Source organism: Hemiscyllium ocellatum, chromosome 22 (assembly GCF_020745735.1).
Source record: "Hemiscyllium ocellatum isolate sHemOce1 chromosome 22, sHemOce1.pat.X.cur, whole genome shotgun sequence".
NCBI lineage: Eukaryota > Metazoa > Chordata > Chondrichthyes > Orectolobiformes > Hemiscylliidae > Hemiscyllium > Hemiscyllium ocellatum.
The window spans coordinates 25,129,364-25,273,542 of record NC_083422.1 but is presented as its reverse complement, the minus strand read 5'-3'; the positions used below and the strand labels follow the sequence as shown (position 1 = coordinate 25,273,542).

General features: G+C 39.3%; 1 protein-coding gene across 3 annotated transcripts; it reads left to right on the top strand.

Annotated features, from left to right (window-relative positions):
• Window positions 1-60,258: 60,258 nt before the first annotated feature.
• On the top strand, window positions 60,259-125,014 carry ppp2r2d (protein phosphatase 2, regulatory subunit B, delta). 3 transcript variants are annotated; one of them, XM_060841951.1, is made up of 11 exons: window positions 60,590-60,675; window positions 77,928-78,112; window positions 92,213-92,310; window positions 100,667-100,758; window positions 108,151-108,316; window positions 110,128-110,240; window positions 111,069-111,246; window positions 112,464-112,628; window positions 116,586-116,755; window positions 120,487-120,578; window positions 122,164-125,014. In XM_060841951.1, exons 4-11 carry the CDS (start codon window positions 100,705-100,707, stop codon window positions 122,441-122,443), a joined length of 1,218 nt encoding a protein of 405 aa, XP_060697934.1. In that variant the 5' UTR covers window positions 60,590-60,675; window positions 77,928-78,112; window positions 92,213-92,310; window positions 100,667-100,704; the 3' UTR covers window positions 122,444-125,014. The 3 variants fall into 3 exon arrangements, with proteins under 3 accessions (XP_060697931.1, XP_060697934.1, XP_060697933.1); XM_060841948.1 differs by lacking the exons at window positions 77,928-78,112; window positions 100,667-100,758 and adding an exon at window positions 60,259-60,417 and having other exon boundaries at window positions 60,586-60,675; window positions 122,164-125,011; XM_060841950.1 differs by lacking the exons at window positions 60,590-60,675; window positions 77,928-78,112; window positions 100,667-100,758 and adding an exon at window positions 85,832-85,951 and having other exon boundaries at window positions 122,164-125,013.
• The last annotated feature ends 19,165 nt before the right edge of the window (window positions 125,015-144,179 follow it).

Below are 144,179 nucleotides of genomic sequence, written 5' to 3'. Positions count from 1 at the left end.
GTAAGTAATCTAATATCACTTGATTTTAAAGTCTTTACAACAATTGGTAGAAATTAATATACTTCCTAATATTATGTACTAAATTTGGTAGAGAATTTGCAAGAGTCTTCAGTGAGAAACAAGTATTTAGGTTGTTGGCAAATAATGTGGTACAACTGACAATGGCTGGGCAGGAGATTAACTGCATTGAAAGATCCCAAAGACAGATGATGGATGTATCTGGTAAACATCATGAGATTATGGGAGGACTTAGGACTGTCCATTGAATTGTCCATTATAGATTGTGAGTTTATGGGATTGGATGATTAGATTAGGGGATGTGGCTAACAATAAGACCATGGAGTCTTAGAGTCATAGAGATGTATAGCATGGAAACAGACTCTTCAGTCCAACTCATCCATGCCAACCAGAAATACTAAATTAATCTAGTCCCATTTGCCAGCATTTGGTCCATATCCCTCTAAACCCTTCCTATTCGTATTCCCATCCAGATACCTTTGAAATATTGTATTTGTACCAGCCTCCACAACCTCCTCTGGCAGCTCACTCCATACATGCACCACCCTCTGCATGAAAGGTTGTCCCTAAGTGTCATTGACCTCTCCTCTGATCTGAGGTGTTATTAAGAGGGAAACCGGGCCTCATACGAAAACCAGATTTGACATGCCTCTGGCGTCTCCCACACATGTAGTAAAAGAGCTTGGAATAAAGATCACTTGTAGGACTGAACACAGAGCTCAAGACTCCTCTTTGATATTTCACCCAACAACACTAAGCTCTTCAGAGATTTGGGCCAGATAAGTGTGACTTACCTTCTAGATTGCCCTGGAAATGTTACATCAGTCGATACCTTTTCTCACAGCGTTCAGCCAGTGTAACTGAACTGAAAATCACAACCAACCCTTCCCCATTCCTCTACCCAACTGGGCTAACCCCAGTCAACCTAACTTTCTCACTGGCGACAACTCCCAACCTGACCTAACCTAACTGCTCACTCATTTAGCTATTCATCCACCTACTCACTCATCTACTCACTCCCTCACACACTCATTCACTCGACTACTGACTTGCCGGCTCACTCATCCATCACCCACCCACTCACCCAAGATCTCACTTACACTCCCCATCATTCACTGAGAAGCTTGAAACTTTTAAAAGCTTGTCTGAATATGGGAGCTAATTTTATCTGAAAAGAAATATATCCAATAATCTCCTTTGTGAGGTTACTTGCGGAAGATCAATCATGCATAGTAGAATTCTTCATGTAAATAGGGAGAAAAGTAGTCAAATCTGAAACTAGGGTCCGGAATCTAAATAAATTGAATTGGCAAGGATGAATTGAGGAATCCTGGAGACTGACGAGGGATAGGCAATGGTTCATATTTAAAGGAAATGTACATGAATTACAACAATTATTCATTTCTGTCTGGCACAAACATGAAAGATTAAAGGTTACTCAATCATGATTTACAAAGAATATTTGAGGTAGAATTAGATCCGAACAGAAAACATATAAAATTGCTCAAAAAACAGCAAGCCTGAGAACTGAGAGCTTTTAGAATTCAGCAACTGCAAGGGAAAAATAGAGTCTTGAGAGTAGAATTGCAGAGAGCATAGAAACTGACTGTAAAAGTATCTATAAATATGTGAAAGGAAAAAAGATAGTACAAACAAATCGAGGTACCTTGTAATCAGAAACTTGGGAAATTATAATTACAAAATTAAACACATTGATAATGTTTAGATCAAAAGAATTGGCAGAAGAGTTAAACACATACTTAAATTCTGTTTTCACAAAAAGCACAAATAACCTCCCAGAAATGTTAGGGAGCCAAAGATCTTAGTGAGAAGGATGAATTGACAGAAATCTAAATTAGTAAGAAATGTGGTGGGGAAATGAATGTGGTTAAGAACTGACAATCACTAGGGCTGGAACTAAATCACAGAGGATTGAGGAACTGACGCTGGAAATATTGGATGCATTGATGGGTAACTTAAAAAAATTCTGTGGACCTGCTACAGTTCCAACAGATTGAAGGATGGCAAATGTAACCCTAGTATTTAAAAAGGGAGGGAGAGAAAATGCAGACAGTTACAGACATGTTATCTGAATATCAGTAGTCATGAAAATGCTAATCCATTATTTTAAAAAAGTAGAAAAATGTAAAATACAACAGGTTTGTTGTAGTGGGTGATTTTAACTCCCAATATTGGCTTGGCTTCCCTTAGGTGCTGGGGCTTAGATGGAACAGAATTTGTAGGTGCATCCAGGAGGGCATCTTGAAACAATATTGAGATTGTCTGACCTGGGAAGGAGCCATAATAGAGTTTGTATTGGGAAATGACTAGCGGTTGATCGAAGTTTCAGTGGTGAAGCTTTTTGGGAACACTGATCATAATTCCATAAGTTGTAAAATAGTTATGGATAATGATTAGACTGGTCCTCAAGTGAAACTGCTAAACTTGGGAAAAGCTGATTTTAACAGTATTAGGCAGGAACTGAAGAAATTAGATTGGGTGGGGTGGCTTAATGCGTACTTTGTATTAGTATTCACCAAGAAGAAGGACAAGGAAGATTAAGAAGGGTTATGCTGACATTATAGGTATGTCGCTATTAAGAAGCAGGGTGTCGTGAAAAACATTACTGTAGGTAGGTCCCCAGGGTCTGATGGGATCATTTCCCAGGATACTGAGGGAAGCAATGCAGGATATTGCTGGGGCCAGAAGGAGATCTTTGTATTTTTGTCTAGCCACAGATGAAATTGGAGAATATCCAATGTTGTTCCTTTGTTTAAGAAGAGCAACAGGGATATGCCAGGAAATTATAGACCAGTGAGCCAGTGGTAGAGAAACTATTGGAGAAGATTCTGAGGAACATGATTAATTTGCATTTGGAAAATAATGGACTTATTGGAGAAGCCAGGATGGCTTTGTGTGGGAGAGGTCTTATCTCACAAATTTGATTGAGCTTTTCAAGGAAGTGATGAATATGATGAGGGTAGGGCAGTGGATGAAATCTACTTGGACTTTATAATGCATTTGATTAGCTCTCTCATGGTAGACTGATCCAGAAGAATAGGTCACATGGGTTCCACTCTGAGTTGGTAAGTTGGACGCTAAATTGGTTTGATAATAAAAGACAGATGATAGTTGTGGAGGGGCATTCTTCTGACTGACAGTCTGTGGCCAGTTGTTTTCTGCAAGGATCAGTGCTGGGACCTCTATTGCATATAATATAAATATATATAAATGATTTGGACAAAAACATACATGGTCTGATTCGTAAGTTTGCAGATGACCAAAAAATTGGTAGAGTTGTGGATGGTGAGAAAGGTTGTCAAAGGCTGCTGGAGGATAAAGATCAATTGGAAAGTTTAGTGGAAAAATGGCAGATGGAATTTAATCTGGACAAATGTGAGCTAATGCATTTTGAGAGGTCAAATGCAAGGGGAATATATACAGTAAATGACAGGACAGTTCAGAGCAATGATATAGAGGGATCCTAGGATACAGCACCATCATTCCTGCAAGTGGATAAGTTGGTAAAGAAGGCATATAGTATACTTGCTTTTGGTTGGGACATTGAATATAAAAGTTAGCAAGTCAAGTTGCAGCTGTATAAAACTTTACTTTTGTCACCTTTGAAGTATTGTGTGCAGTTCTGGTCACCACACTGTAGGAAACATGTAGAGGCTTTCGATAGGGTGCAAAAGACATTTGCCTAGATTGGAGTGTATTAGCTGTAAGGGGAGGTTGGACAAACTTGGATTGTTTTTGCTGAGAGGATGACCTGATACAAGCATATAAAATTATGAGAGCATGGACAGAGTGGATAGTCAGACTCTTTTTACCAGGGTGGAAATGTCAAATGCATAGGTTTAATGTGAGAGGGGAACAGTTGAAAGGAGACATGCAAGCCAAGTGATGGATGAGTGGTGCCTGGAAATACCTGCCAGGGAAGGTGGTAGCAGTAGAAATGATAGCAATGTTTTAAGGCACATTTAGACCAAAAGATGAATAGCAGGGAATAGATAGATACTGACCGTGTGAAGTCAGATGGGATTAGGTTAGAATAGCATCATGGTCAGCACAGACATGGAGGACTGATGGGCCTGTTCCTTTGCTGTGCTGTTCTATGTTCTATGTAGAACATTTGTAAAGCAATAATGGAATGGGATAAGCCAGAATTAGATGATGAAAAACAATAGGGCGGCACGGTGGCACAGTGGTTAGCACTGCTGCCTCACAGCACCAGAGACCCGGGTTCAATTCCTGACTCAGGCGATTGACTGTGTGGAGTTTGCACATTCTCCCTGTGTCTGCATGGGTTTCTTCCGGGTGCTCCGGTTTCCTCCCACAGTCACAAAGATGTGCAGGTCAGGTGAATTGGCTATGCTAAATTGCCCATAGTGTTAGGTAAAGGGGTAAATGTAGGGGAATGGGTGGGTTGCGCTTCGGCGGGTCAGTGTGGACTTGTTGGGCCGAAGGGCCTGTTTCCACACTGTAGGGAATCTAAAAAAAAATTATACCTAACAATTTTTTTTAAGAATGTAACTAGTAGAATAGATAAGAGCAAACCAGTGGATGTGAAGTATTTGGATTTTCAGCAGGCTTTTGTTAAGGTCAGTAGGAAAAGTTAAAGCTCATGGAATAGGGAGTGATATATTGGCATGGATAATGAATTGATTGACAGATAGAAACAGAGACTGGGAAAAGAATTTTTTTTCTCTGAGTAACAGGCAGCGACAAAAAGGACACCACAAGGGGGATCTGTGCTTGGATCCCAGTTATTAATGATACATATAAATGAACTAATGAGGGAAGTAAATGCAACATTTCCAAGTTTGTTGATGACACAAAATTATAAGCTGCAAAGAGGAGGCAACAAAACCCCAAGGTGATTTAAACAAGTTGAGTGAGTGGGAAAACACATGGCAGATACAGTACAATGTGGCTAAAAGCCCTTCATCAGGAATGAGCTTTTGTCCAAAATGTCGATATTTTCTGATCCTTGGATGCTGCCTAACCTGCTGTGCTTTTCCAGCACCACATTAATCTTCACTCTAATCTCCAGCATCTGCAGTACCCACTTCTGCCTTCAGATGTCTGATTGCTTTGGTGAGACCATACTTGGAATATTATGTGCTGCTTTTGTTCTCCCTACCTAAGAAAGGATATACTTGCCATAGAGAGAGAGCTACAGAAGTTCGCTTGGCTGATACTGTGAATGGCAGTACTGTCCTGTGAAGAGAGATTGGTTTGACTGGACCCGAATTCACTAGAGCTTAGAAGAATAAAAAAGGATCTGATTGAAACATATAAATTCTAACAGGGTTGCACAGACTGGGTACAGAAAGGATATCATCTCTGGCTGTGGAGTGTTGAACCAGGAAACACAGTGTCAGGATACAGGGTAGATCATTCAGAACTGATGAGGAAGAATACCTTCACTCTGTGGAATTCTCTAAACAGAAAGCTGTGGAGTCCAACTCACTGAATATATTCAAGAAAAAGAGGGATAAAGTGATTCCTCCATATCAGTGAGAGTTCCATTCCTGAGAACTCCTGTGAATGATAAAACTTGCTAATGCAGCAATCATTAAAAATAAGCTAAAAATCATGGATATGCAAGTTTTGCCCGCAGAGGTTGAATTTTGTTTATACTTTTTTTTGCACAGGTAATCAAATTGTGATTCTTGATTTCAGAGATACTGAAGATTTACTGTAACTTGTGAGATTTTAAAGGCATCAAGGGGTATGGGGAGAAAGCAGAAATATGGTATTAATGCATAGCCATTAAGGTGAAGTCATGATCATATTGAATAGTAGAACAGGCTTGAAGGACTGAATGACCTTTTCCTTCTCCCAGATTCTATGTTTCTCTATTTTACCACAATTGTTCCCCTTATCAGGTGAAACTTTTCACTTATCATGGTCATTTGTTCTTTGAAATTTGACTGCCTTTGCAATATTGGTCTTCTTATGCGAGACTTCCCTCAAACCTGTTCGTTTGGCCTATAATTTTGCTTTCTCTCATTTTATAATTGCTTAGGAAATTTGCTGTTTTTATCCATTGCTCTCTCCCTGCCTAGGGTCTGGCGAGGGGGAGTTGTCAATAAAGCTATTTGTTGCACTCCTCAGAAAGCCCTTTGGAATTGCTGTTGGTTTCAAAATAACAGATCTATCACTAAACAGTCAGATTGTACGGTTAACAGGAAAGATTCAACAACCCTCATTGTTTATGGAATTTGGGGACAAATATTCAATATATTGGCCTTCCAAACTTTAATGTTTTTCTCTCATCCAGTTTAGCAAAATAGTTTCACTAGAAAGCAGTGTTTTTCTTCAGAAAACTTGATATTTCCAAGTCTTTAGCATGTAATTTGTCTTGTCGCATTATCTTCAAGCTGGCTGTATATATTGGATGTCTGAGAGAGCTTTGTCATACTGGTAAATGCCAAAGTTATTCTTCATCTTGTTGAAAAAGATACAAGTGGAATTCATTAATTAAGAGCTTAACATTTAAGAGACAAGACAGTTCACGCATCTACCAGTTGTGAGGCAAGAATCTGTGACCAGAACAAAGTCAAACAGATATTTTATCCACCATCTAATCTCTCAAGTAAAGCTTAAAGTTAAGTTATTCAAACCAGTGAAGATGATTCATGACAGCATTATCCATGAGCATCCATACACTCATTCAAGCACAAACATCATCATCTTAGGGGTCTCATAATCTATAGAATGTTCACTTATACTTCCTGCTTCCAAAGAATAAGGAATAATGAGAGAAAGTTAGGACAAGAAGTTAAATGTGAATCATCATGGTTATCAATTCCAGCCTAGAATATTGGTATTTTATTAAAATTATCTCTTCCAGTGATATTAAGGACAATTTTAGTTACCAAGACTGAAAAGTTTGGTCTATAAGTAGAGGTTGGATAGGTTAGGACTTCTTTCCCCTGGAGCATGGGAGGATGATGGGTGACCTTATGGCAGTTTATAAAATCATGAGGGACATTGATAAGGTAAATAGCCAAGGTATTTTCCCCAGGGTAGGGGAGTCCAAACAAGAGGAAATAGCTTTACTTTGAGAGGGCAAAGATTTAAAATGGACTAGAGGGAAACCTTTTCACACAGGAGGGGGGTGCATATATGGAATGAGCTGCCAGAGGACGTGATAGGGGCAGCTACAATTACAACATTTAAAAGATATTTGAATAGGTACATAGATAGGAGAGATTTAGAGGGATATGGGCCAAAATCAGACAACTGGGACTAGTACCATTTAGGAAACCTGATCTGCATGGACATGTTGGGCCAAAGGTCTGGGTTTCAGTGTTATATGGCCCTATGACTCTAGTTAATCCAATAAGCATGCACTTCTGATTGGTCATGTGCCTACCAATATTATAGACTGATAGTCCAATCTTTCTGTATCGCATGAGGTCAGCTAACTTGTGTTATTTAAATCATCTCTTTGCACAGTTCAGTGAGCAATGAAATAGGTGGAAGGGTGGGATGTCAGGAGTTCAGAAGCCCAGAAAAAAAATTCAGTAAAAGCCAATAAAATGATGATGCTGTCCATTCTGGAGTTCTATATTATAATGTAGAAGACAAGTTTGATCACTGCTGTCATTTCCAAGTTTTGCTGATTTTAATCATAATTTAAATATAAATAATTAGAGGAAGTTGGAAAGTCTATCGAGCTTTACAATGCTGTGGGAAAAGGAAAATTGCATCTGACATTTGTGAGTGGGTGTGTATTTTATTGAGGGGTAATTTCTTTGCCACAGAGTTCTTTCTAAGTCTGGGAGCCAGTGTCTGTGTAACCTAAAAATTCTTTAAACTCCAAGGCCTACTTTTGTGCAGGCTATTTTGCTCTAATGCGCATTTCATTAGCACAAATTGGCTATAATGCGATTGACAAATTGTGGATGCTGTTTGGATCAGGTGAACTTTTTACTGAATGGGTATAACGATTTTCTATTATCGATCTTCCACAGTGTGATTTTCTGTCACAATTTTCCAGAGCACAATTTTCGATAGCACGAGGTTGCAGAGGAACACAGTTGTCATGTTATAGCAAAACCACCTGCATGAGGTTTAAAATTGTTGTTTGTTTAATTCTGTACACAATTATATTTTACAATTAGTGTAACTGAAAAGAAGGATTATTTATCAGAAATTGAAAGAGATTGCAGAATTCTGTTTTTTTTTAAGTTGATTAATGAATTCTGAGGTTGTAACATTCCATCTCTTTAAGAACTTACCTATGGCTGTAAAATATATTGTTACTGGAAATTTATACTTTTGTTTCTTTTTTTCATAAAGAATCACTTTTCCTTCAGTTTAAATTTCAGCTGTTGAAAGATACCTTGAAGAAAGAAGAACTAAGATCATTGACATTATTTATTTCTTTGGTTCCCTTTTTGTGCAAATTTGAAATACATTAAGACACAAGATCCTGTTCTTTGTGGACAGAACAGATATACATATTACATCTGTCTGAACTTAACAAAGTAGGCAGCAGCCATTCTCTGGTTCATTCCAGAGTCAAGGTGCCTTAAATTTCAACAAACTGTGGCAGTTAACTGACAGTGATCATCCAAGTGATGCATTCTCCAAAGCATTACTTAACCAATCGCAATCCATCTGCCAACCAATCAGCCCTTTTCTAATAGTCTTGAATATTGTTCCCCTTTATATTGTTATTTTTGCAAATGCCCTGATGAGTGCAAGGTAAATGCTTCTAAAAATAAGTATTTTCTTATCAGTACTCATTATTGGTAAGAGGATGCAATATTGTTTATTCAACTGTCTATATCTAAAAAGAGGTTTCATTTTTTCACACATTGAAATGTTAGCTCAGTAGGCTTTGGGGATAGTGATGTCATTTGTTTAGAGTCATAGAGTCATAGAAATGTACAGCACAGAAACAGACCCTTCGGTCCAACCTGTCCATGCCGACCAGATATCCCAACGCAATCTAATCCCACCTGCCAGCACCCGGCCCATATCCCTCCAAACCCTTCCTATTCATATACCCATCCAAACGCCTCTTAAATGTTGCAATTGTACCAGCCTCCACTACATCCTCTGGCAGCTCATTCCATACATGTACCACCCTCTGCGTGAAAAAGTTGCCCCTTAGGTCCCTTTTAAATCTTTCCTCTCTCACCCTAAACCTATGCCCTCTAATTCTGGACTCACCCAACCCAGGGAAAGACTTTGTCTATTTATCCTATCCATGCCCCTTATAATTTTGTAAACCCCTATAAGGTCACCCCTCAGCCTCCGATGCTCCAGGGAAAACAGCCCATCCTGTTCAGACTCTCTTGTAGCTCAAATGCTCCAACCCTGGCAACATCCTTCTAAATCTTTTCTGAACCCTTTCAAGTTTCACAACATCTTTCAGATAGGAAGGAGATCAGAATTGCATGCAATATTCCAACAGTGGCCTAACCACTGTCCTGTGCAGCCGCAACATGACCAGACATGCCTCTAGTTATTGGAGGTGAAATAACTCCTGATGATTCAGTTTAAGCCAATGAAAAAAGTGAACCTGAACCATTTCTGATTGAAGAATGCACAGCCCTCAGAATTTGGAAACTCAAGTTCTTTCATGGCACAGTTTTGCTACCACGTCTGTTTATAATTCTTCTGGGAATTTCAAAACAATTTCACTTCGGAAGTAAGAATAATGTCATTTTCAGTGCAGGAATATCTAAAGGGATCCTGGACTTTGAAGGATAAGAAACTTCTGTGCTGCCTTTGCTACGTATTTTTTTAGAATTTATACAAATAATACCATATATAATATAACCCTACTATAATTCTTATAATTCATGAATACTGGCTATTCGTTCCTGTCAGTCCAGCACAGCTGCGGACCCTTTGTTATGAATTAAGAACAGGTCATTTTGAATTTTTCAGAAGGTGTCTTTTATACCTCAAAACCCCTCAATCTTATCACCTTAATGAGAAGTAGCAGCTTGTTGGAAGCCCAAGGCATTAGAATGTGGCTGGAGGAAGTTCCCAGACTGCCCCCTTCAGTAAATCTGAAATCTTTACTGGAAGTGGGTCTCCTCCAGAAAGTGACAATTTTGGGAAGGAGCAAAATATTCTTATCAGAACCACGTGAATCAAAAATTGTAGGAAGTGACCAATCCTATGAAAGCTGATTCCTTACTGTATCATTCATGGGTGTAAATATCTAAAGGGTTTGTCACACTGAAAACAAAAGTGTGAGAGTCTAACAGGTGTCTGTTAAATTTTTTACAAAATCTGTATTATATAGCAAACACTTTAGCCCATACTTCAGCCTACAAATAATAAGCAGCATCATTCCCATTTGAAACCTATGTGCCTGAAGCAGCAATACTAATTTGGTGAGTTTTAAAGAGATAGAATTTCTATAGTACATGCATCTTTGGCATTTTTTTTACCAACTCATTTCCACAAGTGAATTGCATGCTCCCTGATTATCCTATCACACTTGCTACAAAATGGTGCTCAATTATATGGAATGCTCAATTATATTCCCTCCTAATAAAAATTACAGAGGCAATTACAAAGCAGCCTCTGGCACACTTGCCAAAGATTATAGACATGGTGCACTCTTTCTTGACAAAACTTTGTTTGCCACAACTGGGACCTTGGGATGCAACTTACAGAATGTTCTCATCACTGCTTGACAACTAGAGGATCAGTTTGAGAAAACGCTGATGGCCCTCTTCATGCTGTTTAATATCAGCCCAGGATCTGTCCCCATACAAGTTTAAAAGGCAGATGGGATAAAGAAGGTGGGTGGACAAGGACATCATCTGTCAGCATAAGAAACAACATGACACTCTCATCTGGGCACTTGGAAGGACTGCAGAAGGGACAGAAAGGGAACAATATACTTGATGCATTGGTGTATCAATGCAGGTTTTCTCTGATAAATGCCACCAATGTTGGCTTTAATGAATTAGCAGCATGACAATTCACTTCAATATTGGCTTTAACTGCAATAGACAATGCTCCATATTTTATCTGCAGTAGATGGCACATCATTTATTTGGGTTTGCCCAGGGTCACATGAGACTCCAGACATTTGCTGTACTCGACCCAATCACCTTCAGCTGCTTCATCAATGACATTCCCTCCACCATAAGATCAAAAGTGGGTTTGTTTGTGGATGATTGCACAATACTCAGCACCATTAACACCCCTTTAGACACTAAAGCAACCTGTGTCTATATACAGCAAGACCTGAACTAAACTTTGGGCTGACCATTGACAAGCAACATTTGTATCATATAAATGCCAAGCAATGATCATTTCCAAAAAGAGAGGACCTAACCAATATTCCTCAACATTCAATGGCATTACCATTACTGAACTCATAACATCCTGAGCATTACGAATCATCAGAAACAGAACTGGACTAGCTACATAAATACAGGGACTATAAGAGCAGTTCAAAGACTAGACATTTTGCAGTATGTATCTCACCCCCGTCTCCTCAATGTCTGTCCAATATCTGCTGAATATTGTGCAATCATCAGTGAACAATCCCACTTCTAATGTGGAGGGAGGGAAGGTCACTATAATGGAGGGAAGGTTATTAATGAAGCAATTTAAGATGATTGGGTCTGGCATAGCACGTGTCTGGAGTCTCAATGCAAGAATTATGTCATGTGACCCAGGGTTAATCCAAGTACAAGATGTGTTATCTACTGGAGATAAAATGTGGAGCATTGTCTACTGCAATTAAAGTCAACATTGAAGTGAATTGTCATGCTACTCATTCATTTAAAGCCAACATTGGTTGAGCCTAGGTGTTATGGTACAGGAATGTAATGGAATTTTCCTCATCTTCCTGGATGGGTGCAGCTTCAACAACACTTCAGAAGTTCAACATCATCCAGAACAAAGCAAACCAATTGATCAGCACCCGATACATCACCTTCGACATTCAATCCATCTGCCACCCACACATACTGGCAGGCACTGTGTACTATCTGTGAGCACCACTGTAATAACTCACTGACACTGTTTAGACACCACCATCCAAATCTGCAACCTCTACCATTTAGAGACATGGGTAGCAGATGTAAGGAGAGTACCACCAGCTGCAATGTCCCCTCCAAGCCACATTCCATCCTGTTGTGGAATTAAATCATCATTCTTTCACTGTTGCTATTTTGAATTCCTGGCACTGTATTCCCACATCGCTACATTCCAACTACTGCAGCAGCTTGAGAAGGAAGCTTACTGCCACTTTCTCCAGGACAGTTACACATGGGCAATAATTGCTGGCTTATCCACTGATGCCCACATTCCATAAACATTTTTATTAAGAAACCTAACTCACCATTGGTAGTGGTACTTCTTCAGACACCAGTTTCAACACAGGGCCAGTGGACAGGGCTGTGGTCATAAATTCTTTGAGGCATACAAATAAGCAGGTTGCTAATAAAAATGCAATCTGGGGAGATGTGCACCAAAAGCTGTGTTGAGTTGAAGGTAAACAGCAGCAAACAGCAAGGGAAAATATGCACCAAGTACAACACATAATTTATCAACTTGAAATATACGTCGGAATGCAAGTCTTGGAAAATGGCAGCTTGCCATTATGTGGTGGATTCCTTCAACAAACAGCTTGCAGGCTTTCAGCACCCATTTAATAAAGGCAATGGGAGGCCTGCAAGCTGTTCACTGAATCAAGAGCAGGGCGGCAAAACACTCCGAGGAATGTTAGCATGAAAGAAATAAAATAATTTGCATTTATATAGTGCCTGTCATAACCTCAGCATGTCCCAAAGCACTTTACATCTAATGAAATATGTTTTGAAATGTAATCACTGTCTTAATGTAGGGAAACAGCAGCCAATCTGTTCACAGCAAGGATCCACAAACAGCAACGTGAAATAAAACACTGTGGATGTTAGAATCCGACATTAAAGCAGAAAATGCTGGAAATACTCAGCTGGATATTTACTTGGGTATCTAGGGAGAGGTAAAAAACAGAGTCAACCTTTCAGACCCACATCAGAGTGGTGGAAAAAGATGGAAATGTTAAATTTTGTACAAGTGAAGGGGGTGATATGAAGAAGAATAAAATGGAGCATCTGTGATCAGGTGAAGGGCAGGAAAGATTAAACAAGAAAAGATTTCATGGCACAAAACCAAAAAGAGCAGTAGTGAGTGAGCATGAGAGGAGATGCACAATACAGGACAGCACTATCCAAATGCAAAGTAAAGAAAATAAGAAAAATGAGAGAAACAAAACAAACCAATAATGAAACACAAAACAATAAAGGGAGAGAGATGATGATTTGCTATCATTGAACTAAATGTTGAGGTCAGAGGCTGTAAAATGCTCAATCATAAATGTCTTCAAAGAGACAATAGTTTGAGTTTAGTCAAAGTACAGACATATGAGGGGGAAAGGTAATTCAAACAAATCCAGAGCTTCCCAGATGATAATAGTGTCAGAGTAAGATGGAGCAGAAAGAAATAGCATTTGACCGTTTTTGGGTGGAAAATACAATTGTGTGTTTCGAATATTCAAAGGAGAAATGAGAAAAAAAGAAGTAACAGGAGTCTAGAGGAAATTTGAGGAGTATTTTGAGTACAGTGTAAAGTCTAACTGTACCTTTGAATTAAAACTAGCTGCTCTGCATGTGGGTAAGGAGAGATGTCATAGTGGTGTAGGATCATATGCAAGTGGAGACTATGTTTGTCAGGTTACAGAAGATGTTTTCTATCAATTTCCTTTACATATAATTATATTTATTAAAGCCTGTCAATGTTTACTCACCTGAATGTAGACCTATATTCCTGAAGAAGGGCTCATGCCCGAAATGTCGACTCTCCTGCTCCTTGGATGCTGCCTGACCGGCTGCACTTTTCCAGCAATACATTTTCAGCTCGATCTCCAGCATCTGCAGTCCTCACTTTCTCCCTGAATGTAGAGCTAATCTTACCAGATAGTGACAATTGGTGACTAGACCCTCAGAACTACAGATAAGCAGAAAGTTAGTGCAAAAGTCAATCCCAACAGCAGTACAAAACAGTAGGTGAAAGACAAGACCAACACTGCAATTTACACAGAGAAGGGAAGAACTTATACAGCAGTGGACAGTATCAGGGGAAGTATTTCAAGGCTAACCCAATTACCAGACCAACCTGTGGCTAACACATAGATCTCAACTTCTCACCAAACTGAAGGTGAATAATGACTTCTGGAAGTTTTCTCTGGATGAGGTGGTCAAGCTGCTAACCATACTCACAACATCGTCTGGATGTTATTGTCTTAACCACCTGTCCTTTAGCCTCATGCCCGCACCTGAGATCTTCCAATGAATGACGTCTAATATGCTCCAAGTTACGGAAGGCATCACATGCCACATGGGTGATATTTTCACCTATGAATCAACTTGAGCACAATATGATGACAGGGTGAGGTGGGGTTTGAGAAAGTTACAGAATGTTATGTTGACACACAATGACAATGGATAATGTTTTGGGTCATGTGGTTGAGGCAATAGGGATTATGGTAAAACTGCAAAAGATGGGAGCTATCTAGACATTTCCACCATTTGAACCAGGTAGGAAAGTACTCACTCCATTTAGACTGGCTGAATAAATCTCTTGGGTAATTTTTGCAACAAGATCAGGTGGTTTGGATGAAGTATAAATAGCAAACTTTTTTTTCAAATAAAGATACACTAATTTTAATGAAATTCCTTGCCTTCCAATTATATGGTGGTGAATGTATCACAGATCTAGGAGCAATCTGAGATCAGATTCGATTATGGGATCGGATGGTGGCCTACTATGTTTCCAGAATTCATACAGGAACAAAGTTGTGTAATCATTGAAAAAACATTTCCATCAATACCCTGGGCATGTAAAAAAAATTCTCTTATTACACCTTAGACCAACTGGTCTGTATTGAAACTGTTCACAAGCCATTGATCACTTTATTGAACACAAAGGAGTTTGCAAAGATGCCTTCCAGAATCCAGCGATTAAACTTTCTTTAATCTGGTATGAGATATGATCAAGAGTATTACCAGATTACTGCTGAAAATCAATTAAGAATATGTATCACTGGCACAAGGGAAGGGAGACAAAACATTGTTCAAGAATGCGAGGCTTCATTTTCTTAGCAACTCCACTTGGCTATCACTGGGAAAAAGAGATGTATTTTGTTGAAGGTTTTCGTCTTGTGCCATCAGGATATTTTGCGAGAGTACAAATTCACTGTGAAAACCAATATTTATGCTGCATGAGCAGTGACTGTTGTTTGGCAAGTAGACTCTGATTGATCGAGACATTGCTATGGAGAGTGCACCCAATAATGATGATTAATGGTTAACAGCAGGGCTTTGTTAAATTTTAAACAAGGCAGGTTGATTCAGATTAGTCAGGGCATTCTCTAAGAAATGAACCAGCAAATGGCTGTCACTTTATTTTGTTGAGTTGAAATAGGCTCAGTTCATGTACATATTCTCTCTATCTGTAAAGAGCAAGGCTCTGTGTATTGCTATATGTAGCCTCCAGTGCACGTAAATGCCCTCAAATTGATTGTCAGCATAATTCCTCACACATTGTCCCTTACTTGCGGTCATGGTGAATTAGTTGCAGGAATACTGTGAGGCCCATTTGCACAATAAGGAGTGTGCATAGATCTAGATGTCTTACCTGTTGGCCTACCTATGTTTGCAGCAACTCTGTTCTGCAGCGAGTTTGTTCAATGTGCACACATTAGTATTATTGGTGATGTTAACCTCTATGATGAGAAAGTGGAGATTCCACAAACTGTCCATCTGGACATATTGTACAATATTTTCAAGAGTATAAACAAAGACAGAAATGCTTGCATGGTATTTAGCATAATAATTAAAGGAAAGCTGACGTGATACGCAAATGGGACTGATTTTAAATCAATTTTTCCATGCAATTGGATAGTCACACAGTTAAAATAATTTCTGAATGACTTGAGCCCCATTCATACTCTCATTTCAATTGGACAATTTATTTTGCCAATCAAAGCTCCAGTTTCACTCAGGTAGGAGCCTCTAACACAACAGTTCTCAAACTATGGGTCACTGTCCAAAGTAGTGTAGCAGAATCAGCAAATGGAATCACAAGAAATAAACTCATGCAGTGTAGTACGTTAAAGGACATTAAATGTCACTGCAGATACTGGAATAGCATTTCTTCCATAGAAAACAACCCACATCAGTACATTGTGAAATCATAACTGTGAGCAGCAATTTTGTGCCATGATCTACAGTCTCTCCAGAGTTCTGAAAATTTCTGTAGTGACTCATTCATGACCTCATACTCAATCACAGCTTTATTTCCTGCACACAATGTTCACTGATCCTCCAAAGACAGCTTCACCTCCCCCCCTCCCCACCATGCTCAATGAATCACTACTACCTACTGCCTCATAAGTTCACTGTTCTTCCAGTCAGTTTCCCCTTTCCCATCCTCTATTGCCATTCTTTTCTTTTGTATTGGCTTTGCAGCTTAGCTCTTGGTTACCCTTCAACCACTTTCCCTCCTTCTGCAGTGCAGCCTTGCAATCTCCTGATCTGCAACTCCACAGCCTTTGAAATGAGAGAAATCTGAATCATAGAGTCATAGAATCATACAACATGGAAACAAACTCTTCGGTCCAACCAGTCCATGCCGAACATAATCACAAACCAAACTAGTCCCCTCCTGCCTGTTTCTGGCCTGTATCCCTCCAAGCCCTTCCTATCCATATACCTATCCAAGTGTCTTAAACGTTGTAATTGTACTCACATCCACCACTTCCTCAGGTGAACCACTCACTGTGTAAAGAAATTGGCCCCTAGGTCTTTTTTAAATCTCTCTCCTCTCATCTTAAAAATGTTTCCCCAGTTTTAAAATCCCCTATTCTAGGGAAAAGACAACTACCATTAACTCTATCTATATCCATCATGATTTTATAAACCTGTATAAGGTCACGTCTCAACCTCCTACACTTCAGTCTATCCAGCCTTTTTTTATAACTCAAATCTTTCATACCTGACAACATCCTGGTGAATATCTTCTGAACCCTCTCCAGCTTAGTTGTATCTTTCCTATAACTGGGGGCCCAGAACTGGACACAGTATTCCAGAAGAATTCTCATGCAAGAGGGTCTTCTCTTCACAGGCAAAGGTTGGGAAATGATGATGATAGTGAGCTGCCTCTCTAAGATCAAATCCAGGGAGGGCCCATACTGACCTGTCAAATCAGATTCAAAGGAACTGTGTCACATCATGCATATTTATGAATGTTATTAGACCTGGTAAGTACATAAAATACTAGCACTGGGACTCTTGCAGAACCCAGGAGGCCTGAGCACAATTCACACCTAATCCAGAAATGCAAAATTACACCTCTGAACAGGTTGATTAAAAAATATATTAAATCATAGCATTTTATAAAATATTTTTAAAAATGGATTTTCATGTACATATAACATTATCTGATACATAAATATGTATTTGATACATAATGCACCATATGTTGATCTTTAACATGCAAACTTTAATAACTATATAGTTGTTTTATTCTTTTTATTAGCATCTGGGGTTGTGTTAATTTCCAAGTACTAATATCGGGACATATTAAAAATATTTTGCAAAGTGTTTCTCTAATACTTGCATGCTCAGTAAAACATAACAGGGAAGAAGTGAAGGCCTTAAGGTAACAAGAATGAGAGTGGCAGTACCAGATTCACTAGAAATATGTCCGAATGTTGTAAACTATATAATCGGAATAAGAACATATTCATTCACAGGATGAAGCATCGCTGGCTAGGTTAGCATTTATTGCCTAGAGGGCAGATAGGAGTCAACCACATTGCAATGGGTCTGGAGTCACACATAGGCCAGATATGAATAGTAGTTTCCTTCCCTAAAGGGCAGTAGCAAACCAGATGGGTTTTCCTGACAATTATTGGACCTTTAGTTCCAGATATTTACAGAAGTCAAATTCCATCACTTGCCATGGTGAGATTCAAAGCCAGAACATTCCCGGGGTCTGTGGATCAACAGACCAGTGATAATACGACTAGGCCATCACACTCTCCTATAGCCGCCATAATAGCTGACTCTGTGAATTCTTCGTTTCCCACAGTTATCATCACTCCCTCACTGTATTTCCTCCAACAGATTTTCAATGTCATCCCAAGAAGTTGTATCCCTTCACCATTGTGCTTGAACCATCTTATTACACATTATCATATGACAGTCAGTGCACTCCACACCTTCACTGAAAGTGTGTACATGATCCAGTAAAACTTATCAGTCTCAGATTTTTTGCCTCCAGGCATACTTAAATCATGATAATCTACAATTAATCTTAAAAGCAAGCCAAAACCATAGTTAAAGTGGGACATTTTATAAATACTGTACCTCCTGCTTACCCCATTTCTCCAAACAACCCTTAGTTGCCATTCAACTCCTCTGAATGTCGATGACAATGGCTTCCATCAGTACCAGTGTTGCCGCCTATATACAGCTATCCTGTATATTTCTTTATAGCATCTGCACTGATGCCAATACAATATGTAGAAGATAAATGTGCTTACTGCAGCTCTTCTTGCTTCAGTGAAGTATCAGCAACCAAAATAATGTGCTCTCCATCAATGAAGAAACTGCATGGCACAACAGTTCATAGGGACCACTTTGAAATCAAGCCTAAGCTATGAATATAGTTGTTAATGCATAATGGGTACTTAAAGAAACAGGGTGATCAGAAATAAAACCTGCTCTTATAGTTCATCAGAATTCAAAGTTAAAACTACTAATGAACTATTTTCCTTCGTTAATACTTGCCTGTCCCTGAGAGCATAAGCAAGAGCAATCCAAGAACTTTTTTGCACCACTGCTAACACACATTAACTCAATCATTCAGTGTGGACAGGGAAAGTAATGTTCTTTTATATCAGTGGGTTGACTGCCATGTAACTGAGATACAGCATCAGACAGAGAGTTGGAGTACATTATCACAAATGTGAGATAGCTACTGTTGAATCAAACCTTTTATTTCATTGTTTTAAATCAACCCTGATGCTGCTGAACTGGCATCTCTTTATTATTCTTGCATTTGGCTGTTTCACGCAAAGCATTTAAGTTTCTCTGCTGCAAGATCTCAAAGGATATAAATAATTCAAGGAGTGCAAAGATCAATGATATTCAGCTAATTTTCCAGCTAATAACTTGAAGATTTAAAAGCATTAACCCGTGGATGCTGCTAAGAAGTTCAGTCAATTATGAATGGAAACAACACCAACCTAACTGGATTAGATTTTGAATATAAACAGTCTAATTCTCTTAATCTGTAGTATAGCCAAATTGCAAACCACTCTCACTTTTCAGGATCTGATATTCTTTACAGAGCAAACATTGAAAATAATTGACTTTTTAAACATGTTTTCTTTTAGCTTTTTACTTAGTTGCATCATAGTGTAAATTAATATGTCAACATTGTTCAATAAATGGTAACCTTGGGTGAAAAACAATTAGATTATGTCATAACTATAATAAATTGTTATTAATGAAAATACTGTAAGGTTCTGGACAAGAGGGAGTTTTTTTTTAAACACTGAAACTACTTTTATTCATCACTCCAAACTGACAAATAATTTTTTGTTCCAAACATTGTAACTTTATGGAAGTGTTAAGGACAAAGTGTTATGATGTGCCTAATAGCTAACATGCAATATACCTTTAAGAAAGATGGTAATGATATCATAGAAGAAAATGGGTTGCTGGAAAAGCGCAGCAGGTCAGGCAGCATCCAAGCAGCAGGAGAATCGACGTTTCTTCAGGAAGAAGGGCTCATGCCCGAAACATCGATTCTCCTGTTCCTTGGATGCTGCCTGACCTGCTGCGCTTTTCCAGCAACACATTTTCAGCTCTGATTTCCAGCATCTGCAGTCCTCACTTTCTCCTCGATGATATCGTAGCATGTGATCTCATAGTACAAAGATCTCAGTCTCCCTCTTGGCATGACACATTGAGGAAAACATGCTTCAGGTTACATTCAAGTTGTTTAGCTTGACCCAGATAAGCAAGTGTCTGTGACTTTACTTTATGTAGATACCAAGAATTGTAATAAAAATCTATTGAATCCTTCAGTACGATTTTATCTCATTTTAATGTTACAAAACTAATATACGTTTTAGCTTATCATATATGAACACCCTGTTAAAGATAATATGTCCATGACTGCGTCCATGGGACATTGCAAGGACAGAACATATCTGTGTTAACAGTGGTGACATTTATATGAATGACTCACAAAAACCATATCACAAACTTTAATTAAACACATTTATCAACCAATAATGCTTTACTGTTTCTGAATAACACTTTAATGTGTAAAAATAATTTTAAAAGTGCCCATCTTCTAAACTACAAAGGAATATTAGTAAACAGTAGATTTTATATTAAAAATAATGTCAAAATATACTAATATTCCTAGTGTGTATTAACTGTTATAATTAGAAGTATTGAATTGAGACAAAAATAAATGAATAATCTATAGCATTCCTTTAAATTATTTTAATTAATGAAAAGTCAACCTGTTATGGAAACTTTGCCAAAATTAATCCTGCAATAGATTGAGAGAATTATACGCAAGACAAGTTATTTGAGATTACCTAGTATTATAAGGCTGGATCAGGAGCAGGTCTTCCTAGGTCAAACTTATCATTAATGCCTATTTTTCATCTCAATCCTTCCTTTACCACTATTTGCACACCCTTTGTCTTTTGTTTTGGGCACCCTCAACATCTGTTTCATTTGCTCCTCCTCCCCCTTTTCCAATAGTATGACAACCATCATTTTTCAGTTCCCAAAGAAGAGTGATTGAGATCAAAATGTTAACACGGTTTCTCTCCCCACAAATGCTGCCTGACCTACTGAGTTTGTCTCGCATTTGCTGTTTTTGTTTCAGATTTCCACCATGTTTCACTTTTCACAAAAAAACGAGGAATAGAAGTAAGCAACTTAGTCTGTCAGCTCTATTCTGCCAATATGATATGACCATAGCTGATCTCACCTGAGCCTCACCTTCACTTTGCTGCCTGCTCTCCATAACCTTTCAATCCATTATTGATTAAAATCTGTCTACCTCCTCTATAAAAGTACTCAGTGTGCCAGCATCCACCGTACTCTAGGGTAGTGAATTCCACAGATTCATGACCTTTTGAGAGAAGTAATTTCTCCTCAACTCTGTTTTAAATCTGCTACCCTTATGCTTAAAATTCCATTTTACAATTCCTGAAGTTTGGACTGTCCAGCTGTCTTCGCTAGAAATGGTTTATTCCGCAAAACCCAATATGAAACAAGTGTATTGATGTGCTTGTCCTTTGCGTGTTTAATTTGGATTTTCTGATTAACACAACTTTCCAGCAGGCTGTAATGTTTAACACTAAAATAAAGCCAGACATAAAATCCAAAAAAATAATTCTTAAAGAAATGTTGAAGTGCCATAATTTTGTTTGCCGATTTTTTGTTTTTGCATCAATTTTGCTACATTTGTTTTTTCACAGCTTCACACATATCTGATGATTATTTTTGCCTGCTTTTTCCATTTGTAGTTTTCTGAAAGTTGCAGTATAAGGTGATCCAACAAGAAATCAGAATACAGACATCAATCGCTTGTCCTTACATTTTCTGTGTATTTTGGTAAACAGAGGTAATGATTCAAAGAGAAAAGCAAGATTAGTGCTTTCACACTAGAGGTGCAGTGTGCATCATCTCTGCCTTTATGTCTGCAGGTGCAGGCACAATTCCCAAGAAATCTGCTTCTGCAAGCTTTACTTCAATCGGAAGGAAATTACTGAGCTGTACCTATTAATACTGACTGGTATTCTGAATCCTTCCATTTCACTTGTGAGTATTTATGCACCACACTGTTCACTGGGTGCAAAGCAGTTAGGTCACTCAAACTGAGAAGCATTTGCAGAAACTGCAATATATATCTTTCACATAAATGCATCCTGAAATTAATCCAGTTTCCTAAAGATGGTATAAAATCCTGGATTGCATATTACAAGTATCCTTCTAATTACAACAAGCACTTTCTTGCCACTAAATTGTAAGGTAGGTTATTTTGGAGTGAAAATCTGGGCAATAAATTACCTGCTACAATTAAAGCACTGCCTCATTATCTTGCTTGTTGAATGTTGGCTCCAATCAAATTTATTCATTTAAAATGGTATTTGCACATTGTAAGATTATATCTTCCCTGTTACTTTTGTATGTTTTGTACCTCTTCCTTTCTATGAGTTTTATGACAATCAGATTCTAGAGGCCTAGGTGCAGGCTTCACCAGCCCTCAGGCATTATGCTTTGGAGCCACCTAGGACTGTGAGGGTGTAACTTTGAAGTACAATTCTGTCTGATCACACTAGCGAATGTGTAGCCTGTGCTCTGGAAATGTCTTGTTTGATTCAATTGAGATTGGGATGGAGTTGCTAAACTACAACACAAAATCTTATTTTATATCACCCACATTAAGACAAGTTTTTGAGTAAATGTTTTGCTTGTTATAAACATTATTTGATCTTGTTATAGGCACAGTGGTGCAAAGAGACATGGGCAGTTTAGTTCCCCACAGGTGTCAGTAATAAAAATGTTAATACGTTATAGATTTTATTCAATAAATCCATTACAAACACCAATGCTGCAGGGCAAAAACAAATGATTAATTCTATAAATGTCTGTTTCAAACCACAGTTATCTTCCCAGAAGATGACTGAAGTAGACATAAATATACCCTGGAAAAAATGTAAGCAGATAACCCATCGGCAACTGATGAGTAATTGGACTCAGAAATCACCAAACATGTGTAACTAAACTAATAGAGTGTATCAGGAGTTGTAATTAACCAGGATCTTTCTTGACAGGGAAAAAAAAGCAAAATTAAATACCAGTTAAATTATTCTCAGCATCAGTTTTCAAGCCCCTAACATGTTCATGCGACTTTTGTCTTCACTCTTATAATGGAGCTGTTAACTCATTTGAAAGAGATTAAAATTTCCATGAAAAAGGAGGTAAAGGAACTTTGATGTAAAACCTCTTAGCACGTACCTCTAACAAACTTTTAGGCTGACATTAATTGTGATGAAACAAGATGATCTGTAATGTAATCCAACATTAAATACATAATTTTGAAATGGATCTTATCTACACTTCAACGTTAGCAACCATACATTCTATCACCTAAAACACTGAGAACTACTAAGTGTTTTTGTATGTAGTATTCAGCATTAGTTTTCAAGCTAGAGAAAGGTTTTCAGTACAATGTGACAACAGAATTGTACAATTGTATAATTGTCAGATTGCAGGAAAAGAAAGCTTGATACGAGAATAATAGTTTCTTAGATGATGGCTAAAATACCTATTTAAATTCTAATTATATGTACAGTCAAATTTTTCAAAAGTACAGCATTTTAATTTATAAAAATTGTTCCATGATTTATGATGCCTGATTTATTTAGAACATGGAATTATATAATTTGCACTCAAGTGTAGTACTTCTCCCAATTATTGGCACCCTCTGGTGCATAAGACAGCAGCACATAAGAAATTTGGGGTTAATGTTACCTAATTGCCAATCATGGGGAGTTTCAAGGTGGGTTGCTGTCTGAGTTCCATCATGCTATCTCTCACAATTTTCCAATTCATCAAGGACACCCCACATCCCTATAGTACCGAAGGAAACCCACACAGACATGGGAAGAAAGTGCAAACTCCACACAGACAGTCACCCAAGGCTGGAATCAAACCTGGGACCTTGGTGCTGTGAGGTAGCAGTGCTAACCACTGAGCCACCATGCCACCCTACAAAGCTTATAATTAAACCTACAGTCTACTATCATTTTTTAACATTTAATCCTCCTAACATAACTATTCTTCATGTACAAAATCATGAGAATTTTTTTAAATTCACTCATAGGGAAAGGTAGTGGAGAAAAGGCAGGCGAATAGCATCAAGCTGTCATGCTCACTAGAGAGCTAGTACAGACACAATGGGCCGAATGGCCTCTTTCTGCACCATAGCAATCCTTTGATTCTTCTCTGCTTCAAGAAGGTCAGTTTTATTGCAGTCTCTCTGTGTGAGCTGAAGAACCCCAGCAAGGTGTATGGAGAGAAAGCAAAATGTGGCATTGACACAGAGGACTAACCATGATCAGAATGAGTGGTGGAGCAGACTTGAAGGATTGAATGGCCTACTCCTGCTCCTAGTTTCTCTTGCTATGTGGGCAGCACCAGCAATGCCATCGGTTATTGTCCATTCCTAGTTGCCCTTGAGAAGGTGATGGTTGCGCTGACATCTTGAAGCACTGAAGTCGGTTTGCTATTGGTAGACCCACAATGCTGTCTATAAGGGATATCCAGGATTTTACAGGAATAGATTTATAGAGATTTACAGCATAGAAAAAGACCCTTTGGCCCATCATGTTTGTGTTGGTCAGAAATAACAATCTAAATATTCCAATGCCACTTTCCACCAATTGTGCCAAGCCTTGTATGCCTTGTCATCCCAAGTGCATATCTAAATACTTCTTAAATATTATCAGTGTGTTTGCCTCTACCGTACAGTTGCAGATTCCCACCACACTCTGGGTGAAAAGGTTTATCTTTGCACCTCCTTTAAACCTTAAATCAATGCCACCAGATCATTGATTCCTCCATCGAGGGGAAAGGTTTCTTCCTGTCTATTCAATTCATTTCCCTCATAATTTTATCTGTCTCAATCAGATCGTTTCCCAATCTCCTCTGCTCTCAGGAAGACAATCCCAGGCTGTCCAGCTTCTCTTCATAATTGAAACTCTCCAGCCCAGCCAACATTCTGGAAAATCTTCTCCAGTACAATCACATCCCTCCTTTAATGTGCATTCCAGAGCTGCACACAATACCCGATCAATATTTTATACAGTTCCAGTATAACCTCTGCTCTTAACCTCTATGCCTCAATTAATAAAGACAAGTATACCATTTTCTATTTTAACCACTTTGCTCACCTGTCCTGATACCTTAAAGGACTGGTGTACAAGCACAATAATGTCCCTCTAAACCATTGTGTTTCCCAGGGTCCTACCGTTCATTGTGTATTCCCTTGTCTTGTTTCTTCTGCCTAACTTCACACTTATCTAGATTGAATTCCATTTGCCACTGATCATCCCATCTAACTGTACCCTCTTGTAGTCTGAGGCTAACCTCTCCATGATTTAAAACCCACCAAATGTTTATCAACATACTGATCAACCCTCCTAGATTCAGATCTAAATCATTTACATAAACCACAAGCAGTATGGGCTCCAAAGCTGACCCCTGTGAGACTCCACTGGACATAGACTTCCATTGGGAAAACACCCCTCAAAGATCACCCTCTGCTTCCTGCCACTCTCTTGTTATGGATCAAATTTACCTTGGATCCCATGGGCTCTTACATTTGCTATCAGTCTACCATGTGGGACCTTATCAAAAGCCTTACTGGCATCCAACTACATCAAAAGCATTATCCTAGTCAACTCTTTGAGAAATACAACCAAGTGACTTCCTTAAAACAAAACCATGCTGACTGTTCTTGATTAATCTCTGCTTCTCCAAATGCAAATTAAATCTGTCCCTCAAAATTGCTTCCCAAAGTTTTCCCACCACAGAGGTTGGATTTACTGGCCTGCAGTTTCCTGGTTTATCCCTTGCTCTCTTCTTGAATAATTGAGCTACATTACCTGTCTTCCAGGCACCCCTGCTCTTTCCTTCCTTCCCTCATTCAACAGCAACAATGAAGGAATGGCAATATATTTTCAAATCAGATGATGACTGGTTTAGATGGGAATGTGCCCATGTATATATTGCCCTAGTCCTTCGAATTGAAGGTGTTTATGGGCTTTGAAGGTGCTTCGAAGGAACTTTAGTGAATTTCTACAATGCATCTTGAAAATGATACACACTGCTGCTGCTGAGTGTCACTGGTGGGGGCAATGGATGCTTGTGCATATGGTGCCAATCAAATGGGCTACTTTGTCTGGGATGTTGTCTTGGATATTCCATCAATTCCTCAAGCCTTATGATTGGTGAGCAGGCATTGAGGAGTCTGGAGGTGAATTACTCATTGCAGGATTTCTAGCCTTTGATCTGCTCTTGTAACAGATACTTAAATGCTCAGTTCAGAGTCTGGTCAATGGTAACCCCCACATTGTTATAAGGTAAGGATTCTGTGATGTAATGGCATTGAATGTAAAGGGGTAGTGGTTAGATTTTCTCTTTTTCGAGATGCATTTTGCCTGGCATTTGTGTGGTGTGAATGTAACTTGCCACCTTTCTGTCCAAACACAGATATTGTCCTGATTGTGCTACATTTGAATTTGACTGTTTCAGTATCCAAGGAGTTGCAAATGGTGCAGAACATCATGCAATCATCAGCAAACATTCCCAACTCTGACTTTATGGTGGAGAGAGGTCATTGATGAAGTAGATAAAGGTGATTGGGCCTAGGACACTATACTGAGGAATTCCTGCACAGTCCTGGAGTTGAGATGACTGATCGCCAACATCTACAGCCATCTACCTATGTGCCAAGTGTCACTTCACATTGGAGAGCTTTCATCCAATTCCTGTTGTCTCCATTTTCACCAGGTCTCCTTGATGCCACAATTAGTCATATTCAACCTTGATGTCAAGGGCTGTCACTCTCACCTCACCTCTGGGTGAGGTTAAGAGCTGAGTGGCCTTGGCAGATTCCAAACTGGGCATTGCTAGTTATCGCTAAGCAAGTGCTGCTTGATAGTGCTGTTGATGACAACTTCCATCACTTTACTCAGTCTATACCAGTTCAATTATTCTCATGAAATATAATCTTGACTAATGTCCTTTACAATTCATTAGAGAAAAGGCTGACCAATTTTACAAGGGTAGCAATATTTACAAGTGTACAACCTAAGACATTAATATGAATGTTCAAAAAGGAATGAACAAAAATCTCTTTGGCTGAAAATTGGCTATAAGTCATTTCTGACAATGTGTTGCTGGAAAAGCGCAGCAGGTAAGGCAGCATCCAAGGAGCAGGAGAATCGACGTTTCGGGCATGAGCCCTTCTTCAGGAAGGGCTTCCTATAAGTCATTTCTAGCAAGTTTCATGGAAGACTTCACTCCATGAGCCTGAGCAAGTTTTCTTATGCAACTTCCTAAATTCACTTCATTTTATGGGCACCATGCCACTATGGTGGCCTGCTTGTTGTACTCTTCCACAGACAACAGGCGAAAGTACTGGCCACTACCAGGACCTCCTGGGATTCCTGGCATCTGCACCATCTTTAAAACCCTGCTGAGCACCCAGTCAAGTGGTTACACTTTGTAATTTTCCCTGCACGGTTCATTTTATTCGCTCTGAATATGTTGGACAGGTGGTAATTGGCAACACACTGTGCCAATGAGGAATTAAGTTTCTGCAGAAGGAGATACATGCTGTTGGTCTGTATAGATCATATCCTGAGGTCACTGTTGGAGATCTAGAAGAGTAAGCAGCAAGCTGCACCATCAGGTATTTGCTTTGACTTTCATGTTATAATCTAGTATTTGTGTGAGGGGCTGGGAGAATAAAAACCTATATATACCTGAGACAGATGTTGTAATGATAAGGATGTTATTGTACATAAATGCATACAAACAGGTCTCTTACTGCTCACCAGTGACAATCTCATTCCAACATTCAACACTTGGATTCTTGCTCTTGACATTAAAAATCTCCTCATTTTTCTATCTATTAAAAGTTCCCAACTTTCTTGCCAATGTTCACATCATTCAATACTAGCGAAGATTCTGCTTCTTCCAAAGTGAAGGAAATGGTCCTAACTTCCTGTGACTGTCAATGCGTGTCATCCATGAGGTGTGCCATTGCAATTAAGCTCGCCTAAGCTCGCCTCAACAAATAATGATGATGCATACATGAGTAAAGTGGAATTAATTTCATGCGCAGTATTTACACATGAAATTTAATTGTGAAAAATCCAATGCTCTCTGTGCATTAGTGGCAATGGGGTTGCATGTGAAAGTTGTGGCTGTGGTAGGAAGGCATTCTTATTTGATGGACAGGTTTTTTCAGACCAGTACGTGCTGCATTGAATTGAATTTAATTTATTATCACATGTACTCAAATGAGTACAGAGAAAAGTTTACAGTTGCCGCATTACAGCACCTTGTTAGGCACAAAGATACTGAGGTGTAGATACTTAAGATCAAATGTTTAAGAGTCAAAAAAAGTTAGAGAAGTAAAGAAATGAATAGTCAGGATTATTAGCAGCCAGCAGGTTTCATACAGAACGCAGTAGCAGCAGCATTAGGTCATTCAACCCTTCAAGCCTGCTCCACCATTCCAGATGATAACTGATCATTATCCTCAATGCCATTTTCTCATACTATCCCATATTACTTGATGTCATTAGTATCTAGAAACCCATTGAACATTTTCAATGATTGAATTCCCACAGCCCTCTCGAGGAAAGAATTCCAATAATTCTGCTCATTCACTTTGCACCCCTCATGACTCTCACATCTTCCTAAAATGTGGTGATGAAAATGGGACACACTGTTCTAATTATGGTCCAAACAGAACTTTTTAAAGATTCGGCATAATGTCACGGCTTTGTATTCAACACCTCAATTTATAAAACACAAGATCCCAAGTACTTCACTAACCACACTCTCAATATGTCCCTTCACGTTCAAAGGTCAATTCACCCCAGTTCACCAATTCCTGTACCAGTTCCTTTAGATCTATACCATTAAGTCTACTGCCTATTTCAATTTCTTCTTCCCACTTCTCCATATTTAGATTCCACTTGTCACTTGTAAGTAAAATCTATTGGCTTCTCTTTGACATTAACAAGCAATTTGTGCCATCTTCATTGTTTGCCACTCTTCCAAGGTAGTTATAATTAGATTAGATTCCCTACAGTATGGAAACAAACCATTTGGCCAAACAAGTCCACACCAACCCTCCGAAGAATAACCCACCCAGACCATTCCCCTACCCTATATTTACCCCTGACTAATGCACCTAACACTATGGGCAATTTAGCATGACAAATTCACCTGGCCTGTACATCTTTGGATTGTGGGAGGAAACCAGAGCACCCGGAGAAATCCACACAGACACAGGGAGAATGTGCAAACTCCACACAGACAATCGCCCAAGGCAGGGATCGAACTTGGGTCCCTGGTGCTGTGAGGCAGCAGTGCTAACCACTGAGCCACCAAGTCGCCCTTTTTTTGCGATTCAAAATTGGCACATTTTGAAAGCCACTCTATATTCCAATATTCCAGTCATTTATATATAGCAAAAAAAATGCAATGGCCCTAGCACTGACCCTTGAGAAACAGCAATATCCTCCAATCTGAAAAACAACCATTTGCCATGACTCGTGGTTTTCTGTCTTCAAGCCAGTTTTTCAAATCCAATTGGGCAGTAATCCTCATTATTCCATGAGGTTCAATCTTTTTAATATGCCTTTAATGTTGTACTTTATCAAACACCTTCTTAAAATCCATAGAAAAAAAAAACAAGCACCATATTCACTCTTCTCTTTTAATTGATTAAAAAACAATTAGATTAATCAAGCATGAGCTCATCGTATTGAATGTAGTGTACTAGCATGGAGTGAGGATTGGTTAACACACAGAAGATAAAGAATCGGAATTAATGAGTCTTTTTTTCAGTTTGAAGAGATATAACTAGCAGAGTGCCACATGGATAAGTCCCACAGCCTCAATTATTTCCTATCTAACTTCATGATTTGGAGGAAGGGCCAGAGTTTATTGTATCCACATTTGCTGATGAGGGTGCATGCTGTTATGAGGGCATGAGGAATCAGCAAAGAGATACAGATAGTTTGAGTGAATGAGCACTCAAAACACTCAAAGGTGACAAGAACATAATCATAGTACCAGCGGACAAGGGCAGAATGATGGTTCATCACAGACAAGACCAAATATGTTCAGAAAGCTGAGAAACTACTTGCAGATATGGACATGTACTTACAGAGGGAGTTTGACTCCACGTCACAGCTAACCATTAGAATAAGCAACACACTCTGGAACCTTCAAAAAAAGGGATTAATAACCAGGGATTGACCTACAAATGATTAAACCAGAAAGCAACATCATTCCAAGATTTTACTGATTTGCCAAAGTACACAATTCAGACATACCACTTAGATATATTGTAGCCGTACTGGAAATGCAATGGCATAAACTGGCAAAAGAACTCCAACAAAAACTAAGACATCTTATCAGTGGATCCAAACACTCCATACAGTCATCACAGGAATTCCTAGACAACATCAAGAACATAAACATAGACAAGGATGAAGCAATGGTCTCCTTTGATGTAATGGCATTGTACACTTTAATTGACAAAACTCTAGCCAGAGAGACAAAAGCCAACCTCCTGGACAGGCAGAACAGACAACATGATGGAGAACCTATCAACTAGGACTGCATACTCAATCTATTAGACCTATGCTTGATGACACACTTCACATTCGACAACCAAATATTATGAACAGACCAATGGATCACCTATGGACACACCCATCTCTGGGCTCATAGCATAAGTGGTGATGCAAAAATTGGAACAAAGAGGTCTCCCACAAATCCAACTGAAACTCTGGATCAGATATATAGATGACACTTTTGTTATCATTAAAAGAACCGACATTGAGAACACACACCGGATCAATGACATCACACTCATGGGGATCAGATTTAGGTGAGAGGAGGAAGCCAGCAATCAATTCCCATTCCTGTATGTGATGGGACAAAGAACAGAGAATGGTGAATGTACCACAAACGTGTACATAAAAGCCACACACTGACCAGGTCATGAATTACAACAGCAACTACCTGAACACACACAAGAGGAGCTGCATTATGACCCTGCTGAAAAGGGCTACAACACAATGCAGCACTCCAAACCTATGAAAGGAAGATGAAGAACATCTGTACAGAGTATCCACCAAGAATGGATATCCACACAACATCAGCTGCCGATGCCAAACAGACAAACAGCATGACAAGGACATGCCACAACCTAATTCACTAGTCATGCTATCTTATTTAAAAAAACATCTCAAAACTGACTTCTCTGATCACTGGGATTCGTGACAGCCCGTAAACCAGCAGCCACGCTCAGACAACAACTCACCAGAACAAAAGATCCTATACCCATCATGTGCAAGACTAACATAATTTACAAGATTCCATGCAAAAACTGCACAAAACACTATATGGGGCAAACAGGCAGACAACTAACATTCTGCATCCACAAACACCAACTAGCTACTAAACACCACTACCAGCTGTCCCTAGTAGCCATACACACAGATGACAGGGACCACAAATTCAACTGGGACAACACAACACTCATAGGACAACCTAAACAAAGGACAGCCAGACAATTCCTAGAAGCATGGCACTCATCCACAGCCTCTATCAACAAACACATTGACCTGGACCCAATATACCAGCCACTACAAGGAACAACCAGATCCGGTTACTGGAAGCACCAGGGAATTGTCTGGCTGTCCTTTGTTTAGGTTGTCCTATGGGTGTTGTGTTGTCCCAGTCGAATTTGTGGCCCCTGTCATCTGTTAGTATGGCTACTAGGGACAGCTGGTAGTGGTGTTTAGTTGTATGGAACCAAATAAATTCCAGAAGACACAGCACAGCAGTACTTCACAGGAGGCTCCAAAGCACTGAAGATGTCACGTGGACAACTTCCCAGCTTGGCGAACATACCCACAACCACGACAACCTTTAGCATTGCTAAATATTTTACAGAATCATGAGCCTCCAAAAGAATTTTTATTCAAGTAACGTTTGAATGGATGATTTTATTTATTTATTCCAAGAGCATTTTAAAGACTTCCCATTGTTTTTTAAGACTCATGACTTCTTTCAATAGTGGATACTGAGCGAGTGGGTATGGAAGATTAAGAGGAGCATGGGGATATTAAGGGGATAGAAAATACGACATGGTTGTAGAGGAGAGTACAGGTGTAGGTGAGAAGGGCAAGATGAGGGGTAAGGATTAAGGGGCTCAATAATCATTAAGTGCTGGGATGATATCCCAGTGAACAGAGGTCGGTCTTCTGTAATGCCACACTCATTATCTGCCCGTGGCTACCTTTAGCCTGCTTTGGGAGCCAGTCACAATGACTCCAGCTGACCCAAATTCTCTAAAGGGACAATTATTTATGCATGCAGGTTCAAGCTGGGTTGTTAGCTGATGTCATATTCCTATGTCCTCAATAAATCTAAGAGCATGCTGGAGCGTATAAAGTACATCGCTTTATAGGATCAACTGAGACGATCTGTATCTAGTGCCAAACAAGAAGCTTGGCTTCCTTTGTAAAAGTTGTACACAATTATTTTCAATGAATAACAATGCAAAACAATATCAAAACTAAAAGGCTATGAAACACTCAGAAAAGAAATTGTCCATCAGAATTTCAAACTTAAGACAATAAGATGTAGGAGCAGAAGCAGGCCATTCTGCCCATTGAGTCTGCTCCATCATTCAATGAGATCATAATCCCCTGCACTCTACTTTCCTGCCTTTTCCTCATATTCTTTGATGCCCTCACTGTTTAAAAATCTGTCTCTCTCAACCTTGGGTACACTGAGTGTCCCATCTTCAGCAGTGCTCTCTGGTAAAGAATTCCAGAGATTCACTGCCCTCTGAGAGAAGAAATTGCTCCTCATCTCAAATTTCCAATCCCATATTCTGAGAATATGCCCTCTGGTCATTAACCCCATATGTATCTTAAATGTTTCAATAAAGTTGCCTCTCATTCTTCTAAATTCCAAGGAGCACAGGCCCAACTTAGAGTCATCGAGATGCACAGCACAGAAACAGATCCTTCAATCCAGTCCCTCCATAACTGGTATCAGCCTAATGAAGCTTCTCTGGTCCACCTGGACAATTCCCATGGAATCAGGGTGTCACAAAATTCATATGTTCAGTCTCTGATGATTCAGAGACCAGAAGTTCTGGACTGTTGATTATCTACAGAATTGAGGTTCATCACTCAGATTTTTTTGTTTTGCATAATCGCACCTGTAAGAACTTCTATTTGTATATTTCTATCCAAAAGATAAATGATCAAAGTTTGCACTAACCACACAATATACATTTATTCAAACTGAAATGTGAATGCTTAGTATTTGAGCGTGTTTGTAATATGTTCAATTGGCAATGAAGTTTGTTTGTGTAGTCTTGTGCATCCAACTCAAACAGGAAGCCATTGTCTGTGGGTCTTGTCCTGTGTTGAATTAATATGAATGTGGATTTCTTTGCATGCCTTTTGTCAGTCATGCAAATTAAACAAAGACATTTTTTAGTCTTGTGTGGATATTAACACTCTGCCCTTCTTCAATAGAACATTTTTGTACAATATAAACCTCAGCACTGACGATGCTAATAATACTGACCTGCAGATGGTGCAGTAAAGTTGTATTAAGCAGAGTGATGCATGCATAGCTAATACTTGAGAGATGTTGAGAAATGAATAATTAGCTATCGAGAATAAAGTTTAATATATTTACTTCAATTTACATGGAGACTAATATCTAAGATACCGAACATTCCCCAAATATCAAAAAATACTTAAATTTTCTGTTCAGTTCACAATGTGGAAGTATTTTGATTAATAAAATTATTGAATATCAATTGACCTTCTAAATGCCAAATTGGTAAGAGATACGCAGTTAGATTTTAACCTGGCTTAGGAATAGGGCCCCCATTCAGAGAGGTAAGTACCAACTATTCCTGATCACAATAGAGTGGGGCCCAGCAGATCTCAACTCACAGGTTACAGCAGAATTACATTTAATCAGCTGCCCTTCTGTGAAAACAGAAAGCAGAAGCTGACTAGACATTCAAAGTGTAATTCTAGACAACAGGGAGCCAGGAAAAGGACCAAAAAGAACTGGTGTTAGCATTCAGAAGATGGAACATGGAAATGAAACTCAAGAAAATATAAGTCCAGTTGCAAATCTCTGTTCAAAGGACAGTCCTACATCCCTGGAACAAGTCTGGTGGACCTTTATTGGATGACAATTACCCGCTTCTTGGGGGGTTGCAAAATTGCACAGAGTGCTCTAGGTGTAATCTAAACAAAACTCCATACAATTAAAAAAATACTTCATTACTCCTGTGCTCAGATCCTTTTGTGATAAAAGCTAACATGCTATTAGCTTTCATAATTGCTTGCTGTGCCTCTGTGTTTAGTTTTCAGTGACTTATAACATGAGCATCTAGTTTGCTTTGTACAAGTAGACTGTCGAATATCTAGCCATTTAAGAAATGCTCCACACATTTGTTTGTCCCTTCAAAGTGGATGGCATCATATTCTCTTCCATCTGCCATGTATTTGACCACTCACTTAACCTGTCCAAGTCCTCTTTAAACTGCTGTTTTTCCTCACAAAACACATTCCCACCTAGTTTTGTGTCATTGGGAACTTGAAAATATTACATTTAGCCCCCATGTCCAAATCATTGATAGACACTGTGAACAGTTGGAGCACAATTCTGACGCTGTGGTACCCCATTACTCACAGCCTGCCAATAGGCAACTGGCCTACTTATTCTTACTCTCTATTTTTAGTAGTTAGCAAATCCTTAATGCATACCGGAATATTCCATGTGGTTTAATGTCCGTTGACTCCCCTTTATCAACTTTGTTAGTAACATCCTCATAAAGTTCCAACAGGTTTGTTAAACACAATTTCCAAAGTACAAATCTAGGCTGATTATTATTATATGTAGTTCTTTTTATACATTATGATAGATGACTCCTAATACCGCAGAATGTACATTCCATTTGGTTGAGCTGACCTGGAATGGTATCTTAATTTTATAAACTGCTTATTAATATGAAAATGAATAGAATAATTTACCAGTTACTCATCAACTGGTTTCTTCCCCAGCTCTCAGTATATAGTTGCCCTCTCTATTGCCCTCCTGTAGTTTTTCAATTTCTGATCTCAGAGAGGCTGTCGAAATTAGGTAATGAAATCAGCCTCTCTTTTCCATCCTCACCATACTCCCATATCACCAAACTCTCAGGTTTGCCCTTTAATTCAACAATGCTCTATGACAACTGCATTCACAGCCTTTCTTATGCACATTACTACACAGCCAGGAACAAGGAGGCCTATGGCAAGGGAAGCCTATGATTTCATTGTGGGGCATAGCTCCTTATGGGTCCCAGTGAATGGTACCAAGTAAAGTTAAAAACTATATGTTTAGGCCTGATCCACCCATAAACTCTCTTCCTTTACTTCTTTCCTGTCAAGGTAAAAGTTAAAATTGCAGTTGGGATTCAATTACATCTGTAGCCTTTGCCTAGTTGGTGATTTCTCTCCTGTCATTTCATCATTTATGTTTTTTTCCTTCACCTGGTCCCATTGCCCCACATTTGTTCGCTGAAAACTAAAGAACGTTTGTGTCAATATTGAAAACTGGACAGTAGTGAGGGATTTGACACAACTCCTTGGGAGTTGGAAACAATAATTTATAATTAATGTTTTGTAATACATCACCAAACTGCAGCTTCCAAAAGAAGTAAGGGCAAAATGGCGCAGATTTGGAACTAAAAGCCTTGCTTCCAAGATCCCGAAACACAGTCAATTTCATTAATGGGGAGCAACAGGATGACTCGGTTCCTTTCCCTTCATTGAATTCACAATTACACACAACAAGTAGCAATGCCTCAAAAATAGTGAGTCTTTTATTATTGGTGGCATACATCAATATGCTCCATATTGCTATATACCCTATATATATATATATATATATATGCCCTATATGCTTCACTCAATTAATACAGATGTTAGCTTGTGGCAGGCAAGTACCCCTAGTTTGCTCTGAAAAGACACTACATTTTCTATATAGCCCCACCAGAAAAGTGATATATGAGTATAAAGCTGAGGCCTCAGTTTAACATCTCAGCCAAAAGGTGCACATCTGATAAATGTTCCTCAGTGCTGTAATGAAGGATCAAATCTATAGTTTGAGCTAAATATGTGGAATGGGGTGTGACTCTCAAAAGTGAATCACAGAATCCCTACAATGCAAATAGAAGCCGCTTGGCCCATTCAGTCTGTATTGCCTCTCCAAAGGGCATCCCACCCAGAACTACCTTCTCCCCACCCTATACCTGCATCTACCCATAATCCACATAACCTGTATATCTTTGGACTGTGAGAGGAAACTGGAGCATCCGGGAGAAACCCAGGCAGACACGGGAAAAATGTGCAAGCTCCCACAGACTTGAGGGTTGGAATCAACCTACTGCCTCTGGCACTGTGAGGCAGCAGTGCTAACCGCTGTGCCACTATATATTACCCCTAATGCACACCTCCCCACATGAATGGCTGCCTTGAACTATTTTCTCATCTATATACTAGTTTCTACTTCAATACTTTCAAATTCTATTTTCATGGAGAAATGTTTGTTTAATGACATTTTCCTCATTTTATACAATTTAATTTAATGAAGGATAATAAGCCATTTTCTGATGTTTGATTAAATTCAGAAGACCTAAGCCAAGTATAGAATTATTCAGAGGAGTCAGGACTCCTCCTGCCACACTCTACCCTGAAAAGGCTCCAGATGTCCAATTTTATATACAGACTAAACAGCAATTTGCATCAATTTATACATTTGGAGTTGGTTCACAATGAGCTTCCAAATAGCATATTGCACTTACTCCAGTCTTAGATAATAAAATCTTCATGTCTTCTTGTTCAATTTTGACACAATTGTGTCTCAAGGAATTTGTATCAGCCATGATCTGCTAATGGATCTATCCCACTAAATTGTTCTTGTGAAAACTCAAAATTATGCATTTATTACAATAGCTTAATATAACGTGCTAAATTATTTATAAATTTATAAGTTTAAATATTAAGAGTGAATAGTGGTCTTTGAAAAAAAAGCTGCCTCCATCAGTGCATCAGCTTGATTTATATTCATTCTTCTGTTTTCCTCCCATCTATTCTCCTTACTCATGAGCAAATACAATTCATTTGAGAGCAAATCTGTTTTACACCAGGGAGTGGATTAAAGACGAAATGCCAATGACCATTTCATTAAAATATCATAATTAACACACACTAACCAAAACTGTATCATCTATTATTGTGCCTTCATGCTAAAATGCAATTAAAAAGGTGAAATATGGCCAGAAACTTGCTTTGGCAACTTTAATGGGATAAGTGCAGGCTGGACTTGTATTTTTATATATCTGTGTATGAGAGAAGGAAGAAAAGAAGAGGGGAGGGAAATTTTCCCTGAAAATTTTGCATTAGCGTCAGTAATTAGTTGATGCAAAGAAAGTGGTAACCTTTTTATCCTCAATAAAATCATATATAACCAATTTATCAATTGTGTGAAATATTCATGACAACTAAAAATATTTCCCATCCTTTTTTTATTCACTCACAGATGTGGGTGTTTCTGCTGAGGCCAGCATTTATTGCCCATCCCTAATTATCCAGAGGGCAGTTAAGAATCAACCACATTGTTGTGGGCCTGGAGTCACATGTAGACCAGATCAGGTAAGGATAGCAGTTTCCTTCCCTAAAGGACATTTGTGAACCAGGTGGGCTTTTCTGTCAATTGGCAATGGATTTGTGGTCATCATTAAACTCTTAATTCCAGATTTTTTTTGTTATTATCATTAAATTCAAATCTGAAAATGTGTTGCTGGAAAAGCGCAGCAGGTCAGGCAGCATCCAAGGAACAGGAAATTTGACATTTCGGGCATAAGCCCTTCATCAGAAATGATTCCTGATGAAGGGCTTATGCCTGAAACGTCGAATTTCCTGTTCCTTGGATGCTGCCTGACCTGCTGCGCTTTTCCAGCAACACATTTTCAGCTCTGATCTCCAGCATCTGCAGACCTCACTTTTTCCTCCTATTAAATTCAAATTCCAACATCTGCCATGATGGGATTCAAACCTTGGAGATAAACAGAGAAATGATTTAACACATTTTGAATGGTGGTCTTTGAAACACCTAATTACAATTTGAGATTAAATATTTTTGTGTTAAACTTAGATTGCATCAATGGTTAAGTTAAAGTTGAAATAGGAAGAGGTAAGGTAAGGCCCCATGGTAGGCTCCTGCAAAAATTACGGAGGTATGGCATTGAGGGTGCATTAGAGATTTGCTTTAGGAATTGGCTGGCTGGAAGGAAACAGAGGGTAGTAGTTGATGGTAAAGGTTCACCTTGGAGTACAGTTACTAGCAATGTTCCACAAGGATCTGTTTTGGCACCATTGCTGTTTGTTATTTTTATAAATAACCTGGAGGAGGGGCTTGAAGGCTGGGTGAGCAAGTTTGCGGATGATACGAAAGTCGGTGGAGTGGTGGACAGCGAAGAAGGATGTGGCAGGTTACAGCGGGATATAGATAAGTTGCAGAGCTGGGCAGAAGGGTGGCAAATGGAGTTCAATGTAGCTAAGTGTGAAGTCATTCACTTTGATAGGAGTAACAAGAAGATGGATTACTGAGCTAATGGCAGGCTACTTGGTAGTGTGGATGAGCAGAGGGATCTTGGTGTCCATGTACACAGATCTCTGAAAATTGCCACCTAGGTAAATAGTGCTGTGACGAAGGCGTATGGCGTACTGGGCTTTATTGGTAGAGGAATTGAGTTCCGGAGTCCTGAGGTCATGTTGCAGTTGTATAAGACTCTGGTGCGGCCTCATCTGGAGTATTGTGTGCAGTTTTGGTCGCCATACTATAGGAAGGACGTGGAGGCACTGGAGCGGGTGCAGAGGAGGTTTACCAGGATGTTGCCTGGCATAGTAGGAAGATCGTATAGGAAAGGCTGAGGCAATTGGGGCTGTTCTCATTGGAGATACGAAGGTTTAGGGGAGATTTGATAGAGGTGTACAAGATGATTAAGGGTTTTGATAGGGTTGACAGTGAGAACCTTTTTCCGCGTATGGAGTCAGCTGTTACTAGGGGACACAGCTTTAAATTAAGGGGAGGTTGGTATAGGACAGATGTTAGGGGTAGATTCTTTACTCAGCGGGTTGTGAGTTCATGGAATGCCCTGCCAGTATCAGTGGTGGACTCTCCCTCTTTATGGTCATTCAAGCGGGCATTGGATAAGCATATGGAGGTTATTGGGCTAGTGTAGGTTAGGTAGGCTTCGGTCGGCACAACATCGAGGGCCAAAGGGCCTGTACTGTGCTGTATTTTTCTATGTTCTATGTTCTATGTTAAGTGGGAAGAAAGAATATCAGAGGAATTTTGAGCACTGAATCATTGAGTTCTCTGCTGTAATATTCTATTATTCTGAGGTTCGATGTTACAAAAGTAATTTTGAAGTATTTTCTTGATGAAAGTCATTATTCTCTTTTGCAGAGATGGGTGTTTAGGTAGCATTGATTTCTACGGCCCAACAAGACCACCCAGACCCACTCCCCTACCCTATATTTACCATTGACTAATACACCAAACTCTATGGGCAATTTAGCATGGCCAATTCACCCGACCGGCACATCTTTGGGTTATGGGAGAAACCCACACAGAAACTGGGAAAACGTGCAAACTCCACACAGGCAGTCACCCAAGGCAGGAATTGAACCCAGGTCCTGATGGTGTGACGCAGCAATGCTAACCACTGAGCCACCGTGCCCCTCCTTGCTAAGCACACATTTTCACATTTTTGCAGTAAGAAAATAAGATACAATATCAGTAGACAAATTCCTTGTAAGGAATTATGGTGTGATTTATAATGCTACATAGTAATTGCATCTGCATTGCCAATAACTGTGCTGATCATACTGACATCAAAGCATCATGCAATCAAATACAGCCTCAAAAAATTTAAATAATTAGCAAAATATTGCTGAGGTTAGATAAATTGAAAATTCCAAAACTGGTTTTGATAATGTTTTCTTAAGTGGGGTAATAAATTTCAAATCACAGTGAATAGTTGGAGTTAAGATTTTTACCAGTCAGGATATACAAACTGTCCTGAATCACCCATTTATGTTCATCGGTTTCTAAATCACATTAGTAGCTGGTGTCAGAACTAATACAAAGGAAAATATCTGAAGTTGTTCGAATACATTTTCCTAAGCCTCGGATATTGCTGCAGAAGTTCCTCAAAGTAACATCCGAGATTCAAATCCTTAGCTGCTTCATTAATGACATTCCCTCATCTACAACTCCAGAATTGTTGCAGGACTATCCCAGGAATTCTCCTTTTCTGTTCTTGAATGACTCAGTTGAATTTATAGTTAACAGCTGGTATGAAACCCTTTAAGGCTAAATACTGCCAAATCTTATTTAATCTAAGGTAACCAATCAGAGAGGGGAATCAACATAAAGTCTGAATATTAAACAAGGCTGCTTTCAAAGTTAAAGAGCCGGAATTTCAAATGTCAGTGGGGTCAGGAACAGATATGGGTGTGATTTAAGAATCATTGAAGGTCTCTCTGCATCCTAACAGCTCTAGGACATGTCCCAATTTTCAAAGGTATGGTGGTGGGGGGAGTAATTGATTCTTGTTAACAGTCCATTACGCTCCTTGAGGAGGTGTTAATGGAGCAAAAGGATAAGGAATGAAAATTAAACAATCTCTTCAAATGTATTATGTCACACTTTCAGTGCAGATGGGTCGTGACCCAAGCCTTCTAGCTCAGAGATAGGGACACTACCATTGCACCACAAGAACACTACTAAGATAAGAATACAATTTATAGTAGTTTATTGAACATGAGCAGTCTAGTGCATATTAGTGCACAGCTGTTAGGTTCAAGGTAGCCCGAATTAAAGATTTCTTGGTGGTGAGCAGAATGGGACACAGGGAATCTTATATCATTAGATTCTGAGCATTACTTCTCATTTGGACATATGTGCGCTTTTTAGGCATTAACACTGCTGTCTGGCAGTCTAGATACTCCCTGCTCTCTCTGGCAAGGCAGCAGCAGACCCTATTATGGCTTCAATCTGCTTTTACCGCAGTGGTCTACAAGCAGCTGTAGTAATTGGAGCAATGTCAGCTAGGTGGATTACACAGAATATGAGTTCCCTGATTGGGGCTGTTAACCTGGTCCAACCTGGCTGGCAGATATAAACAGGAGTGTCAGAGGTACTGTTCACTCTAGGAGCTGGATGTGCACTAGCTGGATCAGGGTCATGACTATTCACATGTAAATAAAGGGTGACTTGGTGACACCTGCCTTCATGGAGTTATTTTAGGGGCCATTGCATCCAGCCCAGTTAGTGCGTTTACATTCAAAATAGTGCTGCATGAGGAATGCAGTTGTGGTATAGGATAAAGACCTGAAAATTATCCCAATCTGACTTGGAAAATTCAGTCCGAAGACTCTGTAAAAAGTCCAATCTTTTTCTTTACTGTGGAAATAATCTTTGTAAAATGTTCTGTTTCTGAATTGGCAAGTTGCAGGGCCAACCAGATTCTTTTAGAAACGATTTGAAGTTTGGTTGTATTATTATTTCTTTTCAGCTTCCTCAAAGTTTTCCAATAAGAAGCACAAAGCCAGATTACTCATGAGTTAGGCTTTCTGCCAAACGACCATCTCATGGAAAGATCAATTTTGAAAAACTGGAACTAAGTTCAGAGTATTTGCCTGGAGCTTGAATTTAACTTCATAGTATTAGAAACACTGAAAAAACAAGAGCCTTTTTATTAAAGAACCTTCAAATTAGAATCATACTATCATATAATCGTACAGTACAGAGTGGCCCATTAGGTCTATACCACCAAAGATATGCTACCACCTATACCAGTCCCACCTTCCTGGACTAGGCTCTGAGCCTTAAATGTAATGATACACCAAATGATCATCCAAGTATTCTTTAAAGATTGTAAGATTGCCCTCCCAGCAGTGCATTTCAGATGCCCATCACCCTCTGGGTGATAAGGTTTTTCCTCATATCCCTTCTAAATCTTCCTCATTAAAATTATGCCGCCTTGTTAGTGACCCTTCAAACTAAGGGGAACAGTTGACTTATATTCACCATGTCAGTAATTTTACACACCTCCGTCAGGCTCCATCCTCAACCTTTCTATTCCAAAAAAATCAACTCAAGCTCATCCAATCTTTTTCATAGCTAAAACACTTCATCCTGTCCAGACAATATCCTGGTTAAGCTTTTTTGCACTCTCTCCGGTACACTTACATCCTTCTTATAGTGTGGAGACCAGAATGAACGCAGTACTCCACTGTGGCCTTACCAAAGTTTTGTACAGCTCCAATATGGCCTCCCTTCTCTTATAATCAATGCCATGACTGAGAAAGGCAAGCATCCCAAGTAACCTGTCCTGCCATGTTCATGGATTTGTGGGCAAGCAATCCAAGATTCCTCTGTTCCTCTGAGCTTTCTAGTGTCTTGCCATTCATCGGGTATTCCCTTGTTTTTCTTCCAAAGTGCAGCGTCTCATGTTTATCAGGGGTAAATTCTATCAGCTATTGAGCTGCCAATCTGACTGTATATTCTCCTATAATCTCACACCTTCATCCTGTCAATCACAAGCCAATCTTTGTGTCATCCACAAATTTACTTATCGTCCCTCTCATATTCTCATCTATGTCAGATTAGAATATTGCAAATAATAAGGGACCCAGCACTGATGTCTATGGTATGCCACTGCACACTGAGCTCCAGTCAAACAGCCTGTAATCACCATCCTCAATTTTGTATTCATCTTGTCAAGTTAGCCTGGATCTGACGAACTTTCACCAAATTTATCAGTTTCCCAAGTGGGTCTTGTCAAATGTCTTGCTGAAATCCATATAAAATGCTCTACCCTCATCCAAACACTTGGTCACCTCCTTGAAAACTTCCACCAGATTTGTTAGGCATGACCTCCCTCCAACAAAGCCATGCTGATTATCCATGATCAAACTTTGTCTATCTCAATAGAGATTAATGTTCTCCTTCACTATTTTCTCCAATAGTTTCCATAAGACTGATGTGAGGCTCACTGGTCTTTCTATCACCTTTCTTGAAAAGTGGAATGACATTTGCTGTCCTTCAGTCTTCTGGCATTTTCCCTGTGGCCAGAGATATTTTTAAAACTGAGGTCCGAGCTCTTGTAATTTCCTCCATCATCTTTCATAACAGCCTGGGATCCAACTCATCCAGACCTGGGGATTTGTCCCCTTTTAGATCTGCCAAAACCTCCAAGAACTCTTCACTCTCAATCAATCGGCTCAAAAACTTCACAGTCCATCTGTATTTGCATTCAACTTCTCCTGAGTCAAGACAGAAGTGAACTACTCATTAAACACTCTATCAACGTCCTACCAGATTGCCTCCTTGTCCTTAATAAGTCCTATTCTTTCCCTAGTTATTCTCTTCCCCTTGACATGGAATATCGTAGGATTCTCCCTAATTTTGCCCACCAATATTTTTCATGCCCACTCTTTGTTCTCCTAATTGCTTTCTTGAGCTCCCCCTGCACTTCTGATATGCCTCTAGGGTCTCTGTTGTTTTGCTCCTTTTGTACTTGTTATACATCTTTCTTTTATTTTTTATTCAGTCCTGACTATTCTTGGACATCCAGGATTCTGTGGGCTTGTTGCTTGTACATTTCACCCGAAAGGGCACATGTTGGGCCTGTACTCCCCCTGGTTTTGAACACCTCCCACTGTTCTGCTGTAGGTTTACCTTCAAGTAGCTTTCCCAGTCTATTTATGCCATATCCTCTCTGATTTTAATTCAATCTACCTTACCCCAATCGAAAACTTTTTTTTTTGCAGATAATTTTTCTACTTTTCCATAACAAATTTAAGACATTCAGTGTTGAGGTGGCTATCACTAAAATGTTCCCCACTGTCACCTTGAACTTCTGTCAGGTTTATTCCCCAGAATTAAATTCAGCTCTGCACTGCCCTTATAGGACCATTGACATATTGACATACAAATCTCTCATGAACATTTCAAGAAATCTGCCCGCTCCAAACACTTAATACTATGGGTTCTGTCTGCTCCTTAGTGCACAAAACAGCTGAGCTCAGTTTTTGCACAAGGAGAGCTTTCTCCTCCTCAATGTCCTCATCTTCCTCCTCAGAAGACTGCTCCTGTTCCCTCAGTTCCTCAGCATGTGTCACAACTGTCTCACTGCCTGCTTCAGTTGTGCTGAATATAGCATGTCAAGGTAGAGCAATGCACTCTGTCTGAACTATACCAGAGGCTACCGAGTCTGCTTCAGGCAGCAGAACCACAGCTTCAGAAGTCCTATCATCTGCTGCAGTACAGCCCTAGTCACAGCATGTGTAACAACTTGGTGAAAGTGCCACGTCAGCTGAGTAACCAATAAACTACATCAAAAAGTGAACGCCTCCATACTCTGACCCCCTTCCCATCTCAGAGCTACATCAACCATGAAAGTTATTGAATTCAGGAGAGCCCATTGTCATATTTTCATGATATATGATGCAGCGACATTCCCCTCATTACACAGTGCCATTGGAAATGATTCATTTATATCCCTTCAGTTTATTTCCACTAACTCCTGCATCACTGAGATGACAGTAATGGAATTGCAGGCTCCAATGGCATGGTGTAATCTACCTTTGACCAGCATTTGATACGGAAGCACATTCACTCTAAGTGCATTGAAATTGGATGAAGAAATGATAGCATCTGATTCCAATATGTTGTTTGATACAGGAGCCTCTCAGTGTCAGGGGAGATTTCTGGTTCTTAATATCCACATGAACAGCCATCCTAATCCATTGTGCCATGTCCTGCTCCCAAACACAGCATCTGATTCTAATATGATGTGTCATATAGGAATCTCTCAGCATCAGGGGGAGGTTGTGACTGCGCCTGGCCTCCAGAAAATGTGTGGCAGCAGCGGCAACAGAAACGAATGGATGGTGCAGCATCGAAGAGCGAGTGAGCCCTGACATTCAAGATAAAAGTACAGACACGATAGGCCGGTCTGCCCCAAGCTGGCTGTATTCTCTTTCTCTCTCTCTTTCCTCATCATCTTTTCTCTTTTTCTTCACATTCCTGATATCACAGGGAGGCCGGAGCAGTGTTGGCAATGACCAGAGTGGGAACTCCTGGCTTCGTAGGCCCAATGCATGGACTCTTGGAATTGGCAGTAAAGCATCAACTACAGTGATGCAGTGGGGGTTCCTAGTTGGGGTAGGCCTTGAACAGGGACCTTGCAGAGATCTTGCTTGCGTCCTGGAGCCATGTTTGGGACCCTGACCAATGAAGATGAACTCTATTTACGTACTTCCTTTTTTTTGTCCCTTAAAATGGCACCAGATTGTGGTGACAGAACATTTCTCACTGTATCTCCCTAGATATCAGTGACAATAAATAATTCATTCATTCATATTAGCTGTAGCTGCAGTTTACAAATACATGCTTTTCCCCTTCAATGTCCTTGTGATGTGGATCCTGCACACCCATCCATAAAACTGACAATAACTCCACCCTGGGAATTGTCCCATCCTGATTCCAGTTACATCTCACATCTAGACAATAGCAAGCGATGGCACAGAATATAGATCACGGTGGATATCATCAGTAAGGGACTCTACTCCCCAAAATCTCCACGTACACTTTTACCACCAACAGCAGATTTTCACCCATCCCTATCTTGTGGAGACCCTACACATTGCACTTTCCCTCCAAATATCCTCCCTGCTCCCTAAAACCCAACATTACACATTAACAATGTCTACATTGCTCTTCTACGCAACTGCCCCCTGTCCCCAGAAGATAACATAGAGGTGATCACTGTCAACAAATCCCACATTCCCCCAGAATACGGTGGTAAAGAAGAATTTCTTCTCTCAGAGGATTGTGAATCTCTGGAATTGTTTTCCACAGAGGGCTATAGAGGTTGGGTCATTAGATATTTTGAAGGCTGAGATTTCCAATCAGTAAGAGAATCAAAGGCTATGGGGAAAACTCAAGAAAGTGGAGTTGAGGATTAATCGATCAGCCATGATCTCATTGAGTGGCAGAGTAAACTCGATGGGCTGAATAACTTACTTCTAACCTTATGCCTTCTAGAGCCTAGCATGCCCTCCACTTCTGTTTCACATGTCCCCCACATACCTTAAATTTCCCCTGTCACCATCCTTGTCCCCACCTCTATTCATGCCTCTGCCTTTGATTCCACCCCTCCCAATCCAGCCTCACATCTCCACACCTTTTGGCAGTGATTCTCCTGCTGCCCCTACAAGCCCCCCAACTCTGGGTTCTCCTCAATGATTCATGGATAGAATTTCAGGATTGTGTTCACTTCATACCTCTGACTGACTTCAAAAAGCAATGGTTAGTGCCTCTGCCTCACAGTGCCAGGGACCCAGTTTCGAATCCACCCTCAGGCAACTGTTTGTGTGAAGTTTGCACATTCTCCCCATATCTGGGTGGGTTTCCTCTGGGTGCTCTGATTTCTTCCCACAGTCCAAAGATGTGCAGGCTAGGTGGATTGGCCATGCTAAATTGCCCATAGTATCCAGGGATAAGTGGGTTAGCTGGATTAGCCATGTGAAATGCATGGTTGCAGAGTTAGAGTTGGGGGTGAGTCTGGGTAAGACGCTCTTCAGAGGGTCAGTGTGGACTTGATGGGCCGAATAGCCTGCATCCACACTGTAATGCTTCTATGATTCTTATGATTAAAACAGCCTTGACACATGAATGACAAAACCTGTGACCATTGTGTTTGCGGCTTCATGACAGAAGATTCACAATTCCACTGACTGCAAGTGATGACCTTACTTAATGGACTGCAATTGGACAAAATCCCATGAACCTGAATGGCTCGAGCAGCTGACTGACCATGGAGAAGCTCCTTGTCTGTGTGCACACTGTGCCTGTGATAATCACTACTGGACCTCCCTCACAAACATCACCCACTGCCGCCATCCACACTTTAATCGGACTGAAGACTCACCCCCACCCACTTTCCAACAGGGGATTTTATAGAATAATTGTGCAATGTATTCTTCAAGCAGGCAGCTGGCACATGCTGCAGCTTTGAGATTGATGTCTCGATGTGCTATACAGCAAGATGTGTCCCCCTCCCCAACCCTCCACTCTCCAAGACTGTTCTTTAATGACAAGCCAGCTGTTTTTGTGTGTGCATATCTTCACAAAAGAGCATGCTAACATGGTAATAGCGATAGTCTTTAGCTCTGACCAGAGTGCCGACTTCCCAACAGATATCGCAAGGCAAGGTACGGATGATGTGAGCATACAGGTAGGCACTACCTGAGATGGAGAAAGTGAGGACTGCAGATACTGGAAATCAGAGCCAAGAGTGTGGTGCTGGAAAAGCACAGCAGGTCAGGCATCATCCAAGAAGCAGGAGAATCGATGTTTCAAGCAAGAGCCCTTCATCAGGAATGAGTGTCATTCCTAATGAAGGGCTCTTGCCTGAAATGTCGATTCTCCTGCTTCTTGGATGCTGCCTTACCTGCTGTGCTTTTCCAGCACTGGACTCTCGACTACCTGAGATGGTGCTAAGAGACCAAATGAGTAATCTTGAGATGCAGCCTCGGGTCTAATTTGTGAGCTGGGTGCCTGTCTTGGCAAAGGGTTCTTGAGTCTGCCTTTCAAAACTACTCACTGGTACAGTCTGCAATGTAGATCAGTGCTTTCTAAATGGCCTGCATAGGGATAATGAGGGGCTGGCAAATGTCAGATGCCAATGTCAGTGAACAAAGGTTGCATGTAGCCGATGCTCCTTGATCTTTACCTATGGTGCTATGTGGTGCTGAGCAACATGGAGGCTGGTCACATCGAGCAGTGCACTGAATTCATCAGGTACATGTTCTGACTTGCATATCGAGAATTCTTGATGTCTCCCTTGTTTGACGTATTTTTAAGAAGGGAAATAGAATAAGAATAAAGCGAGTTGTGCTTTTAATAAGGCACCCAACAAGCAATGATCTCCTGTAATTGGCAACTTGCTGCTGCCTGATGAGAATCTCAACTCATTGCTTGGCAAATGCATAGGACAGAGATAATATTCTCTTGATTGGTAAGGGTTACAGTGAGAAGGCATGACAATGAGATTGATAAACATATCAGACTCAATGGGCTGAATAGCCTAACTCTATTCCTGTGTCTTATTGTGTTATGGTCTAAAACATGCAGCAAGGTGCTCCCAACCTTGTGATAGGCCTAACCTGTTATCTTACTCGAACCACCATAAATCTGACATAGCTCATGTGATTCAGGTTCCTAATAGATTCTGCCTTTGGTGACAAATCATTACAGTATAGAATTCACTTCCTGAAAGGGAAAGCAGTTTCTTTAACATCCTTCACAAGGGAATCGTACAAATAGTTGACGGAAAACATTTTAACAACCATTCAGAATAAGTAGTAGAGAAGTTATGATTTGGAGATGCCAGTGTTGGACTGGAGTGTACAAAGTTAAAAATCACACAACACCAGGTTATAGTCCAACAAGTTTAATTGGAAGCACACTAGCTTTCAGAACATGCTCCTTCAATCACCTGAAGGATCAGCACTCTGAAAGTCAGTGCTTGTAATTAAATCTGTTGGACTATAACCTGATATTGTGTGATTTTTAATTAGAAGAGAAATGATTGTTTAATAATTGAGAATTTGCTTTCATTCATGTGGTAGGCATTAATTGGAAATTTACTGGTCCTCGTTGTTATAACAGCAGACTTAAATTATAGGTTGGGTTAGTAGGTGTATGATACAAACAAAAGCTTGGAGAGCACATAAAGATCAGGTTCTAGCTTGTTCTTTGCAATGTGGCTTTGTAGAGTAAGTTGGACTAATTGCCAGTATTGGTACTTTCTTGATTTGGCCTCTTCATGAGCTGTTTCATTTGATGAGTCATTTCAAGTACCATAAATGCAATTCACCAAACAATAGTTGGAAGATGGTGGACACCATCATTCTAGTGTCATTGACTTTGATTCTGCTTTTCATGTCAAAAATAATAACCAGCAGGGCACCGGGTGAAAAATCGGCCCAATGTTCTGAAGTAGAAGGGAGGAGATATTTTGTAATTGCAGGAAATAGAGCAAGAAGTGAGTTAATGTCAAATTATTTTTCTTTTCTATTTTTATTCATATTCAGTTGTAGATTTCTGTAGGAAATAGGAATTTTTATTAGAAACAGGAACACTACAATAGTGGACTAAACAGTTCTTCCAGCCTAAAATGTACGGATAATCTTTTGATTTGTGTTTTGGTACAAATTAATACATCAGGCACAACCTACAATCATGTTAAAAATCTTTAAACAGCTCCTGTGGAATTAGTTAATGATTTGGTATAATTACACAGCAATAAGAATAGATGATAATTGTTATTTTTCTTAATTGCTAGTTTTTTTAATACAGTTCAGTTCTTTTGTGGGTTCCTTATTACTACATCAGAAAAATACCTGTATTGGGTGAGACATGACTTATTCATGAGACGAAGATTAAACTGTGGCTCTTTCATTAGAGCTGCGTTCAGAAAGTCTACAAGTGATTTTTTTTCTTCTTCACAATTCATTCACTTAGCCTGTTATTTTGTTCACAACCATGGCATCCATTTTGTGTCTATCAAACAGTGCTTTCAGTTGGTATTGGCTGAGGAACGAATTTGAGAAGGGAGTGCTGTCAGATATTAGTGATCTAAGCCTCACATCCCTATCAAAAGCAATCTCATAATAAGAGAATTTACAGTACAGCTGGAAGTCATTTGACCCATCGTGTCTCTACTAGCTCTCAAGAGTTACCCAGATAGTCCAATTTTCCAGCCCTATCTCCACAAGCCTCCAAATTCATCACTGACAAACATATTTCCAGCTCTCTTTTGAAACCTCATATGAAACCTGCCTCCACCACTCTCATTGGAAACTGCACATTCCAAATCCTATCAACTCTCTCAGTAAGGAAGTTTCATATCACTCCAAGCTCTCTTAATGACAATCTTTAAATTGTGACCCCCAGTTACAGAGTTGTGAATTGCCAGCTTATATTGAGGATAAATACACCACGGATTGGTTAATATATTGTCCGGTATGAGGAAATACAAATGAAGAGTTTTCTATTGTGAACAGATTAGCTAATGAACGTGAAAAAAAATCTGTTCCTTGTACCTTTGACCATTGGCCACAAGATTAAATCTAAAATATTTAGAGCAAAGGGAAGGAAAAACTTGTTTGCATGAAGAGTTTTGAGGCTTTGGGATTCAATCTGCGGTTAATATTTGAGGTTAGTGCAACATCACATTCAAGGTTAGATTGGATAAGTAGAGGTGGAAATTATTTGTTTTCTTTTACTTGAAAAATGAATACTGAAATAGATCTAAACACTTAGATATACATAGTCTGATGATCCATCACAGGATTTGAACTGTTAACTCTGCTTCTCTCTTTGCAGATACTCCCAGACAAGTCGAGTTTCTCCAGCACTTTCTGTTTGTATTGTGATTTATATAGACTGGTTGCACTGAATGGCCTGTTTTGATGTTGTAACTATGAAATATGTATTTCAATCTAGGGATGTCAAGGAAGGGAGAGGGGAATGGATAGCAGTGAAAGAAAGAATGTGGGGGAATGAAGAGGCAGGAAATGATAGGAATAAAGGGAAGAGAATGGATAAGAATATAAGGGTAAATGAATGGAGAGGAAAGAAGGCAGAAAGTTGGAGAAATACATTTTCAGAGCAAATATGGAGAAGCTGGAAGCAAAACACTGGACTGAGGGAGAAAAGAAACTGCTGGCCTTCATTTTAGTGGTGTAGGAAGGGAAAAAAATCATTATATGTCACTTTGAAAGTTTGCGCTTCAAACTGTTATAATTTTTTAAACAAATCATAAATTCTATGTACTTCTTGAATTAATTATAAATTAGGATGGTCACACATTTGTGAATCCTGACGACATATCCAGATGAGGTACTATGTCCCTGGACAAGTACAGGGCCCTCAGAACAACAAAGTACTTTTGTTAATATAACACTGAATAGCAAGAAATTGTCTCAGATGGGAAGGAATAACATCCACATGGGTGGAGATCAGTAAAAACAACAAGAAAAAGACACTGATGTGTGTAATCTATCGGTCCCGAAGAGTAGCTATCTTATATAAAAGAAAATAAATCAGAAGACAATGTTGGCACATAAAAAGACAGTACATTAATCATTGGTGACTTTAATATTTTTGTAGATTGGGAAAATCAAATTGACAGAGGTAGGCACAATGAAGAATTCATGGAGTGTATTTGCGACAGTTTCCTAGAATATGTTGTGGATCCAACCAGAGAACATGCTGTTTTGTATCTGATCATCTGTAATGAGGCAGGCTATAAAATGTTCACAGACTAAAAGATCTCATAGGAAACAGTGATCTTAACTTACAAGTTTGCATTCAGTTTGTGGGTGAGAAGTGAATAAGAAATGCTTGTGTTAAACTTAAATAAAGTTGATCGAAAGGGAATGAGGGCAGAGTTGGCTGGAGTGGACTGAGAAAGGAGTTTAGCAGAAGAGATAGTTGAGGAACACAGACAGACTTTTAAGAAGATAGAACATAGTTCGCTGTAAAGTTATATCCCTGATGTGGGGGAATGAAGAGAAGAAGGCTTCAAGGAAAAGTGTAAAACAACCATGGTTAATCAAGAAAATAAAAACATCAAATTGGAAAAAAAAAGCAACATAGCAAAGATTAGTGGTAAGCCAGAAGATATCAGGCCACATGGCAACTCAGCGGTTAACACTGCCGCCTTACAGCACCAGGGACTCGGGTTCAATTCTAGCCTTGGAGCTCAATTCTCTATTGAGTTAGCACATCATCCCAGTGTCTGCATGGGTTTCCTCTGGATGTATCGGTTTCCTCCCACAGTCCAAAAATGTGCAGGTTAGGTGGATTGGCCATGCTAAATCGTCCATTGTGTCCAGGGATGTGTGTCTTAGGGGACTGGCCATGGAAATTGCATGGAAAAGGTAAGTCTGGGCGGGATGGCCTTTGGAAGGTCAGTGTGGACATGTTGGGCTGAATGGCCTGTTTCTACATTGTTGAGATCCTATGATAAATTAAAATTTTAAAAAACAACCGAAGGGAGAAAATAAACTTTGATGGTAAACTAGCAAGTGATGTGAAAATGAATAGTAAGAGCTTCTTTAGCTGCATAAAAAACAGAATGAAATTTTGGAAATAAAAATAGGAAACCAGGAAATTACAGAGGAAATGAATAGTATTTTGCCTTAGTTTTCATGATGAAAGTTACTAATAGCATTCCAAATACTAATAGCATTCCAACATACTAAATAAAGAAGAAAAGGGATGGTGAGTAAATAAATACAATAATATCACTAATCAATAAGTACTAAGGAAATTAATGAGGATAAAGACCTAAGTTCTCTGGACCTGATTGCATCCAAGGATATTAAAGGAAGTAGATCGAGAGATAGTAGATGCATTGGTAATAATCTTTCAAGAATTCTTAGATTTGGGAAAGCTCTCAGAGGATTGAAAACTGTCATAGAGTCAGAGCATAATACAGCACGGAAACAAACCCTTCAGTCCAACCAGTCCACAATGACCATGTTCCCAAGCTAGTCCCACTTGCTTGCGTTTGACCCATACCCCTTCAAACCTTTCCTATTCATTTACTTATTCATATGTTGCTTAAATGTTGTAACTGTACCCGCATCCATTGCTTCCTCTGGCAGCTCATTCCACACACGAACCACACTATGTAAAAATGTTTCCCCTTATGTCCTTGTTAAAACTTTCTCCTCAACTTGAAAACATGCTCCTTACTTTTGATCTCCTCCACCATTAGGAAAAGACCCTTGCTATCAACCCTTATCTATACCCCTTGGGATTTTATATATGTCTATAAAGTCACCGCTCAAACCTCTAGACTCACAGGGAAGAAAAAACCCATTTAGCCTATTTTTATAAGTCAAGCCCTCCATTCCTGGCAACATCCTGGTAAATCTTTTCTGAACCCTCTCCAATTTTATAATATCCTTCCTATATCAGGGTGACAAGAACAGAACACACTACTCCAGAAGAGGCCGCACCAACATCCTGTACAATCTCAACATGATGTCCCAACTCCTATACTCTAAGATCTGAGTAATAAAGGTAAGCATTCTAAACACCTTCTTAACCACTCTGGTTACCCATGATGCAAAATTTCAAAGAATTATGTACCTACACACCTAGGTCTCTCTATTCTACTACATTACTGAAGGCCCTACCAATAGCTGAATAGGTCCTGTCTGTGTTTGTTTTAGCAAAATGCAGTATCTTGCATTTATCCAAATTAAGTTCATCTGCTGTTCCTTAGCCCAATGACCCAACTGGTCAAAACCCCTTTGTAATCTTAGCCAACTTTCCTCATGTTACCACCAATTTTAGTGCCATCTGCAAACTTTCTTACCATGTCTCCTATATTCTCATTCAAATCATTTGTAAATATGACAAACAAAAGTAGATCCAGTATCAATTACTGTAGAATACCACTGTGGGCCACCAGTCTGAAAAACAATCCTCCACCACCATCCTCTTTGTAAAACCCTTATTCCAAGAAGGAGGTAAACAATAAAAATCAGAAAACTAGGGGCAAATTAGCATAACAACTGTCATTGTGAAAATGTTAGTGTCTATTTAAAGGATGTAATAACTGAGCATTTATTAAATATGGTATGGTTTCAAGAAGTGGAAATCATGCCTGACAAATGTTTTCAAATATTTTGAGCAGGTGACAAGCTGAATAGATAAACAGAACTAGTGATATATATGGATTTCCAAAACAAATCTAATAAAGTACCAGAAATAAGGCTACTTAATAAGACCCCATTGTATTGGGAAAGTGTATTAACATGGATAAAAGACTGATTGATTAACTAATAGAAGACAGATAATTGTTATAAAGGGGACATTTTCAGTGGGGTAACCTGTAACTAGAGGATTTCAAAAAATGATCACTGTTGGGGGCCACAATTATTTACAATGTATAACTCTGACTCTGAAAGTTAATAAAGGGATATAGTCAGACTAGAGAGTGAACAAAAACTTGACAGATGGAATATAATGTGAGATCATTCACATTGGCAGGAAGAAGAGGATCTGAATATTATGACAGAGAAGGAAAATATAATACTGGTTTTTGTTTGAAAGGAAATGGTGTATAAAAATCTTTTTCTTCTATACAATCATGGATGTATGCAACACTGGCTGGACTAGTGTTTATTGCCCAAATCTGTTGGTCCTTGAAGGTGATGAACTGTTGTCTCATACTATTGCTGTCAATTTTGACAGTAAACTCACACTGTTGAATTATAGATAGATCACAATTAGATAAGAGGACCAAAACTATTCACAGTATTCTAAGGAAAGTTATGAAGCCAAGAGAAAGTTCACTAGGTTGATCCCTGGTGTGGAGGATTTTCTCATGAGGGGAGGTTGAGTAGGAGTAGGCTGAGCCTGTACTCATTAGAGTTCAAAAAACTGAGGGGTGACCTCACTTAAAGATAGAAGATTCTTGAGAGTTTGATTTGTTTCCTCTTGAGATGGTCTAGGAGTAGACAGTATAATCTCAGAATAAGGAGTTACCCATTTAAGGCCGTGATGAGGAGGAATTTCTTCTCTGATGATAATAAGGGAATCAAGGGTTATAGGGAAAAAGCTGCATGGTGAGTTCAGGATTATCAGCCTAGCCATGATCTCTTTGAATGTCAGAACACACTTGATGTGTCAAATCGATTCCTAGTTCTTATGATATTAAGAGTTTCTCCAAACACCCTAAATTTTAGTTCCTTGTTTTGCAATGGATCAGATCAAAAGTGAGCTTGTATTAAGGTGGTTGCTAGTACCACAATAATAAATAGCATTATAAAGATATATTGGGAAAATGTTTCTATTATTATTGCTATTAGCTGTGACATTGGTGGAATAATGCAATTGCAGTAGCCACGGTACTACTCATATACGCATGATACAGAATACAAGCAATATTCAAGACTCTATGGAGAATCAAAATTGCATTGTTAAGAAAGTGTAATTGCAGCTTGAATAACCAGCTTCCAAAGAATTTTCCAAATTTATAACCATTGGGAGGAGAAAAAAGATAAAATATGTTGAGATGGGTCAGTCAGTATTTTCCATTTCGATTGGAGGCAGGACATCAAAAAATGAACATAAAGATATCACTAAATATTAAGCCACACTTATTGCATGTACAGATTCAAATTCTATTGTTTTGAAAATCTTGGCTAACACAGGCTATGTTATATCGACAAAGGGTGTGAGAAACTTATGTTCCTGGGTAGGACTGTGGAATTTATAAAATGTTTTTGAATGCAGTTCAATACTGCGATGTCACATCCACAGTTATTATAGATATTTTAAATCAACCTGTCCAGAGATACTGTCCAGAAAAAGCTTTTGAATGGTGGGACCTAAACTCAGGCCTTCTGGCACAGGTGTTACCACAGTCATCCATTCCCTCTTTCTATAACAACATGGAAAAAGTAAACTGTCACGGGTTGCAACTAACACAATCTTGTGAGAAAATGTTCTGGAATTTTACCTAAAACATATTTCCTCCCTCTCTTCTTAAGTGCATCAATCTTACATTAATGTCAACTTTTAAAAACTAATCGACCAGAGAACACAACTTGCTAGCAGCTCAACAATAATCCTAATGAAACTCATGTATTCCATCTGTGATTACAAAATAAAGTGACGGAATTTTTGAAATTAAACCAAAAACAAGCAAATGAAACCACAGCAAAGCAGCCATGATATAAAAATGTTGATTGCACAAAGCACTAGGGCAAATTCTTTTACAACCTTCAACCAATGTGCATGTACGCATAAATGTAAAATGAGCATTTAATAATTAGTACACTGAAATGGTAATTACAGCTAAAATGGTCTCTATTCTCTCGGTATGCATTTTGAATCTTTTACCCTTCAAGTCATAGTCATACAGCACAGAAATAGACCCTTCAGTCCAACCAGTCCATGCTGAACATAACCCCAAATTAACCTGCTCCTGGCCTAGACACATCCAAATCTTTCCTATTCAGAAAATTATCTAAGTGTTTTTATTAAACATTGTAACTGTGCTCAAGTGCACCACTTCCTCAGAGTTCATACCACACACGAACCACGCTCTGAAAAACATTTGCCCCCATGTCTTTTTTTTTAAATCTCTCTCCTCTCACCTTAAAAATATGCCCCCGTGGTCTTAAAACTTCCCATCCTAGGGAACAGACAACTACCATTAACCCTATCTATACCCCCTCATGATTTTATAAACCTCTTGAAGGACACCTGTCAATCTCCCATGTGAAAAAAGTTCCAGTCTGTCTTCGTAGCTCAAAAGTTCCATACCCGCCAATATCCTGGTAAGTCTCTCCTGAACCCTCTCTAGGCAACAGACAATAGACAATAGGTGCAGGAGTAGGCTATTCTGCCCTTCGAGTTTGCACCACCATTCAATATGATCATGGCTGATCATCCTTAATCAGTATCCTGTTCCTGCCTTATCTCCATAACCCTGGATTCCACTATCCTTGAGAGCTCTATCCAACTCTTTCTTAAATGAATCCAGAGACTGGGCCTCCACTGCCCTCTGGGGCAGAGCATTCCACACAGCCACCACTCTCTGGGTGAAGAGGTTTCTTCTCATCTCTGTCCTAAATGGTCTACCCTGTATTTTTAAGCTGTGTCCTCTGGTTCGGCACTCACCCATCAGCAGAAACATGTTTCCTGCATCTGGGGTGTCCAATCCTTTAATAATCTTATATGTCTCAATTTGATCCCCTCTCGGTCTTCTAAACTCAAGGGTATACAAGCCCAGTCGCTCCAGTCTTTCAGCGTAAGGTAGTCCCGCCATTCCAGGAATTGACCTCGTGAACCTAAGTTGCACTCCCTCAATAGTCAGAATGTCTTTCCTCAAATTTGGAGACCAGAACTGCGCACAATACTCCAGGTGTGTTCTCACCAGGGCCCTGTACAGCTGCAGAAGAACCTCTTTGCTTCTATACTCAAACCCTCTTGTTATGAAGACCAGCATGATATTAGCCTTCTTCACTACCTGCTGTACCTGCATGCTTACCTTCACTGACTGGTGTACAAGAAGACCCAGATCTCTTTGTACTGCCCCTTTACCTAAATTGATTCTATTTAGGTAGTAATCTGCCTTCCTGTTCTTGCCACCAAAGTGGATAACCATACAATTATCCACATTAAACTGCATCTGCCATGCATCTGACCACTCACCTAACCTGTCCAGCTCACCCTGTAATCTCCTAACATCTTCCTCACATTTCACCCTGCCACTCAGCTTAGTATCATCAGCAAATTTGCTAATGTTATTACTAATACCATCTTCTATATCATTAATATATATTGTAAAAAGCTGCGGTCCCAGTACTGATCCCTGCGGTACCCCACCGGTCACTGCCTGCCATTCCAAAATGGAGCCATTTATCACTACTCTTTGTTTCCTGTCAGCCAACCAACTTTTAATCCAAGTTAGTACTTTGCCCCCAATACCATGTGCCCTAATTTTGCTCACTAACCTCCTATGTGGGACTTTATCAAAAGCTTTCTGAAAGTCCAAGTACACTACATCTACTGGATCTCCCTCGTCCATCTTCAGAGTTACATCCTCAAAAAATTCCTGAAGATTAGTCAACATGATTTCCCCTTCATAAATCCATGCTGACTCTGACCTATCCTGTTACTACTATCCAGATGTGTCGTAATTTCATCCTTTATAATAGACTCCAGCATCTTTCCCACCACTGAGGTCAGACTAACTGGTCTATAATTTCCTGCTTTCTCTCTCCCACCTTTCTTAAAAAGTGGTATAACATTAGCCAATCCGCAGGAACTCATCCCGAATCTATCAAAGTCTGGAAAATAATCACCAACGCATCCACAATTTCTTGAGCTACCCCTTTCAGTACCGTGCGATGTAGACCAGCAGGGCCCGGAGACTTATCAACCTTCAGACCTAACAGTCTCTGCAACACCAATTCCTGGAAAATATAAATTCCCTTAAGTTCAGGTGCTTCAGCCATTGTTACCTCAGGGAGATTGCTTGTGTCTTCCCCAGTGAACACTGATCTGAAGTACCAATTCAATTCTTCTGCCATTTCTTTGTTCACCGTAGTATATTCCTGTTTCTGTCTTCTAGCTGAATAATATCCTTCAAATGCCCTTAGTTACATAAGTTAATAGTTCTGAAAGGGATTAATATTCATATTACCTCAACTCCAACCATTCTACTGCTGTCCCACATATGCTATCCATAAAGACAGGGATTTTTTTCTAGATTCTGAAGGTTTGCCCAGTAGACTGGATGGCTGCATGGTAATACCAACATCAATATGGATTCAATTCTTGCATTAAACTGACATTACCATGCAGGTTCTAACCTCTTAACCTTGACTGAAGTGACTCCCAGATCAAACCACTACAGTCATGTCTCTTTCTAATAGGAGGGTGGGATGATGGCTACTTTTCTTACACTTGTCAAAAGTTGATTCTTCACCTTCCCATTGCTACAAGATTTTATATATTTCTGATGAAGGGCTTATGCCTGAAATGTTGACTCCTCTGCTCTTTGGATGCTGCCTGACCTGCTTTTCCAGCACCATGCTTTTCAACTCTGAATCTCCAGCATCTGCAGTCCTCACTATCTCCTAGTTTTGGATACAGTCCACTTTATTCTGATACATTAACATAGTTCCTTACTTGCAACAACATTATCCACAGCTCAAAAAAACTGTGGTTTTGGGTCCTTGATATTTTAAAGTAATAAGAAAACTGCCTTGAAATTCGGAAAGTCTATAGTGTACAATAATGGTTCTCTGCATTCAACAAAGTAATCCGTAAAGAGACTTGCAGAGTGCAGTGATTTGTGTGCTGCCTGTGTGCCAATTGTCCTAAAGCTGCTCTTTTAAGAGTCTGGCAGTTCAATGCAGAAAGTGCAGTTCTGAATCATATCAGACTTGAAATTGTTGTGGACCAGGCCAGATCCCCTCAAAACATTTCAAGAAGGTAGCCCAGACCTTAACTTTTCTAGTTGTTTCGAGTAGGTGCATTGTGGATATTCCAGGAGTGATGCAACTGGCTCAACCACTCTGTTTTAAAAAAACTATTTATTTACACATGAACAAAAGAAAACTGAATTTAGAATAACATAACTATTTAAAAACACAATTGACTCTATCTCAACTTAATGATGCTGTTCCAAATACTTGCACCATTCCCAAACAAAAAGGTAAAATCAAACACAGGTTCTTGGAGAGATCCAGAGAGAGAGGATCAGCATGGAACTGCCAGACCATTAATATCAAACCAACTCCCAGTTAAGCTGAGCTGGGAGACCTAGCCACTCCCCTTTCATTACACAAGTTTTGTCCTGAAACTTGACAACCTTCTGCCTAATTCACTATGTTAGCTCTAATCAAATTGGTCCTAAAACCCATTCAAACCAGACAATGGTGTCTCTGCATTTATGGACCCTCTGAAAAAAGACCCAAGACAATTTAAACTTGTTAAATTAGCAGCATCATCACAAAATGTTAACTCTATTTCTCTTTCTGCTGACACTGCCAAATATAGTTTCTCCAGCTTTTTCTGTTTCTGTTACAGTAAAGCATTGCCCGTCTGTCCACTTACTAAAGCTGTCCTTTAAAGGCCATCTGCACCGAATGCTCTAAGTTCTGCCTCATGAGAAGTGAATTGGCAGTATTCAATACAGTTAAGAACAGATTGCGTTCTCATTGCCAAGCAGCCTAAAGTTGGCTGCATGCAAGATACTGTAAGTGCTGTCTGCATGGGTGCCCCCTCAGTCTGATGCTACCACTTCACGGGGCTTTTGGAAGTGCCTCCTGTGCACTCTGACACTGCACCCCCAGGAGTTTGCAGCATACAATGCAGCATACGCTGCCCTTGTGCCTATTGCTCTGATGCTGCCATTAAGGGCTTGCAACACATAATTCCTGCACACTCTTATGTTACCCCTTTAAGTAGCCTGCAGTGCACTGTGGTGCTGCCCCTTTAAGGGACTGGCAGCACACTGCGCCAAGCGTACAGCCTGTGTCCTCTGACGCTGCCCCTTTCAGGAGCTGGCAGCGCGTGCGTGCGCGCTCTCGCGGCGACGATGACGAGCGCGTCCCGTGACGTCGCGGCACCATGCTGCCTCGCCATGTCCGCCATCTTGGCCTCCCGCTGACGGTTGGACGCGGCTGAGATTCGCTGGGCGGATCAGGGCCCCCGCTCGCCTCGGCCCCGGGGGTGAGGGCCGGCAAGTGCAACCGCCTTCATTAGGAAGGCATGGCGGGTGAGTGGGGTGGTGAGGGTAAGGGATGGAGGCCTCATGTCTCCTTTCCCCAGGAAGTGGTATCCCGGCGGGCGGGAATGTTCGGATCCTCCCACTCCCCGGCCGCCTCCTTCTCCTCCTCCTCCTGCTGCTGCTTCTTTAATGATTTCCGTTTGGTTTACTTTACAGGACTCGGTGTAGTCGGCGGCGGCGGCGCTAACGACCTGCAGTGGTGTTTCTCCCAGGTGAAAGGTGCCGTGGACGAGGATGTGGCTGAAGGTGAGCGGCGCCGGCTTGGCCCTGGGCCCTGTGGGGGTGAGGGGGCTGGGTCAGGAGGGAGGGGATTGCACAGAGATTAGCCCTTCACCTTTCCCCACCCCCTCGGGCGGGGGGAGTGTGATGTCTGTGTCCTCGTTTTTACATCCCGGAGAGAAGGCGGTCGTGTCCACACCGGTCATCTCTCTCTCTCTAACACACTCACATCCTGTGATCCCATTCAGTGTGCTCTGGGGGCTGTACCTGCTGACAGAGTCTACACAGACCCCCGAGGTTTTCCCCTCTTGTGTCCAAGCACCGGGCAGGATGAAACTTGCTGCCGCAGATGTGGTGTGCCGCCCTTGGACTCAGGACCGGGCCTTGGTGTTGCAGGAGGAAGGGGAAATGATTTGAACCGAAATGTGACCTGCCCAGTCTCATCTACTTATCCAGTCCCAAGGGGGGAATGCTAAAAATAGGTACAGTGTTCCCGGGAGCTACTCGGAACAAACGTCGAGCTGCAAATGCTTTCAGTGTGTTCATAGCCTCGTTTGGAATTTCTGGCGCTTTCATCCGCACGATATTTTGAAAGCCGAGCGTTTTGAAGCGGCTATCTTATAGATTTGTCGTTTGAGATTTTTGCTGCAAGGTCGCTTATTCGCCGGCGGCTATTTTCACAAATGCACTTTTGTGCTCAAATAAATATGTCCAATATTTCAAATAGGCTGATCATAAGGCAGCTCTCTGTTAATGCCATCAAAAACAGTGAACATGCTTTATTGCAAATGTTGTATAATCACCTAATTATCTAAGGTAATTTTAGCATTTTATTCCCTGTATGCATAGCTGATAATCTAAATTAATTCATTCAAAAGCAGTGGGATTCCACTTAAGTTACAATACTAAGAGAGAATTTTCTGCAGCAGGGTAGATATTGCATCATAAGCATAGTTTTAAATTGGAGGCTTCAGATCTTTCTACAACTTTAAGAAAATTAACAAAATCTACGATGCATTTTTTTTAAACTTGCGGATCTGTTTGAATCTGTTGTTAAAAGCAAGATGAGTGGCCATGCACTGGATAATGTGCTGACGTACAAGATGTTATTTTAGTTAGAATGCATTGTTTGAAATAGTGAAATTAATCATACTATAATTTACTTATTGTTGATGGTAATGGGCAAAGAGGAAAATGTAAGAAATCACTAAAAATAGATATATAGTTGTAACTCATTGCATCAGTTGAAAGCCCACATAAAAAGTCTGATTTACATAACCTATGATTACTCCATATGATCAGCAATACTGTACAGAAATCCCCAAGCAGTAATTCAATGAGAGTTTGGATATAGTAAATCTCAAAAGTTGTATCACTAACTTATGTCTCTGCACCTCGGAACAAATTACTGTTAATAAATTGCTTCCTCAAATTTGTGGTTGTAAGTTTGCTTGCTGAGCTGGTAGGTTTGTTCTTTAGATGTTTGGTCATCATGCTCGGTAACATAATCAATGAGCCTCCAGTGGAGCGCTGGTGTTCTTTCCCACTTTATATTTATGTGTCTTGCTCTGTTACGTTGGGTGATATCACTTCCGGTTCTTTTTGAGGTTGGTAAATAGGGTCCAAATCTGTGTTTATTGATGGAGTGCCAGTTTGAAATCCAGGCCTCTAGGAATTCGCGTGCGTGTCCTGGCTTAGCCTGTCCTAGTTGGATGTGTTGTCCCAGTTGAAGTTATGTCCTCCTTCGTCTGTGTTAGCATACGCATAGTTGGTTATGTCTTTTGGTGGCTACTTGGTGCTAGTGTATGCTGGTAGCTAGTTTCCTGCTTGTTTGTCCAATGTAATGTTTGTTACTGTCCTTTTTAGGGTATTTTATATATGACATTCATTTTGCTGGCTGTTGGTACAGCGTCCTTGAGGTTCATCAGTAGCAGTTTGTGTGTTGGTAGGTTTGGGGGGTACCATGATGCCAAGGGGTCAGAGTAGTCTGGTCCTCGTCTACGAGATGTCTTTGTATGGTCATGTGGGTGTGTTGTGTCTTGTTTGAGTTTGTTGTTTCAGAATCAGCAGACTGTGCTTATTGGGTGCCCATTGTTCTAAAATATGTTGTATAGGAATTTTTCTTCTGTCCATTGTTCCTGGGTGCTGCGCTATGTTGTGGCCCATTTAAATAATGGCCTGATGCAGCTCCATTTGTGGGTCTTGGGATGATTGCTCCTGTCGTTGAGTATCTGTTCTGTGTTGAGAATGTGGTGCTGGAAAAGCACAGCACGTCAGGCAGCATCCGACCAGCATGAGAATCGACATTTCGAGCATAAGCCCTTCATCAGAAAAGGGCTTATGCCCGAAACATCAATTCTGTTCCTTGGATGCTGCTTTTCCAGCACCACATTCTCGACTCTGATCTCCAGCATCTGCAGACCTCCCTTTCCACTATCTGCTCTGTGTTGCTTCCCTGAATGCTCAACTACAGGAGCAATCATCCCAACACCCACAAACGGAGCTACATCAGGACATTATTTAAACGGGCTACAACACATTGCAGCACCCAGGAATTATGAGCAGTAGAAGAAAAATACCTATACAACGGATACGCAATAAACACTGTCCACAAACCAAAACAAGAAGAGACAACACACTCAGAGACTCTACCCGCACAACCGTACATCAAAGACATCTCTGAGATGACGATCAAGCTACTCTGTTCCCTTGGCATCATGGTAGCCCACAAATCTTATCAACACACTGAAACTGCTACTGATGAACCTAAAGGCCCCTGTACCAACAACCAGCAAAAGAATGTCATATAGAAATATCTTGCAAGGACTGCAACAAATACTACATTAGACTGACAGGCAGAAAACTAACCACCAAAAGACATGACCAGCTATCACTAGTACCCTTACATACAGACTAAGAAGGATACCACTTCGACTGGAACAACACATCCATCCTAAGACAAGCTAAACAAAGACACATGGGAAGTTCTAGAAACATGGCATTCAAACTGGCACTTCATCAATAAACACATCGATTTGGACCCCATTTACCAAACTCTGAGGAAAAAAGCCAGAAATGATATCACCCACCGTAACAGACCAAAACACAAATAGAAAGTGAGAAAAAACACCAGTGTTTCACTGGAGGCTCACCGATGTTACTGAGCATGGTGACACCTTGTCTGACAATAAACCTACCAGGTCAGCAAGCAAACTTACAACCCGAGCTATAAATCTTCTCAAAAATCCTAGAATTTGTTTTTATGCATTTAATGTAATATGATTTCTGAGCTAGATACTTCTCTGACTTTGCAATCTATTTTATGTGGACTGTTCAGCTAGTATTTGAATTGAAAGATGAAAACTTTATGAGCACTTTTTTTTCTGAAGAACAAGTTTGACATTTGTATGACTTTATTGCTAACTTGTAACAATACATTATTTACTGCTTAACCACTGTGAAGCATAGAAACATTAATGGAAGTGAGTTTAATAGAAATTGACATTGACTAAGGTGAAATTATTGTGCTTTTTAAATATTTCTCAACTTATTCAGTTCACTTATGATAATTCATAAGTTCATTGTTTAAAAAACTGTTTTCAGTGCATTACTGTGGAAGGTAACAAAAGTCAAGTATTCAGGTATTCTTGATGATTCTAATCTGAGAGCAAAGCTGAGGTGGTGTACAATGTTACAATCTTAATAAATCTTCCAGTAATTTTGTTATATACAACTTCTTTTGCAGTCTATTGCAGCTAATTTGTTGTGTAACTGTTGCTGTTTGGATGAATTTGTTTACTGTCTTTTCTGCTAAGTGGAAAGCCAAATTTAAATAAGATTGTGTGCTGGCATTGGGTAGGAAGAAAATTTGCTGTTACCTTTTAAGAAAGACCTCACATTTGTAGTTTCTTTCACATTCTCAAGTGTCACAACCTACTGAATACGTCGTGCTGGGTTGTCTTGTTTCAAGTCATTCATCTCCTGATTTCACAAAGCCTGTCCGTGATTGACAAATCACAAGTGTGATGGAATACTCTGTTTGCTTCAATAAGTGCTGTTCTGGCAAAACTCTGGAAGCCTATCATATCCAAAACAGTGCAACCCACTTAATTAACACCTTTTTCATCACTTTAATATCCATTCCTTCACCAACTGCACGGAGAGGACTGCATTAGACTATCGACGTTAATGCTCTGCAGCACTCCCAAATCTTTCTTGAATAGCACATGCTAAATTTGTGACTTTTACCACATAGGACAATTCCAGAAAATGAATGGGGACTATACAGCCACCTGCAAGTTCCCCTCTCTGCTTCCCACCATCCTGATGAATATCCCCATTGAGATCCACATGGAGTTACTGTTTTTGCAGTTTTGAAAGGCACCATTCGGAGTGTTCAGTGTTGTTCTCTGCAAGCTGTAATTGTCCAGGCAAATGATATAAAGGTACCCTGTGCATCAGGAAATCCTGACTAAGAAATATTGCCCTTCAAAATGGCGCACTCATCTTTTTTAAATCAGTGGTTTTAGCTATTAGATAACCAGTAATCAGCAGACCCCTGGCTTATCCTGTTTTGAGATGTTAAGTGAATTAATTGAACGTCCTCCAGTGCATCTGGACATGGTCCGTTTTTAAAAATATAAGTAAGATTGAAGAATTGCCATATTTTTGTGTCTTGCATAGGTCATAGAGATGTACAGCACAGAAACAGACCCTTCAGTCCAACTCGTCCATACCAATCAGCTATCCCAACCCAATCTAGTCTCACCTGCCAGCACCTGACCCATATCCCCCTCAACCCTTCCTATTCATATACCTATCCAGATGCTTTTTAAATGTTGCAATTGTACCAGCCTCCACCACTTCCTCTGGTAGCTCATTCCGTACACTTACCACCCTCTGTGAAAAAGTTGCCCCTGAGGTCTCTTTTTTTTAAAAAAAGAATCTTTGCTTTCTCACTGTAAACTTATGCCCTCTAGTTCTTGACCCCCCCCCCCCCCCCCCCACAGGTGATCAAATTGGTGAAATTTTCCATTTGAACGGTGTGTAAAAGGTCAAAGGTTGATTCTTGCGCATTAGTAGAATGTATAACTAAATTTTACATTTGTGCACTTGGACAGGAAGTAGCAAGCCACGGAAGAATAGCTAGCAGAAGAAAATTTTGCAGTTAGGAAGAATTGTGGACCAGTTACTATCACTGTTCTAGTTGTTCTGCTGAGCAAGATTTGCAGAATTATTAAAGGGGGAACCATTGTAAAGATATTTGACAAAGTAAAAACTTACCTGGAGAACTTCAGGCATGTTAGCATCTGTAGGAAGAAAGCAAAGTCTTTTCAAAAGAGTCATTCAGCCTCCAGAAAGTCCTTTTCTTTGGCATAATTCTCTCCACCTCAATGTCTAAAAATGGTTTTTCCCTTTCAGTATTCATAAATTTCATGACTTAGTTTGTCTGTTCTTCACCTTCCAGCTTACAAGAATTAAACTTTCCAAATTTATTGATACTTTTAACCCTGTCTTATTCTGAAGAAATTAGTGAGCTTTTATCCCCATTATTCACAACAGTTTTAAGCGGGTGGTGGGGAACTCAGCTGTTTAGAAAAGGAAACCTTTTTGTTTTTATGCTTACTGTCAACTGAAAAGGCAATGCTGCTTGGTTCGTTTGAACTTGATCTTGTTAATTTGGAACAAATTTTCTCTTGACTTGGGCTGTCACTACCAATACAACTTGTCTTCTGTCCAATGGCAAAAGTATAATCTATATTATAAAATCCAGCAAATGCATCTCTTGTCTGACATTTGGAGTGGTTATGGCATTGAACTTAAATGTGAGGTTGTAAGTTTTTAAATACCAGCATGATGAATATAAAATTAAATACTACAAATCTGGCAGTTTGTGGGTTTGAGATGATATTCTTCCTTCCATATCTATGCTAACTTTTTAAAAGAAGCATCGGATTTTCCTTTTATTTCTGCTGACTGTCTGCATCCAGATTTACTTTATATTTGGTGCATGTGACGATACGTCTGAACACAAAAAAAATAGAAAATTATTGTTTTGCACTAATGCTTTTAGACTCAGATGTTCAACACGGATACAGACCCTTCGGTCCAACTTGTCTATGCCGGCCACATATCCTATCCTGCTCTCGTCCCACTTGCCAGCGTTAGGCCCCATCCCCCTCAACACTTACTATTCATAAACCCATCCAGATGCCATTTTAAATGGTGTAATTGTACCAGCACCACTTCCTCCGGCAGCTCATTCTATACACTCATCACCCTCTGTGTGAAAAAGTTGCCCCTTAGATCCCTTTTTAAATCTTTCCCCTCTCATCTTAAACCTATGCCCTCTAATTTTGGGCTCCCCCACCCTGGGGAAAAGACCTTGTCTATTTACCCTATCCATGCCCCTCATAAATTTATGAACCTCTATAAGGTCATCCCTCAGCCTCCGACGCTCCAGGGAAAACAGCTCCAGCCTATTCAGCCTCTCCCTATAGCTCAAATCCTCCAACCCTTGCAACATCCTTGTAAATCTTTTCTGAACCCTTTCAAGTTTCACAACATCTTTCCGATAGTAAGATCAGAATTACACACATTATTCCAACAGTGGCTAACCAATGTCTGTTATAGGATATTGGTCATAGCGTGTTGCTATAAGGTTTTTAACCACTCGTAATAATGGTTTTGATCTACCCATGTGGTTGTGAAGTTCACCATTTTTGAAGTAAACAGTTGGTGAAATATTATTAATTTCTAATGTCACTATTAATGTGGTAAATGGCTCACTGCGCTGTGGCCATAAATATCTATATGTTCTGCTCTTAACAATAACTCTTCACAGTCATCTTGCTAGCTGCCTTTAGTCACTTTTTTTTTTATAGCTACCACCTCTGTGTTTGTACACCAAGATATTCATCGCCAAATTGTGGCAGGAAACATTTTGATTTCTTATAGTTCTTTTCCCAGTCATTAATCTACATATTTCCTAACAATCTTGTCTATGGTAAATATGTGTATCCACATTTAATTATGAAAATATCTAGAATTTTTTGGGGAAAAAAACCAGCCAAATTTTAAAAAAAACAACTACATTTATTTTGCTTGTTTCACAACCTTAGCACACCCCAAAACTTCGACTAAATTTCAGAAATATTTAATTGATTATCACACCATGACTAGGAAACCCTTCATCTGATTTGAACACACCAGGATCCACAGACAGCAAGTGATGATGATTAAATAGGGTTTTGTAATGTTGATTGCAAATTGGGTTTTGATCAGGCCACTGGGCTTGCTCCCCTGCTGTTCAAATTGTTATTGTAATTTATACTTGCATGAGTTTATGTCTCATCCAAAAAGAGGGAGGTTCCAATAGAGTAACAGTATCTCAGTATGGTCAAAATTTGTATCAATGTACCTATAGTTGTTTGATACTGCAGAGCTTGTGTTGCTATAAAAGGTGACAAATTGACTGCAACTTTTCAACTTTCACTCATAGGACAAACACTGCCAAATTTCAAACAATCACTTTATGGGTAGGTGATTGTGTAGTGGATTAGAGTCACAGGATTGGTAATCCAGAACCCCAGGCTAATGTCCTGTGGGCATGGATTTGAATCACATCATAGAGGATGGTGAAATTTGAGTTCAATAACAATCTGTAAGGAAAAGCTAGCCTCATGCCTATTATTAAAAGATGTCTGGTTTGCTAATGCCCTTTAGGGAAGTAAATTGGCTGTCTTTACCTGGTCCTACATGTGACTTCAGACCAACAGAAACATGATTGACTCTCAACTACCCTTATTCAATTAATGAAGTGCAGTAATTGCCCACATCCCGTTAGCAAATAAATTTATAAAAATCAGTTTGTACTATAGAATTAATCTATATGATGCTGGCACACCATAACTAGAGAGAAAGCAATATGTAATTTTAGCTTCCGAAGCTCCCTGGTGATTCAAAAAGGCACAAGGTTTAAACTGTTCCTTTTTGTTCGCGGAAAGAAATGTGCCTGCAAATGAACAAGTGCTTCCATTAAACATAAGTGAACAATGTTCTAAGCTTGAGTCATCATCTTAAATTGGTTGTTTATATATACTTGGCACTCTCAGCAAGTGCTGCCCAATTTCAAAAGTATATTTAACAATAGAAGTCTCAGTTTGGGTTTTTCACATATTGTTGGCTGTGCCTGGTACGAACAACTGAAGGAATGTAGTGTTTAATTTGCTCAACCAGTTGCTGGGATGTACTAGCACTGAAATACCTTCCTAATGTTACTCATAGTTTCATCACAATTGAAGCAGGGGTAGGCCATTTGGCCAGTCAAGCCTGCTCTGCCATTCATTTAAGGTCATGGCTAATCTATTCATTGTCTCAGCTCCTCATACTTGCATTATCTGCGTAACCCTTAAATTCCCTTCCATGCAAAAACCCATCCAACTGTGTCTTGAATATATTTACTGAAGCTGCTTCGTTGGATGGAAAATTCCATAGATTTACTACTCTCTGGGAAAAGCAGTTCCTCCTCGCCTCTGTCCTAAATCTACTGTCCCCTAATCCTAGTCTCACCTACCAGCAGAAACAACTTTCCTGCCTCTATCTTATCCATACCTTTCATAATTTTATCTTTCTATAAGATCCCCATCTCATTCTTCTAAATTCCAGCAAATACAGTCCTAGGTGAATAAATCTCTCCTCAAAGGGTAACTCCCTCATCTCCAGAATCAGCCTGGTTAATGTCCTCTGCACTGCCTCCAAAACCAGTACATCCTCCTCCAGTAAGGAGAGCAGAATCTCCCTCTTAAATTCAGTCCCTCGAGCAATGGAAGCCAATATTCCATTTGCCTTCCTGATTACCTATTGCACCTGCAAATCAACTTTTAGCAATTCACATATGAGCACTCCTAAGTTTGCCTGCACAACAACACTGCAGTCTTTCACAATTTAAATAATACCCTGCCCTATTATTTTTGCTTCCAAACTGGATAGCCTCACATTTACCAACATTCTACTCCATCTGCCAGACCAGTCCAGGAGCAGAGATGTCTTGCTGCAGTTATACAGGGTGAGACCACACCCTGGAGTATTGTGTGCGCAGCTTGGGCTCTCTGTGTCTGTGGAATGATGTGCTGGCTGTGGAGGGAGTACAGCGATGGTTTCCCAGAATGAGTGTTCCCCTCTGAATGACAGAAGAGACCCACTACACTAGTACGTAAATTCAATGTAAGCCGTGTTTGTGATCTGAATCAACTCTATTGTTAACTTACACAAATGATAAAATTAGACTTGAGTTATTTCATGCTAGAGTTCGGTGCAATCACATAATGTTGACAGTCAACCTCTGTCTATAAGACATTGAAAAGCAAAGCTCAAATGGAATTCTTCTACTTGTGTGTCAACCATGACTTTCTCATTCTAATAGAAAATACGAAAATAAACTTGCAGCATCCACAGTAGAAGCATTAGCATTGGCTGCCTGATCTGTACTTTAAAGCCCAACAAAATAGCGCATTGTATATCAAGATTTGACACTTGCTGTATGAAGTAGCCAACTGTTCCAAATTTGGGTTGGAGGGGGAAAAAAAATCTCAGCTGCGAGTATTTCCTTTGCAGTTCATAACCTGGGAGGTCAGTGGCAAAAGTGAATCCCTGTTGTAGTAGTAAAGTTCCTTAATACCAGTGATGTTGCAGAACCATGTATCTGTTTTTTTTTTAAAAAAACATATATCCCAAAGCAGATAGATATTTTAAAGATTCAGCATACAGGTGATCTAATTTGCTACTGCTACATCTTTTAGTTTGCAAAAGTTGCAGTAGTTAATATAATCAGTTGGAAAAGGAACATACGGCATATGACAACAGTGGGTAAATGACATCATGCTGTTGCATTTGAAAACTTGTTTATTATAGTTTTAACTTCCCACTGACATTTTCAATAATCACAAACTGTTAATCAAATGATTTTTTTTTCTTAAGCTGACTTTGACAGGTTTCCATTCTTCCTACAGTAATTGAATCTTTTAATGTGATAAACTTCTGCAGTCTCACTGATTTAGGTAAGGTATGAACCTCTCCACTAAGTGCCAACCTAGCAAATAATTTATGCATGTGTTATCATAGTCAAATCCAACTCTCTACTTGCCTGATCTCCACACAGAAAGCCTACTATAAGAAATGATTCTTGGCAAGTTCTTTTCCCCTTGATCTAGGTGTCCTGATAATTGTCTTAAATTCCATTTTGTCTTGGCTGTGACCAGTTAACTCAGCATGCACTCTGATTAAGTTTGATAATATTTCTGATCTTTGATTCAGCTACTTATGGATTAAGTTTCTCACCATGGAAAGAGTCTGTGATGATTGCATGTTCTATTTATTTTTAAAAGGCTGTTTCGCCAGATTATTGCATCAAGTCTGATTGAAGTTGTGAATATATTGCTGAGGGGTTTTATGCCATTAAAATCTTTGTTATAGTCTTGTATTAAAGTGTCATTAAGACAGCTGCAAATTAATGACTAGCAGAGAATCTTTTGCATGGGATTACACTTCAAACTTTCTGTATTCCAGTTTTGAATGCATACCCTGGTAAGTAATTGAAGGAGGCAGTTTCGTTTGTTGAACTGGAGCCATAAGTGCACATCTGTTTAAACTTATACATTTGAGTGAATGTTCTTTTGTAATGGCTGTTCATTCAGGTTTGCATTTGAGTGAATTTTGAAATGTGAATTAAGATGATTAGAAAAGTTGTTTATACTTAAAATGTAGGCGACTGCAACTTCTCTCCTATGTTAACAAAAGTACAGAAACTTTGACTTGCATGTGTTACAGTTGTCACATCATAAACTGCTAGTAATCCAAGCTCAGTCCCGACGTACAGTATATTAATAATTGTATGGAATATCAGCCATATCAAAGTGTGAAAGTGCCCAGTATTCAACAGTTTGTCATAATTTGCTGGGTCTATTTGATTCTGTGCAGGTTTTGATTTCGGGTTAGGACTTTTCAAAATATTTGTAGTACTTTAATGAATGAGAGAAGATCAATTTTATTTTTCTTTAAACCATGGGAAGATGCATATTTTGTCCAATATAAGGACGAACATATTGCATTGTTGCCCTAAGGACCATCAAAGAAATAATGGCTTTGGCAGCTTAAGTCATTTGACTTTACTTGCTGAAATGTTTATTCTGTACCATATTTAACTTTTCTGTCCTGTCTGGCTCAGAGGTTTTCAAATGTTTATTGCTGTTATGCATTTAGTTCCTTGCATCTTGGATTTTCTTAGTTCTTTGGTAGTCCGTTAGAGCTTTTGTTCTTTGGGATCAAAATGTTGTCAATTTCATTTGAGCGCTGAACCCCCTTTTCATTAAGATTAAATGTTTTAATCATTAGTGCATAGGTCCCTCAGGAAACACTGGAAATTCCACAAAATTGTGAGTAAAGAGTGCATTTGAATCAGAAGTAAATTTTGCATAATTCATCAGAGATTGACCATGCTTTTGTCATAAAATGCTGCTTAATATTATCATTTTGAGTTTTATTTCTGTTCCCTCTACTCCCTTTTTTTGGAATGATTTGTACTTTTGCTGTTATACTCCAATCACAATCCAAAGTGAGGGAAAATAGGGTCTATCTAGTTGGTACTTCAAATATTTTATTTCTAAGTAAACGGTTACTAAACACACACCAGATTAATAGTAATAGGGGACATTATTTTCAAAGGACTTTATATCCATGAATTGTCTGCATTGGCAAGCCATTGTTTTACTTCATCTCTGTACAGTAAACACACAGGCAAAATGCAGCTCCAAAGATAAAATGTTTTATTTAATTCTGCAAGAGGTTAAGGAGGATTGGGCCACTCTTGATGGGTATTTTGCCAGGATATGATTTTTTAAATAGATCAAAATACATCAAGTGATGGTGTAGTGATTGTAACAAGGTCAGCGAGGTGAACCTCATAGGAGTTCCCTGATTAGAGTGGTTAATCTGGTCCAATCAGAGAGCCCTGTGTGCCAGATAGGCGTGTCATACATTCTGACACAGCTGACTCTGAGGAAGCTGGACCAGAATCAAAGACTGATCATGTGTAAATAAATAGTGACTTGGTGATGGCATACCAACCTCTGAAGTTATTTCCGTGATGATGATAGTGGGAGCATGTTCCCAAAGAAACTCGCTCGCAACAGTCATCTTTGAGTTGGCATAAGCATCTCTCGCATCGTGCTGTTACTTGGGAAGCATTATTCAACCCTGCCCTGGAAGACTGGGTCCAGTATATAGAAAGAATGTTATTTTTTTCTGGGCACACAACATTGGAGCAGATGAAAAGCATCAAGTGATTCTGACAGCTTGTGGATTTGCAGCTTTTTCATTTATTAGGAGCCTAACTTTTCCTGACGCACCAAATACTAAAACCTGGTAAGAGTTGACAAATTTTGTTAAGGAATATTATGACCACAAGCCGTCTCTAATTCTGAAACGCTATTGTTTTCTCTCACCAGCTTGAGAACCAGGGGAATTTATCAGAATTTCTGACTGGGTTAAAGACAACTGTGACTTTGGTTTAACCCTTAAAGAGATGTTGAGGGACTGCTTAGTATGTGGGATTGATGATGTGATCATGCAAAAGTGCCTACTAGCTGAAGTCCAGTTGGACTTCAAACACGCTGTGCAACTGACTTTATTATTCGTAAATTTGGCAAGGGGAGCATATGAGTTGCAGGGTATTCCAATGGAAGGGAACACCTTTGTCAGTCCGGCTGAGCTTGGGAAACACTACTTAACTGAAGGCAATTGCACAGCCTCTCTCGGTGTGTCCTGAACAGAGGGACTCTAGATCAGCCCAGAGCAAAATCCCAAAACAAAGCCAAGCCTCAGCCAAACAGTTATGATTTTCTTCCAAGGTCTGAGCCAGCAAGCCATTGTAGTTGCTGTAATTATGTGGACTTGAGATAGCAATAGAGTCCTACTAAGCCTAAATCGAGTAAAAAGGACTCATAAGTCAGTATCCAAGAGAGTACATATCCTGGAAAGTCCACATACATCTGGTTTGGAATAGTTAAATTGCCTAGTAACATCCAAATCAGAACCAGTTTGGTTAAATGGCTACCTGGTTCTAACAGAGGTTGGTACTGGCATGACCTATTGTGATTGAAGAACTAGTCTTTAACAAAATTTGTCTGGATTCCAACCCTGAAGTTTGCACAAGACCTTGGCTAGACTGAGAACCTGTACAAGGAACCTTTACTGACTTAACTGCGATTTCTGTTCCGATCTCTTAAAAGGAACAGCTGGTTCAGTTACCACTTATCATAATGCACTCACCCAATCTTGATGTGGCAAGATTGGTTGAGAGAGATTCACCTAGATTAGCGCAGCATTTCTCGATTAGAAAATGGCTGCTTGACTGAAGTCCTATTTTGATTTCCACAAGGTCAAGGGACTTATCAAAGGAGCTAAGGCCACCATACATGTTGACCAGGAAGCAATTCCACAATTCTACAAACTGCCCAGTGCCGCTTGATTTGGGCAAAAGTTGAGGCAGAGATCAGAAGGCTGGAAAGCTAATGAATCATCAAATCAATCCAGTTTGCAGAATGGGCAGCACTACTCATATCAGTTTTGAAGTCCAATGGGTCAGTTCACCTTTGTGGGAGCGTTAAACAAATGGTAAACTATTTCTTGCAGCTGGATAAATACCTAAACCCTCACATGGAGGAGCTATACACAAAGCCAGCAGTGGGGTTAACCCTCACAAAGCTGGACATGAGCTATGCATACTTGCAGTTGTGGTTCAATGAGGATTCCCAGATGAATGTTACAATTAGTACCCATAAGGGTTGTGCCAGTATACAAGATTGTCACTTGGGTTATTGTCAGCCAGTGCAACTTACTGCAGACAATGGTGAACATTTTGCAAGGTCTACACCAAGTTTCCACCTACCTAAATGACATGCTGATAACTGGGAAGACCAATAAAGAACACTTAGAACTTGGACATAATCCTTGAGCGTATGCATGCCTGGAATAAACAGCTAAGAAGGTAAAATGAGTTGCAGGTCCCCCAACTGTCCACTTGGGCTACAGAGTCCACAAGAGCAGGTTACACCTGGTGGAAGTTAAAAGTGAGGGCAGTCAAACGTGCCCCAGCTCCGAGAGCTCCAGTCTTGTCTTGGGCTGGTGTGTTATTATGGAAAGTTGAATAACCTGGCCTCCTTCCTGGCACTCTTACACCTGTAATTGAAATGACCTTGTAGCCAAACCTTTAGGGAAGTGATGAAACAGCTAGCACACTGTGATCCCAAACAACAACGGAAAGGAGCACCAATAACTTATGCAGCCAGTACTTTGGCTAATTCAAAGCGTAAATACGATCATATAGAGAAGGAAGCTTTGGCAGTCATATTAGGAGTCAGGAAGTTCCACCAATATTTTAGATGTAAATTTGTAACAATAACATACCACAATACCTTGCCAGTTCTCCTTAAAATGATAAGGCTGTATAGCCAACAGCTCCAGGCTAAGTGCATAAAGTTACAAGTTGGAGCACTCTCCAGGAGTCCAAGTAGCAAGTGCGGATGCATTGAGCTGCCTCCAACTAGCAGAAACATCACCAGTAGTATTACCATGCAGAGACCATATAGTTTTACATTTTCTGGACACATTTGCAATCATAGCTGACAATATCAGTCTTTGGACCTGGCAAAACATACAGCTGGTGGTGATGGAGGAAACCAGAGGACCGTCACTGCCAGAACTGAAACTTTTCTGGACCCAGAGAGACCAGATAATAGTACAGGATGGCATAATATTATGGGAAGCAAGAGAGATTGTCCTGAGCAAAGGTTGCCACCAGATACTGCCTGAACTCCACCTGGGTCATCCAGGGGTCTCCAAAATGAAAATGTTGGTTGTGTCTGTTGGCCAGGCTTGGATGCAGATTTTGCTGCTTCGGTGCAGTGCCCAGGGTACTAACAAGGACAAACATCACCAGTACTGGCTCTCCCACGTCGGTAGGGCTAGCCAGGTGAACCCTGGACTCCGTTACTTGTCAACCGTGCAGGAGAGTCGATGTCTTGGGCAAATGTTGATGTTCCTCCTTGGATGCTGCCTGACCTGTGCTTTTCCAGCACCACACTCTCTCAACTCTAATCTTCAGCATCTGCAGTCCGCACTTTCGCCTACTTGTCAACTGTGCAAGTGGCACTATTAGTCTTGGCTAGTCAAGGAAAAGGAAAAACACCTCAATAGCTGTCTTCAGATTGATCCTGCTGCTGTTTGTTTCAGATATCCGTCAGCCTACAAACAAGGAGTGTCCCAAGAATCACTGAGTGAAAAGACAAGAAAAAACTGTTTACAAACTCTTTAAAAAAGAAACTCTGATATGACAAAAGATCTAGAACAACCTGAATGGCTATTGAATCAAAGATCATCCATTTCTCTACAGACAATATCTTGTCATCTTTGCTCACATCAAAAGAACTGCTAAATAACTCTCCACCTTTTTTTGGTGTGTTTTTCTTTTCTGTTTCTCAGCCCATAATATTGTATCAGAACTGTTTGGGTTATTTGTGAATGGGAGTATGTTTGAGGTTTTAAAGGGCTATTAAGTCAAATAGTGAATTTATAATTTTTTTTGCGATTTGCGAAAGAATGTGTGTTCACAATGAATAGGCAATTCTTGTTTATAATGGAACCTGGTTTGAATTACATTTTTGTCTTGAAAAGCAGTCAATCAGGAATTGTTTATTTGTGGTTTAATTAGTTAGTTACATACTTGTGGAATTGTACGCTTCAGGTATTGCTGAACTCTTCCCAATTGAGTCATTTCCCCCGTCACCTTTCCTTGCAAATGCACATGTAACACTTGCCTTTTCACCATCTCTGGTCACCCAAGGCCCCAAATGCACTGTACAGGTCAGGCGCCAATTTATGTATTTCTTACGATTTAATCTACTATTGTTCATATAGTTTCTGCAACAACGGGGAAACCGAATGGAGCTTTGCTGATCGCTTTGCAAAGCATTGTTGTTCCGAGCGCAGATGTGATTCTGAGCTTTATGGTGGCCTGTTCTAATTCTTCAACTTCCTCACAGTGCTGCTGTTTCAGTCCTCTGCATACTGAGGCTCAATGTAAACTTCAAGGACTGCACCTCGATTTTCAGACACATGTATAGCCTTCTCCATTCAGTACTGTGTTCATCAATATCAGACTGTAAACTTCCTTTGTTTGTTCTGTATTTTATTTCTTTCAGTTAGTAGCGCACTTGCTCTAGATGTGTCTTGATACATTTTTATTCTTGACCCATCACCATTCCTTTAGATCCTAGAGGATTAAACATTTTTTGTCATTTGAATTGCTCTGTCTTCCTTGATATCACACATTAACAACTTTCTTTTCTTTGTTCCACCCATCGTCTAAGCTCAAAATCTATTGCACCTCTTAAGTTCTTCCCAGCTCTAATGAATGTCACAATCTCTCTCTCTGTCTCTCTCCCTCCCCATCCCTCCCTCTCTCTCTCTCTCTCTCTCCCTCTCTCTCTCTCTCTCTCTCTCTCTCTGACTGTTTCCATTTCTTTTCAATATTCACAAAATATGAAAGATGTATTTTGTCATTAAATTTTGAAGTAGTATCATATTTGAAACAATATTCATTTTTCCAACTGAAGACTTAATGAGTAACTTGGGATAAATTTGTTGACTTAAAAACAATATAATTTGTGATGCATACTTCCTATTTATTTCTGTTTTAATGCATTTTTTTAATAAGTTCTTAGTTGAAAGTCCATTGGCACCATTCTTGAATGTGCTTAAAAAGATTTTTTCATTACATTTAACTAAGCCTATAAGCAGACCCACACTTCAGGAACTGTTTTCATTGTATTTGCATTATCAAAGTTAACAAAATGCGTGGAAAATTGTATGTAAAGTAATAATGCAAGAGAAACTTTTGAGAGTTAGGGTGTTAGTGGGAAAAGTTATATATCTGGCCTTTTCTGTTAAAAAGATCTTGTGTTCCAAGGATTTCCATAGCTTGTCTTTTATACATTGATTTTTTTTTTCTCTTTCAGGAATACTGATATTTCAATTACACTGAGCTAAATTTTTATGATCATTAGATCTGTATACAAAGGATGACTAAACAAATATTAACTTCAGTTCTTTTGGGCATGTTTCAGTTAAGCGTGATTAATGTCATATATGTTGTAGTCAATCTCCTGTGGCATTGTTCACGGGTTGTCTTGGGCCTTGACAGCGGTTTTTGGTTTTTACTGCAGCCCAACTGAAGTCCTAGAACTCCTCTTCCCTGAAGAGTACCCATGCTCAGATGCCCTCAAATACTTCCTGAGTGGTCCTGAAGTCTTAACAATTCGGAAGAAGAAACTGACAGACATTCAAAGAATAAAATTGACACATTTTCATGAAAAGCAGTTACTTGCATCTTAAGCAAGCTTTGTAAATGGTAGGTAATTGGTATTACAAATATTTGAGGCTTATATCTTTTAGTATTGGTTTGGTGTGTAATGTTGTTTCCTTGTTCATGAATGCAGAAACCTACTGAATCAAAGTGAATGGTGAACTCTGGTATTCAAGATGGCTGTAAATGTCAAAAACACATTCTGGTTTCTCCTATGAATGGACCACAGCTATAGCTTGTCCTCAACTACTTTCCATAAAGCCAATAAGCATTGTAAAACATTGCCACTTTTGAAACAATTGAATCATTCAAACCCTTTATTTTAAAAAAATCTTTGTACATTAGAGAATCAAAATTTTTTTTAAGGATATTAATAAATGTTTGTTACATTGGACTTCAGTAATGATTCAGTGCTCAGCTGGTTTCAAAAGCAAAAGATCATGTTGGAAATCTTCATCTGCAGTTGAAGACCATTTCTAACTTTTTTTTTAGATTAGATTACTTACAGTGTGGAAACAGGCCCTTCGGTCCAACAAGTCCACACCGACCCGCCCATACCCCTACATATACCCCTTACCTAACACTACAGGCAATTTAGCATGGCCAATTCACCTGACTGTGGGAGGAAACCGGAGGACCCGGAGGAAACCCACGCAGACACGGGGAGAACGTGCAAACTCTACACAGTCAGTCGCTTGAGGTGGGAATTGAACCCAGGTCCCTGGCGCTGTGAGGCAGCAGTGCTAACCAACACACACACACCGCCCTCTATACACACACACACACACACACACACACACACACACACCTGTGTGTGTCGTTTAGGGAATTCCAGCATGCAATCTCCATATCAGTCTGTTGATACTAAATGTGTCTTTGTCATGGTTTGAGAGCTTTTTCCTCCAGAGACTCATTGAATTCACACTTTTTAAATCTAAGTTTATTATATACTTTATTTTATCATAAGCACTCATTGATTACACTTAAGTTCACCAATATAGCTAATGTACATTTTCTTCAAAACAGTCAGCTGCATATTTTTGGCTGCAAATTCAATTCCACACCGAATTGAGAAATTAATATTTTGAAATGTACAGTTATTTGAAGATTCTGAAATATTTGAGCTGTAAATATTCATGAATATTTCTTCATTTGAAGACCATGAATGACTAAATTCTAATTGCATAGTTGAGAGGAATGTTCTGTCTGTTTTTGAAATTAAAAGTTGTTTCTTTGCATATTTCCATTTTAATGATTAAAGATTCATAGCGCAGAGTTTTCTGATGTACTTTGTTACGTGCTAAATTATTTCAAGATTAAACTAACTAAAAATAACCGTTGAAAGCACAGAGCAGGTCAATCTGCATGTGTTGGTTATTATAACTTTTTCCAGTATTTGTCATTTTGCAACAAAAGACAAACTTCTCAAAGAGGCTACCCAATGTACAGAAGGAGCTTTGAATGGGTTAGAGGAGGTTGCTGGCAGATGAGAATTCGGTGGTGAAGAATGGTATCACATGGTCCGAAAGTAGCTAAGGCCGTTTTAGTATCACTTTGTCTGATACACTTCAATCATAGAAGAAGCAGTATTATTTTGGCACTGAGATCCCAGTATGCCACTAAAGGATCCTTCACCTCGCCTTTGTTGTATGATTTAGAGCTTTACCTAAAACTGATTTCTTAACACTGAATTTTCAGAAAGGATTTTGGCATTTCAACCATCTAATGATTTAATGTATTAGAATTGGAAAAAAAAATTAGTTTGGCTTTTGAAAATATTTAGTTCCTAAGAGTCACAGCCAGGAAAGATAAAAGACAGATAATAAAATCAACAGGTAAATCCAACAGCTATCACCAGAAGCTATCACGCAGCACCAGAGGAGACCATTTAGTCCACTGTGTTGTACCAGCTTTTCAAGTGTCCTCTTCATGTCACTGTCCTGATTTTTCTGTAGATAATTGTCCAATGCCGTCTTGAATGTCTCAATTGAACTTGCCCTCCTCCATGTGTGTTATGGCTGTAAGAACTAAATAATACTGATTAGAGAGTATTCAAAGTATGCAATTCATACTCATGTGCCACTACATTGGAGATTCAAGCTTGCTAAGAGTACTAAATGAGAACTGTAAATCAGGCCCTAAGATAGACACTTCACAGTTGTAAATCAATAAACAATGCGAAGGGGCCTATTTTGTGGGTGGGAAGTCCAGAAGACTGGTTGGGATGGGAGTGGATAAGGGATTGACCATATGAATCATGAAATCAGGAATTTAATCTAAGGTTTGGGAGCATTAAGGATGAGCACTGGAATCAGAATTTGCAGAGGAATGAAGGGAAAATCTGTATTCAGAAAGGACACTGAAATGAAATGTGAGAAAATAACTTAAATTCATGAGTTTTTGTGATAGGCAATGACCATCTCCAATAAGAAACAACCTAACTAGTAGCTGTTGACATTCTGCCATTTATCATCACTGCATCTCCCACGATCAACGTTCTAAGGGATTACAATTGACCAGAAACTCAACTGGACTCCCGACAAACACTGGCTACAAGAGCAAGTCAGAGGCTAGAAATACTGCAGAAAGTAACTCATCTCCTGACTACCCAAACTCTGTCCATCATTTACAAGGCACAAGTCAGGAGTGTGATGAATGCTCCCCACTTATCTGGGTGGGCACGTTCTCAGCAACACTCCACTAGCTTGACATCATCCAGAACAAAGCAGCTTGCTTGATTGGTAATACATGCACTCCTTCCAACACTGATGCTCATCAGCAGCAGTGTGTAGTATCTACAAGATTCACTGCAGAAATTCACCAAAAATCCTTGGACAACATCTTCCAAACCTTACGACCACATCCATCTAGAAGAACAAGGGCAGCAGATATAAGGAACACCACCACCTGCAAGCTCTCCTCCAAGTCACTCACCATCCTGACTCGGAAATATATTGCCGTTCCTTTTCTGTCGTTGGGTCAAAATCCTTGAATTCCTTCCCTAAGGCAGTGTGTCAGCCCATTGCATGTAGACTGCAGCAGTTGAAGAAAACAGTGTGACACCATCTTCTCAAGGGCTACTAGAGGTGGACAATAAATGCTGGCAAGTCAACAATGCCCATATCCACAAATGAAAAACAAAATTCCTTCTGCCTGTTTTAAAACAAAATATAAATTTGGCACTTGAGTGGACTTTTACTTCATGCACCATGTTTTGTGGTTTTACAGTATGATAAAAGATCTACTGTGTCCATGTTAGCCATTGCACATCTTCTCTCATTAAATTCTCTAGCACTTGACCTGTAACCTTGTATACTCTCCCACCCTTTTTAGACAGGGTTTCAGAGGATGAACATCTTTTTCCTTAATAATTTTGCTCCTTGCCTCAAAACTCTGCCCTTTAGCTTTGACCCCTTTACTAAGGGGAATGATTTCTCCCAATCAGTATGCTTCATTTAGGTGCTACTCCCTTGGCCTCCTCTACTCGAGGGAAAGCATCTTCAACATATCTAGTCCTTCATAGCTGAATCGCTCCTCTGTCTACAGAGTACGTTGATCACAAAAGTTGATTGTGAGACGGGCACAGTGGCATTTATAAATAGTGTTTGAGTGAGTTTATGGAATGGTAGGGTTGAGACGAAAGGGAAAATGAGGAAGCTTATTCAGCTGAGACAAGTGAAGCAAGAGACTACCAATGAAGAAGTCAGATAATGAGACCAGGGATTTTCTCGTCACTGTATCCCCTCTCCGTAAAAGTGGTTCCATCTTTCTCACTCACTTTCTACCCCATCCTTTCTCTCCTTTCCTGACAACCGCCTCCCTTGAAGAATTTTTCTTTTTTCACCCTTTTCCTGTCCTCTCCCAATTCCCAAAACAATGATTTTTTTTTCAGATTTCCTCCCTATCTAATTATTCTTGCCTGTTTTATCTTGCTGACTTTTAATTCTGCCTGATGTGCATGCTACATTTCATCTCAATTCTTCATGTTTTGTGCCAAAGGAGATTAATTTTAATATATTAAGTTTGAATACTACTGTATTTCATAAGTGGGTTGAAATTGGAATTCTTATTTATAGGATTATATGATGTGCTGTTTTACTGCTTTGCTTGCACTAATAAGTTGCACATTTAAAAACCTGAGTCCTTTGGCATTTTGAAGAAAGTGTGGCTGAGGAAATGCCTTTTTGTGGGAACACAAACCCTATTATCGAGTTGCTAAATGTTGAGGTTCAGATGTTCAGGCTCAAAGGGCCAAGGGATACACTCCTATTCTTTGTACCTCCCAGAATAATGTGTATTTGTAACAATAAATTTCTCTGATCTGTATTAATGACTCTAACTTTGAATAGTTATCTTTGTTTGAAGTGTCAAAGCATTATTTTTCAACTTAAAAGTCTAAGAGCATTTATTTGTATTTTAATTACATAGAAGTCCCAACCCAAGGCATTCTTTGACCTAATTACTTTGTATTAATATTTAGCCTCCATATGAGCAGCATTCTTATTCAAAGCAGTAACCATGCATCCTTTTTTTTGTGTGCAGTTGAATACAAATTGTAGGTATATCTAATCATTAAGTCAAGTTGAGTACACCACAGCCTTTGTGGTGGGGTCATTGCATTGATGGAGGCAAATATGGACAGTTGGAATTCCTTGCTGTTTGTACTAAATCTTTTGAAATACTCTTTTATTTATGCCTTTATAGCTCTCTTGATCATTGGAAGCAATCTGTTCTACCTAACAGCTATTGATGATAAATATTTAAAAGATCTCATTCAAAATTCATCTCCACAGTTCTAACAAAAACCGCTCTGATTTTTCTTGTTTTTTTTGTATTGGTATTTCTTGGCACCTAACAGCTTTCTTGTTTGTTGCTTAAAATGTGCAATTGAAACGTGATGTCCTCGGTAATTTTCCGAAGGTTTTAAATTAGGATATTTTTATTGTGTGTTTTGAAAACTCTGCTTCTGTAAAAACAAAAGAGAAATCATAAAATTTCATGGGGATTGTGCATAGCAGTGCTCTGATAGCACTGGGTTCTCCTTCTGGATTTAGCTGAGCAACCACAACACCTTGATGGACAATTGAATATCTGCTCACACTTGGGCACATTGTATGCTACTAATAAACGCTGGAAAATTAAGGTGTGTTCCCGGATGAAGTTTAACTGCTTTCACCATCTCTCTCTCGCGCTCTCTCGCAAGCAAAATAAATGAAGATAGGTTTAGTGTAGAGAAATGTATGCTATAAGTGTCACAAGTTGGTTGTCATTGAAGATTTTGTGGTAGAGGTCTCAAGATGCTGGTTAACCCCCAATGTAAATAATTAGAACGTATTGATGTTGGTCTTCAGAGGACAAAGTAGACCTGTAAAGGTCATGTGCAAAGGAGAACATGCCAGAAGCACTCAACAAGCTTGACAGTATTGTTGGAGAAAGAAAATCTCTCGAGTTTCAGTTAATTCTGATTGTCTTCCCACAAACTCTGCCAGGCTTATTGAGTACTTCAGACGTTTCTTTGTTTGTATGTGATTTGCAAGTCCTTAGTTGTTTTTTGTAAAAAAAAAAGTTAGTTCTATAATGATGGGGAATAAGCTTCACGATTAGTTACTTTGGGTGGAATTAAGAAATGTTGTGCTGGAAAAACACAGCAGGTCAGGCAGCATTCGAGGAGCAGGAGAATGAACGGTTTGGGCAGATGCCCTTCCTCAGGAATGAAGTCCTGACGAAGGGCTTATGCCCAGGATGTCGATTCTTCTGCACCTCAGATGCTACCTGACATGCTGACCTGAAAAGCTCCTGCTTTTCAAGCACCATACTCAACTCTGATCTCTAGCATATGCAGTCCGCACTTTCTCCTGGAAGAAACTAAAAGTAGACCTGGGGGACTGGTATAGATATTGCCATCAAAACCTCAAACAGGAGAATAACTACTTTGTGAAGGAAAGCATATATGTGCATGTAGGGCCTTAAAGGTAAAAATCACCATTTTCCAGGCAACCATCGGGCTCTGCTCTGTCAGAGAGATAACTGATAATGGTTTAACTTGAGGGTCACCACAACTCTGAGGGGAGAGGTTGGGAAGGAGAGTCCTTCATGGTAACCTCAGCTGAATTGAACCCATGCTGGTTGGCATCTCTCTGCATTGCAACTAGCTTCGCCATACTGACCCCGATTGACAGAAGAGGAAGATCATATTAGAGATGGATACTGGGAAGCACAGAGGTAAATTGGGGTGAGTGGGGAAAGAAGTTGTTTCAGATAATTTACTGGCTATACTTAGCTGGCTAAGAATGGAGCCAGCCCAACACAGCCCTTACCAGCTGAAAGATTGTGGAGAGGCTTTGAAGCAGGATGATGTAGTCGCTCATATGAAGGCTGCACACAGATTGAGGAGGAAAGTCATATTATTTGTGGTGTGTTCCCAAATGATGTAATTTTGAGATTTTGTTGTTTCAGTACTGTGGTAGGAAGGGGAGACTTGGTTTAAGCAATTCAAGCATAACATTCTCAAAGGATGGTCATCAATTTATGAGGAGACAAAATGTTCAAATGCAGTGGAGAGGAGCAAGATTCGTGCCAAAACCTGATGTGCTTTGTGTCATTGCTCCTTGTCAGTGAAAAGTAATTAATCAACACAAGTAAATATTGAAAACAAATTTCATGTAATGGACAGCGCTGTTGAATAGCAGAGAAGAAAGTGAGATCTGTGAGTGAGTAAGTAAAAACAAAACACTTGACACTACAGCTGGCAGCTTCGAAATTGCTCAAAATAGATGTTGCTTTTTGTTTTATCGGTTGATGTAAGTGTTTCAAGTGTATATACTTTGAGTGGTGTACTGTACCTCCTTATAGCTGGGGGATAATGAAAAAGATGCTTAGTTACTATTTCTGCTTTTCCTTCCCATCCCCACTCTGAACCCAATCACCTATCACTGCCATGATCACATATGCGCACACTTTATAAGCAAAGTCAGAAAATGTGAGCAGATTGTGTGATCATGCACTAGTTTTAATATCTGATTTCTCTTCAGAAAGAGAGTTATATTTTCCTTTCAATATTTATTATCATTTTGATTGCGGACTTCAACAGAAGTTGTAAAATGCAGATATAAGCACTGTAGTTAAATTTAAAAATGGAAAATTTAAATCATTTGACTCATCGGTTGTGCATTTGTGAAATGGACTGTGGTTGGCTGAAGGATAATTTACTGAGCACCTGACCTTGGTTGCTTACCATGTCCTGAGAGCAAACACGCTGCAGTATTCCCAAAAAAATGCTTATGCTTAGTATCTTTTGATTGGCTGTTTTACTGATTGTCACTGTATGTTGGACACTGTCATGCTGCTGAGTTGAATTGGAAAATCAATGCTGCACTTTAAATACTAATAGCTTGCAAGATGAAGTAAAATTTAGGTTTCATTTTGGATTATTGTCAAATGCAGTTGAATTTTGCTTAATTCATAAGAATTTGTTCTAATATCAAGCTAGGATTTGATTGTTTATCAAGGTGACAGTTGCATTGGTTTTATTTTAAATTGTTGGCAATGAAATGGACAGCTCTTAATACAATGTGTTAATAGCATATGAGGCCTGCGCTGTCATGTTTAAATGCAGAGTCCATCCGTCTCGTGCCTATTCTTTCTGATCTAAAACATTTGACTGTTCTATGCAATGCAGGCATCTGGAAAATCTATAGCAAAAGGAAATCTTTTAAAAGACGAGGGTGCTCAGCCATTTGGATTGTGGAAGTGTCAAATGAGGAAATTAAAGCTGCATTTGCATACTGCAGAAGATGAAATGCTTTCCTTGCAATTTCTCTCAGGTGTTTAAGACTTCTACCTCTGGTACTAATTCACTGATGTCAACATCATCTTTTGATCAAGGTATGAAATATATACCAAGGATTCAAATCCTAGCATCTCGAGAATTCATAAACATATGTTAAGATTTTGTGCAGATTTTTAAACTTCCATTCCCAAAGGTTCTGCAGCATGCTGCTTCCCCAAATTACATATCAAAGGGAAGTCTGCAGAAGAGAATCTCATTCAGCTGTATTATTACAATTTAAACTTTACTTGGATCGTGTTTTCGGTAGTTGATATTTTCATGATTTTTCACTTGCTTTTGAGTTGCATGGGTTTACCTCTTTTCAATATATGTTGTAAATGCAAAATGTTGTGCTCTGAATTGAGAGACTTCGTATATGTGACCTATTTCTCTTACTGCAAAACAAATTGCTTTATTAATTATTTAAGATATACTTCTCACCAGAAAATGACATAGGAATTGAAATTAATTTATTAACTTCACCGTTTTGGCAGTTTGATTTTTATTTTAACTACTGCTTTTGATCATTTGAAGTAGCAACAATCCTCTTTATTCTTTTAATAAGCATGGATGTAGATAATATTACTTGGATTACTTGGTGAATTTTAGTGCCAGTAGCTATAAGTTTATCAATTTTCTTGTATCAGTTCCTACTGTAAGTAAGAGTTTACCAGGGATATGTAGTACAAAGTAGATATCATTGGCTTTTGGCAAGTAAAGATTACTAGCAACAAATATGTAAACAAAATATTGTGATCAGGCTTGTTTGCACTCAACACACTTGGGGTATGTTGAAATATCTGTATAAGGCAATGAAAATGCATGCAGGTGCTTCGCATTCATCAGGTCTTTTGAGAATAAAATGTCTATGAATTGCATGCATTTTATATTTATCTTCTCACTTTACCAAAAGACTTCAGCTTCTATCTAAGCATCAAATTTGGAAAATTTATTTGAACGAAGTGATGAAAAAATAATTCTGTTATTGCCAGTATTATAAACCTGCATGTTTAATCTCCATTTAAACTCCTTGCATTCTGCTTCATAGCTGTCAGCAAGTGTGAATCTGGAGTTTGCTCTCCCGTGATACTTTAAATGTTGCTTAATGGATTCCATTGTTTTGATGAACAATATTGCAGAAGGAAATTTCTGCTTGTCTACAAATTTTAGCCCTGAAATTGAATGCAGGATGTTCACAACTGAGGCAAGCCAATACATGCATATATATTTATTGTGAACCATTAAATTGGTCTTTGTTTTTATTAATATTTTGTTTCAAATTTGAACAGTATGGGGAGTGTTTTTTTTGTGCCTATCCAGAGCTTTTAGGAGGGAGGGTGGAGTAACTTAAATGGACATGAGGAAAAAATAAGGTCCCTGACAGCTGATTAATGTTTTGCTATTAGGTTAGTGCATTCTTCAAGCGGGACATTTTCCAACCTCATAGTGAGAATCCTGATTCGCATTTGTTACTATGTCATGAATACTCACGAACACCCAATCTGCTGCGGTTTGTTTATGGGTGTCATTTTGTTTGCCAAGAACAAAAAGCACATGGTTATGCAAATTTGATTCTATGTATGAAGCTTGTAGCTGGCAGTGCAGATTTCTCCATTGAAGTTACAGTGCATACAAACTTCATGGATTTAGCTCCTTCATAACCAAACATTTCTTTGCACATAGTTATTCTGGTCAACCTGCTTAGACATGTTATTGGCACACCTCCATATCTGGTGAGATGTGAACCTTGGCCTTCTGGCACAGAGGTAGGAACATCACCACTGCTTGTGTTAGGAGTGAAGCCCTCCATGTTGTTCAGCCCCTTAGAAGTGTCAGTCATGTACAGGCTAGCTGGTTGTTAAATCACTCTGTGCTTTAGGGTGACGCCTGAGGCAGCTTTACTGCTGATACAAGCAAACCTGCTAAAGAGGGCTTAACTCAAAAGGCCATTTTTGTCTTTTTCCCATACATTTTTTAAAAGCTATCAGATATGTACATTCTCCTTACTGTAATGAAAAATCAGTAATCTGATGTTGTAAGCTGCTGAGTGTTAAAGTTCCTTTCATGTTTTAAGTGTGAACCTTTGCAGATGTATTGGTAACTGCGGTGATGTGACACAGCAATGATTGATTGTGAATGTAGGTTAGCTCGCTGAGGTGGAAGGTTCGTTTTCAGATTTTCGACATCATATTAGGTAACATCTTAAGTGAGTCTCTGAATGAAGCACTGGTGGTGTAGTCCGCTTTCTGTTTATATGTTCGAGTTTCCTAGGGTTGGTGATGTCATTTCCTATGGTGATATAATTTCCTGTTCTTTTTTTCCGGGTGGTAAATGGGATCCAAGTCAACATGTTTGCTGATGGAGTTCCAGTTGGAATGCCATGCTTGTAGGAATTCTTGTGCATGTCTCTGTTTGGCTTGTCCTAGGATGGATGTGTTGTCCCAGTCGAAGTGGTATCCTTCCTCATCCGTATGGAAGGATACGACAAAGAACAGCAAAGTGGTGTCACCACAGGAAATGACATTACCAACTCTAGGAAACTCAAACACAGAAAGCTGGCTACACCACCAGGGCTTCATTTGGAGACTCACTGAAGATGTTACCTTATAAGGTGACGAAATGTCTGAAAACGAACCTTTCAGCTCAGCAGGCAGACCTACATCCAGAACTTCAACCTGAGCTACACATCTCCTCAAAACTCGCTAATAGATTGTACAAGAGGCATCTGATGGAGCTGCCTAGCAGCATTTCCTCTGCAATGGCAACCTTCCAATGTTTACTCACGTTGGTGTATACGAAATTGAGTATTAGTAGTACGTACCCTTGTAGAACACAGCAGATCGTTCACCTTTTTGCAGCTCTAGAGATGAGTTCTCTTGAGACTGTCATGAATGCTAATAGGGGAAGAACTTGCTTTCATTTCTCGATGCCTTGCCAAGACATGGCTAATGCTTGTTGCTGCTTTTTGCCTGGTCTCTGACATCTTTTCGGGTGATGGGGTGATGAACAAATATTAAGTTATGCTTCTGGATTGCAGAGAATGAAGTGCTTTCAGTTACCTTTTAAACGTGGCAACCAGGTATTGGAAGTCCAAATGGTCTGGGAGGGCTTCACAATTTCTTGCCCATAAAATTTATAATTTTACCCACAAATGCACCTGAGAAGGACATAATCGAATGGAAAACCCAACCCGCTCACAAGCAGAGGTACCTTCTGACTTTAGGCCCACCTCCATGCTTGCTCTTTAAATAAAAAGTTCTGCACCATGTTTTGAAATGGACCTCAGAAGTGGCTCAAATTATAAGTACATGCTTATGCAAGTGCAGCAAGTTCAAATGATTTTCACCAGTTAGAGACTCCTGTATCTGCATATACCATATTCTGTGAATTTGAATCCAAAGCAGGAGTTTGACTTTAGTGTGGTCCCAAATGAGGATTTGAGCGTTCAGCGTTGGGGTCCTATCCATGAAATGAATGCTGTCTGAATATTTTATGTGGAATGCTTTCATTATTCATTGTTCATGAACTGGGGTATTTTGATGTTTTTGTTATGATGAAATTCACTCAAGCTTTTTATCGACCTTGTGAATTGCAGTAACAACGTAAAGTGAAAGACCAATAATCCAGTTAAATTTCTTCCAAATAGTGAACCCCAGTCTCTCAGTAAACAAAATTATGAAATGAGAGAAAACTGAAGCTTGGTGATAGCATTCACATTGAGCTTAAAATACAGGCTGCTATTTCCTGCGATAGGGTCATGGATCCCTAAAGTGTGGAAACAGGCCATTTGCCTCATCAAGTCTATACTGACCCTCCAAAGAGCATTTCACTCAGACCCAGCCCCTACATAATCCATGTAACCCTGCAATTCCCATATTTAATGCAGCTAACCTTCAGATGCCAGGACACTGGATAATTTAGCATAGCCAATCCACCGAACCTGCACATCTTTGGATTGTGGGAGGAAACCAGAGTATATGGAGGAAACCCAGGCAGTCACAGGGTTTCTGTGAAGCAGCAGTGCTAAGCACTGAGCTGCCATGCTGTGGTGATAGGAAGGGAAGCAGTGGAATTTCAGTGAGGGAAGTATAGTTGCTTTCTTACCATTTTTTTAAAAAAGTGTTTTGCTTAGTTTCTCATTAAATATTCTTTATCCCATAAAGAGTTTTGGAGTTTCTCATTACTGCAGAAAGAGTGTCTTCAGTTCATTTTATTTTAAGACACTTGGATCAGCTTATGATTGTTTTGTTTCGACTACATATCAAGTTGAGACCCTGCTTATGCACAGGAAGATAGCAATGTATTTGCATTCATGTTGAGAGTTGTTATCTGATTAAATGAATTGCTGTTGTGAGTTGTGATAGTAATCTCTGCCATGTAAGTTGTGGTGGAAGTGAGGCTATTTTCATTACTTAAATTACAAATGCTGTTAGAATCCCCTTTAAGAAAAGGTATTGCCTTCAGGCGAACGTTGCAATTTTTCTTTTAAACTCAACCCTCATGAAAGTATCACTTTCTTTGTGAGCCTATAAAGCATAGTGTACATGACTACAAAATATTCTACCTGATTTGTTTTGAGTGATCAAATTATTGATGGTGAAGCACAAATATTCAGTTATTCTTTTCTTGGTATGTGTGTGAACGTTTGCTGAAGGGGGCATGAACAGAATTGTGAGAACAGTTTGTCTTGTGAAAGCATTAGTGCAGTAAAGACATTTGGTTCATGAAGTTAACATTGAGGACGAGTTGTCACAAATTGAAAGGTAAAGTGTGGTCATTGCACCATTTGATTCATTTTCAGGAGTTAATAGTCTGAATAGGTGAAATCGATCTTTTGGAGGGTATAATCAGTTCGCTGGGTAGTAGGGATTGTAGTAGTGATTAAAAAGAATGGGATTTTAATAATTATTTAATGTTCATACATTTTTTTGTGAAATTTCATTATAATTGCACAGTTTACTGATTGTGTTCTGTTGTGGGATCCCACTAGTGAAGGGCAATTAATTAGAGTACATTCTAGGAGTTTATACGATTTATGTTTTTCTAAACATTACATAAGTGTCAATGAGTGATGCAATCCCTATATGATTAAAGAAATTAAACTTAAATAATCAATATGTTGAATAAAAATCATTTGTTAATAAAACAGGTAGCATAAGCCGCCTTTTTTTTCGTTTACTTGATGTTTGACATACTCTTGTGTTTATTGTATTCTTACCTCTACCTATTCTCCTCTCTCATCTCCCATATGCTCTCACCATCTTCAATGTTTCGAAGCAGCTGACATAGGTGTGAAATGATAAAGGTTAAATGTTAGTTAGAGGCCAGAAAATACTTTCCTGGTCAGTTTTATTTCCCTCAAACCACAAACTCCAACCACGTTGATTACTTCTAAACTCCCTGTATCAAGATATTTTCAGATAAGCCTGTTCAGAGATGTTACTGTACACCTCTACTGCGAATGAGACTTGAAACTGGTCTGCTAATTCATAGTAGGGTCATGACCACTGAACCACACCACCTTCACCCACCCCCAACTCAATATCTATATCAGGTCATTTGCTCGCCCAGTTGTATATTTTCTAATTAATCTGTTCAGATATTATTGCATAATTCTGGAGCAGATAGGACTTGAACCCAGACCTCATGGCTCAAATGTTGTACCCAGTCAATTGCTTATCCAATTATACCCTAATTAATAATTAACCATCACATATTCTCTTGTTGCATTTGGTTTTTAACCTCCTTACCAGATGGGCCAAATGACCTTGACATGATTGTTCCGTATTTCTAGAGGGATGGTTCATTTTGAGTGTGCCAGTACACTGGGTACAAAAGAAAGCACATGATCTCTCTAATCTGTAAACTAAATTTTTAAAAATCACTTTCTTATGTAGTGGTTTGTGTAGCTATCCGTAGAATTTTGTGTATTTTTCAGTCATTAACTGATTCTGCTTGACTCAGTTTGAGTGCCAGGGTGATCCAGCACTTTAGTCATTTAGCTTTGAAGAGCAGTCACTGTCACGTAAAGAAGTTCATTAATCATTTGCGCATAGCAAGATTCACAACAGAAATGAGATCAATATTACAAATCTGTATTTCCTGAAGTTTGTTGAAAAATCAATGTTAAATGGAAAATATTGCATATTTATGATTTCCCAAAGTATGAATTTTCTTTTGCTCCTACTAGAAGCTAATCATTTGATATTTTTCATTTGTTTTCAAGCTTCACCTGAAACCAGCAACATTTAAATTTCCTGATTTTCTCGAAAGAAAAAATTCAGCGCTAAGTTTTCTCTCCTGTTCTCTTGTTACAGCGGATATCATTTCAACTGTTGAATTCAACTACTCTGGAGACTTGTTAGCGACTGGGGATAAAGGTGGCAGAGTTGTTATCTTTCAACGGGAGCAAGAGGTTGGTACTGAATTTGCACTTGGCACAAAAGCCCAATCTGAGTAACTAAAATCAATAGTTAATGTTGACTGGTAAAGTAAGTGGTTGTATCTTCAGAAAGATGGCGAATGATGTTATTCAGTGTTTTGTGTCCTGCTTTGCTGCTTTAACATGCATTTTAAGTGTTAGCTTTTGTGTTTGTATAAACTTCCATATTGAATTGTGGTTTCAACTGCAACATTATGTATTACTGAATTCATGATACTTGAAGCATGCTTAATCAGAATGTTTCATCTTAAAAAAAACTGTGGATATCAGCTGAAGCTTCTGGTGCATTTGCAATGCAAATAATGCTAGTTTGATTCACAAGGCAGAATTGTGAATTTCACAATCAACGGTGGTTGGAGGCTTGTGATTCTATCACAGTTTGTACACTAATGCTATAAATCTTACCCCACGTTCTCAGTAGCCCCATGGGGATTGTTTGTGACCTCAATTTCTACCACACTAACTTCTGCATTCAGTTGATCATCTTGCATAAATTATGTCAACTCTGAAATGATGCTACTTGCGTCTTCTCTGTTAACGATATATTAATTCTGTTAATGGTATATTAATCTATCATTAATATTAATGTTAAGGAGCAATAGCTGGAAGGCATTAAAAACTTTGAGCTCATATGCGAGATTTCTAAGATTCTGGGTATTGGTTTGGAAGAAGGAAAACTTAATGTTATATTCTAAATTCAGCATAAAGTAAACTATTTATTCTCTGGTTTCCTACTTTGGTATCTGGCTGTCAGAAGTTTCACATGATAGCAGCAAAGGTGAAGATTGGAAACTAAGTTTTGTTTTTCATAGAGTCACAATCTGAGTTACTTGTATGGAGAGTAGTAGTTAGGATGTGACTACCCAGTAATGTTCTCTAAATCTGTACCTAATGACCAGTGGAATATTGAAGTAGCTATGTGGTTACGGGTTGCATCCTTACTGAAGTGAAAATAAGCAGTGGTACACAATGTCCATCAGACTAATTTGCAGTGTTAGAAAGGATGGAGAAATTAATGATTGCGGCTTTTCAAGATTATTGAAATACGGGGTGCCAGTGTTTATGCAACAGAAAGACTTACAGAAGTAATGAAAATGATGGCTTTTGTTTTCCAGATCTGAATGTCATAGTCAATAGCAGGATTGGTGCGGTGGTAGTAGACAAGAAATGCCTGGGAAACAGTTTACTGGTGCTTTAGACATGATCAAAAAAATCATTATATATTGAGCTGTCCAAAGCAAAACAGCAGGGATTTGAAGTGACAAATCAGCACAGAATATCGAAGTCAAAGGTGCTTATGTTTGATCAAGGAAATTACACTGTTCACAAGACACTCTTTAGGCACAGTTATTTTTGCAATATTCATGGATTAGTTTAATTGTACAGTGTTAGATAGTGTTCGCATATTGATAGTGCCTGGAACAAATAGCTAAAATGTTATTTAGGTTCACTTAAGGGTCAAAGTGATGTCAGGGAGTATTTAAAGTTATACTGTTTCAAGTTTGGGGATAGTGTACTTGTCATCAAGTTATGAATCCATGTTAAATAGCTCAGTGAATCTTTTTAGTGCGATTGTTCAAGTATTTTACAGGAATTCCCCAGCCTACGAACGAGTTCCGTTTTTAAGGCTGTTTGTAAGTCTAATTTGTATGTAAGTCAGAACAGTTATATACGGTTCACATGTAGTGTCAATTAGTCAAATGTTTGTCTTGGTGTATATTTTACTGAAAACATTTTAAATATAATAAATGTAACTACACCACAGTATTTATAATTGAGAATGTGTCTGTGAGTGTATAGATATAAAAACATATATTTTTTAAACTGTTTAGAAAAGATAATGATTAAATGTTCACATTTAATCTCATTCCAGTTGATGTCTTGCATACCGGTTGGGGCCTTAATTAATAATTAAAGATGACTTTATTAATTGGATGATGGTTTTGGTGCTGGAGAGTCAGGGTCTGTTTCTGCTGCTGGAGAGTGGGGGTGTACTTCTGAAGTCATTTCTGAAAGTAAACATCAAGAGTGGCTTGAACAGGGCCTTTCTTTATCTCATTATAAATGGCCTTGTAGCAGCTGAATCCATTGGTACGTATCTGGTAAACTTTTGATGAACCTGTTTGCATTAGGATCTTGCTCCTCTAACTTTACCCCCCTTTTTTTAAAGAGACGAAAAGATTCAGCCAACTCCTTTGTCAAAAACTTCTTGGGTTCTGGGGTTTCCAAGTCCTAGTCGTCTTCCTCAAATAGTATCATCTGCTGCTCCAGCTCCATAAGGTCCTCATTGGTCAGTTCTTCAGCATGTCCAAGACATCACTCACCTTCATTGATGTCTAACTGCAGTTAATTGTTACCAATATCATCCACAACTTGACTGGCTTTGGCAATGTCCTCAGCTGTAAACAATTTAAAAACCATCTGCGAATTGGGGGCTCAATTTGTTCCCAACTCCTTTATTCTTCACTTCCTCCCATGAACCTGCAATGTTTTTGATGCCATCATAGATTTTAACCAATGACTCCTTTAAGGTCATTGCATCATCTTGGGTAGCCCTGACTGCTTGTGAGCAGGTCCAGCGTAGATAGTAAGCCTTAAAGGAGGCTATGATTCCCTGATCCATTGGCTGAAGTAGTAATGTGGTGTTGGGTGGTAAAAAGGTGACATTTACATTGGGGTAAGGTCATCTAAAGTGCTTGGATGTCTGGGGGCATTGTCAAGTACAAGGAGATTTTTGAAAGGAATCTGCTTGACCAAGCAATAGCATTCAGCAGCAGGAACAAAAATGTTCAGGAACCAATCTTCAATGAGAGCTTTTGTTACCCAAACCTTTGTGTTTGCCTTCCAAATAATGGGCAGAGATGCCTCGAAGATTCTCATAAGTGCCCTCTGATTTAGGGAGCGATACACAAGCATAGGCTTAAGCTTGCAATCCCCAGAAGCATTACCACCAAGCAATAACGTTAGCCTATCCTTAGATGCCTTATGTCCTGGAGCATTTTTTTCCTCTTTTGAAATGTAATGTAATGTCCTTTCAGGCATTTTTTTTCCAAAATAAGCTGGTCTCATCTACAATAAACATTTGCTCAGGCATATCACCTCCCCCCTCAATAATTTTATTCAACATTTCAGGAAACTCTCTCCGCAGCACTAACATTGGCACTCAGTGCTTTATCTTGCACTTTAATATTGTGTAAATTTACACTCCCTTTGAAATGGTTAAACCAACCCTTATTTCCAATAAATTCTTCATCACAAGCACCTTCACTTGCTGCATGTGTAGCTTTAAAATCAATGAAAAGGCTTTGAGCCTTTTAGAGTCATAGAGATGTACAGCATGGAAACAGACCCTTTGGTCCAACCCGTCCAACTATCCCAACCAGGTAAAAACAATGACTGCTGATGCTGGAAACCAGATTCTGGATTAGTGGTGCTGGAAGAGCACAGCCATTCAGGCAGCATCCGAGGAGCAGTAAAATCGACGTTTCGGGCAAAAGCCCTTCATCAGGAATAAAGGCAGAGAGCCTGAAGGGTGGAGAGATAGGCTAGAGGGGTGGGGGAAAGTGGCATAAAGTACAATAAGTGAGTGGGGGAAAGGATGAAGGTGATAGGTCAGGGAGGAGGGTGGAGTGGATAGGCCTCCCTCTTTAGAGACTGCAATTTACCAGATGGCCTCCAACGCATCTCTTCCACATCCCGTACCTCTGCCCTCAGACCCCACCCCTCCAACCGTAACGAGGACAGAACGCCCCTGGTGCTCACCTTCCACCCTACCAACCTTCACATAAACCAGATTATCCACTGACATTTCCGCCACCTCCAAAAAGACCCCACCACCAGGGATATATTTACCTCCCCACGCCTTTCCGCCTTCCGCAGAGACTATTTCCTCCATGACTACCTGGTCAGGTCCACGCCCCACTACAACCCACCCTCCCATCCTGGCACCTTCCCCTGCCACCACAGGAATTGCAAAACCTGCGCCCACCCCTCCTCCCTCACCTCCATCCAAGGCCCTAAAGGAGCCTTCCACATCCATCAAAGTTTTACTTGCACATCCACATCCACCAATATCATTTATTGTATCCATTGCTCCCGATGCGGTCTCCTCTACATTGGGGAGACTGGATGCCTCCTAGCAGAGCGCTTTAGGGAACATCTCTAGGACACTCGCACCAATCAACCACACCGCCCTGTGGCCCAACATTTCAACTCCCCCTCCCACTCTGCTGAGGACATGGAGGTCCTGGGCCTCCTTCACTGCCGCTCCCTCACCACCAGACGCCTGGAGGAAGAACGCCTCATCTCCCACCTCGGAACACTTCAACCCCAGGGCATCAATGTGGGCTTCTACAGTTTCATCATTTTCCCCTTCCCCCACCTCACCCTAGTTCCAAACTTCCAGCTCAGCACTGTCCCCATGACTTGTCCTACTTGCCTATCTTCTTTTCCACCTATCCACTTCACCCTCCTCCCTGACCTATCACCTTCATCCCCTCCCCCACTCACCTATTGTACTCTATGCTACTTTTTCCCCACCCCCACCCTCCTCTAGCTTATCTCTCCACCCTTCAGGCTCTCTGCCTTTATTCCTGATGAAGGGCTTTTGCCCGAAACATCGATTTTACTGCTCCTCGGATGCTGCCTGAATGGCTGTGCTCTTCCAGCACCACTAATTCAAATATCCCAACCAATCTAGTCTCACCTGCCAGCACCAGGCCCGTATCCCTTTTAAACCCTTCCTATTCATATACCCACCCTTTTAAATGTTGCAATTGTACTAGTCTCCACCACTTCCTCTGGCAGCCCATTCCACACATGCACCACCCTGTGTATGAAAAAGTTGCTCCTTAGTTCTCTCTCATATCTTTCCCCTCTCACCATAAACCTGTGCCCTTTAGTTATGGACCCCCCCCCCCCCCATCCCAGGGAAAAGACCTTGTCTATTTAGCTTATCAATTTAGATTAGATTAGATTACTTACAGTGTGGAAACAGGCCCTTTGGCCCAACAAGTCCACACCGACCCGCCAAAGCGCAACCCACCCATACCTCTACATTTACCCCTTACCTAACACTACGGGCAATTTAGCATGGCCAATTCACCTGACCTGCACATCTTTGGACTGTGGGAGGAAACTGGAGCACCCGGAGGAAATCCACGCAGACACGGGGAGGACGTGCAAACTCCACACAGTCAGTCGCCTGAGGCGGGAATTGAACCCGGGTCTCTGGCGCTGTGAGGCAGCAGTGCTAACCACTGTGCCACCGTGCTGCCCACCATGCCCCTCATGATTTTATAAACCTCTATGAAGTCACCCCTCCGCCTCTGATGCTCCAGGGAAAACAGCCCCATCCCCAGCCCCAACCTCTCCCTATAGCTCAAGTTTCTCAACATCCTTCCAATAGGAAGGAGACCAGAATTGCACACAATATTCCAAAAGTGGCCTAACCAATGCCCTGTACAGCCACAATATGACCTCCCAACTCCTGTATTCAATACTCTTGACCAATAAAAGGAAAGCATTCTTGCACAAGGCCAAGGCTAATAGGAATATTACGCTGATTTTGAACCTCTAACCAAATTACCAACAGCCTTTCCATTTTGATAATTAAGCCACTGCATTGCTGAGTGATAATTGTCACTTTCATTGGGACAGAGCCTTTTACACGCTCCATTAGTTTCCCCTTGTCATTTATAATTGGCCTGATTGTTGATCGGCTATAACCTAATGCTTTTCCAATGTTTGTTGGCATTTCATCTCTCTGAAAGCTTTATTATTTTCACTTTTTTGTTTCCATCGTGATTGTTTTCCTTTTCTTTGATGCATCACCATCATTTGCATCAGATTTACACTTTGAAGCCATGATTACGAAGGTAAACACAAAGTAAAATCAAAATTCACAGAACAATATTTACATGATCAGACTTAAAATGGCGATAACGGCGTGCGCTGTTCTCCCTTGGGCCAACAAACCGCTGAAAAATTGCCTATCTCACTTAATTTCAACAATTGATCCAACATCCTCAGCTATTTGTGGAAGAGAGTTCCAAACCTCTCCCTTTGTATGTAGAAGTACTTCTCCACATTCTCCTAAATGGTGTGGCCCAAATATTTAGACTTATTCCCTTAATCCTAGAATCTCCAACCAGTAGAAATAATTTATCTTTGTCAAAGCTATCTTTTCCTGTTGATGTTTTGACTTAGATCAACTCTTAACTTTCTAAATTCTAGAGAAAGCAGGCCTAATTTGTGTAATCTCTCCTCAAACTTAAGCCCTGAAATCCAGGTGTCATTCTTGTAAACCTACATTGTACCCCCTCCAAAGCCAATATATCCTTCCTAAAGTGTAGTGTCCAAATCTCCTCACAGTATTCCAACTGGGGTCTAACCCAGGTCTTGTATAGTTGCAGTGTAACTTCCGCATCCTTATAGTATGTAGCCCTGTACATATAAAGGCCAGTGTTCCATTTGCTGCCTTAATTATTTCCTGCACTTGCTAATGACATTTTAAAACTATATAGGCATCTTTATTCCCTCATCTGTTTGGACATCTATTGTTTTTTCCTTGCTACCATCTAGAAAATACTCTGATCTATCCCTTTTTAGCCCAAAATGCAAACCTTACACTTTTTTAGTCTGCCACACTTTTACCCATTCACCTAATCTATAATCTCTCACATTATGTGGATATGTGTACTTTTATGCTATCATCTACGTTGTCTACAATGTTGCCTAACCTTATGTCATCACCAAATTTGTATATGACTTTGTTGAAGACTTGGACAATAGCATACAATGAATGTGAACAATTGAGGACCGAACACAGACCCTTGTAGGACATCACTAGCCATATCCTACCACTTTGGGTTCTTAACCGTTATCCCAACTTTGTCATCTACAGCTTAATTTCCCAGCCATATCAGTAATTTTCCCTGAATTCCATGGGCTTCTAAAACCTTTTAAGTGGGACTTAATCATATGCTTTCTGTCGGTCATCCATTGACATTCCCCTGTCCACCACCATTGTCACTTCAAAAAAAATCAGAGATTTGTTAGGCATGACCTATCTGTCATGAATCCAGGTTGGTTGTCTGATTAACTGAAAATTGTCAAGGTATTCAGTAACTATATTCTTGATTTGTAGACTTTCATCAATTTCCCCACCACCGATGAAAGTCTAACTAGTCCGTTATTCCCTTTTGCCCTTCTTAAAAAGTGCATTGACATGTACAGTTTTGCAATCCAAATGGACAATTCTTGTATCTAGGCAACTCTGAAATATTATAGTTAAGGCATCTCTAATGTGCCCCTCTAGGTTTTTGAATAGTGTCAGATGGAAACTGTTAGGACCCGGGGGTTTGTCACTCTTTAGTGAAATGGCAGAGATCGAAACATTTTGTTTTGAACTTTATACATCTGCAAGTAAGTTCAACATTTATACAGCATCATGTCATAGCACAGAAAGTTAATTGTAAAAACCCTGGCAAAATTGATTAAAATTTATTTCGCTAGGTTGACCACATTCTTTGATCATAGGTCATTTGAGCATATTAATTAGGAGCCTGGTTCGTCCTTAAGGATGATCCAATTGATCTAAAAACCTAACGTTTGAACTGAAAAACATTCATGTCTAAACTTAACAAATGTGTTTATGGATTGAGTGGTGCATTGATGATATAGTGTTTCTCCATTAGAACTGTCTTAATGAAAGTAGGCTGTACCCTTAAAGCAAATCCAAACATCATCTTCTACACCATGAACGGAAACTTGATTTTTATGATGTGGGTCAATGATTTTCAATGTGCACCTTCTATGAAATTTGAACAATTGTTATAAATAGAATTGAATTAAATTTAAGATCTCAAGATAGTCTCCAGAGCCCTTAAAATATTTGACACCTAGATATGAACAAGATGGATCAGGTGTAGCATTGAATCTACAATCTTATCTAAAAGATGTTCCTTGTATCACATATCATGCGAGGTCATCATAGAGTAATGGTGCATCTAAGAAGAAATCAAGTAGTCAAGAAACTTCATTGGGCATTTAAAACCACTGCTCAGCAAAGACCAGTTTTGATGAATTGTAACTAAGTGCTGTGGTGAAGCATGCACGAGAGAAGATGTTTTAAGGACAAATAAAACATTAATTTCACATTTTACAGTCTGCTTGATTGGAAATGTAGATATTAGGGCAGCACAGTGGTTAGCACTGCTGCCTCACAGCACCAGAGTCCCAGGGAAATTCTATACAAGGAATCTTCTACGAGTGTTTTTTACCTATTTATATCAATAAATGTAATATCAATAAACTTTCCCTGTGTCAGTAGATACTTTCTGCCAAAAGTGACTGCATAAAAGTTAAATGACGGACCTTGCCAGTGTGCAATACCTGCCAGAAATAAATAAAATCTGCAAGGTAAAATGAGTTAATGCAACTTGTTGGTTTGTTTCACTAAGATTGAGATCATAGAAAGTGGATGTTTTGTTTTAATGTGGTATTATACACATTATGGAAAATCCGTTTTCTTCAGTTTGTTTTCTAATATTGTTTATGCTCTGATATTTTTGGAGAAAATGTAATTTATTAATTATAAGATAATTATGAAGATTGAAAATTTACAGATGAGGGGCATTGGTTAAGTACATTGACCATATATCAAGCGATCTTTCTGGGCGCTTCCCATTTACCTAGGAAAGAGCAGGCATTTGTAATATTGCATTCCTGAAGTAACATGCATAAAAGGCTTTGTTTATTAAAAGATCTGATTTCCTATTTCACCATCTTCATAGTCTCCTTACTTTCAGCATTTCCCATTCCCTCGTCATCTACTCAGTCCCACATCCTGTCAACCCTCTCTTTACCAAACGCGTACGGGAGATGCAACCAGCTACCCTCTTACTCTTCCTATCTGCTAGGAATCCAAACGTTTCCTCAAGTTTTTGCATACAGTTTTGTTCAATCTTTGTCACTCATGATGGAAATTTCCACTTCCACAATTCCTATTCAGTCTACAGGGGGACTCTGAATATCCAGTTGTCTCTTATTTTAATTCCTAGTCGCTCCCATTTTACTCTTGGTCCTTGACCGTCTAAGAAGCTCAGCATAAGCTTGAAGAAGGTAAAAACAATGACTGCAGATGCTGGAAACCAGATTCTGGATTAGTGGTGCTGGAAGAGCACAGCAGTTCAGGCAGCATCCAAGGAGCAGCGAAATCGACGTTTCGGGCAAAAGCCCTTCATCAGGAATCCCGAAACGTCGATTTCGCTGCTCCTTGGATGCTGCCTGAACTGCTGTGCTCTTCCAGCACCACTAATCTAGAATAAGCTTGAAGAATACCACCTCATCTTTTCAGCACCTTACTCTGGTGTTCAGTGTTGGGGTTAACTGTTTCAGATCATAACTGTTTTCAGATGGGCGGCACGGTGGCACAGTGGTTAGCACTGCTGCCTCACAGCGCCTGAGACCCGGGTTCATATCCCGACTCAGGCGACAGACTGTGTGGAGTTTGCACGTTCTCCCCGTGTCTGCGTGGGTTTCCTCCGGGTGCTCCGGTTTCCTCCCATAGTCCAAAGATGTGCAGGTCAGGTGAATTGGCCATGCTAAATTACCCGTAGTGTTAGGTAAGGGGTAAAGGTAGGGGTATGGGTGGGTTTCGCGTCGGTGTGGACTTGTTGGGCCAAAGGGCCTGTTTCCACACTGTAAGTCTAATCTAATAACCGCTGCCCCAATTTTTGAAGGTGGCAGCTGTTGTTAATGATGCTGCTTTTGCCATTGAACAGTTCCTCTATACCCATCCTTTTAATTCTTGTCCCGTTACCAAAGTCCAGGTGAGGTCAATGAAATGTAGCAGTTACAGAGAAAGGTACCAGGAATTTTTTCTTGAAGTGTAGTGACCTAAGCGATGACTCCACAAAGTCCATTGGCAATTAAATTGAAACCACAAACAACTTCAGTTGGACCCCACCACCAACAACATCTTCCCCTCCTTACCCCTCTCTGCTTTCCACAAGGATGTTCCCTTTGCCAATACTTGGTTCATGCCATTCTCCCGATAATTCACCCAAACCCCCAGGTACCTTCCCTGCAACCGTAAAAGATACAAAATCTGCCTGCGCACACCCACCTCACATGCCTCTCCTCCAACTTGCTTACTGTAATCTGTGCTCCCGATGTGGTCTTCTCTACATTGGGAGACCAAACGTAAAGCCGGCATATTTTGCTGAGCATCTCAGCTGGGCCTGCAGGGTCTGACCTGATCTCCCAGTCACTGCCTTCCCATTACCTTTCCGACATGAACATCCTTGGTCTCCTCCATTGTCACAGCGAATCAGACTGCACATTGGAGGAATAGCACCTCACCTTCTACCTGGACAGCCTTCAGCCCAGATGATTCAACATTGAGTTCTCCAATTTCAAATAACCTCCCTTCCCATTTCCCAACTCCCTTCCCAGCCCCTCCCTACTGTGAGAGTATGATTGCCTTTACAAGATGAACGTTTGGAAGCATGATTCAGTGATCTATTCAAGGTAATCAGAAGAATTGGTAAAGTATATTGATTTACATCCAGGAAAAAGAATCAACAAATGTCACATCAGTACAGTGAAGCAGCACCATTGCTATGATGATAAGCAAGTGTACATATATTAGATAGTAAAGGCAATGGAAGAAGAAAGAGATATTGAGAATAAGCTAGGAAGGAGGCTGAACATTTGACCAACTTCTATCCTGTTGTTTAACACTGAACTGCTAACAATATTAGACACCATCATTTCATACTTGGATCCAAACTGTTGCAAGGCAATTCGCAAAATTTAAAGGAGTCTGTCTATACGGACAAACCAGTGTGTACACCCAGAACTATGCATGTTGATGCAGGAGAGTCCCCTCTAATAAAGCAGTGTCTTTATTGTTTAGGTCAAGAAAGATAGTCCAGGTGAAAGCAGAAATTGGATACTTATCAGAAAGCCACCTAATTGTGCCCATTCAAAGTTGTTATAATTCCCCATTTCTGTGAGTGTCTCAAAGTCTGATGGTTCAACCAGATTCTGTGTAGACAACAGGCAATGCAGTAACAAAGGCATGTTTCTTCCTAATGCTCAAAAGACTCTATTGACCATGTTGGTGTGTGTATTTCTTATTAAAGTAGATTTATTAAAGAATGCTGGCAAGTTCCTTGAACAACCAGCGCTCTAGGAATGCCAGCTTTAGTCGCACTAGACTACTCCAGTGCCTCGCAATGTTATTTCGGTTAAAATTGCTTCAGCCACTTCCCACAATAATGAGTCAAATGTTAGCTAGTATCCTTAATTATATAATTAATCTTGTACTGGTATATAGGGCATTTGTGGCACAGTGGTGGTGTCCCTACCTTTTGAGCTAGGAGGCCCAGACTAAGGTCCCACATGCTTCAGAAGTGTGTAATAGCATCTCTGATTAGGTTCATTATAAGATATCTGTACTGGTATAGAGTAAGACTTGGAACAAGTAGAAGCTCTGTTTATAAATGATGTTGAGTTGATTTTGTAATGAATCTTGGCTAAGTTTGCATAAACATGGATGACCTATTTGGGGCTTCCAGTAGGGCAATGATAAGTGCTGCTAAGACCAACGAAAGAACACACAGGAAATCTTTGCCCCAATAATTAAACAAGAAGTAGAGTATCTTGGGTATTCTAGTTTAATTTGTAAGCTTTTACTAAACTTCAGCACCATTGCTATTCCACTAGCAGCTTTAATGCAAAAGAGAGGCAATGTAATGTAATGTGGCCAAGCAGCTCCTTCAGAGGCTGAAACTGATTGTGATCAATGAACCCTAATTTCGCTAAAGCTTTGAAGGTAACAGTCAGTGCTAGTGACCTGGGAGTAAGTACAGTTCTGTTTTAAAAAGAGGTGGGTTGGGCATTGAGAAACCATGGGATAGTTTATTTAAAAAAAACACCAAAAAATAATTTTTAAAAAAATAGCGACCTGAGACTACTACTAGCTACTAAATCAAATTACAGTGTATTTCTGTCAAGGCTATAGGGAAATTCTTTTAATCATAACCCCTTAGTCTGTATGGAAAAAAAAATCAAAAGCCGAAATGTCAGCAACTGAAATTGCTCCTGTTAAGGGAAGCATTAATATAATTACTGATGCTTTATCAAGAATGTAACTTCATTTGAATCCTCAAGATTCAAGATGGTATGGGTTACAGGAAAATAGAAGCAAATAAGTACTTCTGTTATCTACACTTGGTAATACAGTGGATTTTTAAAAAAATGCTTTCATTTTTTTAATGGCTGTAGTTGAAATAACTCACTCAAACGTTTTATTTACAACTAGAGAGTCATTGCTGATCCAGCTTCCTCAGAGACATTTGTCATTGAACAGGACCTCTGACATTGCTGTTTATACATGTCAGCCAGGGTTCCCTGTTTTGATCAGATTAACAGTCTCAGTCAAGGAATTTGTAATCTGTGAGGTCCACCTGGCTGATCATGTTACAAACACTTCCTCTTAGTCAGAGGTCATAAAGTAGTTTGTTCTTATAGCTCCTGGGGAATTTTAGCACTGGGTTAGGTTCCTCCAACTCTGCCTCTGATACAGGTGACACGTAATGCAAGTAGCTTGGCTCTTGCATCCAGAACATCATTCTCCTCTTCAGTTAGTAAAGGTGTTAAGGCGGCAATATCTGCTAAATCCACATGAGATTCTGAGGTGCCTTCAATGCTGAATGAAGAGGGAGAATCCCACAGGTTCCAGGTCATTCAGAAAAGTAGTCAAGAAGCCAGGCGCATTTTGCTCAAGCACCATTTGAGAGTTGGTAGCTTGCATATGGTCCATGTGTTTGTTCAGGACCATTGCACCTACCTAAACTTTATATGTGTTCAAGAAGCATGGTAGACCTTGGGTCTACCATGCCTCTTACCCATGCAGGGCTTATCACATGGTTCCTACACCAAACTTTGTCTCCAAAGAAATCTCTCTCTCTTTCTCTCTCTCTCTCTCTCTCTCTCTCTCTCTCTCTCTCTCTCTCTCTTTCTCTTTCTCTCTCTCTCTCTTTCTCTCTCTCTCTCTCTCTCTCTCTCTTTCTCCCTCTCTCTCTCACACTCTCTCTCTCACACTCTCACTCTCTCTCTCATTTTGTGTTAGACAATGGTGTTTCTGATGCAATTTCACCCTTCCTGCCTCTTTTTCTCCCCCCCCCCCCCCACCCCCAACCCCACCCCGTTAAGTTTTTCATCTTTTAGAACAGTCTAGGTTTTGAACAATCAGCATATTATTGCAGTTACTTGACACTAATCTTTTGCTATAAATTCTGTGTCTTATAGTCCTGCTCCACAATTACCTGGTGGAGCAATGCTCCAAAAAATAGTGATTTCAAATAAACCTGTTGAACAATTACCTGGTGTTGTGTAATTTTTAACTTTGTTCACTCCAGTCCGACACCAGCTCTCCACATCAAATTATGCTGTGATCTGGTCTGTCTGGGTCAAAAATGATTCCATTCTGGTTGTGACGGTCTTTAGTTTCCTTCAGTTTTGCCAAGGCTAGATCTTTCTGCATCAAATTCTGATATTGTCAGCTGTGACTGGAAGTGTCCAGAAAATGTCAAACTATTACTGGCCCCTTCAGTGGTGGTACTACCAGTGGTGTATCTGCCAGCAGGTAAAAGCAGCTTAATGTATCCACATTTGCTACTTGGCCTCCTGGACAATGTTCCAGCTTGTAATTATATACACTTCGTATCGATTTTGGCCTGAAGCTATGGGTGGCACTGCCCTCTCTTCTAAGTAGACCTAGCAGAGGTTTTTGGTCTGTTGCTATTACAAATTATTAGGTCTGTAAAGTATTGATGAAACTTGCTAACTCCAAATATGACCACCAAACCTACGTTTCTGGGTCTGTTTACGCTCTGCATTAGCCAAAATTGTGGATGCATGCATTGCTCCTGTCCAGTGGGCCACTAATACTAGCCAATGCCATGTGAGGAAGCATCATATGTCATTAGCAGATCTTCTTTGGGATTGTAGTGTATTAACACCTTAGAGGATGATAGCTGTTTCTTCATTTCCCTGAAAGCTATAGGTTGGCTACATGACCATTTCCAAAGCTGACACTTTTTTTAAGTGTTGATGCAAAAATGCCAGAATAGAGGCAAGATTATGTATGAATTTTCCATAATAATTGGCAAGCCTGAGGAAAGGCCTAAGTTCTGATACAGACATGGGAACCAGGGCATCTTTGATCACCCTCACTTTATCTTCCAATGGGTGTAACCCACTCTTGTCGACTTCGTAGCCCAAATAGGATAGTTAGGGTACCTGGAACACATTTTCCCTTCTAAAATGTGCACCCCCAGGGCAAAAGGACTATGTCCAAGTTCTCTATGTGCTCTTTATTGGTCTTCCCTGTTGTTAGCACATCATTGAGGTAAATGGTGACCAGGAGTAGACCTTGTAAAATATCCATTGTTCCTGAAAAATATCACAGACTAACAATAACCCAGCTGGCAGTCTCCTATATTGGCACAAACCCTTTTGGGTACAAATTGTAGCTCACATCTGGGAATCCTCCTCTTCGAACCGCACTTGAGTATGTATGGCTCATCTCCAGCTTAGTGAAGGACAGCACCCTGCCAACTTTGCTTAAAAGTCACCTATCCAAGAGATAGGGTATTTATATAGCTGTGAAAAGTGGTTTAACATTTATTTAAAATCCTCACAAAGGTAAACTCATTGAAAATCCCAAGTCTTGTGATAACTACCGAGTCCCTGCCTTTGTTTACAACTTTGGGTACAGCTTCTGATTTGAGATTTTGTTTGAATTTTTCTGTGGATGGTCATCCTGGTGAAGAAAGCAAACTTCCCAGCCCAGCTGTCCTGTTTCTGAATGTCATTGTTCAGAGTATAATCTGGTTCAGCCTGAACTCCCAGTTGCTCCTCAGGACGAGAATTGAAGACTGAGCAATAATATTTCCTAAGCAAGCTACATTGCAAAGATCCCATTAACATCTGGCTGTGTGTGCATAGAATAGCTGACACTAATGTATTTTGTCTTTAAGAGCTTTACAATCACTTCCTCCTCCTTACCCTCAGCCCCCAAAACCACCACCTAGAAAATGGTGAATCTGCAGGGAGAAATTAGTTTTCCTTGCACTGTCTGCTTTTTGTTATTTAGAAAATTTAACATTTTAAGTTTGATGGAAATAAAAATATATTAACTAGTTTTGACATTTCATTAAATAGTTAGTTTTGCAAGAAATAATAGCATCAGGCTGATGGGTTTTTAATGTAATACAAGCATGCATTTGGCCATATCACAACCAGATAAAATGTTTGCGTTTGAGACTTGTGGAATAGTGAAATTGGGGAAAGGCTGCGTCCATCTCAGTCATAGCAATAATAATTTAAAATGTTGGTATACACTAGAAAATCATGAGCTTAATTTTCATAGAAGATTTATTACTGTATTTTGCAATGTTTTCTTTGATTTTCTAATTTCTATCAGTAATCTATATATGTTCTGTTTGAGTTAAGTATAGTTTAATTCGAGAATTCACCTTTTCATTCAATTCTGTAACTTTCAAAATGGAAATTTTGAATGATTTGAAAAGACTGTTGCTTAGCATAGTAGTATTCTGTTTAGGCCTTTGTAGAGATATATTGGACTTAATGTTGTAGCCAGGTATAGTATAAAGGTCAGTAAATTGGAGCTTTTCATTAGAAAAATTTTTGTGGTAAATTTAACAAACTAAATATGCATTGATATTGATAGAGCTAATTTGATACTATACTGCAAATAATCTTTCTTGCTTTTTGTAGAGTAAAAACAGACCTCATCACAAAGGCGAATATAATGTTTACAGTACCTTTCAGAGTCATGAACCGGAGTTTGATTATTTGAAAAGTCTAGAAATTGAGGAAAAAATAAACAAAATCAGGTGGTTACCCCAACAGAATGCTGCTCATTTCTTATTATCTACAAATGGTGAGTTTCAGGTTTGCATAATTATATTTGTCTTTTATACTGCTTGGGCAATATTTCTATAGACCTTAGTTTGCCAGCAGAAGCGGTATACTTTCATCTACTCAATCATGAAACAAATTCATGGCCTGGTGTAATTGGTGCTACACAGGATATATGTGTCATGTATTCCTAATTTATATATGATTGGTTAACTTAGCTAAGGAGAAGTATTGGGTATTATTATCGATGGAACCCTAGGTTAGAGAAGATAGCAATCTACCAGGGATTCTCCTTAATAATAAGTGGTCTTAAAAGAGAAGGTATGTGGGTAGGTGTTCAGCAACATGATCCAACTTCGCTATAATGCCTGAACAACCCACCAACAGACACTGTCTGTGCTCAAATGAAGAAGATCGACATTGGGTACAAGACATTGCAGAGTTGTTGACACATTTAGAACCAAGTCCTATAAAGCTTCAGTGTGTTCAGAGATGAGGGGAGAGCATTCATGGTGATATGAACAAAAACAACCAGTTTTAATGTTTACACTGATGAAACTATAACATGCTATCACTGAATAATTTTGCTAAGACAAAGGTAAAACTTTGCATTTTATATTGAACGTTATTTAGTCTGGCCTGAATAAATAACAATTCAAACATGAGGTGAATTTCTTGTAGAAATTATTTTATTTTAATCTATCTGAAGGTATTAATTTTGACAGAAATTAGTAGTTTCAGTAAAATAATGACAGTGAGTAGAATTATCTTGCATGTTTGAAATGAAATGTTGCATTTATATGCTACCTTCAATGATTTTAGAAGATTTCAAAGTACTTTGCTGTGAATGAAGAATAATTGAAGTGCAGTCACTATTGTGCTGCACGGAAGGTAACAGTCAAATTGCATATAACAAAGGCTGTAACAATGCGATAATTATCATGTGATCTGTTTCTTTTTTGACGCTGTTGAGTATTAAATATGGACCATAATGTTGTCAGAAAATCCTTCTTTTGAATAATGTAATGGAATTTCCTGTGTCCACCTGAGAAGGCAGACTTGGATGTCGGAGGATTTCTGTACCTCAGTCAACTCTCTAGTAATTGCTGACATGCTGCTCATTATCCTATTTTTGTCTCATTTGATTTCATTTCTTTTGCTGGATTTGGGTGCTGTGAAGATTATTTAACAAAATACTGTTTCTTTTAAATAAAAACATGTTGATCATAATTCTTTTCCAACTTTTTAAAAGTACTGTTGTGGTGACTATTATATCAAGGTTTATGGTCTGCATTTTATTACTTCAACTTTTGGATTTATCAGGATGAGGATTGTTAGTGCTATGGAATCAACTCTTCCTATTTCAAATATCCACCCAGGGCCCGCATCAAATGCCTATACATAAGGTGTCAAATTAAGCTGTGCCAGCATTGGATGCTTGAATGTAAGTTCCAGTTGCACAGTACACTGGATGGAATTTTCCTCCATTTCATGCCAGCCACTTGATGGCCTCTTGACAATTTGCACTGATTTAAGGACACTTCCATGCTGTGTGTCCAATCTAATTTTTAAACCAGTTGAAATTACGCAAGTTAAATTCATATTGTCCTTTTACAGCCAGCAAGGAAGCCTCTCTTCCAGAATGAATATCCATTTTAGATGAAAGATATTAAACTGTTTCTAAAATGATATTGCTTGAGATTTTAACTATCGTGTCATTAACATTGATTCTCAGGTTGAACCGTATGAAAAAGAAATTCTTGAACTAAATTATAGATTGTCCTGGAAACAAATTTTCAGGAAATAATATAAAATTCTGCTTATGGTTTACAGATAAAACTATTAAATTATGGAAGATCAGTGAAAGGGACAAACGAGCAGAAGGCTATAACTTGAAGGAAGAAGACGGAAGATATAGGAATCCTGTCAGAATAACCACATTACGGGTATGAGAGTACTAATTGGGTTGATTTGATTTGGAGGGTCCGGTGTTGGACTGGGGTGTACAAAGTTAAAAATCACACAACAAAAGGTTATAATCCAACAGGTTTATTTGGAAGCAGTAGCTTTCAGAGCGCGGCTCCTTCATCAGGAGGTTGTGGAGTGTAAGACACAGAATGTATGGCCAAGGTGTACAGTGTGCTGCAACTGAAATTATACATTGAAAAAGACCTGGATTGTTTGTTAAGTCTCTCAACTTTTAGATGGTTGGATTATAACCTTGTGTTGTGAGATTTGTAAACTGGGTTGATTTGAAGTGTGGTCATCCATGATTTACTTGGGTGTTGCTATTTGTGATATTTTTGAAGTGTGTTTGAAAATTGACGATTAATGAAAGCCCAGAGAGCAAATCTCCTAACTAGTTAATTAAAATCCAACATTTTTAATATCGAGCAATTGTTTTTTAAACCCATTTACATACCCATATTGGACTAAGTCATATTTGTCAACATTTAATAATTCAGACTGAATAAATTCAAACTTGACAAAAAGTTGATTCACTCATGAACTCGATATCAGTTACAAAATCATCGAAAGTAAACTGAATTTTCTTTCTTAAAGTACATTTTATGAATAAAGTTTCAATTTTCTTTTATGGTATTCCAATAAAATAGTCCTGAGTTTAGTATTGAGTGTTGAGGAAAGTGATAAAGTACTTTGCAAGACGCCAGCAAATTTCTGAAATTCTGACTCTAAAATGCAAAGTGGCTAAATGAGTATAAATATTTAATTTTCTATTTGAAGATGATTTTTTTCTCTTTTTTGCTTAATAGGTGCCAGTATTGAAACCTATGGATTTGATGGTAGAAGCAAGCCCTCGAAGAATATTTGCAAATGCACACACGTATCACATTAACTCCATTTCAGTAAATAGTGACAATGAAACCTATCTTTCAGCAGATGATCTTAGAATTAACCTGTGGCACTTAGAAATCACAGATAGGAGTTTTAGTATCCTTTTTTAACAACAATCCTTTGCAGTATATTGTGACTGATTCGGTATTGTTGTGATTTACCAAATATACTTTTCACTTGTGGTATCCCAATAAAAGAGCCTTGAGTTTAGTATATGAGATACAAGGAATACAATCCCAGTTTTGGGATTTGTGAACAGTATTGCATCTGACATCATTATTCACTAATGTGTAAATTTTCTTTTAAATGTTAATCCCTCTGCTGTCAATTTTACTAATATAGTTGCTAATATGGTTACTAATATGTCTTGAATAATATGGGTTACAAATAGTTTATTAATACAGAACTTGAGTATTACTAAAAAGCAGCACAGTTTTCAGAGTTTTTTGCATTTCACTTGAGGACAATTTGCAAGAATACCAATTCATGGGGTGGGGGGGGGGGGGAGGGGAGTATTATACTGCAAGAGGGTAGGGTGCTCTTTGGTTAGCAAGTGGACTTTGGTATGATCAATGTTTTAATTACTTTTGTCAACAGCCTAAAAGGTATGCTTTTTGATTTGGGACGTATGGCCTGTACACGGAGTATCACACTGGCCCTGAAATTCATAAACAACCTTAATCATTTGTGTGATAGGCAGACCAAAGCTTACCAATGCACATTTGCATTATTTGCATCACATGGTTCAACATTAAATGTGATTCTGTAATTGGATAGTATTTGCTGGATAATTCTGGGTGTGAGAAGAATTTTACTGATAATCAATTAAGGATTGTCAGTTGGGATTGCAATGTGCCAAATTTTTCTGTATTGGAAACTATCTATATTCATACATGCCCTGCTTCTTACAGACAAAAAGAACATGTAAACACTGAGCCTATTTCAGTTCCGCAAAATAGGTGACAACCATTCGCTAGTTTGTTTCTCAGAACAATACTTAGTGGATGCATGAAGATCACTTTCAATTCAGTCTAGTTTATCTTTTAATTTTATCCCTGACCAGCAATGTACCTGGAAACCTAACTGTTCATAAATTCTTTATCTTCTGAACATAATAAATGCACATTGATTATTCCAATGTTGTGAGCATTAGTAATTTTCCTGCCTTCCCATCTAGCCTGCCTCCAATTTTTTTAAAGTTTTGAGGATGTATTTTGTATCTGTACAATTTACATTGGACTTTTGAACTTGTTAAAAAATATATGTTTAAATGTTTGTCTATATTTTAAAAAATTCCTTAAATATTACCAAAGACATTGTAGATATTAAACCTGCTAATATGGAAGAGCTGACAGAAGTTATTACAGCAGCAGAATGTCATCCACATCAGTGCAATGTATTTGCCTATAGTAGTAGTAAGGGAACTATACGACTATGTGATATGCGTGCTGGCGCTCTGTGTGACAAACATTCAAAATGTGAGTATTCATCATCTGAAAAAGTGTTAGAAACAAGGTACTTCATCTATAAGAATGTCTGGACTTAATTTGGTGTATAATTTGTTTTGGTCAATGCAATTCTTGAGCACTTCTGTTAACGACCACTTTATTTTTAATGTTTTTATTTTTAATAATACAATTGCCTTTGATACAACTTCTACTAACTGTTCTCTCTTGCCCAGCTGATTATTACACTCTTAACATAAGCATTACTAAATTAGCTTTTCTAGCTTCTCAAAAATATCTGGCCAAACTGAATGACCGTAGACTTACAATGCTACCCTGCCAAAAGCTGACATTAATTTGATCCCTTATTTCTCTTGCTGTCAGTATAACCGGACCTTCGTTTCTCCACCATCCCTTTTCATATTATTAAGCAGTTTGTGCTTGAATCCCAGTTTTGGTCTTAGAAATGCAAGGACTCAATTCTTCAATGGAACTTGTATTTGGCTCCTGGTGAAAAAGGATAACACATTAAGCGGATCCTCCTAGCTCAGGTTGTACTACTGGTACAAGGGTGCATCATGTAGTATCCTCTGAGCAGCATTCGACAACATGTATTTCAACATTTCAAAGTAGCTGTTCCTCTGGAAGATGTGCTATGTATGAGGCTATGACAAATTTGTGCTGTGTTCTTGAAACATACCTCTAGCCCCATTCCCCCACAGGTAAACCACTGCATAAGGATCTTCAAGGCACCAATTATATGTTTGCTACCTACAAGTCATACACCCCAAAGCTGATGCATGGTTTACAAATTCCAGCCAAATAATTCTTGACCATGTGATTCCCTATAGTGAAGGGTATATGCTACACATGTCTGCTCAACTCCCAAATGATCTGTAATCAAGAAGTATGAATAACAGTTTTTGCGAGTCTGATAGGCTATCAAAATTATTCAGGAAAATGGTTGCAAAGTTAACTGCTCAGAAACCAGGTACACCTTTTATATCAATAGCGAAAGCTTATCACTGCTTTCTTCGAGTGGACATATTTATTCAACTGAATGGGTCTCAAGTAGCTGATGAGGATTGCAAATGCTAAGGTGTGGGCAGCTATTTTGTGATGAAGTAAAACTGCTTTGGTTCTCTGCCAACACATTATACCACCTGACAGAACATCTGATCAACCCTGCCAGAACAAGCAGTCTTTTTCTGCATGTGAAGTTTCTCCCAGTCTTGAGCCTTATTGCGCTCTCAGTCTGTACCAGATAGTGGTCTCCTTTGCTTGGAAAGGATATCCCTACCTTATAATGGTTCAATAAAGATTCATCAGATTGGTTTCTGGAATTGGAGGAGTATTCTTTTGAAGAGAGTTTGAATGAATTGTACCCTGGAGTTTAGAAAAATAAAAATATCTAATTGTAAAGTATAAAATACTCGGACTTGATGGGGTCAAAGCCAAGAGACGCTTCCATCTTCCCAGTGGAGAACTCTGTACAAAAGCCTTTTGAAATGGGTCAGCCACCTTTAGGATTAAGAATTCTGATGGTTCTGAATGTTTGGAGTTCTTACACTGAAATGCTGTGGTTATATAGTTAATGTATATATTCAAGAGTGATAACTATTTGGGTGTTATGGAAAATCAAAGGATTTGGCAGTGCTTTATATGGTGTGATTTGAATTTTAATGCTTCCGATTCCACTTGACCCTGTGTGCAAATTTGGAGGTTTCAGGATTTGTTAGTGGAGGAAGGGGCAGAAAAGGGTGTGGTGTCGAGAGTTCAGTTGTAGTACAGGGGTAAAATGAGTTGTGTGTGCTTCTTCATCCCATTCGTCTTCAATCCCCTCCTCCACATACCTGTCACCTCCCACCCCTCTTTTCTTTGGCCTTTGCAGCTCCTTCACCCCGTCAGTCTCTTTCTCTGATACCATCCTCGTGAGGGAGTTGATGAAAAGGCAAAAAGTGAAACGGACGCTAACTTGTCACAAGCTTTTCGAGGTTGCAGGCATTGGGCTTCAGTGTCATGAAACATGAAACCATGAAGATTTAAAGGGGCTGTGCATCTCTGGGGTATTGATCAAGCTTTACAGTAGTCATTTCTGTTTCAAACATCAAGCCCCAAAATCTCATCTTGTGACCCAAACTTTTGAAACCCTCAGAAAAGAGCTAGTCTAGGAGTCATGATTTGGAGACGTCGATGTTGGACTGGGGTGTACAAAGTTAAAAATCACACAACACCAGACTACAGTCCAACAGGTTTAATTGGAAGCACACTAGCTTTCTGAGTGCCGCTCCTTCATCAGGTGATTGTGGAGGACGCAATTGTAAGGCACAGAATTTATAGCAAAAATTTAAAGTGTGATGTATCTAAAATTATACATTGAAAAATACCCTGATTGTCTGTTGAGTCTTTCATCTGTTCGAATACCAAGGTAGGGATATCCTTTACAAGCAAAGGAGACCACTATCTGGTACAGACAATCAAGGTATTTTTCAATGTATAATTTCAGTTACATCACACTATAAATTCTGTGCCTTACAACTGTATCCTCCACAACCACCTGATGAAGGAGCAGCGCTCCAAAAGCTAGTGTGCTTCCAGTTAAACCTGTTGGACTATAACCTGATGTTGTGATTTTTAACCTAACCTAGGAGAGTGGAGTCTTTAGTTCACTTGTAGGGTGAGATTTGGCCATTGCTGGTTGGGCTATCATTTATTTTCTGTTCCTAGTTCCTTCTAAGAAGGTGATAATGAGCTCCCTCCTTGAACTGCTCCATAAGTGTTCTGGGTAAATGCACAAAGTATTTCGGGAGGGAATTCCAGGGTTTAGACTCAACGAGTGAAGGAATGGCAGTATATTTCAAGGTTAGAGTGGTGAATGGCTTGGAGGGGAACTTGCATTCCTATATATCTGCTGCTTTTGTCTTTCTAAATGGAAGTGGTTGAGAGTTTGGAAGGTGTTGTGTAATTTTTGCAGTGCATCTTGTAGGTGATGTACCCTGTTGTTACAGAACATTGGTGGTGGAGGAAATGAGTGTTTGGAGGAATATGGCACCAATCAAGCAGTTGCTTTTTTCCTGGTTGGTACGAAGCTGCTTGAGCGTTGTAAGAGCTGTATTCATCCAGACATTATCTGAAGTTTGTGTGGTATGAATGTTTCATGCCACTTTTTAGTCCAAGCCTGCATTTGGGAATGGACTGCTTTAGTATCTGACAGCTCATGAATGGTGCTGAATATTGTACTGGGCTTTCCCATTTAGGAAAGGAAAATTTATGGAGCTTCCTCATGCAATGATTTGTTTAATTGCTGTCCATCTTTCAGGACTGTATTTGGCAGGAGTGCAGAACTTAGATCTGAGCTATTGATTGTGAAATTACTTAGTTTAATCACTTGCTGCTTATGCTGTTAGGCCTGTTTTGTATCCTCACCAAGTTGAGACTTCATTTTTCGGTATGCTTGGTGGTGCACTTGAGTCCCCTTTTGCACTTCTCATTGAACCAGAGTTTATCCCTGGCTTTATGATAATAGTATGAAATTTGTTCCATTTTGCACTGTGATAGTGCCACACAACATGATGCAACTATTATCAATGAATAGGCCTTCACCCCTGCGATGGCCACTCTTACTGGTACTGTTGTGGACAAATGCAGACAGAATTAGGAGGACGTAAAATCATTTTTCACTCTTGTTAGTTTCCTCACCCCCTGGCACAGATCCAGTTCATTCGAGTGGTGAGGGTGACGAATCGTCAGCCAGGACTTTGCTGAAAGGTGTACCACACTCTTATTTCTTTTATATTCTTTTGCACTTTGTGATGCTTGACTTTGAGATGTTATTTTAATTTAAAATAATTTGCTGAAACTGCTCACAATTGATACTCTTTGTAACATTCCATCTAGTTAGCTGTCCCTCTCTTTTTTTAAATCTTGCATTAATTGTATTTAATTAATGGTAAGAATATACATATTTCTAACTTTTCCTTCAATTTGCAGTTTTTGAAGAACCAGAAGATCCAAGCAGCCGATCATTTTTTTCCGAAATCATCTCCTCAATTTCAGATGTGAAGTTCAGCCATAATGGTCGATACATGATGACACGAGATTATTTGTCTGTTAAGGTGTGGGATGTTAATATGGAAACACGACCACTAGAAACTTACCAGGTAAGTTATTAAGTTGGACTTTTGGATGCTTGGTACTGCCCCACTTACAGGCAAGGTTTAAAAAAGACAAGTTGAAAGGCTTTCTGTCAGAAGGGTGGCACGGTGGCTCAGTAGTCAGCACTGCTGCCTCACAGCGCCAGGGACCCGGGTTCGGTTCTCGCCTCAGGTGACTGTGTGGAATTTGCACATTCCCCCCATGTCTGTATGGGTTTCCTCCCACAATCCAAATATGTGCAGTCAGGTGAATTGGCCATGCTAATTTGACCATAGTGCTAGGTGCATTAGTAAGGGGTAAATGTAGGGTAGGGCCTGGGTGGGTTACTCTTCAAAAGGTCAGTGTGGATTTGTTGGGCTGAAGCGCCTGATTCCATACTGTAATGAACATCTAATAATGAACAGATTATTCACAATATGGTTAATGGAAGACCAAGAATGGGAACTAAACATCTGGTGTGTTCAATATTTATTAGGAAGGACAGACAAAACGAGAAAGGTGGGTAGCATCGTCACTGAAGGAGGAAATACATGCAGTAGTGTGGAAGAATAATGGTTTGTAAAATCATGTGAAAGCTGAATGGATGGAGGTGATAGTAAACACCAAGGGGCAGAAAATGGTGGTTATGGTCTATCAGCCCCCGCACAGTAGTGGAGATGTAAGGAAAGGCATTAAACAAGAAATCAGAGATGCATTCAGTAAAGATACAACTGTAATCTTGGATGACTTCAATAGCGATTACACAAACCAGCTAGCAATGGTGTTGTGGAGGAAAATTTCCTGACTTGTAAGTGATTGGTTCTTCAATTTACTTGTCTAAAAAAAGAGTATTGACTATTCTCAACTGGGGACTGTGTAAAATGAAAAAAATTCTTATTATGCAGAATCCTTGGCTAATAGCAACCACAAAATGACAGTATTGTTCTTTTGAAGATGAAAAGAAGAACTAGGCTAGTGCAAAATTAGGGTTCTGAATGTAAATAAAGGGAACTAATGAAATTGAGTTGTAAATTAGCAAGGAATGGTTGGGGAATCTTATTGAAAGGTTGACTATGATAGACAGTGGCTAATATTTACAGAATATGCCGTGAATTCGAAGAATTGGAATAATTATTCATTCCTGTCTGGTGCAAAAATAAATGGTGTGGAGATGCCAGTGTTGGACTGGGGTGGACCAGGTCAGAAGTCACACGACACCAGATTATAGTCCCAACAGGTTATTTGAAGTCACAAACGTTTGGAACGCTGCTTTATCATTAGTGAAGTCACTTTACCTGATGAAGGAGCAGTACTCCAAAAGCTTGTGATTTTAAATAAATCTGTTGGACTAAACCTGATGTATTGTGACTTCTGACTTTTTAAAAAAAAAGAGAAAGGGGGCTCCACCATGGTTTACGAAATAAATTTAGGGATTGAATGAAATTCAAAGGAGAGAAATATAGAATTGCCAGAAAAAGCAGCACTGCAAAGGATTGGGCGTATTTTAGAATTCAGCAAGAGGTTTAGTCAAAATGGATGAAAATAGATTGAGCATAAAATTGTAAGGAGCATAAAAGCTTTTACATCAATTCTTATAAATCTTTGAAGAGAAAAAGATTAGTAAAGACAATGTTGTCCTTGCCATTTAGAATCTCAGGTAATTTTAATGGGAAGCACAAAGAAATGGCAGAAGAACTGAACACATGCTTTTTGTTCTGCCTTTAGAAAAGAGGGCAGAATATCATCCCAGAAATGTTTGGACGTCTAGTGAGGGGGAGAAATCAAATAAAATCCCGATTTAAGAAAATGGTATAAGGACAATTAATGGGTTTAAAAGCTGTCAAATCAGCAGGGAATGATTATCTGCAACCCAGAGACTAAAAGACCCTGGAAATATTGGCTGCATTAGTCGGCATTGTGGATTTTGGCACAATTTCTACAGATTAGAGTGTGGTAAATGTAATCCTACTATTTAAAAAAAGCAGACAAAAACAGAATTGCAGACTCTCAGTAGTGAGGAAGATTCTATAATCTGTTATAAAAGACATTTTAGCAGAACACTTGGAAGGCATTAATGGAATTGGACAAAACCAGCATGGGTAAGTGAAAGGCAAGTCATGCTCAAAATCTCCTGGAGATTTTTTGAGGATTTAACTAGTAGAATAGGTAAGAAAAAACTCATGAATGTGGTCCATAAGAATTTTCAGAAGGTTTTGATGCAGTCCCTCAAAAGAGGTTAGTGGGCAAAATTATAGCATTTAAGATTGGATTAATACATTGATATAGATTGATTGACAGAGTGAAAATAACATTTCCACATTTGCTAATGACAAAGTGGGTTGGGATTGAGAGTCATGAAGAGGATTCAAGGTGATTCAGACCAGTTGAGTGGGCAAAAGCATGGCCGGTGCAGTTAAATGTGAATTCATACACTTCTGTGTGAACAACGAAGTATTATTTAAATGATGTATTGCAAAATGTGCATATACAAAGGGATTTTGGTGCCTTTGTGCACCAATCAATGAAATTTGACAGACAGGTGAAGCAAGCAATTAGGATGGGAAATGGTATGTTGGCCACCTTTGCAAAAGGAATTGAGTTCAGAAGTAGGGATATCTTACTGTGATTGTGCAGTGCCATAGTTATACCACACTTCGAGTATTGCATGCAGTTTTTAATAAAGTTTTGAATATTGGATTTCAAAATGATGGAATATGGTAGTTTGTTAATTTTGTGAAGAATGTTTTATAATTCATTAACTGGGTCAAACAATCCTTCCAGAACACTGAACTAATTCACTGTGTTGGAGAGCTGGAATGTTAATGGAAAATTGTTTACACTGGGGAGTGGTTTACGACAAGTACTTTAAATACTGAAGGTAGATACAAAAAGTGCTGAAGAAACTCAGAAGGTCTGGCAGCAAATGTGGAGGAAGAATCAGTTAATGTTACAAGTATGATATGACTCTTATACATGAAAAGTTGTCATCAGATGCTTAAGTGCGTACTCTGTTTCTTTCTTCACGGATGCTGATGGGCCTACTACATTTCTCCAGGATTTTCTATTTGATTCAGATTTTAGCATCCAGTTATCACTGAAAGCCATTTGCTTGTTTTCAGTTTTTTGGCTTTAGGAAACTTCGAAATTCAAAGTTTTTATGGCTGTTCAGGGAGACCCAATTAGTGTTAGAAACAAGTAAATTATTTCTCCTAGAAAGATTTTTTTTGGAGCTGTTAGGGAAATAAGTTATCTGAAGTGAAGAATTTATAGGATTAACATTGATGTAATTTATCTGAATTTGAATTGCTGTGAAGAGGTGGTGTTGGGAATTACATTGAAGCATAATTTGAATGTTTTAAGGTTTTTGGGGGTTTTTTGACTTCTGTATAATAAACTTCTGTTAAAGAAACTCTGCAGACTCTTGTGTTTTAGTGAGTGGCTACCACGTTAACTAAAATAACAATAGAAAATGATTTCTCAGACCACATTTCATTCTGGAGCCTGACTTGTTGAGTAAGTACAAACAACTGGAAACAGTGACAACACCTTGGCCAGTCAGTCAACTTGCCAACCAATCAACACCCTTTTTAATCTGTAGTATGAACAGTTGTGAACACTTGAAATTTGACATTTGAGCATTTGCTTTCAGTGCAAAACAAAAAGTTTTGGCATTTTTTTTATCAACAATATTCAAACTATTTGTTGTTTAGAATTCTGTTCCTTTGACTGTGCTTTGTTTTTGATGCCCACTTTCCAGGTGCATGAGTACCTACGGAGCAAACTCTGTTCCCTGTATGAGAATGATTGCATTTTTGACAAGTTTGAGTGCTGCTGGAATGGTTCAGACAGGTAAATGGTTACGTATTGATGTGCTGCTGTTCATTGTCAATTATTTAGAAATCTTGCATGGATAGAAGTCTCAGTTCATAAGCAGTTAGGTTAAGTTGACAATCCGTACAATGTCATTTGGGGTCTCATGTTGTCTAAGAAAATTCTGCTCTTTGGATGAATTGTTAAACTTAACTGTGTGCAACCATTCAGTGAGTATTCTGTCTATGAAAGAAGAATAATGAGTTCCCTCCTGACTTTCATCATTATTCTTCCTTTACCCAACCTGGCAAACATTCACCTCCATTGCTATGGAAATTTGGGATATTTGAGGCATGTGAAATGGTACTAAATGAATGGAAATATTGGTGTTAGTCTCAAAAGCTGTTTTGTTCCAAATTAGTAGCTAGTTTGAAACTTTTGTCATTCATCTGTGTATGGAGTAAAATCTGATTTGGAGCATAAGAATCTGATGCAATGTTGAGATTTTTAAGATCTAAGCTGTGTTCTAACTTGTAAATTCCTTTCCAAACAAATGTGTTCTTTATGTCTAATTTTTTAAACTTTCTTGTTATTTTTGGTGTCATTCATGGAGGCGAATTACCAAGGGACATGGTTCTATAAAGAGACCCATTCCCTTGTACTGTCGTTTTGAACAGGTGCTGCCTTATTGAAGTGCAGACAGCGTCTCCTTTTTAGATAATGCCTTCATGTTTCCTCCGGTGACTCAGTTTTGCAGTGAAAAATAAAAAAAACACTTTCACAGTTATACTTCTCTAAATCATGAAATATTGCAATGACATACCATTCCCAATAGTTCAGTTTTCAAAAATTATTGAAAATTAGCTTTAGAAGTTATCAACAGCATCCTTTTCAGCTAATCTCCATGATTTGCACATCTCAGCATGACACAGAGACAGATTAGTTTTGGCCTCTTTTAACAATTTCTTCTAGTAACTGTCCCCGTGTCATAATTCTGTTACTAATTATTGTTGTCTTAATCTGAAACACAATTATTTTAGTACTTGTGTTTGGAGTTGCTGGTGAGTTAAAGTTAATTGCTCCATTCCTTGTATTGCTGTGGTGCAATTTGTTTGTTCTTGGATGTGGACAAAATATTAGGTTGCCTTCTTTTGAGAAGATTTTCCCATTTATATGAATGTTCCCTCTTGGCTATAAATTTGTTTATAATCAGATGCAACATTGAAAAATCAGTATTGCATGAATTCTGTTGTTCTAATGGTTTTCCATGGCTACTGCTCTGTAATTCTGAATTCCCCATTAGTATGAAACTGAATTCCAGTCTATAATCAAGAAATGCATAAGGAAAATGGGCTAATTCTTCTTATGCCATGTAATGGTATCCAAACTGTTGCTTATTGCAATTCTAGTAAAATTTTGGCTTTGTTCACTAATCCTGTTTACTGCATAACTTGGCAGTAAAATTATGTAGCAATGTTAATAATGGCATTTCCTTCCATAATGACATCAATAATTGTCATAATGCCTGACCTTGCGTCAGTAAGAAGTTCTGAATCTCTCTCTTTTTGAATGCTGTATTTTGAATATTTATGTTGAACTTATTTGCATTCTTGTTTGTAAACAGTGCCATCATGACTGGTTCATACAACAATTTCTTCCGGATGTTTGATAGAAATACCAAACGGGACATCACACTTGAAGCATCCAGGGAAAGCAGTAAGCCGCGTGCCATCTTGAAGCCACGCAAGGTTTGTACAGGTGGTAAAAGGAGAAAAGATGAAATTAGTGTCGATAGTCTGGACTTCAACAAGAAGATTCTGCATACAGCTTGGCATCCTAAAGAGAACATCATAGCTGTTGCTGCAACTAACAACTTGTATATATTCCAGGACAAAGTAAATTAAAATTAGCCTAGTTTAGGACAAGACAGGTTTTGCACAGGTAAACCTAGTAATCTTTCTTTGAAGATAATGATATTGTTCTCCAAAATTAGTACGTCTAAAGCAGCGACAAGGGAAGATTTGACACGTTCATTTGTGCTTATGATGCACTTTTGCCTTCAGTCAAGACATTACTTTCCATGGCCTAGATTCCCTAAACGTGAGAAACCCACCAGAAGGAGACTTGGGTGGACAGTGCTGGTCACATATGGCTCGCTTCAATTTACTTAATCAAGTCTGAGCTTTGCATTATGAAAAAAAAGACCAGAAGTGAAACACAAGGCACAGAGTTTGTCCTTGCTGTGTAATTTTTGACCTTCCTGAACATGAGCTGTGCTTCAATTTGCCTGTAAACATTCCTCCTCTGTCTTTTTGACTCCAGTGTATTAAGTTTGAATACTTCAGTGGGCTTTGAGCAGAGTCAGAGGTCATTTTTTTTCTTGTTTAATAACATATACTCACACTGTATCTATAACCACTTCCTGGTGTAAAAAAAATCATGAAAAAGTGTTTTTAAATCTGAAGGTATGTACTGTGGCTTTGTGATACAATTTGCAATGTGTACTGGGAAAGCTAACTTTAAATAACTTGATTTTAACATGAAGTGGTGCACGATGCACTTTTTCTGCACAGCAGAATAAGTGATGTTGCATGGTAGAAATTCAATTTGCAACATTTCACAAAAGTGAGCTGAAAACTGAACTCCATTATTATGAAAATAAATTATATTTTTATAGTCATTTTTTTCAGTTTATCAAGATAACCAATTTAAATGGAAGTGGAGTGGATAATGGGTTGTCTTACACTTCCTGCAAGTGACTATCTGAAGAGCGCTTTTCCAAACTATGACATTACTGAAAATCAGCAGTGATCGTATATCTCATAATACATTTCAGATTATTCATTACTGCATAGTGATAATGCCCTATTTGACTGTTCTCTTCAGATCAAAGAATATGTAACTATTATCTCCAATGTTACATCCACAATAGAAGAGCAATGGAAAGTTGTACTGTACACTCTGATGCTACATTTATGAGCTATAGAGAGACCAAATTAATGTTTCCAGTCAATGAACTTTCCTCCATTCTGATGTAAGGTGGTTGATCTGAAATATTAAATAAATGCTGCTTGACCTGCTGAATATTTCCCGCATTCCAGCGTCCGCTGCACTAATTTATCTTTTGATCACACCTTGTTTATTTCTCTGTTCTTCTGCCTCTGCATCTCATACAAAATTTAAGAATCAGTCTTGGTTTAAAAAAAATGGAACGGCTCTTATATTCGTGCATCACTTCAGTTTGGTTTTATTTCTACTCCAACCCCCAGTTGTGTAAATACAGTTGGATGCAAATTCACTTAATTTTATGCAATAACATTAACTTGAGCGGGCATTCATTCAAGTGAGCATGCTTTTCATTTCCCACAATAGTTTTGGTTTGTTTCTTTCCATCATGTTTTTAGTTTCAGAACAGCTAGCATGTTACTTCCCCTCTTCAAGTTTGATTTTCTTTCTTTATTCCCCCATGCTTAAGGTATTCTGTCAGAAACTGTTCAAACTTTAATAGAGAAAGTACTTGTGATATACAATTTCTTGTTTTAATTTATTTCAGCTTTGTTGAAGTAGCTTTTGAAACTACATTTTACTATAATTTCTGTCAAAATATTATTCAATATCATGTACAACACTTTCATTAAATCCCAAATAATTAGCTAGCAGTATGTTTAGGCATTCAAAGGTTGTAATGCAAGAATATGTAAGGGTGTTAATGATAAACTACTCTGACAAGTCATTGAAATCAAGAAAATTGAAAGCAATAATTTCAAAGGATCCTGTGTCTATTTGCATGAAGTGTACAGACAACTGTATGAATCAATGTTGCAATGAATTTACTGTCCATGGATGGGTATTCTTAATACTTCATTACAACTTATGTGTTCTAACTTATTGAATGTTAAAATGCTTTGAAAATATACGTAGGAACATTGTATTACTAATGTAAAAGAGTTATAATGCCATATTCAATTTAAAATGCGCTTCATTTTAGCACTTGAGCATTAAGTTTGACCTGGTGCCAAAACAAGTTCAAATGTGCTAAAGCAGTAATTTGCATGTGCCTTTTATTGTTTTTCTTTATTTTTATACATAGAATTATTTAATACATTTTAATTGTTTGTATAAAATCTGTTTAAATTTTAAGGTGTACATGGATCCTTTTTAAAAATGTATGGCACAAGATTTGTGAGAGTAATTAGTTTTGTAGTTTCAAAGTTGTCAAGGTGGAATTAAAATTGGCAAAATTAGTATAGGATGAAAAGGCTGTTCTTTCACTTTTTTCATCAAAACATGCTGGCTTTGGTTATCTTTCAGCTTACAAGATTAACAGACTGGGTAGTTATCCCTCCAGAGCTAGTTACTTCGACATGTAATTTCATTTAGGCCTCATAATTTACTGAACAAAAGCTATTTCATGCGTCCGGATTTTTATACGTAGCGGTCTCTCATTATGTTGAAATCAAAAAAAATGTTTGAAGCTTTATTTCATTGATATGTCAGATATTTCATAGTTTCAGATGTCAGAGTAATTAACTCTCCAACTATATTCAAGTCTTGTATTTACTTTTACAATTTTAGTTCATTTTTGTGAAGCATTTTATTTTGAAAGCATTTTCTACATCTTGTCTAGTTAATGTTAGTGTATTAAACAAATTTATGATCTAAACCATTTTTTAAGCTAATAAATTTTCTTCCAGATGAATTTAATATTTTCAGACACTAAAGAGTGGGAAACTAGTATACTGTTGACCTCTGCGCAATTTTTGTGCGATGGCAAAATTCAAATATTCATTTTGGAGATGCTCATCCAATTCCTTTTTAAGATTACTGTTAATCGTCTATATGACTCATACATAGTACAAATAGCATACTCCAGTTGAATCTAGCAAGTGAGTTCTTTTTTGTTTCTAATCATTTTATTTCTGTTTGTTGTGCTTACCGATTGTTATTATTTTTATTATTGCCGTCAGTCATTGCTCCTGGGGTATAAGTAGGACTGTAGACTTTTGTGTAAGTGCTAATATTATGTTGGGCTTTTTGGAGCCAAAGTAATGGTCATTGGTACTACAATTAATGTGGATTATACCAAATTAGTCATTCAGGCTACTTAACTTGTATGTCCAGGGAAAAAAAAGCAACCTTCCTTGCCATCTCTCCTGAATGAACTTCCCCAGCCAGAAGGCCATATCAAATATTTTATAAAGAGCCTTTTCTGATGTCCTAAGTTCTTCTTTCAATTATTTTACCCTAAGAAATTAAGTTGAATTTCCTTGGTTTAACTTGGAGGTTCTGCTGTAAATCAGTGTTGGCCAATCTTGCCCCATGTGGCAAATTGGTCAGAGATATGAAACAAGTTCACTGCAATTCACAGTTCATTTTGGAATCAAAAATGCAATTTTTAAATGTATAGATGATGCCAAATTGAAGGAGATGGCCAATACTAAGGGCTTCTGTCAACCTGCAGAATGAAAGTTATAGTTACAAATGAAGTTCAACACCGATAATTGGATTAGATTACTTAGTGTGGAAACAGGCCCTTCGGCCCAACAAGTCCACACCGATCCGCAACACAACCATACCCCTACATTTACCCCATTTACTTAACACTACGGGCAATTTAGCCTGGCCAATTCACCTGACCTGCACATCTTTGGACTGTGGGAGGAAACCGGAGCACCCGGAGGAAACCCACGCAGACACGGGGAAAATGTGCAAACTCCACACAGTCAGTTGCCTGAGTCGGGAATTGAACCCGGGTCTCTGGCACTGTGAGGCAGCAGTGCTAACCACTGTGCCGCCCACCAAATGCAATTATGCGAATGCATTTTGGTAAGAATGGGGATGTCACTTACTACAAAAGCCAAGTATTGCAGAAATCTGAAATAAAAACCAAACACCAGTGAGATTCAGTAGGTTTTGCTGATTACTTGAAATGGAGTGAGTTAAGCTGGGGCAGAAGAACAAAGGAACCTCAGTGCAAATACATCCTTTACTAATAGTTGCACTATAAAATGGCTGGGCCATTTGGAAAAGTAAGTAAATCAAACGCTAAACTTTATTTTGGTTTAGAATTGAAAAGCAAGTAGCATTAAACTTGTTGAATCTTGGTCAGACTGTACTTGGAATACTCTGCAGTTCTGGTTAACATACATTAAAAATGATGGAGAGAAACACTGGAAAGAATCTGAAGAAGATTTCATATGGATAATACAAGTAACGTGTGGGCGGTATGATTAGGTATATATTTATAAACTGAGAGATGACCTAGAGTTTCTTAAAATTATGTACGGTTCCAATAGAGTAGATACAGAAAGAATGTTTCCTGTTTGGGGAAGTAGTCCAACATGAGGCTGTCATTATACATCACCCATTGAAAAATCGGAAAGAAAATTGTGTCTGCAGTGTGGGAAGAATGGAAATCGGAACTGTAGAATGGTGGTGTAAATACACATTAGAGTGGAAGGTAGACCAGCTTTTGAGGAAAAAGGAATTAGATGGTAATGATTTGTAGATTTAGATGAAACTCAAGTAGAGCATAAGCGCCAGCATGAACTATTGGGTCGAATGGCCTGCATGCTGTGCTGTGTATCCTATATAACCTTAGGATGGATCTTGCTCAGGATCTGTTTGAGAACACTTCTCAATACACTTTGTCTAATATGTCGCACATATTTTTTGTAAAATCTGTTGGATTACCTCATCATCGATGCAATGTTTGAGCCTTTGTTCAACAGCCAAATTTTGATTTGAAAAGTTTGTTACCAACCTCATGTTTCCTCAATTAGCCAATCAAAATGGTATTCATATTTCTTTGGTCTGCTTTAAATATAACAAATGTTCAAAAGGTATGGTGTTTTTTGGCTTGCATAATGAAATGCAGAATGAAATAAAACCAAGAACTGTGGAAATCTGAAAAAGCAGTCTCTTCTACATTAGGGAAACGAAACACAGACTGAACAACCTATGTTCTGTCTGCAAAACTGATCCCTTGTTCCGAGTGATCTGCCACTTTAATACACCACCGTGTTCCCTAGCCAACGTTTGTCTACTCAGTACTCCAGTGAAGGCTAAGCACAAGCTGGAAGAACAGCATCTCATTTTCTTGGGAACCCTGCAGCCTTCAGGGCTCAATATAGAGTTGATTAATTCTTGGGCAGAAGTCAATGTCCTTTAACCACCTCCACGTTGAAGGCCTTGTCATCACATGAGCTGTTTTCAGAACATTCAACCCATTTTCACCAAGTATGGTCCCCATTACCAGCTTTTCTTCTTCCCTGGCATTCTATCATCCATCACTTTGTTTGACTAAGTGTGCTGTCTCTCTGGGTTCTGTCTTCACCTATCCCCTCACTCCTTTACCCACCAAACTGCCATCCCCTGTCTCTAGCATATACAACTAGCCAGAACAGGTTCTGATGAAGTGTCACTGGACTCGACTTTAACTCCGCTTTTTCTCCACAGATGCTGCCAGACCTCCTGAGTTTTTGCAGCCATTTCCGATTTTGTTAATGTAACACAGTATTCTTTTTGTCCATTGCTTAACATTAATTCAACATGCTAAGTGTTCCGAGTATTCACCTAAAATCTTTTTTAAACTTAAGCTTGATTTTGATGCCATTGTAATAGTTTGAGCCTCTCATCCATTTTCCAGTAAAGTTTTACATTTAAGTTATCTGATATTTATTCACTTTTAGAAGGATCAACTCCCAAATTTTTACTTGTTTAAAAAGCTGTTTAGGATAAATTTTAATTTGAGTAATATTGCTCATGTCAAAATTGTCTCTTCACTGATGATATACATATGAAACATTGAAACAAGCTATTTCACCTTTAATGTCAAAATAATTTAATTTCACTACTTCAAGCAAAGTTTGGTATAGCTCCTGCATCAAGAGGAAGTTCCTAGTTTAAGGCAATAGCTGGCAGTTTGACCATAACCCTCAAGACAATTGAAGAAAAGCAAACTTTGCCAGTATGTCAGTGAGTTTACAGACGTGTTTCACTTGGCTACACAAGTTAATTACACAGTGCAAAGTCACATTTCTGATACTTTGACTCAAGTGATAGAAAATTGGCAACTCTTACCATGAGCCACTTTCACGTAGAAATAAGCCAATTTAATTTACACTTAGTCTGTAGCCTGTCGCTTCCAATGAAAAGCGAATGCTCGTGGCAAGCTGAGAGGTGTGATGAATGGATTGTTCCAGTAACCTGCATGTTGTAACGGACAGGAGTCTTTTTGTAGGAGTGGCAGAAATGCTGAATTGTAAGAAATATTATACACACCTGAGATTTTTAACTACTGCTTCTAGAGTGCATGTGAGGCCCATTTTAGTTTCTCATGATGGTAAAGGTCCAGAGAAAAATGTTATTACCTTAAATTATAGCTAATCCTGGAAACATTTCACAAGGTGTATTAGAAATCTAGAACTCCATTCCTACAGATGTTGCAGCTAGACAACTTTAAATTATAACTCCTATCACATAATGTTATTAAACGATGTAAAGGTTGTTACACATAACTACTATGATTAAGTGGAAATAAAATATAGTTTAATAGAAAAGTCAATCTGGTTTAAGAGGCAAGTCATCCCCATCATCTTTGGACTTCCCTACATTCCCACTAATCCTCAGTTTAACTCCTTATTTCTCTCTGCACCCCAAGCCCCAGGCATGTCAATTCCATGACTGATGGAGTAGACCATTGTCTCCCTGTTAAAGTCGGGATATCCCTCACTTTTTTTTGCTTTTATTTCATGGTGCTCTTTTTGTGTTCTAAAAACTCTTGATTTACTATTTATGCTTTGTTAGATACAGTTGGTTGGCTATTTGAGGAATTTGTTCTATAAAGGAAAGTATAATTGCTGTAAACTAATGTAAATCTTTAAAGACTATCCTTTTCTTACATACCATTTACCTTTTAATGTATTTCTCCAATCATCTAAGCCAGTTTACCCCTTATACCTTCATAACTAACTTTGTTCAAATTTAAAACCCTGGCTTCAAATTGAAGCACCTCACTTTCAAGTGTAATGTAAAATTCTGTCATATTATGGTCATTCATTTGTAAAGATTGCTTTACAATTAGATCATTGATCAGCCATGGTACTAGGTCAAAAGTAACATGTTCTCTAGTTAGTTTCTCAATATGCTGCTTTAGAAAATAATCCCTAATATATTCTTTTTAAAAAACTCCTCATCCACAGCATTAGTGTTCTTGAAGCTCACCCAGTCTATATGTGGACAGATATCACCCAAGTTTATTACCCATGTTATATGCTTCTCTAATCCTCTGGTTAATACCATACCCACACTGCCATGCCTTTTGCCTAGAGACAATTCCTACTAATATTTGGTATCCCTTTCTCATTCTTAGCTCCATCCAAGCAAATTCCACATTTTGCTCTTCCTTTTTGAAATCCTCCCTTCCATATTTGCTGATGGGAACTCTTATCAGTGCAACAGCATCTCACTTTCTGGTTTGCAAGTCCACCATAAATCTTGTTTCCTTGAATATTCAGTTCCCTATCTGGATGACTTTCCAACCATGTTCTGTAACAACAATGAGATAATGTCCTTGATTTGTGCTTCTAAATAATTTGACATACATTCAGGTTGATTTTTGAGATTGTTCCATGCTCTATTAATGCTTTTGCATGCCTTCTAAATTCACTTGCCACTTTTCTAGATCCTGTTAAGAGCTTTAATCCTTCCAAGTTGAACTACTCAGGTTTCCGTCCCCAGACAAGCTAGTTTAAACCTTGTCCATCAGCAAAAGCAACTTGATATTGGCCCCGCACCTTTAAAAGAGCAACCTGGAGAGATAGTAGGAGTCCCACCTGGAGAGATAGTAGGAGTCCCACCTGCTCCAGAACCTTCCCTACTGCTTCAGAAATCTGATGCTCATCCTGCCACACCAATCCTCCAGCCATTTGTTCAATCGATCTATTTTTTTAGTCCTTTGCTCACGAGAACATGACGCTGAGTAGTCCTAAGATTAGTACTCTTGAGATCCTGCTTGTTAATTTCCTTCCTAATTCCTTAAAAGCTGCTTTTAGGAACTTCTTTCTCTTCCTATTTAAGTTGTTGGTACCAATGTGAGCCAAGGTTTCTAGCTTTTCACCCTACCCAGAACGATGTTCTGCAACAGCTGCTTGATATCCTGGACCTTGAGACTAGAGAAGCAACAAAGCTGCTTGGAGTTACATTTGCTGCCACAGGAATACTTGTTTGCTTCCCAGACTATGGAATCTATCGACATTGTTCTTCCACTCTTTCTCCTCCACCCCTGTACAACTGGGTCAGCCATGAGACTTGACTCATGCTGCTAAGAATGAAGTGTCCATCAGCTATGAACTGGCCAGTGTCAGCCCATTTGATTAGTTTTGATATTTAGTGTACAAGAATTATCACATACATTTACCTAAGGAAACGGATTCTGAGAAATTTTGCAACTCCAATGGAGTTGGGGTGACTAACTAACTGCCATTGCTGATAAACTCTGTCAACTGGAATAATCTCACCATGGTAGCCACAGACACATGGTTTGAAACTGGTAAGTACAGTCTACTGACAGCTTGCATTTTTGATTTTGATAAAATGTTGCAAGGGTTAATACAGCATAGTTTGACTCCAATCCTCAGAAAAGCTTCACCAAAGTGCTTCATTTTAAGAAGCTCTTACAGGAGGAAGTGCCACAAAAAGTCTAATTGATCATGTATGGATGGACAAGATTAGGCAATGTGGCTTCAACCTCAAGTCACCAAAGGCTCATGCTGGTCAAACACTGAACCTAAATTGCTCCTCCAGCAGAAGTTCCTGGCATTCCAGATTTGCAGCTAACATCCAGAAGCCTTAACCTCACACATTACAATGCAGTCACCCTCTCACTCCTGTTGCTGCACATCACCCAAAACATCACACGTTTTGCCACTGTTCACCTTTCAGGATAAGGTGTCATACAATAGAATGGGAAGGAGCAGACTTGTAGGGGCTAAATAACCATTGATTTTTGGAGGCTAATAGAAGAGATGGCTCTCAACATCTCGATATTAATTGTGTTAAAGCCTGTTGTATTTGTTGTCACCAAACATTGGGGATTATGTTATTCCTTGTCCAATATCCTTTTGTCAATTCCTCAAAGGTCATAATTCTACTGTTTTTGGTATGATGATCAAAGGGCAATTGTTGCAACCATGAGCCCTTTCCAATCCTCCCTTGCCTTGTGCCAACTTCCCTTCTTCCATGTTATTATTTTCAGACATCCAGGAATTGTTACCTGCCCAGGCATAGTAGTTCCAAGGGCAGGAGTAGAGTGCAATGCCACTAATGAAGCTCTGATGCTTACAGCCGCAAGCTCAACTATAGGTACCACATATACATTGGAGGCTGGGATCTCCACATAATAATTCAAAAGGTGTGTGACCTACAGCCAGGTCACACCAAACATATAAATAGAAAGCAGGAATTTTTCAGCATTGCTTTGCCTGAGGCCCACTGAAGATGTTACCTAGTAGGGTAACGAAACGTCTGGAAATGAACCTTCCAGCTCAGCGAGCAAACCAACATCCAAAACCTCAAGCTGAGCTACAAATCTGCTCAAAACTCACTAAGATCTCCTGACAGCTTGCAGACTCCTGCACAGCTGTTGAATGATGCTATTTTGGTGGATGAAGGGAAACAACTACTAATACAAGGTTTGCAGATGATAATATAAGTAGTAGAGCAAATTGAGCAGAGGACACTGAAAATTTGCAAGGGCTATAGGTAGGTGAAGTTAGCAGGTAAGGGTCTTATTTCTACCATGAAAGTTATTTTTCTAACTTGTGATAAGGGTATTATCATTGCTGTAATTTGGACTTTTTTGTTAAATCAAGGCAGCTGGGTTTTGGTGAGTACAGTGAAGATATTTTTTTAAATAGGGGGTCAGAAAGTCCTTTTGACAATGACCTAAATGCAATATTTCTAATAAGACATACAACTTCTGTCAACTGCTTGGCAGATCAATAAGGTGTAGGAGCAAAAGTAGGCCATTCAGCCCATCGAATCTACTCCATTTAATGAGATTGTAGCTGATTTGAAAATCTTCAACTCTTTCCAGCCTTTACTCCTGTAATCCCTTACTGATGAGTAATCTGTCCATATCAGCCTTGAACATTGATATTGTGGAGTTTATGACATTGAGAGTAAGCACATTATGCCAAATAGTGACTCCAGGGTGGGCAAATGGTTCAGGCTCTCAGTTCAGAAGAGCTTAGCATTCAGATGAGAACTTATAACAGCTTCTCCTAATAGAAGTCAGCCCAGGAGGACCAGAAATCTCTGTAGAAGAGATTTCTTGGTTTGTAGTGTTTTCAAGCCAGGAAAGAATGGATAGAAGTCTTCACGATGTTAGAACTGAGTAAGGTTAGGCCATCAGAATTACAAATGGACGTGGAACAAAACAGTCTCGGTAATCCAAGAGAAAGAAACTGGCGGAAAAAAAACACAAGTAAAGATTTTAAAAGTTGAGATAGAACTGATATTTCTCTAGGATAGAGTCGCTGAAATGGATAGTGTTGAGAAGCAGGGTAAAGTTCTATTGTGATGTTTGTGTTAAGACCTGTCTTAACTGTCTTCTATATCTAAAATCTTTTGTTCCATTATGTTTACAAGAATTTCCACTGCCTGACATGAATTTCCATGACTAACTAACACACTAACTGCAGATACAAATGATCTATTAAGCCAGTTTTCCTTCTGGGATTTAATTATACTATAGTACTATGAGCTAGCATTTTAACACAAAAATTACAGAGTCATAGAGATATGTATAGCACAGAAACAGACCCTTCTGTCCAACCCATCCATGCCGAGCAGATATCCCAACCCAATCTAGTCCAACCTGGCAGTACCCAGCCCATATTACTCCAAATCCTTCCTATTCATATACACATCCAAATGCCTTTTAAATGTTGCAATTGTATCAGCCTCCACTACTTCCTCTGGCAGCTCATTCCATACACATACCACTCTCTGCATGAAAAAGTTGCCCCCAGGTCTCTTTTATATCTTTCCCCTCTCACCTTAAACCATGCCCTCTAGTTCTGGAATCCCTGCCATCCCTCCACCCCAGGGAAAATACTTTTTTTATTTCCCCTATCTATTCCCGTCATAATTTTGTAAACTTCTTTAAGGTCACCCCTCAGCCTCTGACGCTCCAGGGAAAACAGCCCCAGCCTGATCAGCCTCTCCCTATAGCTCAACTCCTCCAACCCTGGCAACATCCTTGTAAATCTTTTCTGAACCCTTTCAAGTTTCACAACATCTTTTCGATAGGAAGGAGACCAGAATTGCACACAATATTCCAACAGTGGCCTAACCAAATGTCCTGTACAGCCGCAACATGACCTCTGAACTCCTGTACTCAATACTCTGACCAATAAAGGAAAGCATACCAAATGTCGTCTACACTATCCTATCTACTTGCGATTCTACTTTCAAGGAGCCATGAACCTGCACTCCAAGGTCTCTTTGTTCAGCAACACTCTCTAGGACCTTATACACTTAATGATAAGTCCTGCTAAGATTTGCTTTCCCAAAATGCAGCACCTCACATTTATCTGAATTAAACTCCATCTGCCACTTCTCAGCCCATTAGCCCATCTAATCAAGATCCTGTTGTAATCTGAGTGTCCACTACACCTCCAATTTTGGTGTCATCTGAAAACTTACTAACCAACCTCTAATGCTCACATCCAAATCATTTATGTAAATGACAAAAAGTAGAGGACCCAGCACCGATCCTTGTGGTACTCCACTGGTCACAGGCCTCCAGTCTGAAAAGCAACCCTCCACCACCACCCTTTGTCTTCTACCTTTGAGCCAGTTCTGTATCCAAATGGCTAGTTCTCCCTGTATTCCATGAGATCTAACATTGCTAACCAGTCTCCCATGGGGATTGAATAGGATTTGTAAAGATCTTGCTAATAGTAAAATGTCTTTGTTTAAAGTCTTATTACTAGAAGGCCTATGAACAAAACCAGCCCCTCACATCTATCCTACAATTGATTAAGATCATGACCCACCTGTGGTCAAATTCCTTTTATCAATTAATCCCTTTTTAAATCACTTCGGTTAACAAAGATTTGTCAATCTCTGGTTTATACATTATTAACAGTTGCTCTAGGAAGAAAAGAAAGGAGTTCCAAAATTTGGCTCTCCTTTAAATGTTGAAGTTCTTTCATATTTTGCTCCTGAAATCTCACTGTAATTTTCAAACAATCCTGTCTAGTAATTCTTGATTACTCTAAGACCAAAAATTGTTTCCTTGTATCCTATGTTAATAATTTATGTACTTGGGACCCGAAGTCTCTCCGGACCTCCATTTTTCTAGCTTTTCACCATTTAGATAGTGAATCATTCTGTTCAATTCACTTTAAGTCTCAAATGGATGGTTTTAAGTTTGCGTGTGTTGAAATTCATTTACTTAATAGCGTTTTGTAATTTTATGACATTTTTCAAAACTACTTCAATGCCAGCTGTGTTTGTACTACCAACAAATTTCAATATTTGGCTTTTGAATCCCAAATTCGAAGTCATTAATACATACAAACAATAGCTGAGGCCTCAGTAGGCAACAGATACATGTGGGCATTTTTCCTGTAAACACACAGCCACTAGGAAACATCATGCACATTGATAATCATGTCACTGTATGACTCCGGCTTCTGGAAGCTGCTGTCTGTTTAACTCAAATTACATAATCTATGTTGTCATTGATACAATTTCATCTTTATTATTCAGGTTATCTTCCCTCTCTACCATTTTACTGCCTTTCCTGCGCACCTATAAACATGGTGTTGAATTTTCTGATTTTCTGGCTGTATTGTTTTTGGGGAGTTACATAGAGAGTTTGCCACATTGGCCCAAGGTGGCTTTTCACACACAATATTTTGTTCCTCACCTCATTAAAGCTGCTTTCAGGTTCTATGTTCACTTCCCATCCAATTATGCTGCAGCAGAGGAAGGAGGGGCTCATCACTGCTGGGACCTGATGCCGCTTATGCCTCTGGCACCATGTTCGAGCCCAACTGTGCACCACTTCAAACATTTCAAACCAGGACTGCTTTTACTACCATGCAGTTGGATCAGTTTTGTCTATGAGCTGTCCCAGAAAGGCAATTTTGCACACTGCCAACAGCAGCAACTCCTGAGAGAGGCATCAGGATGTGCTAGTGGATAAGATGATGGAAAGGTGAGTCATTGTCTTTCCTTGGGACCAGCAAAGAAGGCCATAACACCAGAGACACCCAGCCAAGGTTGGTGCCAATTTATGCAGCAAGGGAAATACATAAGTGACAGACTGCTCCACCAGGGTACGTGTCACCATCTCTGTCTGCTACCTCACATTCATTCTAATTCTGTCACTGTTAAATTTGGTGAAGGGAGTGCACAGTCTTCACTCCAATTATTGCTTGTAGCACCTTCACTCAATTGTTCTCCTCATCCACTCAAAGTACTTCCTGATCTCTGTGCTTCCCACTCAATCGGTTGGGCACATTGCTAATACACTGCCACGAATAATTCTTCCATCCATTTTCATTTTACTCGTAATTCCTCCTTTTGTCTCTCTGCAGAAGAAAATGTCACACAATAGAGCAATGAGAACCAAAATGGTTGGCAGTGTGGTCTACATTCACGTTCTCAACTCTGTGGTGAAAATCCTTGAGATGGCTGGAGAAGATCAGACAGCTCCTGTGGAGATGCTGTGAACTTCACATCCAGGCAACCCAGTAAGCTTCATTGTGTATTATCACTCTGCTCTCCTATTACAACTGCTAACTTATTCTTAAGGCACTCAGGATTTTATTATTCATGTAACAACAGCATGCATACCAACTCTACTCCAAAAATTCCAACTGCTCACTCCATTAGCTCCTCCCCCACCTCTGAGGAAGAAGCTACAGATCCCTCAGAGGCTTTCTCCTGCTTCCCCCATCAGCTTACAGGCTGTCATCTCATTGTACCTCTTTCTTGATTATACTCGAGCACAATCGGGTGAGCATATCACTGTCACATCTCCACAGATGATCAAAGAGGTATCAGTCCAGACCACTGGCCCTCAGTTCACCACCAGAAGTCAGGTACCTTCACAGCTGCAGACGGAACAGGACCTATGCTTGTTGATATAATGGACTATATCTGGACTAACAGGCAGGTTTGTCAGTGACAATACACTGTATCAAAGATCGGAAGGTTCCACCACATTAGTAATCAATGTGCTGGCTCCAGCATGCATACATCTGGGTGTTTCCATGAACATGTTACCATGGAAATCCAGGCTCAGTGAATGCTCAGTGACTGTCAGAAATTACTATATAATTCCTGAGATAATGGGGGCAAAACAGTTCACAGTATTTCAGATGTGGATTTTTTGTTGTGCCTTGTCTAGTTTTAGCAAGACTTCCCTATCTTAAACTGCAATCCCTTTGAGATAAAGGCCAGCAGTCTATTTACCTTCCATATTACCTGCTGTATGTGTATGCCAACTTTTGTGATTTACATGGGGATTCCCAAATCTGTCTGTGCTGTAGCTTTTCACTTTTCTTTCTCAATTTAAATAATATTCAGCTCCTCTTCTCTTACTGCCAAAGTGCATAACCTCACATTTTCCCACATTACGTTCAATCTGCCATGTTTTTGCCTACTTGTTAACCTATTTATATCCCTCTGCAGAGGGACCATTTTGCTACTTGCCAATATTTGTGTCATCTGCAAACTGAGTGATAATACATTCACTTCCTTCATTCAGATCAGGAATATATAGTGTAAATAATCATGGCCAGGTCACTGATCCCTGTGGTACTCCACTAGTTACAGGTTGCCGTGCAAAAAATACATTCCCAACTCTCTCTACTTTGTGGAAATTAATAAGGTTTTGTAAAACGTGACTTGGGCAACACTTTTTACAAGTTAATACTCTATTTTAGCAGGCATGAAGCGTGAACAACCTACCTGTCCATGTCAGCAGAAATGACCTTGTACATCTTAAGGCCTATATCAACCTTGAGAGCAAACTTGTTACAGCACAGAAACTGACTCTTCCATCCAACCAGTCCATGCTGAACATAATCACAAACTAAACTAGTCCCACCCGCCTGTTCCTGGCCCATATCTATTTAAACCTTTCCTATTCACGTATCCATCCAAATGTCTTTTAAATGTTGTAATTGTACCCACATCCAACACATCCTCAGGAAGTTCATTCCACATGCAAACCATCCTGTGTAAAAAGAAAATTCCTCATGTCTTTTTAAAATCTCTTTCCTCTCACCTTAATAAAGTGCTTCCTTGTCTTGAAATCCCCAGTCTTAGGGAAAAGACAACTACCATCAACTCTCTTTATACTTCTCATCATTTTGTAAACTTCTAAGGTTCCCCACCTCCTGTGCTTCAGTGAAAAGAGTCCCAGCCTTTCTTTATATAAGCCTTTCTTTATAACTCAAACCTTCCATACCTAGCAACATCCTGGTAAATCTCTTCTGAACCCTCTTCAGCTTTATAATATCCTTCCTATAACTGGGTGACCAGAACTGGACAAAGTATTCCAGAAGAGGCACTAATGTCCGATACAACCTCAACATAACATCCCAACTCCTATACTCAAAGGAGTGAGCAATGAAGGCAAGGGTGCCAAGTATCTCTTTAATCACCTTGTCTATATGTAATGAAAATTTCAAAGAAGTATGTTCCTGCACCCCTAGGTCCCTCTGTTTGACAACACTACCCAAGGCACTACAATTAATTGTAAAAGCCCTACCTTTGTTTGTTGTACCAAAATGCAATACCTCACATTTATCCAGTTTGAACTTCATCTGCCATCTTTCAACCCATGACCCATTTGATCAAGATCCTTTTGCAGTCGTTGAAAATCTTCTTCACTGTCGACTATGGCACCAATTTCTGGTGTTGTCAACAAACTTACTAATCATGCGTTCTATATTCACATCCAAATCATTTATATAAATGACAAACAAAAGAGGACCCAGAGCCGATCCCTGTGGAACACAGCTGGTCACAGGCCTTAAGTCTGAAAAGCAACCCTCCCCATTACATTCTGTTCCTGCGGTTAAGCTAATTGGCACGATCACCCTGAATCCCATGTGACCTAACTTTACTAATTAATCTACCATACTGAACCTCGCCAAGGCTTTACTAAATCCAAATAAACTAAATCCAAAGTTAATCCTCTCTCCATGTTAAGATACTACCTCCAACAGCATGGGCTTTTATTTTATTAAGTCTCCTAACATGTGCCTTCTGGAAATCTATCTTGCCTGCTTATTACTTCAAATAATTCTAATAAATTTATAGAACAAAGAAAAATTTACAGCCCAGGTACAGGCCCTTCGCCTGAGCCGATCCAAATGTACTGTCTAAACATATCAGTCAATTCCTAAGCATCTGTATCCCTCTGCTCCCCATCTACTCATGCATCTGTCCAGATTCTTCTTAAATAAATCTACTGTTCCTTCCTCTACCACCTCTGCTGGCAATGCGTTCCAAATGCACACCACCCTCCGTGTGAAGTATTTGCCATGTGTATCCCCCTTAAACTTTCCACCTCTCACCTTGAAAGAATGACCTCTCATTATTAAATCCTTCACCCTGGGAAAAAGCTTGTTTCTATCCACCCTGTCTATACCCTTCATGATTTTGTAAACCTCAATCAGGTCCCCCCTCAATATCCTTTTTTTCTAATCAAATAAACCTAACCTGCTCAACCTCTCTTCATAGCTAGCTCCTTCCATACCAGGCAACATCTTCGTAAACCTTCTCTGCACCCTCTCCAAAGCATCCACATCCTTTTGGTAATGGCCAGCTCTTATACTCAATACCTCGTCCAATGAAGGCAAGCATACTATATGCCTTCTTGACCAATCTATCCACCTGTGCAGCAACCTTCAGGGTACAATGGACCAGCACTCCCAGATTTCTCTGCCCATCAATTTTTCCCAAGGCTCTTCCGTTCATTGTATAATTCGCTCTAGAATTAGACTTGCCTAAATGCATCACTTCACATTTGTCTGGATTGAAAACCACCGGCCACTTTTCCACCCAACTCTCCAGTCTATCTATATCCTCCTGTATTCTCTGTCAGTCCCCTATGCTTTCTGCTACTCCACCAATCTTCATGTCATCTGCAAACTTGCTGATCATACCAACAGTGCTCTCTTCCAAATAATTTATGTATATTACAACCAACTGCCTCAATACTGCCACAGCCTCAATACTGACCCCTGTGGAACACCACTAGTCACCTTTCTCTATTTCGAGAAACTCCTTTCAACTACTACTCTCTGTCTCCTGTTGCTCAACCAGTTCTTTATGCACCCAGCTAGAACACCCTGCACACCATGTGACTTCACTTTCTCCATTAGTCTACCATGGAAAACCTTATCAAAGGCTTTATTAAAGTCCATGTATATGAGATCAAAGCCCTTCGTTCATCTATCAACTTCCTCGAAGAACTCTGTTAAGTTGGTATGGCATGATCTCCCCCGCACAAAACCATGTTGCCTATCCCTCAGTACCTTCTCCAGCAACTTTCCCACCATTAACATCAGACTCACTGGTCAGTAGTTACCCGGAATATCCCTACTTACCTTCTTGTACAACGCGACAATATGAGCAACCCTCCAGTCCTCCGGCACCTCACCTGTACTTAAGGATGCCACAACAATATCTGTCAGGGCTCCAACTATTTCCTCTCTTGCCTTCCTTAGCAACCTGGGATAGATCCCATCCGGTCCTGGGGATTTGTCCACCTTAATAACCTCTAGCCAACCCAACACATCCTCCCTACTTATGCCAACATGACCCAGACTAATCAAACTTCTATCTCTAATCTCAAGATTTATCATGTTCCTCTCCTCAGTGAACACTGATGCAAAGTAATCATTCAGAATCTCACCCATTTGCTCAGGTTCGACACACAGCCTTCCTTCGTTATCCTATAGCGGACCACTCCTTTCTCTAGTTACTCACTTGCTTCTTATATAAGAATAAAATGTTTTTGGGATTTTCTTTAATTCTGCTCACTAAAACTATTTCATGACCCCTTTTAGCCCACTTGATTCCTTGTTAAAGACTTGTCCTACTCTTCCGATATTCCTCCAGGGCCCGTTCTGTTCTTAGCTGCCTAGACCTAATGTACGCTTCCCTTTACCTCTTGGCTAGTCGTACAATTTCTCCTATCATCCACCGTTCGCGAATCTTGCCCTTCCTTTCCTTCAATGGGACATGCCTATCCTGCACTATCTTTAACCTATCTTTGAAAGCCTCCCACATCTCAAATTTGGACTTCCCTTCAAATAGCTGTGTCTGGCATGATTTCTTCTTCATGTCCTGATTTTTATTCTTCTTGATTATATTATATATTTCTAAAAGCTCTTCTATTACATCCTTTATGATAGACATAACACTTTCTCAATAACTAAGGCAAAACTAGTGTATAGTTACCTATGATTTTTCTCCTTTTGAATATGTCACTATTAATACATTTGTTGTCTGTGCACAACAGTTTATTGAACATGTTTATTGACCTCAATGTTGAGTTCTTGAGGCTGCAGGGTCTCCAAGTGAAAGATGAGATCCTTTTCTTCAAGTTGACACTGAGGCCTGCTGGAGCACTGCAGCAGGCCTGCCGCAGGGATGTTGGTGTGGCAAAAGAGGACTGTGTTGAAGTAGCAGGCAGCTGGAAGTTCAGAGTCATTGTTGCTGACAGAACGTAGATGTTCTGCAAAGTGATCTCTCAGTGTGTGTTTCATCTCTTCAATGTGGAGGAGACCACATTGTGAATAGTGAATACAGTAGACGAGGTTGACTGAAATGTAGGTTCACCTGGAAGGGGTGTGTGTGAGAGAGAACCTCCGATAGTGAGGAGGGAGGAGGTTAATGGACAGGTGTTCCACCTTACGTGATTGTGTGGGAATGTGGGGAGGTATGAGAGTGGAGGTAGATTGGACTAGGCTATCCCAGAGGGGACTGTGTGTCTGGTCATGGTATCCTGCTGGAGGTGATGAAAATGGTGGCCTATGGTGCTTTGATGAGATGGGATGATAAGTAAGGACTGAGGGAACAGAAAGGTGAGGGCTGAAACCCAGGAGATGGGACAGAACACTGGTAGGGGCTCTCTCAACCACGGTTGCGGGGAATTCTTGGTTGAGGAGAAAGGATGTTTCTGAGGCAACTTTGTGGAAGGTGGCATCATCAGAACAGCTGCAATGGAGACAGAAAAACTGGGAGAATGGAGTCATTGCAGGAAGCGAGGTGTGAGGATGTTAAAATGCACATGTAAACATGCATTACTTTAAAACAAAGCAAAAGAGGAACATCAGCAATCTCACACTCTTACCAAATAAGCTGATCTCAAGACATGTGCAATGGAGACTAGTTTACAATGTTTTTGTTGCAGTTCTCCAATTCATACTCCCTCCGAATAGGCTTTCTGCATCAGAAGCAACAAATTGCTGAACCTACTTCACAAAAAAATCACCAGACTCCAGAAAAGTGGAAGTGAAAGTAGTAGCCTGACAAAGTTGATTGAAAAGTGCCCACAGTAAGCACATTGGCTAAATCAGTAAATGAGAGTTAGATTACTTGCAGTACATGACAAGAAAGCCACATGGGGACAAAAAAAAACATTAACTGGAACTCCGTTATTTTATTGTTGTGATGACTGTTGGTCATTAACCTGGAGGTACAACAATCACCTGGAAAGGAACAAACCGAATGCCTGTAGAAAGGTTCAGATTTTCTCACAGTGGGAAGCATTATTAAGGCACAGAAGTTGTCGGAAGTTGTGGCATGAATGACTGATGCATCAGACACACCATAACGTTCAGGGAATTTTGCACTGCTCTGCTGGCTGAAAATATTGAAGAGCTAATTATCATAGTTCCATCCTCATTAAAATCAAGGATTTTCTGAATTTAATGCTATTGTGTTTGCCACAGAGAATTTAAACCATTGCTGAATGGTGCTAGAGGGTTTAGAGTCAGTAAGGTACATCAAACAGAGGATTGCCTGTAGATAACAATTTCTCTGACTTCATCTAGGAACTTCACTGGAATCCTAAACATCAATTAAGTAGTGACAGCCAGGTACGTGATGGGAACTGCTATTATTTTCAGAGCTAATATTTATTGAGGTCAGGCACGAAACAGTGAAATATAGCTGAGAATGGCATACAGGTCAGGAGACAATCCCCTGCAAATAACACATTTCTCAATGTCAATTTATATACTCATTTCTGTATAATCAATCAATCAAGTATACCTCAATGTCACATTATAAGATTGAAACTCCTAAACTGATTTCTGTTGATGTAGAAGTAGGAAGTTCAGCCCCACAGAAATGAGTCATGGTTTCAAGAAATGATGGCTATGACCGAACTCCACATTTCTTACTAGTTTCTAATTACTTAGATTCTTGTTAACCAAAGATATTATCAACAGCAGTTTTAAATTAACAATTGCATAAACAAAGCTCTTTGCGGAAGATCCAAGCTTCTAGCATGATTTGTGGGCAGAAGCATTTGTTCATTTCATGATGTTTAGAATCTGATCTCCAGATCCATACTTCACAACCAATATAAATAGTTTTCGCTCAATCTAACCTAACTGTTCCGCATACTAACTGGAATTCAAGCAATTTAGTAGGACTGAATTCTGTAGGTAAGATGAGAATGACAGCTCTTGACATCTAAGCAGGATTTGACCAATTGTGATATCAAGGAGCTCTAGCAAAACTGGAGTTAATGGGAATTGGGGATAACTCTCCATTGACTAGAATCACAGTGAAAAGAGGAGAAGATTGTTGTGGTTGTTGCGGTCAATCATTTTCCCAGGATATGTCTACAGGCGTTCCTCAGGATAGTGTCTTAGACCGAACTATCTTCAGCCACTTTACTAAAGTCCTTCCTTCCATCACAAGGTCAGAAGTGGGATGTTCACTGATGCCTACCCAAGGTTCAGCACCATTCTGAACTCATCAGATATTAAAGCAGTGGATAGCCTTATGCAGCCAGGCCTAGACAATATTCAGGCTTGGTAAATGATATGTTACATGCATACCGCACAAGTGCCAGGCAATGATCATCTCCACTTATAGAGAATCCAACATGTCATTCAGTGGCATTACTATTGCTGAATACCCCATTATCAACATCCTAGAGGTTACTACTCTATTGACTAGAGACTGAACTGGACCAGCTATATAAATACTGTGACCTCTCTCATAGTCAGTGGCTCGGATCACTGTGGTGAATAACTCATGTCCTCAAAACCTGTTCACCATCCATAAGACTAATGTCAGGAATTATGTCCACTCACTTGGATGAGTGCAACACTCAAGAAGCTGAATATGAATCAATACATAGGAACCCCATTTGACTGGCATGTTATCCACTATCTTTAATACTCACTCCCTCCACAGTGGCAGTGTATCATCTACTGCAGCAACTCACCTCTGTTCATTTAATGTGTTCTAAACCCATGGCCTCTGCCATCTAGAAGGACAAGGGCAGTGGATACATGGGAGCACCATATATCCCCTTGAAGCCACTCATGATCTTAAGTTGCAACTAATTGTTGTTCCTTC

Bases quoted from the DNA above. Each gene is read 5' to 3' on its own strand.
- ppp2r2d (XM_060841948.1), top strand. The intron at 108,317-110,127 runs GTGAGTTTCAGG...TATGGTTTACAG, and splicing joins TTTCTTATTATCTACAAATG to ATAAAACTATTAAATTATGG. The intron at 110,241-111,068 runs GTATGAGAGTAC...TTTGCTTAATAG, and splicing joins TCAGAATAACCACATTACGG to GTGCCAGTATTGAAACCTAT.